The sequence below is a fragment of the Vigna umbellata genome, chromosome 1 (assembly GCF_029865625.1).
Source record: "Vigna umbellata cultivar VRB3 chromosome 1, Vumbellata_1.0, whole genome shotgun sequence".
NCBI classification, from domain to species: Eukaryota; Viridiplantae; Streptophyta; class Magnoliopsida; order Fabales; family Fabaceae; genus Vigna; species Vigna umbellata.
Genome location: NC_142165.1, coordinates 73,198,464 through 73,342,642, shown reverse-complemented (window position 1 = coordinate 73,342,642; position 144,179 = coordinate 73,198,464). Strand labels below are relative to the sequence as shown.

The 144,179-nt window shown below is 35.0% G+C and overlaps 5 protein-coding genes, 1 non-coding gene and 1 pseudogene across 6 annotated transcripts in view; 6 read left to right on the top strand and 1 right to left on the bottom strand.

The window, feature by feature from the left end:
* Positions 1-1,493, top strand: part of LOC124820903 (poor homologous synapsis 1) — a 3,168-nt gene extending 1,675 nt beyond the window's left edge. Inside the window, exons 5-8 of the mRNA XM_047292688.2 lie at positions 241-440; positions 526-572; positions 733-760; positions 1,055-1,493. Coding sequence (XP_047148644.1) covers positions 241-440; positions 526-572; positions 733-760; positions 1,055-1,113 — 334 coding nt within the window. The 3' untranslated portion in view covers positions 1,114-1,493. The remainder of the gene's footprint in view (positions 1-240; positions 441-525; positions 573-732; positions 761-1,054) is intronic.
* A 23,917-nt stretch (positions 1,494-25,410) lies between these two features.
* Positions 25,411-35,782, top strand: LOC124841901 (lysM domain receptor-like kinase 3). The gene is made up of 11 exons (XM_088104193.1): positions 25,411-25,565; positions 30,844-31,343; positions 31,450-31,653; positions 31,781-31,920; positions 32,016-32,105; positions 32,311-32,416; positions 32,590-32,741; positions 32,824-32,921; positions 33,045-33,183; positions 33,304-33,402; positions 35,618-35,782. Exons 1-11 carry the CDS (start codon positions 25,411-25,413, stop codon positions 35,780-35,782), a joined length of 1,848 nt encoding a protein of 615 aa, XP_087960319.1.
* Positions 35,783-39,925: 4,143 nt separating this feature from the next.
* On the top strand, positions 39,926-47,713 carry LOC124841896 (AP-1 complex subunit mu-2). Its single transcript, XM_047318274.2, has 11 exons — positions 39,926-40,315; positions 40,556-40,702; positions 40,798-40,860; positions 40,963-41,139; positions 41,210-41,313; positions 44,501-44,608; positions 44,742-44,838; positions 44,960-45,057; positions 45,227-45,368; positions 45,822-45,944; positions 47,177-47,713. Exons 1-11 carry the CDS (start codon positions 40,187-40,189, stop codon positions 47,273-47,275), a joined length of 1,287 nt encoding a protein of 428 aa, XP_047174230.1. The 5' UTR covers positions 39,926-40,186; the 3' UTR covers positions 47,276-47,713.
* A 1,401-nt stretch (positions 47,714-49,114) lies between these two features.
* Positions 49,115-51,898, top strand: LOC124841897 (Tetratricopeptide repeat (TPR)-like superfamily protein). The gene is made up of 2 exons (XM_047318275.2): positions 49,115-49,480; positions 50,480-51,898. Exons 1-2 carry the CDS (start codon positions 49,253-49,255, stop codon positions 51,722-51,724), a joined length of 1,473 nt encoding a protein of 490 aa, XP_047174231.1. The 5' UTR covers positions 49,115-49,252; the 3' UTR covers positions 51,725-51,898.
* Positions 51,899-56,515: 4,617 nt separating this feature from the next.
* Positions 56,516-64,518, top strand: LOC124841900 (zinc-finger homeodomain protein 2-like; annotated as a pseudogene).
* Positions 64,519-76,256: 11,738 nt separating this feature from the next.
* On the top strand, positions 76,257-76,330 carry TRNAN-GUU (transfer RNA asparagine (anticodon GUU)). The gene has a single exon. It is a non-coding gene; the product is annotated as a tRNA-Asn (tRNA).
* A 470-nt stretch (positions 76,331-76,800) lies between these two features.
* On the bottom strand, positions 76,801-80,628 carry LOC124841902 (protein neprosin-like). The gene is made up of 7 exons (XM_047318278.2): positions 80,095-80,628; positions 79,922-80,008; positions 79,624-79,842; positions 79,067-79,231; positions 78,795-78,848; positions 78,520-78,666; positions 76,801-77,384 (listed from the first exon to the last, which is right to left on the bottom strand). Exons 1-7 carry the CDS (start codon positions 80,446-80,448, stop codon positions 77,007-77,009), a joined length of 1,404 nt encoding a protein of 467 aa, XP_047174234.1. The 5' UTR covers positions 80,449-80,628; the 3' UTR covers positions 76,801-77,006.
* Positions 80,629-144,179: the final 63,551 nt, after the last annotated feature.

Here is a 144,179-nt window from a genome sequence, read left to right as displayed (position 1 = left end):
GTGAAATTAACTTGTTCATAAATTAAATTAAGCTTATGCATCAGTTAAAAATCAAATTTTGAAGAAGCCAACAGAAAATAACTTTACAAATTTCACAAGTTTTGACTTTATTGCGAAACTAATTTACTTTTTTCTTTTTATATTTTTCTCTTAGAAGTAGTTATGGAGACGTTTCTTCAAACAAACCCTGAATTATGTTGGAGATTTTGAATGAATACTGAGACTTTGTCTTATTTATAGAGGTTGTGAAGAACTGAGCTTCATGACTCCGGCTGACAATTACATTCCACAATTGCCAATATTTGTGAATAATGAGGTGGGGCAACCTTCAGGAGCCGAAGTAAAGGGAACCACACCCAGTCACAACTTTGAAGGCGTGCTCCCAGCCTTGCCACCCAGTTTTACCTCACTACTAATGGATTGCTCTCAGAACAACCTGGGTTTGTGAGCCTTTTTGTTTTGACCTAATATTTGTTTTTATTTCTATCACAACCTATTTCATTTGAATAAAACCATACGTTGCAGCTCAACCAACCGTTTCGGAGGAAATTGAGCTCAAATCCCAAATTGTGGTACATATTTTTGAATTTTGGCAAAGATATTCATTCTTTAATTAGCACAGTCACATTGTGATGCTCATTATAGTTTATGTTTTCTCCAAGATGCAAATATTTTGAGAGTGCAACTTCTCTACCACTGAAATGATGTTTTTTTTTTATCTCTTTAATGTAGAGGTATATGGAAGATTCTTCCTTCCAAGGTAGGAATCCTTTTTTCTTATTGCATATTAGTCTCTTAAGTTGGATAACCATGATGTGCTGTTTTATTTATTTTGTTCATTGTTTTCCTTTCTCCATTCCCCGGGCAGAATCCGAATGGAAAATTGTGAAAGTTTTTATTTTTGTTTGGTTTGAACATTGATCGTTTGATGCACCTCGTATCATCGGATGCTTTAGTTATGCTATTTAAGCTCAGGTATTTATTAGTACTAGAGGTGATGCACGGTCTTCCAAATTGTGTCCAAGAGATTCCTGACCCATTTTCTTGTCATTAGATATGTTGATTAAGGTGGAGAAAGTTATCAGCGAATTGGGGGGTGATATGTCCCTTTAGTTTACCAGCCCAGGGAATTGAAAATGACTAACGAGCAGCGTAGCATCTCTCCATGCTTACTGCACCTGAACCATGAAGACCTCTCCACACATTGCCCAACAAATGTACAGCGGACTTCTTTCTTTACAGTTAGGCCAAATTTTGTCTTGGTATCTTTTGTTGTTCAACAAACAGCAAGGTCAGATGAAAGGTAAGGCATGATAAATCAGTGTTTAGCTAGTGAAACCGTATCAAGTGGTTTCTGTTTAAGAAACCTTAGTTAAAATAATGATCTCAGAGTAATTGTAATCTGGTATAGTACAAATATATTAACAATATGCTTCTCTCCATTATGGCACCATATGATATTGAATCTGGCAAAATCCAGTCATTACACCCCTGTTTTGAATTATGGGCCAAATTCATTTAGAAATTCACCAGTACAAAATTTTCAAGTTATTCTCAGCTTACTGTCACTCTAACCATGTGTTTGGTTGCTCGTTCCATTGTTTAAAAGTTAAAACGTAGAACCAACCATGCACCAAGTGGTTGAGTTGAATATTTATTTCAGAACAAAAGGAAAGGGCTACCTAAACATCAGCTGCTACAGATTTTGCTAGGATTAAGAGAGTGAAGAGACAGGAAACTAATCATGTGGAAAGTCAAACACCGAGTAAACAGCTAATTTTTTTAACAGGTAACAAAAGAAGGTATTGATCATCAAGTCAGTTAGTCCACGTAGTAAAATTTAGATCCAAAAGCTCTGGTAGTGTTTGTTACTTTATCATTAGAATCAAACTGAGTTCAATAAGCAATTTTTTATTATGCGAGTTACTGAACTAAGATTTTAATTTTGATTGGAAAATAGTATAAATACTGTCTAAAGTATGTTACTTAAGTTCTTTTTCATAGAAAGGTCATGTATAGACACTTAAGCCCAATTGATAACATGAAAGAAAAAGAATCCAGATATAACAGGTGATACGAGGAAAAATATTAAGTTTTATTTAGGTGTGTGATATATACAAGAGTGTTTATTATGTATCGCCACTAACACAACAATAATAAAGTTACATGAAAAACAGAGTTTGTGAATAAATATATTATTTTAATATATATTATGTACTTGAATGGTTTTAATAATTTTCTTTATTTTCATTCTTTTCTGCTGTTCTTTTTCCCCTATTTTCTCATTTTTATTCTCCAATCCAAATAAAACCTTAAATTAGCTCTCAAATTCTTTTTCATTGTAATTTTTTAAATAAATTATTTGAAATCTCAATCACCACAATTTCAGGATAAATATATCAGCATGCTTTGGCAGAGATGCAGTCATGGAAAAAAACTGTAAATTAGAGAACGAAAGAAAACAAAGAGGCGTGAAATTTTTAGGAAATAAGAAAGCTATAGAAACGAGGTACACATCTCGATTTTCATTGCTAATTCTCATGTATAATATTTTAAAAAAAAAAATACTTAAATGACTTTAGCTCTTTCTTAAGGCGATTTGTTCAATGCAATGATATATAGCCTATTCATGGTGTGTCATTTAAAGTTTCCCAGTAATAGAACAGATTCAACGATACAAAACAAAAGATAACAGTTAATAAGTTGCAGCAATATCTTTCCGCATAGTATGCCTCTTACGTAGCATGGATTGGCTTTTTCCTTGCGTTGGTCTTTTCAGAGATGATTGTGGGAGATTTTTGGTTTGTTGGCTTTGTCTGTAACTCGGCCTTCCGCTCGTAGTCAACAGTTACTATGCCACATTATATATATATATATATATATATATATATATATATATATATATATATATATATATATATATATATATATATATATATACAGAGAGAGAGAGAGAGAGAGAGAGGAGATTCATTTTTCTCATTGTTATTATTTCTATATAAAAAATAGTAATCAAACTAAATAATAATTTTATTTTATGATTATACATTTTGTCAAATTTTGTTAACTTCCTATACTATCCAAATTTGAAAGATGAATATTATAATGCCATGAATAGTGAGTCGATAAAAACAATCAATGATAAAAAAAATATATATTTGAAGTTATTTACAACTAATTGAAATTTGTCTTTTGTAAATATGATATTCATACTATACAATAAGAGTGAGAATTTGTAACATCCATTTAAGTAGGTTAAGGATGATTTAAACGTATTCAAATAAGTTAAGGATGATGTAAACGTATTCAAATAAGTTACAATGATAAAATATCAACAATAAAACAAAATAGTATTTGAAGGTGTCCAAATACTTAAGTCGTTAAGACATTATGTCAACACTTAACTTTTGAAGTTGTTTATCGAAGATTTTGATTCCATATTTGTCCAATATGTGTATGATGAACTAAATCAACTAGACATGAATTTTTTTTTTTGTTAACTTGACTATTTTTTAATCTAAATTAACACGTGTCTATGTATAAGATTTTACAATTAAAACAAAATCAATATGTAGTAGCTTATATTAAGAATTAATTTCACAAGTGAATCAAATTCTATATTTTAACTAAAAATTCATGTATTTCTTTTCAATATTTATACTTTTGTTTATTTTAACTAAAAATTCATGTATTTCTTTTCAATAATTATACTTTTGTTTTTTTATAAAGAAAAAACGGAGGAAATGGAGATAGATTTAAGTGAATACGAAAACTGTAAATAGGAAGAACAACTAAGTTACCAAAAATAAAAGAGAAACCCGTAAAGAAAATCTATGAAAGTAGTGACATAAAGTGTTACATTCATCACTACATTTTTCATTTCTCCTAATGTAGCATTCATAGAGTTTTTGAATTGTACCCACAACTTTTCATCCTTATTTTGTATTTGAATAATCTATTTATATTTTTTTTTCTCTTTTTCTGACAGTTAAACCAAAATATAAAATAACGGAAAAATTACATAAATTTGTTAAAATTGTCCATATTTTGTCAAATGTGTCAATTTTCCCACGTTTTGAAGTAGTTATCGTAAGCAATGAACTATTTATTATCCTTTGTTTACTTGAACAACCTTTATTTTGATCCTCCTCCTCGATCTCTTATGTCTCGATACACCCCTTCTTACATCATATCATTCTCTTTAATCTCCTTACCTCGATTGATCCTCTTATCTCGATTTTCTCCTTTGATGTCTTGATTTTCGATGCCTATTAAGTAAAATGTAAATTGTGTAGCTAAAAGAATTTTATGAAAATTGACATAAGGAAATATATTAATACATAATTATTCATAATTAATAAAATTATAAATGTTTGTTAAGATAATATCATCTAGAGATACTAGATTGCCTAACAATCTAAGTTTTGAAGTTTAACAATAAGCATTAAACAAAATATCCTTTTAGAAAATGAAGTGCCTATATGACCTGAAATGTCTAAGCATTTGCTCAAATCAAATGAAAACCTAAGGCTTTATACAAGAAGATAACTAAATCGTCCAAGTGTTAATACAAAGTCTTAAAATAAGAACATATAGTAATAGTGTTTCTCTAAAGCCTATAGTATCTAACATATTGTTTACAGGAAACGTCTGATCAATAAGAAAAGTTTGGCCAAAAGTTTTAGAGATAATATGCTTAAGGGTTTCTAGTCATGAAGAGATGAAAAGAAAAATATATCATGAAGGACCATTTTTGAAATATGTGCAAAACAATAGGATATGTTCACAAGCTCTCTAATAGAAATATCTATTATTGAGAATCATAAAAACACTAAAGCTTAATGTCTTACATAAAAAAGCAGTGTAGTAAGCAAAAGTCTCATATAAAGAATATCGTCTAATGAAAAGTGTGCCAAAATATACATCTAAAACAAGTTTTCATAAAGACTGCAATGCCTCACATTGTCTACTATCAATATGCTATACATCATCTAACATTTCTTGAACGATGCATTAATTGCTAACAAGACGTGTGAAAAGATGTTTTGAACCAAGAATACAGATTAACGTCTATAAACATTCAAAACATTTAATATCATTAAATGCATGTACTATAAAGTACTATTATGCTTGTATACTTTGTCCTCGATATATGTGTAGAATAGAAATACACAAAGGATTAATCAGAACATCACACACGTTGGAAAAAGACGTTGGGTAACTCTCTTTGAGGCTTCTGCACTGACGAATCGTACATGTTTCTCTTTAATGAAAACTCTAACAAAGCACCACACCTTTGTTGAAAAGACTAAAGTTTGACCTCCCACCTAAAGTCTATCTGCTCTTGTAAAATTAACTCAGCATCCAACAATCATCTCTTAAGAGAGCCTATATAAAGAATATCAACTAAAGAGAAAAGAGCTACTGCAATTGAAAAGGATATATTGGAAAAGGGTTAAGCAAAAATATAAAAGAGGTAAAAGACAAAGGAAGAAAGGAAAAGAAGAAAGAGATAGAGAGTATGCACAAAGAAGATTATAATTCATCAATTATGCCTCATCTCAAAGCTTATATTGTTTGATACTCTTCGACCTAACAAATATGATGAACACAAGCTTAAATAAGATAAAATGTGAAGAAAAAGCTACCATCTCATCTAGTCTTCCACCATACCTTCAAGCCTATATCGCCTGATGCTTCCAAAATGAAAGGAAGAAAAAGAAGAAGAGAAAGAAGAAGAAAACGAAGAAGAGAAAGAAAAAGAGAAAAGAGAAGAAGAGAAAGAAATTCATGAGTTCATATCGCCTAATGCTTTTCAACTTAAGAGAAGAAATATTATAAGGTCATAGATTAATTTGTATGGTTGTAATCCTCTCTATGAGAGTCTATTCAATTTGGGCTTGTAAGCAAACACCAAGTGTATTTGTAACACTAAGCTAAATTTATGGACTAGACGTGTTGTCTAGGAGTGCTAAGAGTGGCAAATAATACTCAACCAGGAGTGGGTTATACTTGAAACCAAGAGTGATATAAGAATACTCAGTTTGGACAATTGTTTAGGGATAGATTCGGGAGAGGCTAAACTTGGACTAGAAGTGTTGTCTAGGGGGCCAAAAGTGGCAGATAATGCCCAAACTAGGAGTGGGTTATACTCGGAACCAGGAGTTGTGTAAGAATACTCAGTCTAGACAATGGTCTAGGGATAGATACTAGATGTAACACCCCAAAATCCAAAATTTTACACCAGTTTTTTTTTAGATTAATATCGCAGAACTAAACATCAAAAGTCTCTACGTCTTACAACATAAGGTTAAAACCTTACAAATATCAAATTCGTTATTCAAAAACATAAAATTACTTTAAAACATGATAAATCCCCCATAGTTATTTCCATAACTCTCATCGGGCTACTCCATCTCTGCCTCATCTGCAACGCCATCTACTCCCGTACAAGTACGATCATCGTAGGTGGAACCACAACCACAAAATGAAAGGGTGAGTAACTAAGAACCTAACATAGCATATAATTTCAATATTAAAATATCATAACTTAGATTATCTTAGTCACAACCTTACAATACAACACAATATTTCATTCACAACTTAGATCATCACCACCCAGACTATCAAAGTCACAACATTACAATACGTCACAGTATTAAACTCACAACTCAAATCATTTACACAAGCTTCTGTTGTTTCCTTGAATTTTGTCGTACCAAACCTGTTTCGCAAAACAGGGCGATTCGAGTCATCTTCCATCGCAACTTCAGACCTATCTCCCCGACTCCTCAAGGAATTACGAGTAAAAACTTCAGTTAGGTGCACCCACCGAGCACTATACTCACACGAGCCGAAGTCATTGGGCGAGACATCCAACCCTCTCTAGTCCCCGCGCACGAGGAAAGGGTGACACTCGAACCTTAGTCTCCGCAGAGACTCTACACACTATCGCATCGCAATACGAACACCATCGATTCGACAAAATTCTAAGGAAATGACAGAACGCTTACTCTCACAATTTTACCATTTACGTAACCCACCATTCCTTCATTTTTTATTTTTTTTTGCTTTCAAAGACCATCCCAAGCTTTTTCCTTCACGGTCTTTGGTCCTCTTCTAGCACCTTTCTTTTTCTTTGCCACTTTTACATCAATCAAGCCATGCCCATCTCCATCTTCCACTTCTATTCTTCTTCCATCATGTTCTTCTTCTACCCAAGACATCAAACTTTCATTCTTCTTCACTGTTTTTCATCAAACACATGTACCCCAACTCACCAAACATCTCTTTCACTCCTCTCATTCTCATTCTCATTCTCATAACTCATTCTTTCCTCTTCCAACAATGGAAGAGAATTCTCAATACCCTCTTACCCACACTCTTGGTTAAGGAGTGTAGATAAGTGCTCCCAATGAGTAAAATTGAATGCTGTCCACACTGACTTTTGCTTGTTATTTTACTCATAAATCTTTGTACATAACTCACGCTCTGGTATGCTCAGCTTTGACCTTTGATGATCATTTTACTCATTACTCTCTCTACCGAACTCCAATTGAGTTGATTATTGCTTTTTTGGAAACTAGACTTAAATATCCTTCTTTGGACACAAAACTTGAAATTTTTGGACTACAAGGCTAGCTGTAGTAAAATTATTAAAATTCGAAGTTTAATCACGCTCTGGTATTCTCAGCTTTGACCTTTGTTGATTGCTTTGTTCATTACTCTCTCTACCAAACTCCAATTGAGTTTATTATTACTTTTCTGGAAACTAGACTCACACATCTTTCTTTAGACACCAAACTCGTAATTTTTGGATAGTAGGGCTAGCTGCAGTAAAATTAATAAAATTGAAAATTTAATCACGCTCTCGTATGCTCAGCTTTGACCTTTGATGACCATTTTACTCATTACTCTCTCTACCGAACTCCAATTGAGTTGATTATTGCTTTGTTGGAAACTAGACTCAAATATCTTTCTTTGGACACAAAACTCGAAATTTTTGGACTACAGGGCTAGCTGCAGTAAAATTATTAAAATTTAAAATTTAATCACGCTCTGGTATACTCAGCTTTGACCTTTGATGACTATTTTGCTCATTACTCTCTCTACCGAACTCCAATTAAGTTGATTATTGCTTTGTTGGAAACTAGACTCAAATATCTTTCTATTGACACAAAACTCGAAATTTTGGGACTACAGGGCTAGTTGCAGTAAAATTAATAAAATTGAAAATTTAATCACGCTCTGGTATACTCAGCTTAATCACGCTCTAGTATAGAAACCAAAGAGGTAGAAGCCTTTTTGATCTTAGGAGGGCTTGAACTTGAGACCAAGCACACACACCCTCCCATGCACACTCACATCAACCACTAGACCAGGCTCCATCCACTGATATAATAGCGCAAACAATTATACTTAAATACTCTTTCAACTTTTTCGAAATTTACCATAAAACCAATATTAATTTAATTTTCTTCCCCTCCTTAAATATTTATCAACATTGTTTTTCATCACAATTTATTATATAATACCACAAAATAAAATACTTAAGGTAAGAAATCATTTTATTTATACGGGTCTTACACTAGAGAGGCTAAACTTGGACCAGATGTGTTGTCTAGATATGTGATGACAAATTTATGAACACCGAAAAACGGCGCCACAAACTTGATTAACAATCGGCAAGTGTGACCGAATCGTTTCAAGTAATAAACTCGGTAAGACCAAGTATCGTTCTCCCAAAGGACTCACGGCCTAGTTTAGTTATGTGATTCGTTGATTATTTAAGACTTAAGAACGAAATAAGTGGAGTTTAATATGCAAAACAGAAAATAAACATGTATGCATGAATTTGATCAATGGCTAAAACAAAATACAAACACTTCAATGGAATATATGGATGAGTATGTTGTTGGGGTTATCAATTTCATCTTATCCACTCTCATATACTTTAGGAACTCAACATTCTTTTCATCATTGTTAATGCCACTCTCTAAATTACCTTGCAAGAAGGCCTATCCCTAATTACGAGTTCATACGATTCCTAGCATTCCTAATAATTAGTTCTTTTAGTGCAGGAGCTTAACGGCAACCAATATACTATTGGGAGAAATTCCCCGGATCTAGACTTCCCCGTACGTTCCCGTATCGACAAAATCAATAATCATGCATTGAATGAGTTAAACAAAGCAAGCATTGAGCAAAGAGGAAAAACCCTAACTAATGATGAAAGAAAGCATAGGTCTTAAATATAAGATGTAAAAACAAATTCCATATATGAGAGTTTCACAAGACTACATTGATTCCCAACAACAATACAAGGTTTAGTTCACCATATTCATGGTGAAACTAGATGAATAATAATGAAAGAATGAAAGATAAAACCCTAGAAAGGTGAAGAGGTAGCCTGAGAATCCAAGATCCTCCTTCAAAGGGGTGGAAGAGAGAGTGTTTGTTTCGTTTCTGCCAAAGATACCAACCCTAGGACGTCCTAAAGCTTATATACTATTCTAAAATTACAGAAAATTTAGGCCCAAGCCCATAAGTGTGTCGCTCAGCGGTAAAGTACCGCTCAGCGGTAATTGCGTGAGTTGGTTTCTTCCCCTCAGCGGCCATTTTGCCCCTCAGCGGATCCCTCGTGAGCTTCTGAGTGCCGCTCAGCGGTAAACTGCCACTGAGCGGCAGTTGCGGCTTCTCCTTTTGCACTTTTTGATGTCTTTTCTGATTTCATCTCTCTCCTTCTTCACTTCTTTCACCAAATTCACCTTAAAACCTGCACAAAAACACTGAAATCAAGCTTAAACCTGTCCAGCTCTCTTATTTATGAAAATATGAATAAAAGCATGATTTCAAGCTAGTTTCTAAGTGTTAAAGGTTGCTTTTAGTATCAATTTCAAGCATGAAAATAACAGTTTTTCAACTGTTATCACAACCCCAAACTTAGAACTTTGCTTGTCCTCAAGCAAACAAGATGTAACTCAATCTTCTAAGTGTTAAAGGTTGCTTTTAGTATCAATTTCAAGCATGAAAATAACAGTTTTTCAACTGTTATCACAACCCCAAACTTAGAACTTTGCTTGTCCTCAAGCAAACAAGATGTAACTCAATCTTCTACCAATTCATATGATGGTTCACTTATTCAAAAATTTCTTTTCAAGATAAGCAAAGACTTCAATCAAACTTTTGACCAAGATTTCAATCAAGATGTGCACATGCTTTAGTGTTCACAAAGTCAGTTAATATCAAACAAATGCTATTTTTCATGAATGATCAATCAATTAAGCATGGATGTTCATGTGCTCATGGAATACTTCCTCACCAGGTAAAGTATTTCACTCACACACAAGTGTATAAGAGGTAATCACTCATTCACTCCACTACCACAATGTCACATGAATCAACTTTGCCTTTCATTTAACCACAATCAAAACATTTACAAGCATGCATCATCACAAGGACTTTTCAATGGCTTATAACGTGGCTGGGCTAATCAAGAAAATTGGTTTTTCTGGATCACAAAATCCTTGAGTTAAGAGAATCATAACAACACAATTATTCTTATTTTTCCCAACTTGTCTTTACATTGAGCTTTGCTTTTTCTTTTCTTTTCTTTCTCTTTTTCTTTTCTTTTCTTTCTCTTTTTCTTTTCTTTTCACATTCTTATTCTTAACTTTTAGCTCAATGCTTTTCCTTTTTCTTTTTCATGCTTTCCCAACAACCCCAAACTTGAACATTTAACAATACCCCAAAAGATTTTCTACTTAACTCAAGGTAAAGCTTTTCAACAAGGGTTTTCAATTTATGTTCAAGGCTAAGGGTTCAAAGGATAGAACACAAAGTGTTCTCTTTTAGTGGGCTAACTTCATGAATTTGGCCAATAAAAAGGGTTCCAACAAACGGCCTTGATCATATGATGCAAAACAAGCAATTGATTCAATCATAGAAAACCTGGGCAAAATCATTCATGCTTTCAAAGTAATAGCATTCAATCAATAAAAACTCTGGAGCTCAAAACCTCACAAATAGGCTCATTCACATTTGACATACACATCCGCTTAATCTCACAATCACAATCATAATATCTTGCATTTGTTCACAAAGCTTGTGAATCACCTGTATAAGCATTTAATGTGCACATTTATCTCAACATCAATCAATCAATAATCATCATCAAGCATTACTTATCACACAATCACAGTCAATAGCAAACCATCATAACAAACCAGGTTTCTAATAGAGTACATCAACCCTAGTCTAAAACAAAAATAAATACGTACAGAACACTGGGTTGCCTCCCAGTAAGCGCTTGTTTAACGTCACGAGCCTGACCCAAACTTTCAAGGATCAACCAACAGCATCATTGTGGACAATTGTTGCACCTCTCCCCCTAGATAGGGCTTGAGACGTTGACCATTCACCACCCAACTTTTCTGTGGATCATCAGCAGCTAGATTAAATATTTCAATTGCTCCATGCGGATGCACTTCTTTTATCACAAATGGTCCTGACCATTTTGACTTCAGCTTCCCAGGAAATATCTTCAATCTTGAATTGAACAATAGTACTTGTTGTCCTGGATTGAAAACTCTATTCACCAACTTCCTATCATGATAAAATTTGATCTTGTCTTTGTAAGCCTTGGATGAATCATATGCATGTAATCGCATTTCTTCAAGCTCTAAAATCTGCCTTCTGCATGTGCATTGAGTTTCTTAAGGATCAAAATTCAAGAATTTCAAAGCCCATAACGCTCTATGCTCCAATTCTACTGGCAAATGCATGCTTTCCCATAGACTAATTGAAATGGTGATAATCCCATAAACGTCTTCATTGCCGTCCTATAAGCCCAAAGAGCATCATCCAATTTGAGAGACCAATCCTTTCTTGATGAAGTCACTATTTTTTCCAGGATCCTTTTTATCTCCCTGTTAGACACCTCAGCTTGTCCATTGGTTTGTGGATGATAAGGTGCAGCTACCTTATGTTTCACTCCATAGTGTTTGAGTACTTTTTCTAGCTGATAATTGCAAAAATGAGATCCTCCATCACTAATCAACACTCTTGGAGTGCCAAAACGTGAGAATATCTGCTTCTTCAAGAATTTAATTACCGTGCTAGCATCATTTTTAGGACAAGCTAATGCTTCCACCCATTTACTCACATAATCCACTGCTACCAGAATATATTCATTGTTGAAAGATGGAGGAAAGGGTCCAACAAAGTCAATACCCCAGCAATCAAAAACCTCAACCTCTAAAATGCCTTGTAATTGCATCTCATGACGTTTAGTGATCGTCCCTGCTCTTTGACATTTATCACAATTTCTGGCATGATTATGGGCATCTCTAAATAAAGTTGGCCAATAAAATCCTGATTGAAGGACTTTTGTTGCTGTTCTTTCTCCATTAAAATGTCCTCCATAAGGTGAATCATGACAATGCCAAAGAATTCCTTCTGCTTCTTCATTTGTCACACATCTCCTCAGAAGATTATTTGCTTCAATCTTGAACAAATAAGGATCATCCCAAACAAACTGCTTGGCATCATGCAAAAATTTTTTTCTTTGTTGCCAAGTTAAGTCTTCTGGCATGACCCTTGCAGCTTTGAAATTAGCCATATCAGCAAACCAGGGCCTCTGCTGAATATACATGAGTGTTTCATCTGAAAAAGATTCCCAGATTTCGGATTCCTTGCTAGTGACCTCATTGTTAACTAATCGTGACAAATGATCAGCAATCAAGTTCTCACTTCCTTTCTTATCACGAATTTCTACATCAAATTCTTGCAACAATAGTACCCATCTAATCAGATGTGGCTTAGAATCTGGCTTTGTCAACAATATTTGATAGTTGCATGATCTGTATAGACAGTCACCTTAGATCCAATAAGATAAGGTCGAAATTTCTCTAAAGCATACACAATAGCCAGGAATTCTTTTTCTGTGGTAGCATAATTCAGTTGAGCATCATTCAGAACCTTGCTAGCATAATAAATTGGATGAAACTTTTGTTCTTTTCGCTGGCCAAGAACAACTCCTATTGCATAATCACTTGCATCACACATTAATTCAAAATTTTGATTCCAATCTGGCGCTACAATTACTGGAGCTGACACTAATTTATTCTTCAATGTGTCAAAAGCTTTCAAACAGTCTTCATTCATCACAAAAAGAGCATCCTTCATCAAAAGATTACTCAATGGTTTAGCAATTTTTGAGAAATCTTTGATGAATCTTCTATAAAACCCAGCATGACCGAGAAAACTCCTAATCCCCCTTACATTTGTTGGTGGAGGCAGTTTCTCAATGACTTCTACTTTAGCTTTATCTACCTCAATTCCTTTAGCAGAGATTTTATGCCCCAGCACAATTCCTTCAGTTACCATGAAATGACATTTCTCCCAATTAAGAACAAGATTTGTCTGAACACATCTTTTGAGAACAGTGTTCAAATTAGCCAAACATCTTTGGAAAGAATTTCCAAAAACTGAGAAATCATCCATGAACACTTCAATACATTTTTCTAAGAGATCTGCAAAAATTGCCTGCATACACCTTTGAAATGTGGCTGGAGCATTACATAATCCAAATGGCATCTTTCTATATGCAAAGATACCAAAAGGACAAGTAAAAGCCATCTTCTCTTGGTCTTTTGGATCTACCACAATTTGATTGTATCCAGAATATCCATCTAGAAAACAATAGAAAGCTTGACCTGATAATCTTTCTAACATCTGGTCCATGAAAGGAAGAGGAAAATGATCCTTTCTAGTAGCTTTATTCAGCTTCCTGTAATCAATGCACATACGCCAGCCAATAACTGTACGAGTAGGAATAAGTTCATTTTTATCATTATGAATTACTGTCATCCCACCTTTCTTTGGAACCACCTGTATTGGACTCACCCATTCACTATCAGAGATTGGATAAATGATACCAGCTTCTAGCAGTTTCAACACTTCTTTTCTAACCACTTCCTTCATAACAGGATTTAACCTTCTCTGTGGTTGAGCACTTGGTTTATAATCTTCTTCCATAAAAATCTTGTGCATGCAATAAGTTGGGCTAATACCTTTAAGATCTGATATTGACCACCCAATTGCTTCTTTGTTGGCTTTCAAAATTTCTATCAACTGCTCTTCTTCTTGTAGAGATAAAGAGTTATTGATGATGACTGGCTTTGTTCCATCTTCTTCTAGAAAAACATATTTCAGATGTGATGGCAATCTTTTTAATTCTGGCGTCTTTGCTTTGACTTCTTCTTCCTTATCAATTATTTCAAAGATTGGATCTTCCACTGGACTCTTTTTCAATGTTTCCAAGTCCATAAGACATTCATCAATTAATTTCTCTTCTTCTTCATCTAAATCTTCACAAGCATCAATGAGAGTTTTCTCTAATGGAGAAATATTTCGCACCATCCTTTCTTGCACCATACAAACTTCATCAAGTTCATCAAATTGAAAACATGCTTTGTCATCATTTGGATATGTCATGGCCTTGGATACGTCAAAAGTGACTTCTTCATCATCAACTCTCAATTTAAGCTTACCATTTTCTACATCAATTAAAACTCTAGCAGTGTTCATAAAAGGTCTCCCAAGAATAAGAGGAACATCACTATTTCCTTCCATCTCCATCACAATAAAATCCACTGGGAATACAAATTTATCAACCTTCACTAGAACATCTTCAACCACTCCATATGGATATTTAAGAGACCTGTCCGCCAGTTGAAGAGCCATTCTGGTCGGTTTGATTTCCAAACCCTGAATTGTTCTGCACATGGATAGCGGCATTAAATTAATGCTAGCTCCTAAATCAATCAATGCTCTTCCAACTTTCAAATCTCCTATGGTGCATGGAATAGTGAAGCTTTCTGGATCTTTAAGTTTAGGAGGTAGTTTCTGTATGATTGCACTACAGTTACCCTGTACATTGATAGTTTCCTTTTCAGTGTACTTGTTTTTCTTTGTAAGAAGTTCCTTCAAAAACTTTGCATATGCTGGCATCTGTTGCAATGCTTCAGAGAATGGTATAATGATTTCCAGCTTCTCAAACAACTCCATGAATCTTTCCAACTGCTTTTCTTTCTCCTTCCTTGAATAACTCTTTGGATAAGGAAGTGGCTTTTCACCCTCTTTTTCTTTTTGTCTCTCCTCTCTCTTCTCTCTCTTTTTTTTCTCTCCTCTCATCTTCTTCTTTTTTCTTTTTCTCTCTCTCAACCCTTTCTTTCCACTCACATGTTTCTTTTTCACTCTCACTCTCATTTTCTTTCTCCTCTTTTTCTTTTTTTCTCTCCTCTAACACTTTACCACTTCTGGTCACAATAGTTTTACACTCCTTTATGAGATTATCATGTTTCATCTTGTCAACTATTCGCTCAACATAGATCTCCATATTTTTAAATGCAGCATCCACATTCTGACAATAAGATGCATTCGTCTTCAAGAATCTTTGGAAAGTCTCATCAAGTTTTGTTGTCTTCTCAGATGGAGTAGATTGCATTTGCCATTTTTGCTGTTGCCCTTGAACCATTGAGACCTGTTGTATTTCTTGTGGTATTTGAGAAAGCTTCATAATTACTTCTTCCAACTATTGAGAGATAATTCTATTTTGAATAAGCAAAGCATCATTTGATTGTAACAACTCCTTCTGACTAAGATATCCTCTTTCAATATTAAGTTCGTTGTCACTAGTAGCCATATTTTCAATAATTTCTGTTGCTTCCTCTGGAGTTTTCCATTTAATGTTTCCTCCTGCTGAGGCATCAAGCATCATCTTGGTTTGTGAACCAAGACCTCCAAGGAAGGTAAGGACTACTTCCACTTCATCGAATCCATGCGTGGGTGTTTTTCGTAGCAAGCTTTTGTATCTATCCCATGCATGACCCAGTGATTCTTCCATGCCCTGCCTGAATGAAGAAATCTCTTGCTTGCCTTTGTTCACCTTTGATTGTGGGAAGTATTTATTTAGAAACTTGGTTACCACTGCTTCCCACTCTGTGAAACTTCCCTTTGGAAAAGAATTTAACCAAAGCTTAGCATTGCCTCCTAATGAGAAAGGAAACAAGCTAAGTTTGATCACTTCATCTGGCACCCCATTGATTTTCACTGTGTTGCAGATCTCATTAAATGTAGTGAGGTGCTCATATGGGCTTTCATGAGATAACCCATTGAATTGATTGCTCTTCACCAGTTGGATCAATGCTGGTTTGACCTTCATGTTAGTTGCATTGACTCTAGGTCTAGCTATACTGTTAAAGTGCTGAGGTCCAGCTGTATTGGTGTAATCAGCAAGAGTTCTTCTGATATTATTGTTCTCTATATTTTCTATGCTATGGTCAGAACCTTGTGGTGATGGTTGCAACAGAGTTTCCGGAGGAGGGAAAAGTTCTCTAGATGTTCAGATTCTTCTCCTCCGTCTACTCTCGTCTAAACCTTCAAGAAGAGGTTCTGCAGTTATCTTGCTCCTAGTTCGAATTGTCTCCTGCATACACAAGAACACAAAACCCTAGAATATTTGGTTAGCACAAAAAGATATAGGAGAAGATATAAGATTCAGAGAATAAAATAAAATAAAATAAAATAAAATAAAATAAAATAAAACAAAAACAAAAAAAATAAAAACAGAAAAATAAAAACAGAAATTCAAAATTAAAGTCAAAGATAATCAATAATCACACAAATTAACCAGTTAAACCACGAGTCCTCGGCAACGGCGCCAAAAGCTTGATGACAAATTTATGAACACCGAAAAATGGCGCCACAAACTTGTTTAACAATCGGCAAGTGTGACCGAATCGTTTCAAGTAATAAACTCGGTAAGACCAAGTATCGTTCTCCCAAAGGACTCACGACCTAGTTTAGTTATGTGATTCGTTGATTATTTAAGACTTAAGAACGAAATAAGTGGAGTTTAATATGCAAAACAGAAAATAAACATGTATGCATGAATTTGATCAATGGCTAAAACAAAATACAAACACTTCAATGGAATATATGGATGAGTATGTTGTTGGGGTTATCAATTTCATCTTATCCACTCTCATATACTTTAGGAATTCAACATTCTTTTCATCATTGTTAATGCCACTCTCTAAATTACCTTGCAAGAAGGCTTATCCCTAATTACGAGTTCATACAATTCCTAGCATTCCTAATAATTAGTTCTTTTAGTGCAGGAGCTTAACGGCAACCAATATACTATTGGGAGAAATTCCCCAGATCTAGACTTCCCCGTACGTTCCCGTATCGACAAAATCAATAATCATGCATTGAATGAGTTAAACAAAGCAAGCATTGAGCAAAGAGGAAAAACCCTAACTAATGATGAAAGAAAGCATAGGTCTTAAATATAAGATGTAAAAACAAATTCCATATATGAGAGTTTCACAAGACTACATTGATTCCCCAACAACAATACAAGGTTTAGTTCACCATATTCATGGTGAGACTAGATGAATAATAATGAAAGAATGAAAGATAAAACCCTAGAAAGGTGAAGAGGTAGCCTGAGCATCCAAGATCCTCCTTCAAAGGGGTGGAAGAGATAGTGTTTGCTTCGTTTCTGCCAAAGATACCAACCCTAGGACGTCCTAAAGCTTATATACTATTATAAAATTACAGAAAATTTAGGCCCAAGCCCATAAGTGTGCCGCTCAGCGGTAAAGTACCGCTCAGTGGTAAGTGCGTGAGTTGGTTTCTTCCCCTCAGCGGCCATTTTGCCCCTCAACGGATCCCCCGTGAGCTTCTAAGTGCCGCTCAGCGGTAAACTGCCGCTGAGCGGCAGTTGCGGCTTCTCCTTTTGCACTTTTTGATGTCTTTTCTGATTTCATCTCTCTCCTTCTTCACTTCTTTCACCAAATTCACCTTAAAACCTGCACAAAAACACTGAAATCAAGCATAAACCTGTCCAGCTCTCTTATTTCTAAAAATATGAATAAAAGCATGATTTCAAGCTAGTTTCTAAGTGTTAAAGGTTGCTTTTAGTATCAATTTCAAGCATGAAAATAACAGTTTTTCAACTGTTATCAATATGTCATGCAGATAATACTCAACTAAGAGCGGGTTATACTCGGAACCAAGAATATGTTAAACTCATGTAATCTTTGTAAGATTAATGGAACCTCTTAAGAGTTCTTAAGGAAGAACTAGATGTAACTCAACACACATACACTCACAGACACAAACACACACACACGCACACACACAAACACACACCACACACACACACAGACACACGCACCTATATGTACGTATATGCATATATGTACGTATATTCATGTATATACATATATATATGTATATATTTCTATGTATATATATATATATATATGTATATATATATCACTCAATAGAATTGCAAAATAATCTGCCAAAAATATATACATATATATACACATATATACACACACACACATATATATATATATATATATATGTATATATATGTGTGTGTGTATGTATATGTGTATGTATATATTTCTATATATACATATATCACTCAATAGAATTGCAAAATAATCTGCCAAAAACATTTAACTATATAATAACTAGTAACTCATTACACGTATTGACATGTTAGACCTAATTATCCGAATCTAAACATTAATATATGATTTTTGGTGATTTTTGAACTTGTGATGGCCTGTACTACATGTAGAACCATTGCCAAAGAGTTTCACCCTACCACAAACAAGATTAGTCCCTTTAACCGTCATAAGAATCTGGAGACTATTCTAAATGATCTGACCTCCTACCTTGAATGGGTATTAGAGTATCAAGATAAACATTCAATATTGACTTCTTACATCAATGCACACATTGTTATATTTTCATCATCATTATTCGTATGCATATTTTTCGATAAATTTATCAATTCTTCTAAGATAAACATAATAAATCAACTATCATTTTTAACATTCAATATATCATACATTGAACTTATTAGAATAGAAAATATAAGAAAATAAAGTTAGGCTCTATAATTTCATGCAACGAGAATATCTACTCGCTCAGCAAGTAGTGTCTGAAAGCTCACTCGTCCAACGACCAGGTGTCTTGCCTATTGTAGTAATCACTGGAACTCACAAACTTATATTTTTCAAAAAGCCACCCAACAAGACTTGTTTCACCCAACTACTGTTATGTGAGTGAGCTCTCTGACTTTGATTTCACCCAACTACTGTTATGTAATTGAGCTCTCTAACTTTAGTTTTGCCCAATGACCACCAAGTTAGTAGCTCTTTGACTTTCTAAAACTTAAAACACTAAAGAAAACACAAACAACGCTAAATGTTGTTTACCTAAAAAGGCAAAACCACAAGAAGTGTTAACTCTTTCTAAATGATACCATGAGCTAAACATTACTTCGTCCAACGATGAAGTTTGTACTCAATGCTTGGTATCCTTATAAGAAAAGCTTAATATTAAAATGCTACCTCAACGGTAGAAAATCAAAAAGCACTTTATTGTTCTGAGCAAGCATTAAATGACATTAAATGCTCAACGTTCAAAAACAACAAAAGTGATATCTGATGAGTGGGCTGTGCATCACAAACCCAATCAGATCAGTAGTAGGTGTTGGTAACAAGAAATACATTCACGGAATGTTCTTATGTTAGGAAATTGTGACACAAGACCTACATCTAAACAAAAACATGAAAACGATAATAAAACATCAACCAAAAAGGAGTCTTTTACAGACTAAACGATATCAGCTAAACACACAAACATAACATTAAAAGATATGAAATCCTGAACAAACGATGAAAGCTTTTTGAAAACACCAAAACAAACAGGAAATAGGATATACTTGCTATACAAACTTCTATATTATCTTGTGCAAAACAATTGTTGTAAAGCGTTCACCTACCTCATCTTATAAGCATCAAAATAAATGTTGGAAAGAAGAAGATAAAAGAAGAACTTATCAGTTTATCAAAAGTCACGTCAAATGAGAAGTCAAATATGTTTTTTATAAAAGCTCTGAAAAACATGTCTGCTTTGACAAAAGACCTCATCCTATGACAGACATCCGCATCAATAGCCGAGAAAGAACAAATCTCGTGACAAGCTTTGTCAAACGGTCATATTATCAAATCTCAAGAAAAATTTTGTCATAACGACTATATTATCAATGTATATAAATAGAAGACAAGAAGAAGAAAATGTTGATGATGAAGATAAGGTGGATATGAAAATTTATCATCAATTGAGCAAAGAAATTTCTTTGAGCTACTAAAAGTAAAATTCCTCTAATTAGGAAGACTGAAAAAGAGAAGAGTTCAAGAAAAGAAATATATCCTCAAGCTTCACCAGAATATCCATTTAGAGGAAGAAGAGAGTAGTTAAATGAAACACCTAGAAATTCTCTCGAGTCTTATTGTAATATCAACTCACCTTGTGAGGGAAGAAAAAAGAGAAAAAGAGAAAAGTGAAAAAGGAAAGTCAAGCAATACTCTTAAGTTTCATTGTATCATTTTCTTACGTTTGTAAGGTGAGAGAAAAGTTTAAAGAGAAAAACTCCTACGATTGTTTAAACTGCATTGTAATGTAATCAAATTCTCTCTGTAGGAGTAATAGTCTCAACAACTTGTAAGCAATCTTTGATTGCAATTCTAGAGAGAATCAATTGATATATGAGAAAATAGTAAGTACAGACCCTAAACCCAAAATCATAGTTCATATAAAGTGTTTTATGAGTAAACTTGATTATGTAGTGTATGACGAGTTAGTTGAGAAACAGACTCACGGTTCATTTGTTGGCCATGGTCGTGATGATATACTCGCAATAGCCATTAGAAAGCCAAAGCACCTAGGTCGCGTGTGTGGCATTTAGGTGCAATTGGTCTTCATGATTACTTTGGTCCTCCACAAAGAAGTAACGAATCCTTGAGTCAGGAGGCCTTGGGGAAGATGTAGCTCTAAATGGAGGAAAGAATCAACTAACACATGGTAGCTATGGAGCAACACTTCATGGAACAACTTCAACAAAACCAACAAAAACAAAGAGCACTTAAAGAAAACCTTTAGTCCATGTAGCAAAATATGGATACCCACTGAAGCTCTAACAGGACGTCATGTAAACACAAAAGACTCATGATCTGCTACAGATCATACTAACTACACCTGATAGTATGAGCTATTGGATGATGGAAATCCCCCGCACGTAATGGCTATAGGACGACAACTTGAAAGAGGACAAATTATTCATAGTGCTTTGCTATTACCCCACTACGCACGTGTGATGATTGATGAGGTTCAAGATTCTCATGCATGAGTGCTTGTGCCAACTTCAAAAATCCAATTTGTGGGGAAGGCCTTAGAAATTTACAATTTGGCCTAAAGCATTGATCATGCCATGCTTTGGCCCACCACAAGTACTATATTGTTATTTTTAGTATTTTTATGTAACATTTTATAAATAAATGATCCATACCTTTGTAAATATTTATTTTAGTTCTTTTGTCCTGAGAACCAGGTCATGTGTCAACCTGTTATCCATGAAGATGATGACATGATAGAAGCAAATGATGATCCTTTAGAAAGGCTAATGACGAACTTAAACAGGTTGAGTAGAGGATCAGTAGAGCTAGAGTGAGAGTTAAGAGTATTTGATATTTATTGTCACATGCCATTATATATTACTCTAAATGATGAACTAGAGGTTATTGGGGGAGACAAAATATTGAATATTACAACCATATAATTATGGAGCACGTAAGATTTTTCATTGTCTTCCATATTTAAGTCTTAGAATTAAGACTTTTTAATATATACTTAATTGTCCTGTTATAGGTACATGGACACAGTCATCGTCGACCACGGTCGGGCTTCCATGTATGGTTTTATTGAACTTCAGACCATTCAATCTTCTGGAAACACACTTGAGAACAAGCAAACTTATTTGCAAACACGAATTTCTAAGTCAAAAAGAGAGATGTACCTTGCACCATACATTGATGGATAGGTGTTATAAAATGTAATATTTTATGAAGTAATGTTTAATCGACTAACTATTTGTGATTCATGGTAGGGCCAATTGGCACCTAATGGTGTTCACACCAAGACAATGCACAGTTGTATGGTTTTGTTTCCTACACAAGAAGATGAAACTTGAGTTGAAATCCATGTTACAAATGTCAGTGTTACTTTTTTTCATATCATCTACTTAGTTATATTAACACTAACCTATGTTTCAAATGTTTCCAATTTAATTAAAGTTGTTGGTAAGCCTAAAGGATAACAAATTCAAGTATTATATCCAAAGGTTGTAACTTATTCATTTTAAAGTCATTAATTTTCGGATGTCAAATTATGACCATGATATGTGATTATTATTTTTTGTCGTGTTTAGTGTAACAAGTAGCCAAATTCATGGGCATGTGGCTATTATGTCATGTATTGAATGAAAACCATCATTCGAGACGGAATTAGAGAATATTAGATTAAGGTAATAATATATACCTTTCATATATTACAAATCACCTCAAACTTTAAACATTAATATCCATACATAATGAAGTTGTGTTATTTATCTAATGGTTCAAGAATTCATCACTTATAACGGATGACAATGGAAAAGATAAGACAGGATTGAGCAATTTATCTACTATAATGATGGAGTTAGGACCCACAATAACAATAGTATTTTGCTTGAAAATTGTCTAGGACATATTTCTTATTATGAAAGTTTTAGTTTTGTTATAATAGTTTTAGCTTTGATATCTTTCGTGTTAGTAGTTACATTTTGTGTTAATAACTTTAATTTTGATATATATTATGTGTTGGAAATTTTTTGAACTGTGCTCGAATCTTTTATGTTTTTCAGGTTTTAGTAAATTGTAAATATAAAAAAGATTAAAAAAGTAACATTTGATGTATATTAATGTATTAACAGACGTCATAGAACGACGAACTATACCACAACCAACATTAATTAACATGTGTTAGTGCACTAAGAGACGATAAATATTAATTTTTAGTTAAAAGTGACGTCAATTGAACATCAGTCTATTGTGATACCTATTGTCAAGGATGTTAGACTTCCTAATAACTGATGTGGATTAAAGAGATGAAATTAAATACTAGTGTTGTTACCGAGTTTCTACATCTTGTACTAAGTTATATAAGCATTAACTTCTTTAATTTTAATTCAATGTATACATTACGTGCATATTAATATTCAATTTATCGACATGAATTTTTAGTCATTTCCTCCACTCACTAGTATCAAATTTCAAACCACGTCAATTTAATTAGTTCAATTTAATTAGTTGTCACTTCTACATTACAAAGTTGTCATATAAAATAATTAAATAATGAAGTATAATGCTAAGCTATTAAATTATTCTAGTAAAAAGAGGAGATAAAAAATAACAAAAAAAGAGAGAGAAGAAAGACACGTAATTTAAATTTAGGGATTTACAAGTTAACTTTAATCTCATTTGAATAACATTAAGTATGTAGAAGAAAAGTTTCATATATGTATATGCAAAAAAGAAATGAAAAAGGCGTATAGATAAGTATATTTCATAAAACATAATATATCAATGGTTACAAATTCCCTTTTATATTTTTTGTATTGTTTATTGTGTTCAAAATACACTAACTTTGATATATTGAAAAAGTTTTAAGTTTTTAATATATTTTAGGTTTAATGTCTCTGTAGGTCCTTATTTTGGTATGGAATCTCATTTAAGTCCCCTTTCTTTTTGCCGTCTCAATTGGGTCTTTATTTTTGTAAAATTGAAGCAATTAAAGGCCTGTCGTCAAATTGGACAAACGGCTGTTTAATTGTGCGTTACGTGGCATGAACAGTGTTTTCACTAATCACACGTGGAATTAAAAAAGAGTTTTGTATTAAAAATTTGGATTGAATCAGATTTAGGGAAGGGTAAAGTGTGAAAACTCATTCGTTAAAGTTCTGGTTTTTATATTGTTAATTAATCTCTGGAGCATTTATCTCCCTCATCCAAGCTTTTCTGATGTTCCATCATCATGCTGTGAGTGAAAGGTGTGTTACATTGAACTTAAACAAAACTTCGTTTCTGTCCACGAATATCAAGTAATAAGTCTTATCATCTCAAGGACACTTGAAATCAAGTTATCTGATAAGAAATTTGCATGAAATCAAGTCTTACCATCTAAGTCTAAAGCCACAAATGCTGCAATGATGTGGAAGATCATCAAATAATCCACTAATTACAGATGAATGGAATTCTCGTAACACTGCTTCAGAACACCGGTACAAGAACATACAGACGATGACATGGTTGACTCATCATAAGCCACTTGGTTCAATCCCAAGTCCTGACCTTTCCTAGATGAATCAAATCCCTAATTCCCAAATGAATCAATCTGCAGAGAAAACAGATGAATCAAATCCCTAATTTCAATTTAAAAAAAACCCTAATCTGAAACTCAACCAAGAACGTGATCCGCACCACCCACGAGAACGGCCATTGAGATGTCGAAACGAACCCTCCCTCCTTGCACCACGAAGCGGACCGACCAACGTCCTCGTGCAGTCGCCGCGACCTTGCTGCTCCATCGATTTGTTATCGTCGCGCCTCCGCTGCCCCTCCACAAGGTCTCTGCCTGTGCTCGAAAACGCAGAATATTCTCTCCCCCAACGTTGAGTCTGTTTGCGTCAAAGGAGAAAGGGAAGAAGCTTCAAGCTTTTGGAGTTTTGCTTTTAACTGGAACAAAGAAGAGATGAGAAAGAGTTTTCCCTTACGCGACCTTGGGGCTGCACTTAAATTTTTTTTACATTTTCTCCACTTTGCCCTTCCCTAAATCTGATTCAATCCAAATTTTTAATACAAAACTCTTTTAATTCCACGTGTGATTAGTGAAAACATTGTCCACAGGTAACGCACAATTAAACGGCCGTTTGTCCAATTTGACGGCAGGCCTTTAATTGCTCCAATTTTACAAAAATGAGGATCCAATTGAGACGACAAAAAAAAAAGAGACTTAAATGAGATTTCGGACCAAAATAAGGACATACAGAGACATTAAACTTATATTTTAAAACATTAAATGTATCTTAAAAACAACACCAAAAAGTCATTAGGAATCTAAACATTTAAATACTAAAGGATACATTATTTAAAAATTGAATTTATCAACTTTTCATTGTTCAGCATGTGCTGCCAATTGAGTAACGATGGGAAGTTGCCTCTAGTACAAGGTGACAATCATCGATAGTTAATGTTGTGTTTGACAACTTTCTAAACCTACAAGAAAAGCGTCCCAGATTATATCAACATAGAGGCCTAAATCGTTTAGTTCTTGAAAGAATCAACAACCATGTGATGACAAGGACAAGGGATGCACCTTAAAACTGGTACGATGTTTTCCTTATTCTCTCTCCTTCACCAGGGGAGTTTCTACATCACAACTATGGCTTCTCTCACTCCTCTTCTTCCATTTCTTTTCCCTTTTCTGGCAACTTCTTTTGTCACAGTTTTTGCCTTTCAGGTCTCAATCAAACCTACAAATTTGTCTCCTTTAAGTTGCCCTGCTAAGATCCTAACATGTAATGCCTCCCTCTACCACATATCCTGTTAGGTTCTTTTAGGCAAAGAGCCGTAACAGATAATTCTCCCTTCTCACAACACTCAAACAATAACCAAGAAATTAAATGTATGAGTATTTCATTAATTCTGTAAAGTATGTCAAACAGAATGACAAGTAAGAATCCCAAGGAAGCCTCCCTTCCTCCACTGGAAAATGTCCAGTCTAATTTCCCAAGAGTAAAATATCTCATAAAAAAAACCCCTCTCCACTTATTCTACTACTATTTATACTATCTTGCCCCTCTAACAAACTTCTAACAGACTTTCCCTCTTAACTTCCTTTCCCGCCTTTATTTCTCCTAACATACACTTTTATTCCTCTATCAATACCCCCCTCCATCTCAGCAACCTTGTCCTCAAGGTTGAAATCCGGAAACTGGTGCTTGATGTACCGTTCCTCTTCCCAAGTTGCTCCTTCTACTCCACCCTCCTGCCACTGGATCAGAACTTGGGACACCTTTTCTCCTTGTTGATCTTTGTCTCGCCTCTGCAATACCTTCAAAGGTCTGTATAATGGACCTTGCACCTGTAATTCTTCCGGCAATTCTCCTTCCACCTTATTCTCCCCTACAGCTTTCTTCAATTGTGACACATGAAAGATCGGGTGTATTCTGGCTGTTTCTGGCAGCTGCAATTTAAAAGCCACTGGACCCACTTGTTTTTCAACCAAGAAAGGTCCGTAATAACGAGCAGACAGTTTGGGATGCAACTTGGTTGGCATTGACACTTGTCTATGGGGCCTTATCTTAAGGAAGACCCAATCTCCTTCTTTCACACTAGACTCCTTCCTCTTTCTATTCGCATACTGCACCATCCGTTCTTGCGCTCTAGCCAAATGATGTTGCAATTGCTTGAGAGCTTCATCTCTCGTTTGTAAGTCCTGTGCCACCGCTTCTACCACCGTTTCTCCTGGAATGAATCTGTTTAGTGTAGGTGGGGCTCTGCCATAAACCGTCTCAAAAGGAGTGCATTTTGCTGCTCCTTGATAGCTGGTATTATACCAGTATTCAGCCCATGCTAACACGGTGTTCCATGCCTTCGGTTGTTCTGAACAGAAACACCGTAAATAGGTCTCCAATATCCTATTCAATACCTCAGTTTGGCCATCCGTTTCCGGATGGTAGGCAGTACTCATTCTCAATTTGGTGCCCTGAATTCGAAACAGCTCCTTCCAAAAAATGCTAATGAAGAGAGGATCCCGGTCACTAACAATTGATACGGGTATCCCGTGCAATCGCACCACCTCTCTTACGAAAATTTCTGCAATTACCTTTGCTGTATAAGGATGCTTGATGGGGATAAAGTGCCCATATTTGCTCAACCTGTCCACCACCACCAGTATCGTGTCGAACCCCTGAGATTTTGGCAATTTAACCACAAAATCCATACTTACTTCTTCCCATATTGCCTTGGGGATTGGCAATGGTTGTAGAAGCCCCTGGGGAGATGATGCCATATATTTGTGTTGCTGACAGATCAAACAAGCAGCTACATAATCGGTCACCCTCTTCTTCATACCCCTCCAGTGAAAAGCCTGAGCGAGTCTCCTATATGTTCGATATACCCCTGAATGGCCCCCTATAGTCGAATCATGGAATTCTGCTAAAAGCTTGGGTATCCATTCAGACTTCTCTGAAAGCACGAGCCGTCCTTTAAAATGTAATCTCTCGTTCTCCATGGTGTAAGCGGGATGGGAGTCAGGATCTTGTTTTATCTCTTCCATTATTTTTTTCAGTCCTTCATCATTCTCTACTTCCTCCAAAAGCTCTTGAAAATCAGGCCAATATGGCCTGGATATACCTTGCAGCATCTTATCCCCTTCTCCCCCATCTTCACCTTTTCTAGATAATCCATCGGCCACTCTGTTTGAAGCTCCCGTTCTATAATAGATATCAAACTCATACCCCATGAGTTTTGCTAACCAGTTCTGCTGGTTTTGAGTGGTTATGCGTTGCTCCAACAAATGTTTCAGGCTTTTCTGGTCTGTAAATACACTGAAACGTCTTCCCAGTAAATACGGACGCCAGTGTTGAATGGCTAGCACCAGTGCCATCAACTCCTTCTCATACACCGACTTGCCCAATGAGCCTTCTGACAATGCCTTGCTGTAATAAGCTATGGGGTTCTTGTTTTGTGACAATACCGCTCCTATTCCTTTCCCGGAAGCATCACATTCCACTTGAAACGCCTGTGAAAAATCAGGCAGAGCTAGTACAGGAGCAGTAGTGACTGCCTTCTTCAATGCTTGCATGGCTGCCTCCCCCATTTCCGTCCACTCAAACTTCCCCTTTTTTAAGAGATCTGTGAGAGGTCTCGCGATCTTCCCATAATCTTTTACAAATCTTCTATAGTAACCGGTGAGTCCTAAGAAACCTCTCAGCTCTTTGATACATCTGGGCGCTGGCCAATCAGTCACCGCTGACACCTTCTCACCATCCATCTCAACTCCTTGCTTTGATATCAGATGACCCAAATAGCGAATCTGTCTCTTACCAAATTCGCATTTTTTCTTGTTTGCAAATAGCCTATGTTGCCGCAGCACCTCCATCACTTGTCTGAGGTGATCTTCATGAGCTTCCCACGATTTGCTGTACACAAGGATGTCGTCAAAAAAGACCAACACACTCTTCCTCAAGAAAGGTCTCAACAGTGAATTCATCATATCCTGGAAAGTGGCCGGAGCGTTTGTGAGGCCGAAGGGCATTACGAGGAATTCGTAATGTCCCACATGAGTCCGAAACGCTGTTTTTGGGACATCGTCTTCCTTCATCCGTATTTGATGGTACCCCGATTTAAGGTCCACCTTGGAAAAAAAATCTGCTCCATGAAGTTCATCTAATAATTCTTCAATCACGGGTATGGGGTATTTGTTTGGGATGGTAACTTTGTTTAAAGCTCTGTAATCAATACAGAAACGCCAGCTCCCATCTTTTTTTTTAACTAAAATAACCGGGCTAGAATATGGGCTGTTACTGGGCCTGATAATGCCCAAGCCCATCATCTCCTGTACCTGTTTTTCTATTTCAGCTTTCATCAGATGAGGGTATCTATACGGTCTTACGTTTACAGGTTCGGTGCCTTCTTTAAGGGTTATCTGGTGATCAACCCGCCTGACAGGAGGAAGTCCCTGCACTTCCTCGAACACTACCTCGAATTCCTGCAAAATTTCCTCTAAATTTTGTTTTTGCATGATGGTTAAGTCTTCTTCCCTTAGCTGTCCCTCTGCTGTTTCAGCTTTATACATACTCCATACCACCGCCACTGTCTCTATCTCAGCTTCCTTTTGCAACATTTCAGGGGTAATTAATTTTTTCATTAATGTGCTGTCCCCCCTTAACACCACCTCAGCATCTGCTGACCCATACTTCAATGTCATCTTCTTCCAATCCACCCTTATCTCTCCCAATTTTGCTAACCACGCCACTCCCAACACTACATCCACTCCACCTAAATCAAATATGTAGAAATCCTCTCGCACTTCCGCTCCCTCCAACGCCACCGACAGCCCTTTGCAACACCCTTGTGTCTCCTTTCTCTGGCCATCTCCCAAACATACCCGATAGGGTGGCGTCTCCTCTTTCTCTAACCTCAGTTCGTCGACCAAGTGAGCTGAGATAAAATTATGACTCGCCCCGCTGTCGATTAATACGATGATCCTCCGCTCTCGAACCCATCCAGCCATCTTCATGGTGTTGGATTGCGTCACCCCCCCGGCTGAATAGACCGACAGCTCCATGCAACACTGTTCTGCTTCTTCCATCGTCTCCGCATCTTCCTCGTCGTCATCGGCTCCCATAATCATCACCTTAAAACTCCTCTCTGCGCAGCGATGCCCGGGACTATACGGTCCGCCACAGTGAAAGCAACGGCCCTCCTCCCTCCTTTTGAGATATTCCGAATATGGCAGTGTTCGCACTCCGCGATTCGACCCGCCACCACCGGACGTACTTTCGACTTTCGAACCGGCGGTTCTGGTCGTTGCCTCTTTCTTCTGACCCATACCTCCATTGCTGCTTGTGCGTCCCTCCGATGGCCCCCGATAGATCTCCGTGCTAGCCACTGTTCCCCCACTGACAGCGTATTTTCCCCACGTTGGTCCTCCTTTACTCCCCGCGCCTCCTTTGATCACCCTCGATATCAGCCCCGATTGTTCTACGTCTCGTGCCCTCTCCATTGCGGTTAATAAATCGCGAGGGTCGTATGGTCGGACAAGATCCCTTAATTCCTCTTGGAGTCCCGCAAAGAAATACCCCAGCAACTGTTCCTCCGTCACGCCATCCGCTTGAGCCACCAGGATTTCGAACTCCCGAACATATTCCGCCACCGATTCTCGTTGTCTCACTGCCGCTAATTTTTCGAAGATCGTTCCCCGGTGTCTACCTCCAAATCTCCTGACCATCGCCTCCGTTAACGTCGCCCAGGTATGTTTCTTAACTTTCTTCCGCCAAAAACGAAACCAGTAGTTCGCTTCTCCCTCCATGCAAATGTACACCAGTTTCATCTTCTCCTTTTCAGTTACACTCTGTATTTCAAAAAACTTCTCTGCTCTCGCAATCCATCCCGTCGGATCGATCCCTTCGAAAGTGGGTAATTCCACTCTCTTCATCCAACTCTTCTGTACATCCGCCCTTTCTTCCTCCGATTCATCCTCCGATTCGTCCTCCTCCGTCTCTCGACTTCCATTAACCGAATGACTGCCCTCCGAACTCCTTCCCTGGTTCCTTCTTCTCTCATGTTTCCCCAATCGTCTTCCACGGTCGCGATTCCCGTCTCGAGCCCTTCCTCTCATCTCCTCTCGAATCTCTTCCAACATGGCTTCCATGGACTCGAACTTTCCTTCCCACCTTTCCTCCAGTGCATTCATCTTGTTCTCCATCGCGCAACTCCTCCGATCTGGATCCGGCAGGTCGGACCAAATCTGTTAGGTTCTTTTAGGCAAAGAGCCGTAACAGATAATTCTCCCTTCTCACAACACTCAAACAATAACCAAGAAATTAAATGTATGAGTATTTCATTAATTCTGTAAAGTATGTCAAACAGAATGACAAGTAAGAATCCCAAGGAAGCCTCCCTTCCTCCACTGGAAAATGTCCAGTCTAATTTCCCAAGAGTAAAATATCTCATAAAAAAAACCCCTCTCCACTTATTCTACTACTATTTATACTATCTTGCCCCTCTAACAAACTTCTAACAGACTTTCCCTCTTAACTTCCTTTCCCGCCTTTATTTCTCCTAACATACACTTTTATTCCTCTATCATATCCCATAATCTCACCATTCAGCAAATTGCCTCTTTTTACTCGGTTACTTCTTCCCATATCACACCTATAAAACATGGCACCAAACAAGACTACCTCATCACAGTACCTTGTTCATGCAAACATACGAGTGACCTTAGCGGATATTTCTATGACACCACCTACAAAGTAAGGCCACATGACACTTTTGTGAATATTTCAAACCTCGTTTTCAGTGGCCAAGCTTGGCCAGTTAATGGTACATTGAATCCAGATGAAAATATAGCAATACACCTTCCATGTGGGTGCTCAGAAAGTGACTCTCAAATTGTTGTCACCTATACAGTTCAGCCAGATGATACACCAACAATGATTGTTAATCTGCTAAATGCTTCACTGGCTGACATAATGAGCATGAACAAGGTTCTGGCTCCGAACTTTAAATTCATAGACGCTGGTTGGGTTCTGTTTGTTCCCAAGGGATCCAAAGGGCTATTACATAGTACTGCTGCTGTCAATGGTGAGCTCTCTGCTTCTTCCTCTGCAATATTCCACAATGCATGATTTACTAATTTACCTTTTTATATAAATTGTGTGCAAAATTTACCTGTTTACCTTGTTTGCAGAAAAGAAACTTAAGTGGACAACAACAATAATTGGTATCTTAGCGGGAGTGACATTACTTTCGGTTACTACAACCATCATTCTCATTGTCAGGGTAAATAAAGTGAATCAAATGATCAGTGAAGATTCACACCTTATCTCCAGAAGATCAATGGCCAATAGAACTATTTCCTCAAAGTATAACTTTCAAAAGGAATGTTTAGAAGGTAACTGAATTGCAGTTTTGGTAACAGATGCAACTTAGGATTCAAATATATTTTTTTTAGTCATAATCTCTGTCATCAATACACTGTAAGAGAAAGACCGTTATACTTATGCTAAATTTTGGCGCAGATGTAATTTCATTAGAATCAGAAAGACCAATAGTATACAACCTTGAGGAGATTGAAGAGGCTACGAATAACTTCGATGAAAGTCGAAGAATAGGAAGTGGTGGATACGGAAGTGTTTATTTTGGAGTATTAGGGAACAAGGTACGCAAATACCAAGTACATTCTTTAATGATCCTCAGCAATGCAAGCACATCCTTTGGTGTGTTGACTAAAAGCTATATATCATTTAACTGCAGGAAGTTGCTGTGAAGAAAATGAGGTCCAATAAATCTAAAGAGTTCTATGCAGAACTCAAGGTCTTATGTAAGATCCACCATATCAACATTGTAAGTAACAGTTCTGATGATATTTTCTTTGACCAGGTGTTGAGAGTTCTTTTGTTTGAATATAACACTGATATATGATGTATCAAAGAGCCAGAATTCGATCAATGTCCAAAGCTAAGTTTAAACATGTTGAAATGCAATAAATAAAAGTGTGTTGTTTGTTTTGAGAAAAATAAAACGGTGCTTTTGATAATGACTACTACAGGTGGAGCTGTTGGGATATGCAAACGGAGAAGATGACCTCTATTTGGTGTATGAGTACGTTCCAAATGGATCTCTCAGTGATCATCTTCATAATCCATTACTAAAAGGTACCATTTTTCCTTTCCTAGCAAAACTAAACGCAAAAACTGTTCCAGGAAAAACCACAGAAGCAGAAGAATTATAAGAGTTTGTCCTTGACAAAGCTATTGATTAGTTCAGGAAAAAATGTAAACAGTTATAAGATATATTTAGAGAAATTTGAAGCATGATACTTGAACAGGGAACCAGCCTCTTTCTTGGAGTGTTAGGGTTCAAATTGCACTGGATGCTGCAAAAGGTCTTGAATATATACATGACTATACAAAAGCACGATATGTGCACCGTGACATAAAGAGTAGCAATATTCTACTTAATGACAAGTTCAGAGCAAAGGTACTTGTCAAATTACATTTCTCCAATCAAGTCTGTGTGCTAAATTTAGTTCTCATCATTGTACTTGACATTGGATTCAAAGGTTGGAGATTTTGGACTTGCAAAGCTGGTAGACAGAACCGATGATGAAAATTTTATAGCAACCAGACTTGTAGGAACACCAGGCTACCTTCCACCAGAGTAAGGTTTTATGCATTTCAATCATCACTAGAATTTCACTCCATTATAACACAAAAGCTAGACACCTCTTTTGAGCACAATCTTTTTATTTATTCATTCTGACATTGTTTTTCACCTTCTAAGGTCTCTTAAGGAGCTTCAAGTGACCCCAAAAACCGATGTGTTTGCGTTTGGAGTGGTGCTTTCAGAGCTGTTAACAGGGAAACGAGCATTATTCCGAGAAAGCCAAGACGAGATTAAAATGAAATCACTCATTAGTGTTGTAAGTGTTGAGGAAATAATCAAAATGATTGGTCCAGTTTGAAATTCCTTGGCTGAAAGCTGAGTGAACAATCTCATTCACTGAAATTTTTTGATTGAGGTTTCTTTTCGTGACTTTCAGGTTAATAAAATATTCCAAGATGATGAACCAGAGATTGCCTTAGAAGATGCCATAGATAAGAATCTGGAAGCAAGCTATCGGATGGAAGATGTCTACAAGGTACTAAGATTCATCTATGGCCGTAAAAGTTAGAAATAATTGTTTTAAAATATTAAAAGAAGGTTTAATACATCATTTGGTCCCTACTTTTAAGGGTTTGGTTCAAAGTGATCATACCTTTTAGAAAAGTTCAGTAAGACCCCATATTTCGTTAAAAAATGTTTAATCCGGTCCTTTTCGCTCACGCCGTTAAAAACATAACGGTGCAAATGCCACCGTGACCAAACCTGAGTGAGCTGTGCAGTTTGATAAATGTGTGGCACGTTTGAAGAGGTTGCACTATGTAAATATTTCAAAAAAATTGAAATGATGTAAGTTAGGTGCAAATCCCAACAACCACCACTGTCGGACCAAGACCAGTGGGGAACTGCACCGACATATCCTGGTGGGTACTGGAGGGAATCTGGTGAGACCCGGGGGTACGGGGGAGCAACTAGCTGGGTATCCTCAACGACGATGGCAACGGGGGAGGAAGAACGCGCGGCCTCCGACGACTTGTGTGCGAAATAAGAAGCAACCCTAAACTACATTCCAAAACAACTCGAGAGAGTGCGCAAGAGAGAAACCACCACTTTTTGTCCTCCACCATGAGCGTAATGAGTAATAGAGAGAAGATTGTCAGTACCAAGGAGTTGTGCAAGGCCCTTGTTGCAATCACGGGATTTTCTAGGAACCAAGGGGCATTTAAAGAATTCACTGAAAAACCCAGGTAAGGGGAGTTAACTTTTTGATGTATTGATTGAGCATGATGTATTTCCTTTGAAACTTGTTAATCTTAAAAACAGTGTGGATAGAGAATACCCAATTGGAAGGTTGTGGGTTGCTAAGGAAAAAATGGTTTGGGATGTTATTCCCAGAATATGAATGCACTGGTTGAAGGATTAGAGTGCATGTGGTTTTGTAGTAAGGGATAAGTGCATATCGTGAATCTTTGGAGGATAGTCGTGCGTTAGCTAGGTTATTAAGAATGTAAGTAGAGCAGGAAGTGTTAACGTGTTGTATGAGTGAAATATGACAATAGAGTGCATTGGTGATGGGTTGTGCTCTCAATAGAGATACCAACATAGGTTTATGGGTATAATAAATTATTATTTTGTAATTGCATGGAATGTTTGATGGGTATTAAAGGTATGAAAGTGGTATAAATGTTGAGTAATGTATTGTCATCACATAATGGTATGAGTGCATGTTTTCTTTTTGCAAGTGAAGAGTTTCAATCCATGTGGGGGCCAAGGTAAGATGAAGAGAAATATTATATTTTCTTCCTGTATAGTGTAGACGTTGGAATCCAGAGAGTTAGAAAGGGGTTCTTGATATTGGAATTTAATGGTTTTCGTGGTACCTACCTTAGGAGGGAAATCATAATATGGTTAATACCAAGTGCATGAAATTGTTGTTGTGCATGTGCTGCTATGTCCCTTGTTGATAGGTAAAGTACGCAAATGATATTATGGGGTTGCATGGGTGGATTATAAGAATGGTGAAGGGTTACAGGCTAATTAAGGTTTTCGTTATGCAGATTTTAAATTTTGGGTCTATAAAATATGTTTAGGGAAGCTAAAGTAGTTTTCTTTAAAGATATAAAGATTGATGAGAGAGGTGTAGAGGTTATCTAATGGTCATGATTTTGTTGTTAATAAGCAAGGATTCTTTGTTTTAGTTATATTGATATCATCTTAACAGTGAAATATCTAGTTTTATGAGTTTCAAAAATTATATCATTATTGAGTTATTATTAAGTGAAATAGTATATAGGGTGATAAAGGGTGAAATCTGAAGGTAGGTGTATAAAACTAGTGCACTGTTGGGGAATGTCCAGAAGAATATTCTATCTCTAATCAATACATCATTATCTCTTTCTTCAACCATTAAAAGCCATTTACGTTTCTCTCTCTGCATTTAATTCTTCAAACAGTCATTTACGTTTCTTTCTCTGTATTTAATTCTTTCAGCCACGTATTCATCAAGCTCACTCAGGTTTGGCCACAGTGGCATTTGTACTGTTATGTTTTTAACGGCGTAAGCGAAAAGGACCAGATTGAATATTTTTTAACGAAATATGCAACTTTACTAAACTTTTTTAAAAGGTAGGATCACTTTGAACCAAACCCCTAATAGGGACCAAATATTAAACTAAAGCATATTAATTACCAAAATAAATATCTCTATTATTATAATGTATATTATTGGGTGTGATATGAATATAATGTTGCAGATGGCAGAAATAGCTGAGTGGTGCTTGCAAGAAGATCCAATAGAGAGGCCCGAAATGAGGGATATAATTGGAGCACTCTCTCAGATTGTGATATCCTCAATAGAGTGGGAAGCATCCCTATGTGGAAATAGCCAGGTCTTCAGCGGGCTGTACAGTGGAAGATGAAGATGAAGATGAAGATTAGGGTTTGCAATTATTGCTTCAACTCTAAGAGGAGAAGAGTTGAATAAAGCTTTTTCAAAAGTTCTTTCCAACAAGGTATTTAGTAGATGAGTATATGAAAGTTGTCTAATAGTTTTAGAAATAGTTCATAAATATTTTTACAAATCTTAATCAAATTGTCAATGACTTATACATATGTAATAGAAATAACCATAAACATTTTTATTTTTTATATTAGATCATCAACAGAAATAACCGTAAACATTTTTTTATTTTTTATATTAGTTTATCTCAAGTTCAGTTTCCTTTATTAATAGTGAATATTTTTACTAATAAATCAAGGGTTAAATATGTTTTTAGTCCCTAAACTATCAAGCGATTTTGGGTTTAGTCCCTCTTTCAAACTAAGGTACATTTTAGTCCTCCTTCTTAAGGAAACTTTGATTTTAGTCCTTCAAACCCAACGGCGTTAAAAAAAGGTCGAGGTGGCTAACGGTGAAATTGTACGATTTTTTTTTCTGATATTTAGTCAGTCTTTCTCAGCTTTTCTCTCTCCCTCTCCCTCGTCTCCTTCCATTGAGTCAGTCTTTTCCACTGTCACCTCTCTCTCTTCAACTTCTCTTTCTCTCTCATTCCTACTTAGGCCATTATTTATACTATCATGACAAGGATCAGGACAAAACTGCCACTGTAGTTCCAACTTAAAACCTTTTCTGCAACATAAAATGAGGAATTGGGAGATTGGGAAGTGATTGTTACCCGAGGCTAATTGGAAGTTAATGGTAATCATGAAACCCCAGTGCCATGTAAAATCATCTCTGGAAACACATGCATGGTCAACAGGAACCCAGCTGACCTAACCATACCAAAAACAGGGAATATCTATATGATCAGAGGAGAAGATCTGAAATTTGAGAAGAGTATTCCCAAAAACAGGCTTCGCTTTCCCATTCCATATGGATACAAGCAGCAGAGGAATTTGAAGGGAACTAGAATGAAAGAGCATGCAAAACATTGAAACCTTTCCTTATTCCATAATCTGGTAGTTTTTCAGAATCTCATGAGTTTCATTATAATGCTATAATATAACTTTAGGATACAGCTTGTCTTTGATACACCTTATTTTTCCTGTCTTAAATATTTCAGCTGGTGAAATCTTTACATGCAATCTGAGGATAGAAAATGAATTTCATTCTTTGCCTAGAAGCAAACTTTTGACTTGGATACTGAGATTCGCTGACTCGGGGAGAGGTTTATTGAATGCCACTCCAAAAGCCGAGTGATACATAAAACAGACACAGAAGGCCCATGGTGCATCTATTTAATGAACCTGTTGTAATTAATATTAATGTAATTCGCGAAGTGTTGAAGAAAATGGGCTTTTCCAAAACTTGACACATGAAACCAGCCACAGCTTGCAGGGTTAGAGAGGTAACAACCCATGAGAGTGAGAATTGGAATGGGTTTGGAGGAATGAGAGAGAAAGAGAAGTTGAAGAGAGAGAGGTAATAGTGGAAAAGACTAACTCAATGAAGGAGACGAGGGAGAGCGAGAGAGAAAAGCTGAGAAAGACTGACTCAATGTCAGAAAAAAAAATCGTACAATTTCACCGTTAGCCACCTCGACCTTTTTTTAACGCAGTTGGGTTTGGAGGACTAAAATCAAAGTTTCCTTAAGAAGGAGGACTAAAATGTACCTTAATTTGAAAGAGGGACTAAACCCAAAATCGCTTGATAGTTTAGGGACTAAAAACATATTTAACCCATAAATCAATTATTATAAATATTTTCTTTGTCACTTCAATATAAGAAATTGTTGAAATTTTTTATAATAAAATTATCACAAAGAAAATATAAAGCATAGATACTCTCTATTTTAGAGATTAATTTCACATAGTTGAAAGATTTACAGAAGAGGTCTATTTTTGACTCTCTTTTTTCATACAAGATAATTAATTCACCTAGAATCTCTATATATCAGTGCGTTTTTTTTGTCATGTGTACTTTGTTTACTTCACTTAGGCTCTGTTCTTTTGAGTGGATTTGAGGGGATTTGAGAGAATTTGAAAATACTTGAGTGTACTTATTTTTTGCTTAGGTTAGTCTTCTAGTGCTTGAAAAGTCTAAATTTCTTCTAAGTTTGTCTTAGTTATGTCATGTAGTCTTATATTTCCTGTTTCACATTACTAGGTTGATTAGATAAAACAAAACATGGTATTGTCAATTATAATTAAAATCATGGATTGTTTATGACAAGCTTCTTATAATCATAATATCGTGGAGTTATGTCAAAATTCATCTATTATCATGATATGTTAGAATATGGTTGTTTGGAACATTTAATACTATTCTACTTTCATCATCTCTTTATGGTATTAACTCGTTGTTTTGTGCATATATCAAAGAGAATAAAAAATTACTATAACCAAGTTCATGTTAATGTTGGAGTTATTATACTCGATTCTCCTCAACATACTCTACATGTCTAGTTTTCCTTAATTGCCACCAAACTCACCAAATTCCATTACAAACTACTTAAAAGATATTTTTTAAATACACTTATTTGAACAATAAGGTTTTATTAATTAGAATTAACCATGTTTGAACATATTAATTCGTTGAGACATTAATATGAAAAAAGAAAGATGGAGGTTTTATGAAATATTTCAAAATTTATAATACGATATTTTGGTAATACAATGCATTGAAATTGCTTCTTAATTATGTAAGTGTTTCCTAAAAAGAATTAAAATTGAAAAAAAATTAAAAAGGATGAGAGAAGCCTACGGGAAAACCTCGTATATGTATAGTAAATTGCGAAAACAAACTAGATTGTTTAGAAAAAAAAAATGTTGCATTGAAAGTGTGCAATCATTACAGGATCTCCTTAAACACCTAACACCGGTAAATTTGAATTGGTGAAGGAAGAAAATAACATAGTCTAATAATAAATGAAGGGATAAATTATTATTATCTAAATTGTAAATTAAGAAAAGAAGAAGAATTAATAATATGTTCACTGAAGATTAAATTACTTTGTAACTAAGGTTTTATATCAAGAATTTAAATGAAACAAAAAAAATTGTGCAAGATAAAATAATCCACAGATTAGTTAGTTCCATTTATTCCGATTAATCACTATAAAAATAATTTATACATATCTTCCTAAAATAATATATATATATATATATATATATATATATATATATATATATATATATATATATATATATATATATATATAACTTTATCATAGAGTGGACAATTCTGTATTGTAATACAAATTATATTTTTGAGTCTACTATAGAGTATAGACGTCCAAGATAATATAATAACTTTTAAGGGATAATTATAAATATTTTTGCACTTGATATAGTTCAACTGCAAGTTCCACCGTAACCTTCATTATTTCTACAACATTTATTCATATAAACCCACTATACACCATGTATACATAGATGCAAGTAGGTACATATTGATGTATAATTCAAAAAATTAGACAAAATGTATGGATTGAGATATTTATTCTAAAATTGTATTAAACTTTAAAAGTAATTTGAAAGAATTAAATTGTAAAATTATTTTGAATGACTTGAGCTTAACTCCATCATGAAAGTCAATTAAATTAAATTAAATTGAACTACTCTAAATTATTTGAATTATATGGATTTTTTGAATTATTACCAATAAAAGTTATAGTGGAAGCATATTTAATTACAAGCAATCCAATTTTTAAAAACTAAATATATAGAATAATTTATTGTAATTTTTTAAATAATTTATTTTTTTATGCAATTTAATTTAATATTAATTTAATGTAGTGATTTGAAATTTAAATATCGAAGATGGCAATTTGGATATGAAATAAAATTATTTTTAATTTTTTTATAAAAAATTTGATTAGACACTGGATTTGGAAAATTCATACTAAATTAGACTTCAAACTTTTTCACTTTATAAACGTTGGATTTGCTGATTTTTCTTTTCCATCTTGTTGAAGATTGATAATGCTTATAATTTTAGAAAACTTAGAATAACACAAACCAAATCTAAAACAAAATTTAATTGGAGGAAAACAAAAAACAAAATCACATATTTGATGGACTAAATTGTTATTTAATCCTACATTTATCGTATTGTTTATTGATAGAACGTCGTCGTACATACTTCGTAGTCGCTCTTGGGTTTCAACCCATCACCACCTTGAATGGAATCGGACTTGCATTGCAGCGATAGATAGAAGAAACAAAATCGAAAGCTCCATTTCCTACACGCACGCAGTGAGCGAAACCCAATGACTCTAGCCATGGTTTAGCTTCTAACATGGCTCGCTGAACCCTAGCGTTTCTCCCTCTTTGCAACGCTCGTCCGATCCCAATCCCTTCTGATTCCGATCTGATCCAATCCAATGGCAGGGGCAGTCTCTGCTCTGTTCCTTCTCGACATCAAAGGCCGCGTCCTCATTTGGCGCGACTACCGCGGCGATGTCACCGCCATCGAAGCCGAACGCTTCTTCACCAAACTCATTGAAAAAGAGGTTCATTCCTTCTTTTCACCAATCTATGATATGATTATTTATATAACTCAGCACCAAGTAGCGTCTCAATTACATTCTCTTTGTTTCAGCTCCTGTTTTGAACAATTTGTTTCTGCTGTTTCTGATGCAGTTTATAATGTTTTTTGTCGAACCTAGGCTGGATTTTATGTTAATAGGAGTGGAATTGGAATGGAAAATTATGATTGTTGTATAGTGAAGTTTGTTTTCAAATTGTTGCAGGGGGATCCGCAGTCTCACGATCCGGTTGTGTTTGATAATGGCGTGACCTACTTGTTTATACAGCATAGCAATATTTTCCTCATGACGGCTACCAGGCAAAACTGCAATGCTGCTAGCCTTCTTTTCTTCCTACATCGAACTGTTGATGTAAGTGTGTTATTTCTAATTATGGTTTTGAATTGAAGGCTTGGTTTTGTCATAGCGATAATGATTGATAGGAATGGTTCGTGTCTTTGAGGCAGGTGTTTAAGCATTATTTTGAAGAATTGGAAGAGGAATCTCTAAGGGATAACTTTGTTGTTGTGGTAAAATGCTTGTGTCCCTTTGAACACCAGTTTGTTTAAGAGCTGAATTAGTCCTTCCGGGCAAAATTATGAATTACTTGATTGTGGATATGTCCTTTGCAGTATGAATTACTTGATGAAATAATGGACTTTGGCTACCCGCAATATACTGAGGCAAAGATTCTTAGTGAGTTTATCAAGACGGATGCTTATAAAATGGAAGTTGCACAGAGACCTCCCATGGCTGTGACAAATGCTGTATCCTGGCGCAGTGAAGGAGTGACCTACAAGAAAAATGAGGTGGGCAGAGTTTATCTTGACTTGTAATTTCATGGTCGAGACTACCACCTAATATTCTTCTTTTTTTCAGGTTTTCTTGGATGTGGTGGAGAGTGTTAACATACTTGTCAATAGCAATGGGCAAATAATTAGGTCAGATGTGGTTGGGGCATTGAAGATGAGAACATATCTGAGGTTTGCTTTTTACTTTCTTTGAGAACTGGAGTTTCAAACCATTGACATGGGCCATTAGTTAATTGGGTTAACACTAAGTGCTATAGTTTTCATTTTTAAAAACTTCAGAGGACGAGGGCAGGGTTAGATCAGGAATTCCTTTAACTAGACAAAAATGGAAAAAAGAAACTCAAAAGTGCACTCTGGTTACTCTGAATATCTAAAATGTAGCTCCCTTAAAAACACATACGCATGGACCAACATGTGAGCAGGGAAAGCTATTGGCAAGGTTATCAAATTCGAGAGTTCAAGTAAACTCGTGAGAGTCGAGTAAACTCGACTCAGAAACTCGACTCCTAAACTCAACTCGTAAACTCCTAAGAGTTTACTTCATATGAAAAGAAATTATATAAATAATATCTTAATTCAAATAAGTCTACAAAATTATATAATTTTAAATAAATAAAATTTATAGTTATATTGTTCATAAAAATAAATATTGTAAAACATAAATACATGAATTATTGTCATTAATTTTGATGCATTTCATTAAATATATAACTTTCAAGCTCGCAGAATCGTTCTAAACTCGCGATTTTACACGATTCTACCGATTTCACAGTCGATTCTATCGAGTTTACACAGAAAATGAGTTTACTTCCGAGTTAACTCGGAAGCCATGTACGGGAACGGAGTTTACGAGTTAACTTGAGAGTTTGATAACCATGGCTATTGGTACGAAAAAAGATTCTGTGGTGAAGAAGTTTCCAGTAGGCAACCTCTTCTAGCAAGTTGTCATCACTGACAATCTTTCCTATGATTTTTATTGCAAACTGCTCTAGCAAGTTCTGCTGGAGATTTAACAAGCTTGTAGAGATTTTTCACTTACAATGTTTTAGGCATGCATCAACTCCTAGATACCTTTCCAGCAACTGCTGAAAAACATTCCACTTGCTATTTTTGGTATTCTTCAAGTGTCGTTGAATTTCTTCAGAGAAGTTATGCTCCAGTACCTCTATTGTTTGATCTCTTTCATAAATTCTCAGTCATGTCATTCTCCAATTGCCTCCCAGTACGTAGTTGTGTCAACTCCAGTGTGGACGTGTGTTTGGTGTATTTGATCTTATTCTTACATTTGTTATTGAATTCTCTGATTCTGTTTAGCTAATCTCAAGTACATTTTTCCATTTACACTGAAATCTGATTTGTTATCTCCTTGAAAGATATTGATGTTTTTCCAGTTTTGGGTGAATTTGGAGAAGTTTTATATTCTGTTACTTTTAACAATCTATTCATAACTGTAATCACTCAAGCGATTTTGTTGTGCTGCCTCTCCAGCAATAGTCATTTTTCCAATGTCTCCAGCACTGGATCCCATGTTAATTTATCTATTTTTAAGGTGTTTATTTGTAGCAAGCTTAAAGCTTAGTAAGCTTTTGCTTGAGGGGGATAGTCATAATATTCACATGTGATTCATGTGTCTCTCACATGCTAATTGCATTTATTGTTCATATAAATTAAAATTAGTGTCTAGGAAGTAGCAGTCTACTTATGATTAGCCTAGGAAACAGTGCTCACTTGTATATATGGATGTTTTGCATGAAGGATATACTGCTATTCACTTAAGTTATTTCCATTCTATCATCTTTTCTTTCCCTCTAAACTCTACAAGCTCTACACATTTTCTTATTCTATGCTTTAACAAGGTTCCCTTCAACAAAGTGCAATAATGAGTAGACATCCCCTGGTTCTCCCAGCTCAATTTGCATCTTTGCATGCTTCTATTTGCAAGTCCCCATGCTTCTTACAGCCTCTTCCTTGTGACCCTTTTTGTCAAATCAAAATTCTATAAACAGATACAAACTGTTCTAGTCCTGGTGATTAGGGTAGTTAGGTTTAACATCTAATTGAATTGTTAGTATTCTTTTCCTAATTACGGAAAACCACTTTTACATACTTTTTATATTATCATGCATGACAGGGTTGAGAAGCTCTCTTTCACACAAGTTTTGTGTTAAATATTTGTTCCTAGTCTCTGTTCCAAGTAGGAGTTTCTAATGCTTTACATTTTCACAACCCAGTCTCATTTAGCAAATCCAGTACATATTTTTTCTTGGTTTATGAATGTACCTCGTTTAGATGTAGCCAATTCTATGCTCAATATGTTTCAGTGAACCTCCCTAGTCTTTCCATTGGCGAATTCGTTTGAAGAAATTGGACTGGCCACATGAATATGTATGAGGGGAGCATATTTTATTGGGGCCATTGACAAGTTGAGTTAGGCATAAACCATTTAGTAAAGCAAAAATAGAGGAAATATCTGATAGAATAAGTCTATAAGCCCAGCAAAGTGGGCCCTTCACCAAGAGAGGATTCTCATTGATTGTCTCTCTTCTTAATAATTTCATCATCCATCCTTTCTCTCCCTCTATTCCTTATATAATTAACTAAACCCCAGATGTCATTTGTCGCACTCCATTGCCATTCCAATTCAGCATCTATCACTATTCTTTCTCAAACATTTCCTACGATAGAGATTCTAAAGTTTGGTCCACCCTCATTATTTGGCTCTGGTTGGTCCATTTCTTCCACTGTTCATAATCATAACAAAAAGTACAGTTTCTGCTCATATCATTATCAGTCTTGACTAACTTAAAACAAGGATTGACTCTATGCAATAGCATGCAATTCATTATATCTGAGTTACACAATCAGATTCATTGCATCCAAATACTTTTGAACATGTAGTCAGGGCATCAGTGTCCAAAACAGGTAGGATATCAATATTTTTCCCATTTTTTTGGAGTATCTGGGCTTCATAGGTGTGATGAATCTGGATGTTCTTCCTTCCTTGTATCCAACATTTCTGAAAACTGCTATAGAGTTTTGCTAAAGTCCGAGAAATGCAAATGAAAATAGTATTTTGGAGTATGTTTTCTTTTGCTGACTAGACTTTGAATTGCTTCATTCATTCAGTACTGTTAAAGAATTTTAGGAGCTGGTGCTAACTGTACATGATTAGGGATTAGTTACATTGAACATAGGTTCTACTACTTGGCTCGTTTTAGAGGCTACCTTAACAGTTGATAGATGTTTTGGATTAGAAAGACTGTACGTTCATTTGGAAGTATCTATTAGTATACTCAAATTATGTGCTTGAGTGTTCATCTAAATCATGGATATTTAATCCATGGCTTGTACAATGCAGTGGTATGCCTGAGTGTAAACTTGGGTTAAATGACAGAGTATTATTAGAGGCACAAGGTAGAACAACCAAAGGAAAAGCAATTGACTTGGAGGACATCAAATTTCATCAGTATGTATGCTTGATTCTCTTCCTAATATTCACTGATTGATAACTGAGTGCAAATTTGAATATATACTTTCTACAAGCATGTCTATGTCTATTCTTGACTAACTCTCAAATTATGTGCTGACAAATGACAAAGGTGTGTGCGCTTGGCCCGATTTGAGAATGACCGAACGATTTCCTTTATCCCTCCTGATGGATCATTTGATTTAATGACATATAGGCTCAGTACACAGGTACATTTTCTCATGATATAAAACAAAATTCTGACTTAGCAATGACATAGCAAATACATAATTACACTCATACTGGAGAAAGAAGTATTCCAAGTCTATTTTCTCTGATCTCTGTTCCCAGGTTAAGCCTTTAATCTGGGTGGAAGCACAAGTTGAAAACCATTCAAAAAGCCGGATTGAGATTATGGTAAAAGCTAGGAGTCAATTTAAGGAACGCAGGTACTGATATTTTTTTCTTTTCCTGTTCTTATCTCTTTTTAATCTGATTTTTCCTTCATGAAAAATGGAGAACTGCTTACCTTAAATTTTTGTCTTTGCGTGTTTTCTCTAGATTTATACTATTATATGTATTTACTTTTACAACTACTCAGATAATTGAATTTTTCAGTACTGCCACAAATGTTGAGGTCGAGTTGCCTGTCCCTGCTGATGCAACCAATCCAAATGTTCGGACTTCAATGGGCTCTGCGTCATATGCACCTGAAAAAGATGCATTAATCTGGAAAATAAGATCATTTCCAGGAGGCAAGGTATTAATTCACTAGGAATTTGCATTGTACCGACGAATAATGCCCATAGTCTATGATGCATGGATAAGTGTATCGAATACAACACGTATGTATAGTTTATTTTGAAAATAATAGGACAGTTTATTTTGAAAATAATAGAATATGAAACGTGATATATGTTTATTGAAAAATGTATAAAATTCTTTAAAATATAATTTCCTTTATTTAAATACAAATTAAAATCAAATGTATTAAATGTTGTCAAAGTAAAAAATTATAAATTATTGTCATCATAAAAGTGTTACTGTTTTGTAGATAAATACTTCATTGATAAGTATCAGTAAAGTATCAAATATGGATGAATGTTGGGCACGGATACATAACACAAATTGAAGTATTAGTGTATCATAGTCCATAGTTGATGCCACAATTTGATTGAGAGCTAATGGATCTAGTTCTGTTATTTGATGTCAGGAGTACATGTTAAGGGCAGAGTTTCGTCTTCCCAGTATTGTAGATGAGGAAGCAACCCCCGAGAGAAAAGCTCCCATACGCGTAAAATTTGAGATACCATATTTCACTGTGTCTGGAATTCAGGTATTGCTACGCATACAGCACTTTTCATATATTCTGAAAATTGCTATTCCTATATGCATCTCTATCATATTTAAAGATGAATATTTCCTCTATTATAATCACTGTCTCTTACAGTACTGGATACGATAATCCAACACCCTAAGATCCATAATATGGGATACTGGAACGTTGCACACTACTTATATAGGAGACAAAAAAAGCTCAAATGGAATGAAATACGATCATATTAACGGTTTAATTTATAATCAATATGTTTATATTATTACAAGTTCATCTTTTTCCTACGATAGTGAGCCTCTCTAAAAAAATTAAGAAACATTATTTTACAATCACTACTTGGTTTCTTTACAAAAGAATTCCAACAATTGAATGTTTTTTTAATACTACTAGTGGGCATGTTCGTTCATAGGGTGTTGGCTTAAGTGTTGATTGAGCTGACATTTTTATGGAACGCCTAATCAGGAGTGTCTGACATGTTAGGGAGTTAGGGTTAGGAGTGGAGTATGTTAAACACTGTATCACTTAAAACTAGATAGGTATCCATACTTCATCGTATAGCTCACACTTTCACTGCCTTTATTTGTCTGTTGGTTTCTCACTTGTCATTTTGATTATTTCTCGATGCAATAAGCAACGATTGTATTTAACTCAATGAATCTCCTGAAATACATTCGTGTTCACGGTTGAATTGATATTCCGGTCACAAAGACTGTTATAGATAGTATTAAATTGTAAAATAACTATTAATTACTAATGGGATTATGGGAAGAAAGAACTTGACATCATAAATAGATGAGATAATATTATTCACATATTTATAACTTTTCTATAATTAATAGTTTTGTCTAATATGACTAGGTAATCTGAACGAAACATCAATATTCACATGACTTTATGCGAAAATCGTTAAGTTTATCATATATTTTCTCTGGATTCAAATATAAAAAGTATGCTTAGTAAATTTAAATACAAACAAGTTTCCGCTAACTCCAATTTATTTAATGTTATTGTTTCAAAAATATTTGTTTACACAATTTTGAAAATGTACTTTTATTTTATTTTGTGAAATTTAGAATATTAAATAAACTTAACTAGCATGAATGTGAACATAGGCCATTTTCCATTTTTTTTAGTCTGGAGATACTACTGTGATGTTTAAATTCAGTAATTTAGGTTATGATTGCGTAATTAATCGAGGAGTTATTCAACCGTGTAAATGTTTTGATTTGTAGGTAAGATATTTGAAGATTATTGAGAAAAGTGGGTATCAGGCTCTTCCATGGGTGAGATACATAACAATGGCTGGAGAGTATGAACTGAGGCTCATTTGAGATTTGTATCTTTGTTTTGTATTCCCGAAATATTTGTCTCATTGAATGATCGTTGATGGAAAAGGGAATCTCAGGTGAAATTAGTTTTTGTGCCGACCGCATCAAATAAGAAGTTACTCATTGTCTTGAAAGATGCTGCCAGCTGAAAATCATTAGTTGCAAAGTGTAAGCCAGAAACTCTTATCAAGCTCCTTCGGTCAAATCTGTTTTGATAGGGAAAATGGTTGGTTCTCCCTCTTGTTTTTTAGGCCTTTTCTGTAATCACAATCTGTCCATCTTTTTCCATCTTCTCCTTGTAATTTGATCTTCTTTTTAAAGAGAATTATAGGGTTTTGTATTACCAAGTAAATTACTTCTATAGACCAATTATACACAAGGGAATAATTGTCCCTCGGCTATGTATGAACGATAAATACAAATGCATTTTTTAAATATCTATTTACAAAGTTTTACAGATTAATTATGTTGTGATTTTGTTTCTTTATCATATTAAGAATACTATTATTCGGAGAATTTGTATTATACTGGCACACATTATATATTTTTGTTTAATAAATCGATTCTCAATCCTACTTGTTTGAATTAGAAAGCGTAAAAGTTAATGAAATTGCTTATACAGCATAGATAAAATTGTATAGTTTGGACAAAATCTTATTAACTAAGTGAAAAGAAAAAGAAGTAAAACAAATTGATTTTTTCTGAAACTTAAAATTTATTTATGCACAATACCTTTTTGTATTGTTTTTTCTTATAAATGATCTTATTTTAACTTCTCCAAAAGTTGAAGTTAGTAACCTGGTTTACCAAAATAAATAACCATTCTCTATATTTGTTTTCCCGTGAGTTTTAACCTAACAATTTGTTGAAGTTGAGCCTATAAAACCTTGAAATTTGGTGCCTAAACTCACTGGTAACCATAGCTCCTACTGCATTTTTTTGGCATACTAGATATGGTCAATGCATATGTAAATAGTTGAAATATGTTAAACCTTATTTTATTATTTTATTAGAAAGATATTTGTACCAACTAAGTTTTGTTGAACTAATGAACTACTGAGTACTTGAGTATATTTATAAGAGTTTATTTTCACGGTGAATATCTTGGAAAATTATTTATTAAAAGGGATGATGTAATATATTGATAATCACTATTCTTCAAAAATCCTTCATAACTATATATGCTTTGTTTAGAGAGTGAAATTCTAACTTATTATAATATAATTTAGTTCCTATAATCTTTACACCGAAACAATATTTATAGTGGCAATGAAACAATAAAATTATTTTGAATAATTCAGCACCATATCTCGTAAAAATTGATGAATGATATTTGTAAAATAATTTATATAACAAATTCTATAATTAGAGAGAAAGAGAAGTATGAGATTAATAAATATTTTAACGAGAAAGATGAGCTCATAATATATTTTAATATACTTTTGTACGAGTAATAACAACTCTGAAAATTTATACCATCTTATACAATTTTGCTTTAACAAGTCATTTCTAACTAAGCTTGAACAGGCAATATTTTCTTAGCACGAGAGTTAACTCTTATTCTTAATGTTTTGCACAAGAACCTCTGGAAGAGTCATCGCAATGAAAATTTGGGAGTATAAGAGTATCATTGAAAGTAGGTAACTTCGTATATATAATTGCAGCTATTATTTGTTAAATTGTATTCAAAATTAAAATTATGAATAAGAAATAAGACTCAGCAATTTATATATATATATATATATAGATTAATAAATTTTAACTAATAATAAAAAGCTTTTAAGACATCTCGACCAATGTTAAAACAAAGGAGAAAAGATATATAGCCGGGAAGCCTACTCTCAACCATTTTGGGCCTCGAGAGCGAGCCCAATATTGTTTTCTTGTTGGTGCGTTGGAGCAGTTAGGGTTTTGGGTTTGGTTTCTCTGAGTGCGAACATTTCCGATCTTTGGAATCATCGAGTAACAGCAATCTGAGAAATGTCGATGATGCAACGTTACGGACGGAACAAGAGCGTGGTGAAGCGGTCAAAAAAGTACTTGGAGGAAGCACTGTACGTGAAGCTCTTCAAAGATGGCGGTTCCCAACTCAGCGTTCGTCAGAGCCTCAACAACTTCATCAAGAGCGGAAAGCGTGTTTACAAATGGGAGGTTGGCGACACTCTCAAAAAGCTTCGCGATCGGAAGCTCTATCAACCTGCTCTCAAGGTCACTCGTTCATTTTCATTTTTCGCTTTTTTAGGTTCTAAGTTTAAACTATTTCTACGTTATGTTATCGTTTAGAAACAGATCACGTCAGCGATTCTACTCATTTAACTTCTATTCTTATTAAATAATTTTTTGGTTGACTGTGATTTTAGTTACTTTATATACTGAATTCTTCGCCACCAGCTTCTTGAAGTGAAATTTATCTCTTGCTAGTCCCTCGGTTATGAAAATGTATTTAGTGTAGTATACGTCTTTCGCAAAAAAAAAAAAGTAGTATCATTTTGTTACCAAATTTATGAACATTGGTCTGCCACTTTGATTTGGGTGGCAACAAGGTTTTTGTGGCCACATTGGCTGCTGCTGTTTCTTGCAACATCAAGGATCACAATAAAAATATACAACCTTAGGAATCACATCATATTTTCTGAAATGGAAAACTAAGAATAGATTATTTTATTTGAGGGAAAGCAGACGCTGTCCTATTATGAATGGATTGAATATATTCACTCCTTGTTTTCCATAGTATGACTTCGGATCTGGTACGTAATGTAGTAGGAATTGTTTTATTCTTGTTTTTTAACTTTTAACTATTGACATTGGTGTTTGTATAAGCCTTGGATTTTGAATTAGTATTGTTTTGTTAGCTTATGGATGTGAATGCACCAAAGGGAATCATAGGGGTAGTTGTGAATTAATGATAGTATGTGCTGTCAACTTATTAACAGACTGACACAATACAGATGAACAGAAGATTGGGAGGTTTTGCATCCTATTTTAAAGAAAAGAAGAGTATAATTTTCTCAAAAGGAAGAACTTGATGTTTATCATTCTATTAGTTCTTTCAAATTTGAGTGATGAATTGTCTTGTGTGATTATGCTTTCTTTGCGCGTGCAAGTTGGGAACAAAACTATGCTAGCTCTAAATCTTGAGTTATTGTAGTTAGCAGACTATAATTTTTCATAACTTCAATTCAAGCGGAAATATACTTTTTGTTACAGCTATCGGAAACCATGGCTAAGAGGAACATGATGAAGACAGTCAGTGACCATGCTATACATCTCGACCTGCTTGCCAAGGCCCGAGGAATTATCGCTGCTGAAAATTATTTTATTAATCTCCCAGAGTCGGCTAAGAATCATCTATGTTATGGAGCCCTTCTGAACTGTTACTGCAAGGAATTGAAGACTGAAAAGGCAGAAGGTCTTATGGAAAAGATGAAGGAGCTTAGCCTTCCTTTAAGTTCCATGCCTTACAACAGTCTTATGACTCTTTATACCAAAGTAGGGAAACCAGAAAAAATTCCATCCATGATACAAGAAATGAAGGCTAGCAATATAACGCTGGATTCTTACACGTTCAATGTCTGGATGAGAGCTCTTGCTGCCGTTAATGATATTTCTGGTGTTGAAAGGGTTCATGATGAGATCAAGAGGGATGGTCGAGTCACTGGAGACTGGACAACATATAGCAACTTAGCATCTATTTTTGTTGATGCTGGCTTTTTAGATAAGGCGGAAGTGGCGCTTAAGGAGTTGGAGAAGAGAAACGCTTTCAAAGATCTTTCTGCTTACCAGTTTCTAATTACGTTGTATGGGCGAACTGGTAACTTATATGAGGTTTATCGGGTCTGGCGATCACTTAGGCTGGCATTTCCTAAAACTGCAAACATAAGCTATTTGAATATGATTCAGGTGTTGGTTAACTTGAAAGATCTCCCTGGAGCAGAAAAATGTTTCCGGGAGTGGGAATCTGGCTGTCCTAAGTATGATATTCGAGTTGCAAATGTTCTGATTGAAGCATATGCAAAATTGGATATGCTGGAGAAGGCTAAAGAGCTCAAGGAGCGCGCTCGGAGGAGGGGTGCCAAGCCTAATGCAAAATCCTGGGAAATCTTTTTGGATTACCATTTGCAGAAGGGTGACTTTAAGTTGGCAGTGGATTGTCTAGACAAAGCAATAGCAATTGGTAGAGGAAATGGTGAGAAGTGGATTCCATCGTCAAAGGTCATGGATGTCATGATGAGGCATTTTGAACAAGAAAAGGATGTTGACGGTGCAGAAGAATTTCTAGAGATTGTGAAGAAATCTGTGGATTCTCTAGGGGTGGAGGTGTTTGAATCCTTGATCAGAACTTATGTAGCTGCTGGTAGGACCAGTTCGGCCATGCAACGGAGGTTGAAGATGGAGAATGTGGAGGTGAGTGAAGACACCCAGAAATTGCTTGAGGCAATATCTGTGGAGTGACTCACGATCCTTTCATCCTTCAAGTTTTGATTGTTGTAAATTTAGATGATGTGATCATTCTACACATTTTTGCTTGGTTGATAAATTTATACATTTTGGAATGGCACGTGCTGTAGAACATTAAGGGCCTCTCTAATTTGATTATTGAAAAATAAAATACACATGTCATATTAAGTCTTGTGTGATATAGTAAACATTTATTGTGTTTGGAGTAGAATAAAAACGTAAGAAATAAAGATAGAATATTTTAAAAGTTGTGTAGATTAGATAGAAATTAAAGAGACATACAGGGAAGAGTTGAAATAGTGAAAGGAGTTCTACTATTATCTAAATTTACTCTCTTTCCCCCCTCTGTCAACTAAATCAATTGAATTAATTGTTTGGCCCCTCTTCTCTTATCTCTATCAAATAATCAATGTTATATTGAAGATTGATTAAAGCAATGCTCAAAATACTTCACCGAGTCTCAATATTTTTACAGCATTCAAACTATATAATGTTACATGATAATATTATGGATAGCCAAAATGGACTTGCGAGTGATTTTTGTAAATTAAGATTGCAATGCATTTTAAGGTAAAAGAAGGAAAAATATATTTCACTCAAACTTTAGGAGCAAACATTTCTTAGATTGGCTTTGTAGTTTCTATCATGCATATGGCCGATTAAGTATTTTGGGGTTGCTCAAGGCTAATTCCTTAATAAACTGTTCTATTAAAATTAGTATTACTTCACAAGTACATCAACACTTTCAGGAGAACCTGAGCCAAATGGACTGGGGTTTAATATTTCAAATGTAGCAATAATAGGTGGGGGTAAAATGCCAAGTTAAGTGGTTTAAAAAAATATGGTAAAATGGAGGATTGAGGATAAACTTGGGAAGAATGAAAGTTTGGAGAAGCATAAAGTGATTTATTTCCTAAAATCTTCCCCGATTCTAATAAAAAATAAGTGTGTTGGAAATAAGTGGAGACTTGTAACTTTTGATTTCACAAAATTTTGTCTGAATAAAATTTTAAATTAAAATGATGTATGTTTAATTTTTTCTTATTAAATATATTTTTTAATTCTTTAATTTTGTAGTAAATTTATTTGTTATTTTCTTCATTAAAATTGATTTTTTTAATCCAGTGATTTAAAAAAAAAAATAGTAGAATCTCGTGTTTGGTAATAAAAATTTAAAGTAAAAGTAGGTTGTATAAATAACCTAAATTGTTAACGTATTTGGGACACGAGTCCTAAAATTGGTAGACAAATATTTTTTTTTCTAAAACAGATTCCTTAGTACAAAGATCAAATTATAATTTCAAAATTAAAAACAAATTTATCTCAAATAAAAAGTAATGTTATTTCTTTTATTTGAAAATAAAGTTCGCTATAAAATTATTGTAAACTTATCAATCTAGAGAAAATCTAGAGAAAGTTTGCAATTGTAATTGACGTAATGGTGTATGGGGATGTGTTCTTTTTTATCGTAAAAAAATAATAAAATTATAATTTAAATCATTTTTACAATTTAATTATAGATAGTTTTTATTTATTTTGTAAATACTTTTTATTTATTTAATTTAAAAATATGATTAAATTTAAAATAAAAATAATGAAATACAAAAAAGTAGTTATATTTATAAAAACGATTACTTAAAAGATAAAATTAAAAAAAAGTATATATAAAAGGAAAAATAAATCGTACATTTTTAGATAATAGTATAGATTACATAAATTCACAATTATAAAAAAGTAAGAATGCAGGTAAAATTTATATTCAATAAGTTTATGGAATAACATTTTATATTTTTTTTATCAACTATAATGTTATCTGCATAGTATGATATCCGGGTCGAGCGGTTACGAGAAATAGTCGATCGGTTATGTCCTAACCTCATGTCTATGTTGGGCCAATAAGTAATTGGTTCAGCGTTTAAATTATTATTGGACTAATAGTCTAGCGGAGGATAAAATAAAGATATTTGATTAAAGATATTGATAAAGCTGTTTATGAGCAACCAATTGGATTTTAATACAAGGCCAAGACTGATAATCAGGTACGTTCTACTAACACTCGAAAATACTCCTCAGTGATAACAAAATCACTTTCTTGAGAGCTAAATCTCCATAACCTATGCCTAACTTGGGCGTCAGAACACCTTTTGCAGGTACCTCTCCCTCCGGTCCAGGCTGAAGGCAACCGAGCAATCCAAACTAAAGTACAACCGATCGACACTATTGATAATCGAGCGGTCACAAAGCAACCATGCGGTCACAAACTGAAGGGAGGCAACCAACTTCGACAATCCAGGCATCCAGAAGCAAGGAAGACACGTCAAACAAGTCAGTATCTCGGTCCCACAACACCCATACCGAAACATTTTGGCGCCCACCGTGGGGTCGAGCGGCATCCCATTAAAACTACAAGGAGCCTCGCGACCTTTCGGTCTCATCGTTGCTACTTCGGATCAACATTAGGAACTTTTAACAAAACGAAAGCTACTCCACATGGATCATCATCTCTACATGAAGTTTTATCAACAAGATAAGTATTTTTGAGATATAAATATTTCGTATGAAGATAATAAAAAATTTAAATATATAATTGATAACGGATAATAACTATTTTATATAGATATTAAAGATATTAACTAGCGTCTTTGATGTCTTATTTATTATATATGATATATAATATAATATATAACTATAAATATATTTATGTAATTATTGTATATTTTTGGTTTGATTAAAATGATCAGAGAGATTATTATATTAGAGATAACATATAATTATAAATATAGTTATCTAATTGTTGTAACCGAAATATTTTTGATGAAAATAATCAGAGAGATTATTATATTAGAGATAATTATCAATAACAATAATGTTGATGTAAAAAAAAAATCAGAAAGGTAGGCAGGTACCTTTTTGAATCAGAGGAGATTGCGGCGTCAAGGACGAAACGAGTCCCTTCCGAGTGGTCTGCCTCAAAACCAAAAGAAATTGTAGTGAAGCAAGCCATAATCACACCAACCCGAACAGTCGAGATATAAGGGAACCTAACCCCTGCAAATCATTCGACTTACCAACCAAAATTTCCATTCAATCAAAGGTATTCGGTCATTTGGCCTAACAGGTGTTCGGCCGTTCGGCGTAACAGGTGCTCGGCCATTCGGGCTCACAGCTACTCGACCATTCAGCCTTACAGGTACTCGGCCACTCGGCCTTGCAGGAACTAAGTCATTCGGCCTCGTATGTATTCAACCACTTGGCCTCAAATATTCAATCATTCGGCCTCAAAAGTAATCGGCCATTTGGCCTCGCAAGTACTCGGCCATTCGGCCTTACAAGTACTCGGCCACTCGACCTCGCAGGAACTTGGCCATTCGGCCTCGTATGTATTTAACCACTCGACCTTAGATATTCGGCAATTCGGCTTCAAAGGTATTCGGTAATTCAACCTCAAGAGTACTCGGCCATTCGGCTTCAAAGGTATTCGACCACCCGGCCTCACAGGTATTCGGTCATTCGGCCTTACAAATATTCGGCCCTTCGGCCTTACCTACTCGACCTTCCATAGCCTCAGTTTGTGCAGAAAATTACTATTGGCAGGGTATAGCCCGATCAAACCTTGATTTCTTTACTGATTGGTCAGTTTGACCGCGTATGTTCATTCCAAATGGCTTGGCTCTCGTTCAAACATCAACTAGGCACCTTTATCCTCGTTCAGTGTATCTCGAACGGTGCCAATTTATATTATCATCCATTTTGCAGGTCACAAGGCCCTAAAGTAGTTACATCTCGACCATCATACTTCCTAATATGGATTCTTCGAACGTTCAACAAAGATCGTTCGGTCTCGCCTATGTTTTTGATATTATTTATCTGGCAGACACTTCCTAATATGGGTTCTTCGAACATTCAACAAAGACCATTCGGTCTCACCTATGTTTTTGATATTATTTATCTGGGAGACACTTCCTAATATGGGTTCTTCGAACGTTCAACAAAGACCGAAAGGTCTCACCTATATTTTTGATATTATGTATCTTACAGGTCACAAGGCACTAAAGCAATTACGAACTCATCCAAAGCACATCCTAATGTGAATTTCAGTCTGGTCTCCAAACACGTTACCAAAGACCGAGCAGTCTTACTTACTAGGCCAATCGACCTTATAACATAATCTATTTTGACATTAATGCATTGATTTGTTTGACTCCTCTTCTTCTCACCATCTAAGATTCAATTTGTTATTGCTCGGCCATTCGGCCTAACAAGTGCTCGGCCATTCGGCCTCACAAGCGTTCGGTCATTCGGCCTCACGGGTATTCGGCCGTTAGGCCTTACAGATATTCGGCCCTTCGGCCTCAGCTACTCGGCCTTCCATGGCCTCAAGTATTCAAAGGCATTCGGCATCACAGGTGCTCGGCCTTTCGGCTTAATAAATATTCGGCCATTCATCCTCACACGTACTCGACCATTCGGCCTCGCAAGTATTCAGCCATACGGCCTCACTGGTACTCGGCCATTCGGCCTCATAGGTGTTCGGCCCCTTCGGCCTCAATCGCTCGACCTTCCATGGCCTCAAGTATTCAAAGACATTCGACATCACAGGTGTTCGGCCCTTTGGCCTCAACTGCTCGGCCATTCGACCTCAAGTATTCGGCCATTCGGCCTCAACTACTCGGCCATTCGGCCTCACAAGTATTCGGCCATTCGGCCTCATAGGTGTTTGGCAATTCGGCCTCACAGGTAAGTGTTCGGCCCTTCGGCCTCAACTGCTCGGCCATTCGGCCTAACATGTATTCGGCCATTCGATCTCATAGGTGCTCGGCTATTCGGCCTCACAGGTACTCGACCATTCGGCCTCAACCGCTCGGTCATTCAGCCTCAGGTGTTCGACCACTTTGGCCTCAATCGCTCGGTCATCCATGGCCTCAAGTGTTCAAGCATTCAACCGTTCGTCCTCAAAGGTATTCGCCACTCAGCCTCAACCGCTCGGTCATCCATGGCCTTAGGTGTTCAAGCATTCGGCTGTTCGGTCGTAAAGTGCAGATAATCACATCTTGCATACAAATTACAAGAGCGGACGCCATAAATTCGTTCGTGCTGAGACACTCAACCAGGGAAACGCTCTCAGACTTGGGGCATGTTCGCTCAAAAACACCCAGCGTATTGCGTATAGGGATACACTCCCTTTGGGTCATGAACACCCAAGCACATTAAATATAGGGATACACTCCCTTTGGGTCATGAACACCCAAGCGCATTAAATATAGGGATGCAATCCCTCTAAGACATGTTCGCCCAAGAACACCCAGAACATCAAACCTAGGAGACCACCCCCTAGTCTAGGCCATGTTAGCCCAAGAACACCTAGCGCACGCCAACATAAAGGCATCCCTATTCCATAATCGAGCATAGAAGACAAGCCAGTCGAGCAGTCGTTTCTTTCAAAGATAAACATCTCAAACAAAGCACAAAACATACAATCAGGCAACAACAATTTCAAAGGAATAATTACTAAGGCAGAAACAAAGACATTTCATAAATCGTAAAGGTGACAGTACAAATGTCTATGATGTTTACTATATGTTCAAAAGAGTCTACACTATTGCAGGGGTAGCATCATCTTTTGAGGAGGCCGCCAGATCTTGATTCAATGATCTGCAATAAAGAGGCCCTCACACCAAGCACTAGCCTGAAGTCCTATAGTTAACCCTTCCATAAGACCGAACGATTAACTCGGACTTGGGGGCCATTATGTATAATATGATATCCGGGCCGAGCGGTTACGAGAAATAGCCGATCAGTTACGTCCTAACCTCATGTCTATGTTGGGCCAATAAGTAATTGGGCTAGCATTTAAGTTATTATTGGGCTAATAGTCCAGCGAAGGATAAAATAAAGATATCTGATTAAAGATATTGATAAAGCTGTTTATGAGCAACCGACTGGATTTTAAGGTAAGTCTGTTTATATTTTATTAGGCTTATGATAACCTATAAATACAGGGCCAAGGTTGATAATCAGGTACGTTCTACTGACACTCGAAAATACTCCTTAATGATAACAAAATCACTTTCTTGAGAGCTAAGACTCCATAACCTACGCCTAACTTGGGTGTCGGAGCATCTTTTGCAGGTCCCACAACACCCATACCAAAACATTATCTACCAACGTTAAAATTAAGTATTTCTAACATTTTACTCTCAATATATAAAATCAAATTCATTCGACTTAATCTAACATAGTTATTGTAAGAGAATTGAAGAGAATTGAATAGCTTGAGAAATTGGGTTCACTAAAAATGAATAGTTACTTTCAAAAGGTTATACACATATTGTATAAGTAGACTATGAATTACTTTTTTTGGAATTTCATTTATACAAAATATCACTATTAAAATTTTGAGAAATACATATTATAAAATTAATTAATTCATTTGAATATAATATTGCAATACAATGAATTAGTATATATATATATATATATATATATATATATATATATATATATATATAAAAGTAGTCTTTTATTAAAATTTCCATATGAAATAAATTTCTTGAAAAATTTATCTATTTGTGCTCAAGTCCTTCTTATAAAATATAAAACGAAATGAGCATGCGTATCAAAACATACAAATGACTAAATTTTTGGTAAAAAAATAAAATTAACTGCCTTGTTGAAATTGATATTCTAAGAAAGTTTATTAATTTTTTCTACATACATTAAAGCTCACTTGAACTTTTCTTTTTTACTTTCTAATTCACAATCGTAATAGTTACATTACAATTTATGTATAAATCATATAACCCGTAACCTTTTGTAAGTTTATTCTATTAAACAACTCTTCTTATTAGTAAGTTATTTTGTAAATCTTTTGAACGGTTTTATAGAGACCTTACCATATTAATGATTTTAATTACAGAAAAATCCCAAGTTTAACTTGAGAGATTTTTTTTGTGTGTAAAAGTTCAATATTTTGAAAATTTTAATAACATATTTATATTTTAAGGATTAATTTGAATAATTTTCTAATGCAACACGAAATACGTTAACTAGCGAAGGATTATTACGACGACTTTTGGGTCGTCAGTAAAGTTGATATATCGAAGGATTTATCGACGATCATTAGAGATGGTGATTATCAAGGGCTTATGTCCGTTGGTAATGGACAACAAATTTACCGAAGATTTTTGACTGTCGGTATAGGCATACACTTAATGAAATCATAATTTGGGATTTCCCTCTTCCATTTTCCCAAATTCTCTCCTCGCGAAAGCTTCCCCCTAACTTTCACTCCCAATTTCTCTCCACTCTCCCTCGCCCTAATCTCTGTCTCCCTCTCTCGTTCACAATCTAAAACCGTCATTGCTATTGTTTCTCACTTTCTCTAGGGCCTCTTTGTTTACGAGGGTGGTTTGGCGGCGTGAGGAGGTGTTGTCGCTACGTTAGAGGGTGGTGTCGCGGCATGGGCAGAGCTTCTAGCTGGCAAGGGAGGCTAATCCAGGGTTATGTGACGAAGTGACTTTTGCTGTGTGAGAAGGGCTTCGTGAGAGAGGGTATCGGAGGTGTTAATACACCTAGGGTTGTCGAAGAAGGGGACCAAGGAAGTCAGAGTGAACAAACATATCCTATTAGATGGGAAAATTATTCTTCATTGTGTGGAACACCAGGGTAGATTGTAGTAAACATTGGTTCAGATATTGGTTCATCTAGATTTTTTTTGTTTAGTCCTACCATTGGATGAATTAATTTCGAATTTGTACTTGATTTTTCTTTTAAAATATTTGATACCAACAACCCAAAAATTTTTGCACATGAAATCATTGAGATGAATTAACCTACATTAAATATTACAATGGTATTAAAATGGACTAGAAGAATATGAAACATGATATTCAAAGTGGCCAATGGTTTTTATTGCATATTGTTCCTCTTATTTATTTTTTTACACAAGCAGAGTCAAGACATTTTATGCATAGTTGATGAAGGGGCTCATACCATATTTGTTGGTGGTGGTCAGCCAGTTTGCTAATGTTCATATTCCTATAAGAGAATGTTTGCAATGACTTCAATTTCTTCATTCTGATTGAGTTGTCTATTGTTTAAATTTTGACTTGTTATAATAAGACAACTCATTTTGTTTGTTTGGGTTGTTGATGTAGATTTGATCGTGATTGGAAAAAGATTGAAGCATTTCATGGATCAAAGTTAATTTTGCAGGTAATTTTAAATGTAAAATTTATGTAGAGGTCATTAATGGGTGTAGAAAGAGGAATACTACAACAGTTGAAAGGATAATGATGATATTGATTGGTTTGTGTATTGCAAATTTGCATGAATGTTGCGCTGGCAGTTTTACAATTTTTGATGAACTTTTCATAATTGATTGATGGTGTATATAAGTTATTATGCGGGTAAATTGTATAGTTGGATTAGTATTATTATGCTTGTGCATGACTTTATGGTATATATTGATTTCAATTATATAATTGTATATTTTTGGATCCGTTCAAGTTAGTTTTTGGTTAATAATTTGTTTTTAAAGTTAAAGATAGGAATTTAATGTGTGTAGTGGTAACCTCTTTAGATGTGCTTACTTGTAAGAACTCTCCAAACAGAAAGAACTACTTCATTATAGTTTAAATTGACTACCTAAGACCTAAAACTAGCAACTAAACTAGTAAAACAAAGGTAAAAACTAACCTAAATTCCAAAAGCAGCCCAAACTACTTGGATCAAGTAGCTTCATCGCAACTATTGGCTACTTAAAACCTAAAAGGTGTACTAAATAGGTTAAATGTTTAGTGTTAGGCCACTTCTGGTAATTGACATTGGAGTTCTCAGAGTTGTCAAACGAGCCTAAAGAGCCTCCAACTGTGTAATTGTTTTAAGCATGAGTAGATCCTAAGAGAGAGAAGAAAAGGAGAAGACAAGAGAGATAATATTGTTGGATCTTCTTCATCTTCCTTGTTTCATTCTTGTTGCCCCACTAGTATTTCCCCATCTTCTTGTTTTTCTTCTACATCATTGTCTTACAATTATGAATACAAGAAACAATTGTTCCCTCCTCTATCTTCTTCATCTAACACTAGAATAAGTCCCGCAATTGTTTTTGTGTCATTCTAGCTATTGTGTTTTTCATCTCTGGTCTCCTTCACTTGCTTTCTATATTCCTTCTAAGGCACATGTCCTCTTCGTCAATTTCGTAGTCCAATAACTATAAACCTAAAATAACAAAAAGTGAATCAATAGTAGAAATTGGATTATGTAGAGAAATGTCAAAGAACCTAAGATGTATCCTATTTAAGATTGTATAATACTATTGTAATAAGTAAAAAAGTTAGAATTAAGCCTTATATAGGATTATAGCTTGGTAGTAATAAATAACAAAAGGTTGTTAGTAAATTCTACATGAATTGTTCCATCTGCCATGCTACAATTTTAGATAAACCAAGTCATGTGACAATTGAACTTCCATTGATCTAGCTATTGCAACAGGTCAGTGTAGGTGAATCTAACTAAACTTATGGCTTTTTTGCACTCCAAACTTATCCAATTGGTTCAGTAGGTCATTCTTTGACAACTTCAATCTAACTATACAAATTGTCCAACTAAATCACCGAAACATCTTCCAGTAACTATAGAAATTAACAATATTTTAGAAAATATACAGTCCAGCTAAATCACCAAACATCTTCCAGTTGTGTGTTTTCAGTTGTATTGGTACTCTTATATGTGTGATCCTTATTTGATCCTTAGTTCAAATTAGACAATCTATCTATAACCTACAATCGAAGAGCCAAAACTTAGTAAAATGAAAAACATGCAAATCTGTAAAAATCATTCCAAAACAGAGGTTAAATCTATTTAAACAAATTTTTGAATGACTAAAGAAAACTAGAAATCAACTTAAAAATTAATATCTTCAAGAAACTAAAAATTTCAATACTCAAAACCTACCAAAGCACTCTAAAACTAGGCTAAACAAGCTAAAAGTAAGAATTAAACTAAAACAGAAAGAAACTTGTAAAGAAACTTCGTAAGAAAGTCTTAAATGACTAAAGAACTAAAGAACACTTCAAAAGTCACTAATTCTAAGAGATTCTAAAATTCACTAATGATAGCCTAAAAATACACTAAAACTAGTATAGAAATGAGGACTGAACTAAATTGATATGTGGAACTGTTAAGAGACTTTGTACACAACTTTTAAATTGTGAAAGAAAGGTAAAAAGAAGTCAAAGTACAGAAACAACAAGAAAGGAAAAATATGACTGTTAAGCACCTATAATCCCACTTAAAAACATACGCTAAGGGTAGCACTATGCTACAATGACTCAAAATTTTTATTCCTAAGCTATCTAAACAAAACACTCACCCTTTAAACAAATTCAATATGAAATTCAATAAACCAGAAAAGTAAAATGAAGTGCAGCTTTGTAAACAAGTTTAAAATGTTAAAAGAAAGTTAAGAAACAACCTAAAACCTACCTCTCTACAAAAACTCAAAAATTCACTATTGAGAACCTAAACCTATGCTAAAACTAATCTCAAATCATTGTAGCAGCTCTAAACTAACGGATGAAACTTTAATGTAATTATCTAAACATGTTTTAAATGGTATAAGACTATTGAAAACTATGGTAACTGCTGAAAAATAGGAAAGAAATCAAAATCTGCTTATGAAAATCGGAAAGATGCACTAGAAAGGTCAAAAATTGAAAATTGCACTAAAGTAACCTAAGAATGTGCAATGTTCTTATCCTGACAAGAGTAAAGTAGTTAAATGAAGTTAAGAAAGATGTCAAATTGTATCAAGTAGCTAAATATAAAAATTGAAGTACTTGAAACCTAAAAAGTGTTCTAAATAATTGACAATTTCGAAATTAACCTAAACTAACCGAACAATGTGTAATCTTCTTAGCCTAACAAGTTTAAAGTACTCTTATGAAGCTAAGAAAGATGTCAAATTGTATCAAGTAGCTAAATCTCAAAATTTGGGTACTTAAAACCTAAAAAAGTGTACTAAATAGGTGAGAAAATGGGAATTCATCTAAACTAACCTAACAATGTACAATCTTCATATCCTAACAACTTTAAAGTACTTAAATGAAGCTAAGAAACATGTCAAATAGGAAGAAGTACCTAAATCACAAAAATTGAAGTACTTAAAACCTAAAAATTGTTCTAAATAGGTGACAATTTTGAAATTGACCTAATATAACCTAAGAAAGTAAAATGTTCTTATCCTAACAAGTTTAAAGTACTCTTATGAAGCTAAGAAAGATGTCAAATTGTATCAAGTAGTTAAATCTCAAAATTCAGGTACTTAAAACCTAAAAAAGTATACTAAATAGGTGAGAAAATGGGAATTCACCAAAAGTAACCTAGCAAAGTACAATCTTCATATCCTAACAACTTTAAAGTACTTAAATGAAGCTAAGAAACATGTCAAATAGGAAGAAGTACCTAAATCTAAAAAATTGAAGTACTTAAAACCTAAAAAGTGTTCTAAATAGGTGACAATTTTGAAATTGACCTAATATAACCTAAGAAAGTAAAATGTTCTTATCCTAACAAGTTTAAAGTACTTAAATGAAGCTAAGAGAGATGTCAAATTGTATCAAGTAGCAAAATATCAAAATTTGACTACCTTAAAACTAAAAAAGTGTACTAAATAGGTGAGAAAATGGGAATTCACCTAAAGTAACCTAACAAAGTACAATCTTCATATCCTAACAACTTTAAAGTAGGTTTAATCATTCAGGAAGTCCCTTTTTTGGAGCAGAATCTCAATTTCGTCCCTTATTTTTTCGGTTTCTTAATTGGATCCAAATTTTTTGAAAATTGCAACAATTGGGTCCCAACCGTTAAATTGGGCCCAACGACGTTAGGCTATGTTTGACGTGGCACGCTAGATCCCTTTTGTAATTGACGTGGCAGGCGTTAGTAAGGAAACTTTTTTTGACATGAATAACTATATTTTTTAAATTACAAAGAAAAGGAAAGTAAAAGAACCCCTCAACCCCCCTAATTCTCTTCCACCAAACCCTCTTCAACTCCCACATCCTCACAGACCCAGAAGAGATCAAGATCCAACTCCTATTTCTCCTTCTGTCATAACCACCCCAAGAACACAACCACACTCAACACCAACTTTCACGACAACATTCAGATACCGAGAATGTCTGAAGAATCATGCTGCCACCATGGGGGGTCATGTCACAGATAGGTGTGGGGAGTTTATGCCAAATGGAGAAGAAGGCACCCCAGAATCCTTCAAGTGTTCAGCTTGTGAGTGCCACCGCAATTTCCACAGAAAAGAACCTGAAGGCGAATCATCACAACATGTTCTCAACTACCACCTCACTTACCCCAACAAAAACAACAGAAACATTGTCATTCATTCTCCGCAATCTTACCTTCAGTTACCTACACCCCACCTTCATGGGGTGGTGGCTACCCCTTCAGGTGGGCCGGTTCAGCCCGCGATGTTGGGCTTTGGGGGGATCCAGATGAGTCCTCAAGCGAAGATCTCAACATGTTTCAGACCGATGATGCAGGGTTATTGTTATTAGTGCACCACTGTCATCATCCAAGAAGAGGTTCAGGACAAAGTTCTCATAGCAACAAAGGATAAGATGATGGAGTTTGCTGAGAAAGTGGGGTGGAAGATCCAGAAACAAGATGAACAGGAACTGCATCAGTTTTGCTCTCAGGTCGGTGTAAAAAGACAGGTTTTCAAGGTTTGGATGCACAACAGCAAGCAAGCCAAGAAGAAGAAGCAAATGTAAGCCTAGATTAAATTGAATCTCAATCCCTAATTCCATAAAATTGAATCTCAATCCCAATCCCTATATTCCATAAAATTGAATCTCAATCTCAATCCCTATATTTCATTCGTACTTTCCTTTTCTTTGTATTTTAAAAAATATAATTATCCATGTCAAATATAGTTCGTCAATTACAAAAAGGGATCCAGCGTGCCACGTCAAACACAGCCTAACGCCGTTAGGCCCAATTTAACGGTTGGGACCCAATTGTTGCAATTTTCAAAAAATTTGGATCCAATTGAGAAACCGAAAAAACAAGGGACGAAATTGAGATTCTGCTCCAAAAAAAGGACTTCCTGAATGATTAAACCTTTAAAGTACTTAAATGAAGCTAAGAAACATGCCAAATAGGAAGAAGTACCTAAATCTTAAAAATTGAAGTACTTAAAACCTAAAAAGTGTTAAAATAGGTGACAATTTTGAAATTCACGTAATATAACCTAAGAAAGTAAAATGTTCTTATTCTAACAAGTTTAAAGTACTTAAATGAAGCTAAGAGAGATGTCAAATTGGATCAAGTAGCAAAATATCAAAATTTGACTACCGTAAACCTAAAAAGAGTACTAAATAGGCCAGAAAATGGGAATTCACCTAAAGTAATGTAACAATGTACAATCTTCATATCCTAACAACTTTAAGGTACTTAAATGAAACTAAGAAACATGTCAAATTGGAAGTAGTACTTAAATCTCAAAATCGAAGTACTTAAAACCTAAAAAGTGTTGTAAATAGGTGACAATTTCGAAATTGACCTAAACTAACCTAACAATGTGTAATCTTCTTAGCCTAACAAGTTTAAAGTACTTAAATGAATCTAAGAAAGATGTCAAATTATATCAAGTAGCTAAATCTCAAAATTTGGGTACTTAAAACCTAAAATAATGTACTAAATGGGTGAGAAATTGAGAATTCACCTAAAGTAACTTAAGAGCGTATTCTACACATACTAACAAGTCTAAAGTAGTGAAATGATGCTAGGAAAGTGGTCAAAAGCAAAGAATTCCCTAAACATGAAATTTGGTGGTGTGGTTGATGAACATTTTGCATAATTTGGTGGTGTGGTTGAAGCATATTTTAGGATCTTCCTTATTGGAAAGACAACTTGCTAAGACATAACCTCGATCTCATGCACATAGAAAAAAATTTCTTTGACAATGTCTTCAACACGGTTATGAATGTTATTGAGAAGACAAAAGATAATGACAAAGCAAGAAAAGATTTACCTTTGTATTGTGGGCGAAAAGACTTAGAGTTGAAGAAACAACCTAATGGCCCATTGTTCGAACCAAAAGCAAATTACACCATGTCAAAAGACGAGGCAAGAATAATTTGTGGATGGATCAAGGAGCTTAGAATGTCAGATGGATATTCTTCTAACTTGTCCAAATGTGCCAATGTTCAGAACGGTATTATTCAAGGGTTGAAGAGTCATGATTGTCATGTATTCATAGAGACTTTCATCCCTTTTTGCGTTATGTTGTTTGCCAATGCACGTGTTAAATCCATTGATTGAAATCAATAACTTCTTTAAAAATTTGTGTTGCACGACAGTAAAGGAAAATTCCCTAAGAAAGACGAAACAAAATTTCCAATTATTCTTTGCAAATTAGAAAGAATATTCCCTCCTGCATTCTTTGTTTCAATGGAGCATCTTCCAATTCATCTTGCATATGAAGCTTGGCTTGGGGGACTAGTGCAATACAGGTGGATGTATCCCTTGGAATGGTTTATGGGAGAATCCAAACGTTCAGTTAAAAATAAAGCTAGAGTAAAATGATCAATTTGTGCAGCTTACTTGCATAGAGAGACAACGTATTTTTGTTCACATTATTTCTAAAACTTCATTTTGTCCCCCACTAATGTCAGAAATGAAATGCAATGGCAAGCTGAACCATGTCAAGGTGTATTATCAGTTTTTCGACAATCAGGCCGTCATACAAGGAAAGAACTCACTTATTGGTTAACTGATGCTGAATTCAACTCTGCTCATGTCCATGTCTTAATCAAGTGCAGTGAAGTTAAGTCGTACCTTGAGTATGTCATCATCCAACTCTTACCTTTGCAATGGTTAAATTGTTATACATTAATTCATTTCATTCGTACCGGCTTATTTCTTATTGCTGAGCAAGTCGCAGAAGAAAGACTTCTGCTCGAATACATTCAATGTTTCCTCAATGATTCAGATATCAGGTCTTTTTTTTCCTATGTTTTGAGCAAGGTTAATTTGACTCTTGTTGTAAAATGTTTTTGGCATCTTTATAGGTTTTTAACTAAACATTAACTCCCACGGTTCAAGAGTTAAGAAATATCTCCAATTGACCAATGAGATGTGCGAAATAATGACACACTTACTTCACTAATGGTTACAAATTCCATACACATGAATGGTTTATAGGAGAGAAAACAACAAATTGTGATATGTACGTCAAGGGCCTTACAGAGGGTTCTTATGATGATTTCTACGACATCATTCATAAAATATATGAGCTAGATTACAACAACACTACATCTCCAAACAGAGTAGTACTTTTTTATTTTGAATGGTTTGATCCTTCTAAAGATGGTACTAGAGTGGATCCTAGGTTTCACATTGTCGAATTGCAAATGAGATTAAGATATTGACCGTTTGATCCTTTCATTCTATCAACTAATGTCAGCTATGTTTATTATCTGACATATCCACCATTTCGCAATATTGAAAAACGTGGTTAGGTTGTTGCAATACAAACCAATCCTAGAGGTCGCATTGACTCAAATGAAGTTGGAGAAGATGTCGCCTATCAACTTGACCAAATGTTACAAGTGTAGCAACCGGGATCGCGACGGGACGACGACCCGAAAAACAAACGGGTTTGAGAAATAAATTTGTGGAGTCGCCACCATAATTTATATGGAAAAACTATGGAAAACCAAAAATAAGACATGGTCCGCGGAAAGTAGATTTTTAGGTTCGGGAATCGGTTACGCGTAAGGAAGGTATTAGCACCCTATCGTGCCTGCCTAAAGGCAGTACCTTTAATTAAATGTAAAAAGGTTGATGTGGTTTTTTTTTAATGTTTAATTTTCCCTAAAAAAAAAGATAAAGAAACTATTAAGAGACAAAAAAATATTTTTTGTTTTATGAACCCGACAAGATTGACCTTGGTCCTACGTACATCCATTTAATGGACAATCAGGGATCACGTAGTTCTTTATGTAGAAAAAGGTTTGTGAGTTTGTGTAAAAAAAATATTATAGATTTATTTGGATTTTTGAAGAGTGAACCCGAAAAAAAGATTTGGTTTAACAAGATTGATATTTTTTATTTTAAAGATTTTTGTATTTTTTTTATTTTTAAGAACGGTGGGAAAGAGGAAAGAAACCGACCATAGGTCTACGCGTACTTATATTTAAAAAATCATGATTTTTAAAAGAACGTCATTTGTGTATAAAAAAAATAAAACCTTTAGAAAAAAACCTTCAAATTGCAACAAAAAGAAAAAAAAGAGGGTGTGAAGATGATGTACCTTTTCAGCTTTCAATACTCTCTAATTCTTCCTTGGTAATTTCTGTTGGCAGAGTTCCTCTAGCGTGATAAATTACTTTTCTCTATACTCTCTTATACCTTTTCTATCTCCATTATTTCGTAGTGTCTCTCTCTATCTTTTTTTTTCCCCCCTTTTTCCTTCTTCTTTTTTCTCTATGACAGAGTGCATATTTATATACACACATTGCAATATTATGGAAATCTTGCCTTAATTGTGAATTAATTGACAGTAAAACAAAACAGGGAAAGAAATTGCATGGTTGCCAGAAAACAAATTAAATAATATTCAAAACATTGATTATCATTATTGTTAGAAAATCATAATTTCCTCTTTAAAAGCAACTGATGCAACAAATTATGTTAATATACTATTTTAGTTATTGTTTATAATTATTAGCATAATATTAATTCAAATTTTTACCATATTAAACTAACATTTCAAAAATATTGTAGTAAAGTCATTATTTTATCCCTTTTTATCCATCATTAATTATTATCTTATTTTTTTTTTTTTTTTTTTAAATATTTACTTACCCGGACGAAATTGGATGTTGACAACAAGCACAATAAATTATTGAAGTTGAACGTATAACTGTATTGCACGACCTTGATGGTCATGTAGATGAATTACAAGCACCAATACAAGGACGAAAAGAAGAAGAAGAAGAAGAAGAAGAAGAAGAAGAAGAAGAAGAAGAAGAAGAAGAAGAAGAAGAAGAAGAAGAAGAAGAAGAAGAAGAAGAAGAAGAAGAAGAAGAAGAAGAAGAAGAAGAAGAAGAAGAAGAAGAAGAAGAAGAAGAAGAAGAAGAAGAAGAAGAAGAAGAAGAAGAAGAAGAAGAAGAAGAAGAAGAAGAAGAAGAAGAAGAAGAAGAAGAAGAAGAAGAAGAAGAAGAAGAAGAAGAAGAAGAAGAAGAAGAAGAAGAAGAAGAAGAAGAAGAAGAAGAAGAAGAAGAAGAAGAAGAAGAAGAAGAAGAAGAAGAAGAAGAAGAAGAAGAAGAAGAAGAAGAAGAAGAAGAAGAAGAAGAAGAAGAAGAAGAAGAAGAAGAAGAAGAAGAAGAAGAAGAAGAAGAAGAAGAAGAAGAAGAAGAAGAAGAAGAAGAAGAAGAAGAAGAAGAAGAAGAAGAAGAAGAAGAAGAAGAAGAAGAAGAAGAAGAAGAAGAAGAAGAAGAAGAAGAAGAAGAAGAAGAAGAAGAAGAAGAAGAAGAAGAGAAGAAGAAGAAGAAGAAGAAGAAGAAGAAGAAGAAGAAGAAGAAGAAGAAGAAGAAGAAGAAGAAGAAGAAGAAGAAGAAGAAGAAGAAGAAGAAGAAGAAGAAGAAGAAGAAGAAGAAGAAGAAGAAGAAGAAGAAGAAGAAGAAGAAGAAGAAGAAGAAGAAGAAGAAGAAGAAGAAGAAGAAGAAGAAGAAGAAGAAGAAGAAGAAGAAGAAGAAGAAGAAGAAGAAGAAGAAGAAGAAGAAGAAGAAGAAGAAGAAGAAGAAGAAGAAGAAGAAGAAGAAGAAGAAGAAGAAGAAGAAGAAGAAGAAGAAGAAGAAGAAGAAGAAGAAGAAGAAGAAGAAGAAGAAGAAGAAGAAGAAGAAGAAGAAGAAGAAGAAGAAGAAGAAGAAGAAGAAGAAGAAGAAGAAGAAGAAGAAGAAGAAGAAGAAGAAGAAGAAGAAGAAGAAGAAGAAGAAGAAGAAGAAGAAGAAGAAGAAGAAGAAGACGACGATGATGATAATGACGATGATTGAATCTTGGACATCTATTGTAGAAAATTTAACTAGCATTTCAAAAACATTCCAATTAAGTTATGCAAAATATCATTTTAAAAGTTGTATGCAATTATTTTACATTCCCTTTAATCTGTACTGATCCTTCCTTAGTCTTTTCTATTGTTTTACTTTATTTGTAACAATTTCAAAGTAATGACAGAAGAAGGTTCAGAACATCCTGATAAAGGAAAGGGGCTAGCAAGGTCTAAAAAAAGGCAACGGTAGGCACCACGTTATGTGCTTAGGGTGCCTGCTACTCTGCCTACCACTACTGCCCTCAATCCATCGTTTGTGGGACCATCACATGTAGCAAAACCCCCTCTTTTAGTTGTACCAGACATTCCTCCTACCCCTCTAGTACACCTCTTATTCCCCCTGCAACAGACTCTCATCCTCCTCTTACAGTAGACATTCTTCCTCCCTTGTGGTTATTACCTCCACTCCTCCCCCTGACCCTACTTCTAGACATTCTTTATCTTCTATACCAGCTTCTGAAACTGCCACAACATTTGTTGATCCAGATTCAGCAGGTGATTGTGTTGACCCGCCTCTCCATGATCGACCATGGATTGAGCCTTTTGGTCGAGGGTAACACTTTAATCCTCTTTTTAATTATTTTGATGTTTTAAGTTTGTCTTAATGCGATTGACGCATGTTATCTTTATATGTAGGTTTGTTCCATCCTGGTTGCTTCCCAGACCATCACACAATCAATTAAGCAACAATATTTGAGTCAATTGCCTACTTAGGAAGCAATACCAATAGCCGATAGAGAGCCATTCTAGCAACATTTTAAGGTGAACAACCCATTAAACTAATTGTCATTCTTATTTTAGTATGTTCATTATTCAATGTCTCTTTTTATTCTAACAGATGAAGGTGCAGTGGAAACCTGAACATGAAACTCAAATACCAAGAAATTTCCACAATAAAACATCTCATCGGTTGTCAGAGATGTTTAGGGATGCCAGCTTGGCAGGGGAGCGGCTGGGCGAGCACATTTGAAACTCTTTACTCACTCATTATAATTCAGCAGAGTTTCACAAGAAGTGTGCTACAGCCCAAAAGAACAAAGCTTCTGAAAAGGGTGACACCCTACATACCGGCGGGTCGATCATGGTTCATGAGCATGCCATTCGTATGGTAAACCTTCATTACTTTTATGTTTCTTTCATATATAACGTATGTATTTTCTCTTTCATAAATTATGTTACAGGCACAAGCTCTGGGACGGGCGATCCATGTTAATGAGGTCTTTGCACAAACTCATATTCGGAAGACTCATGTAAGCAAATAACACTACTACTAGTAATTTTTATTTATGTTACTGTATCATTCTCTAACTTTTAATGTTTAAACAGGAAGTTTTTTTTACGAGACTTTCACAGGTTAGATCCGGACATGGGTAAACTCCTATAACGGATGATGTGAGTAATGAAGAAGACAATGACATCCGTAGCACACAATGTTGGGTCAATGTCGTTGGTGGGAAGAAAAAGGAACGAGTGTACGGTGTAGGAAAACTGGCTGTAAACTACACAACAGCGAGAGGAGGTATTCTGAAGCACCAACCTTCTTCTTCAACCACCATTGTTGACGAGGCTGTCGAGCGCCTGACAAGGCTACTACAACAACGTGACCAGGAAAATCGTGATTTGAGAGACAAATACAGTTCATTGAGACATGAGTTTACAAACTTTAAGTCCCTGGTCATGAGAGCGCTGCCTGAAGCTGCACAACTTCATTCCACCGTCCCTCTGACCCAGCCACAACACTCCCCATCACCTGTCGTCCCTTAGCAGCCCACATCAGTCCAACCCACATTAGTCTAGCCCACACCAGTCCAACCATCTACAGAGCACTAAGATGATGAAGATCATTCTGATGATGACTATGTAAATTATTAGTTTTATTTTGTTATTGAACATAGTTGTTAGAACATTTGGATGTTAAAACATTTATGATTTTGCTACATTACATTTGCTCATGTCTTTCAAACATATACATTGTTGGTCTAGATGAATATATTGTTTTATGTTTTATGTTTCATGTTTCATTTACAAATACAAATCCTGAAATTTGAACAATACAAATGATCTTATATTGTTGTTTACTCCATCAATGATTGAATGATTTTGGGATGCATATTATGGAGGTTTGTTTGTGGTTTGAAAATGTTATGCAGGTCTGTATGTATTGTGATCATGTTATGCAGTTTGTGTAGTTGGATTAAAATACAAATATAACTTGATTTTGCCTGGTTCTTACCGACGAACTTACCGAGATCTTTGTCCTTCGGTAATGATATGACCGTCGGTAATTATCGAAGGACAAAGACTGTCGGTAATTATCGAAGGACAAAGACTGTTGGTAATTATCGAAGGACAAAGACCGTCGGTAATTATCGAAGGACAAAGACTGTCGGTAATTGTTATCGACAATGAATTTATCGACAGATATGTGGTCATCGCTAATATGTTGGTAATTCCATACTACCGACGAATTTTGGTTGTTTAAGATTGACTATGGTTGTCGGTAATACCCTTCTTTTTCGTAGTATGTAAGCATATCACACACTAAACTTGAATGAAAGATAATGATGCAATAGGAAAATTACAACAGTAGAAAATTTCCTATCCTAACTTGTTAAAATAGATACATTTTAAAAAATTAATTATATGAGTAACTTGTGCTTAGAAACACAACTCCATAATCAAGAAGCCACTAATGCATAATTTCAAATATTTTTAAATAGATTAAAGTTTTATTTAGAAGTCAACTATATTTTTTTTTACTGAAGTAAACACAACTTCAATAAAAAATAAAGAAAAACCATACTTTTCAAATCCAGTCTAATTAAAAAACTATTTACCTGGTTAACATTTAAAACTATTTACCTATATATTTTTGGAAATATTACTCATTTCAGTAAATTGCAAAACATAAACATTAATTGAATACAGGAGAAGCTTGTTTTTAAAAATATGACAGTATTGTTTTGAGTTATGAGGTGAAAGAAGATGATTGGTTGTTGGGGGTGATGGAAGTGATTATGCATGAAAGCACTTAAAAAGTGCTTTTCCATGGATTGGTAGGAATCATAGTTGCTCCTATAGTAACGTAAGCTTTAAGGAAAAGATAAACGTTATAATTCTTCTTATTCCAAATATCAATGCATTATGCTCTTGCTTATTATGGCTTTTCTTCCTCACAGTGGAACAATGTTAATTGTGTTCATATATATAAAGTTGCAATGAGAAGTAGAAATAAGTCAACTCCCATCTAAAAAGTACTATAAGTTTGTGAGAAAGTTTTGAAATTAACCATTTGTGGTGGTTGCTGAATAAAAACAACGCGTTTTGGTTATTGCTAGTACATATATATTAATGTATACGTGTTCTGCAACACAAATTAGTCAAAATACAATAATGGTAGATTGTGAGACACTTAAAAGGATCTACTATACGCAAACTACATACTGCACTTATAATTTTCAGAATGCGTATAGAAACTGATAGTAACATATACAATAATAGATATGGATTACACAATTTACAATAAAGGAAACATTTACATAACATCATAGTTGTTATATGTTGATGTCTTTTAGTTTAACTATTCCAACTAAGCAAGGTAAACTACAACTAGGTTGTTTTATTTGTATGATTCAAAAGAACTATACAAATCTACAAATAAAAGATAACTTAGGCAACTCAACAAGTTTCGTCTAAAACTTCAAAATCTAATTTATAGTGCAAAGTTATAGCAACTACTTTTGAACCTCTTTTTTCTATAATACTTAATGCTAGATGGTAAATAAAACAAAGTCAATGGCATAATAAATTCATTTCAAAATCTAGTGATTTAAAGGGGTAAATTATAAATCATATTTCATTGTAAACAATTTGACATAATTAAACTCATGAAACTATAGAGTGTGTTTGTTATTGCTTTAACTTCTCTTTTACCATATTCTTACCTAATGTTGAATTCAAACATTTTGAAATGTTTTTATTATATTTGTGCCTTGAATTTTGGAAATTTATATTTCTATCGGGGATTGAAACTTAATTATGATGTTTTCATATATTTTTGATGTTATTTAGTTGTGATGATCTAAATATCTTTACATGATATGACTCAAATAAACATATTTTAACATTATTTTTTTTAAATTACTTATAAAACATGCTAAGAGAATCTTTTTCTATTAGAAATTATATCTCAAAATAAATAATAAATAAATCTATTCTTGAAGGTTATTAAAGGAGTCAGGGTTTCACAATAAAAAAAATAAGAAGGATGAAATAAGAGAGTTACTCCTAAATTGAAGATTAATTTAATCAATAAAAATTGATGAAAAGAAAGAAGGATGATGAAAGCAAAGGGAAGAGGATGAGTGAAAAAAGAGCTTATGGTTTTTGTGACTTATAATAAAAAATTCATAAGTTCTATTTCATTCATTGTATTATTAATACACTTGAATCTTTTAAGATGAGAACCTATCAAAAATATCTCACACTAAAAAAAGTATGAGTAAACTCATAAAAAATTATAATACCACTTAGAACTAAAAATTTTACATGTCTTTTTTTAATATATTGTTTAACTTTTTATTTTTATCTGTATTAAGACTTTTTTATTCAGATTATCAGTCATTACAACTAACATGTTGGCATGGCAAATATGAATTTGATGTATTTATGAAAGGCTGATTTTCATTCCATTATGTGTATCAAAATTCATTGACTAGAATGAATCAATGTAAGACCTTTCTTATAATGTAATATACGTTAACTATTAAGAATATAATAAAAAACAATAAACAATATTTCTTATTCTCGTTACTAAACAGAAAAAAATTATTTTGATTTCTTAATTATACACTGATTATATGTGAAATTAAAAATCTGATAAATAAATCATGGTCAATATATCTCTTATTGTCTTTGTGTTTTTTCCTAGTTAAAGAAGGTGAAAAGTCTAAACATTAAATTATTAGTATCGGAGAGCTTTTCAATTTATTTCCATAAACTTTTTAGAATAACGTAAGAAAATTACTAACTTATATTAGTATATGAAAGATGTATCATTTTAAGGTAATTAAGTAAAACGTTGATGGTAAGAAAAATATGATAGGACTTATACTGGACATGTATAGTAGCATTTGTTTATTACAAATATTGTGTAATTTATTAAATTATATTTTATAACCTATCATGGTAATTTTGTTAGTAACATAATTGATATATTCTATAAAAGATAATGATACTTTGACAACATTTTTTTGATAATATTTTAACATTATTTTATGTATTATTTTGTGATTGATTTAAAATTAGTTAATAATAATAATAATAATAATAATAATAATAATAATAATAATAATAATAATAATAATAATAATAATAATAATAATAATAATAATAATAATAATAATAATAATTATAAACACAAACCAATGCGAATCAATCACAAAAACAAAATATAAATGATGTTAAAATATTATGAAAGTATCTAGTATAAAATCATTGAGAAAATACTGATTTATCTCACAGACCATTTGACGTGACCTGATACCGTTATTCGTATAAACTATTGGGGATAGTTTGGTACAAAAAATTGTTAGCTTTCCGTCAAACTAATACGTTTGGTTTAACTCTTAAAAACTAACATTATCAGCAAACTACACTTTTAGGAAATTATTTGAAATCATGCTTTCAACAATAGCAACTTTATCATCTAACTTTTCTAATTTTAAATGAAAAAATTATTACAAAATTATCATTTTATTTTTATAAATCATTTAATATGATAATAATTTAAAATTTTATTAAAAGTAAAATATTACTTCTTTATTTTTAGAAATTTTATGTGAATATATTTAGAAGTGTTTTTACTAGTCAGAGATTTTAGTGATTCTTAAAATTTATAAATTCTTATATTCATGATTTTCAGTTATGAAAAATATTTCTCTTGTTTAACCATTATAAGAGAAATTTATGGAAAGAAAAAAAAAATCAGCCATAAGAAATGATATTTTACAAAGGTTTATTTTAAATTATTATGATATGTTATTATAATATTCATATGTTCAAACACAAGTTATGCTTATAGAGGTGTGAAAAGAGATTGATGTATTTCATAGGTCATTTAATAGAATTATGTTTGGTCTGCCACGTATTTGAAATCAGAATTAAATTCTGTATCTGGTCCAACTTTATGTAAGATCATAGATTATTTTACCCACTTTATAACAAATAAAAATAAAATTTAAAAATACTAGAAGTAGAATATATATAATTTTTAAAATTTATGTCACAGTAAATTTTAGTTTTAGATATTAATTGTTTGATATATAAATTAATATATATATATATATATATCTCTCAAAATTTATTAGTAAATTCCAATGAAATAAATGTAAAGCTGGAATAGCTCAGTTGGTTAGAGCGTGTGGCTGTTAACCACAAGGTCGGAGGTTCAAGCCCTCCTTCTAGCGAAGTAAGGTTTAAGCTAATTTATATTTTAGCAATTTTTTCCTAAGCCTTCCAACTTTTTTTTTCTTTGGTGTTTTGGAATTGGAATCTTTCATTTCTTAGGGTTTTCTTTTCATTTTTGTGGAGAATGACCCATAGTAAATTGCTTGGTTTTAGAAAATAGGTACATTTACAACTATCATTGTATTACATTGATTTATAAATCTAAGTGTCGATCTAGCAAAAATTCAGTTTAACTCAGATACTAAATGAATTTGTTGGATTTAATTAATGTCCCAACTTATAATTTGATCTGTCCTATGAAATTTCGAAATATTTATTTTGATAAAATAAATTCTCATAAAAGTATATTATTCTTATTGATTAAAAATACAAACAATGATGTAATAATTTGAAGTTAAAAATAAAAAATAATTACACGAAGTGTATATATGCAGAAAAAAAGGAAGTTGAGAAAGAGGAACGGAAGGGATGGCAAGAAAGGCAGTATATATATGTGTATATTATTTGTCTTTGAAGATATACAAAGAGTCGTGGTGGAACTGGTGTGTTTCAATGGATAAATAAGAAAAGCTACGAGGAAAACAAAACCGAGAAATGGGAAAAAGAAAATAAAGAGAAAAGAAAGTAAAGTAAAGGGTTGATCTCTCTACCTATTGATGATTCTCTATGATTCCCTTAGGGACACTTTACATTTCTTCCAGGTCCACCATAGTAAAAATAATTCCCCCATGCTTTATTAAACCCTCCTTGTATGTGGTAGCAATTGGGGTGATCTGCTAGAACCTTTAGATTCGACAAGGGAATCAAGCTGTTGTCCCAATCCACAACTTGCATATTCCTGAAATATGAAGCTTTTCCAAAACCCTCCTCTGCAAAATGCCCACTACCCATTTGAGTGGAAGTGTGAGACCCCGATAACCCCGAATTCACTATTTCTCCACCAAAGTGAATCATGCTCGCATGATCCCTTAAATGGCTGAACAACGACGATGGCCAGTACCCAACTAGGCTCCCTCCTCCAAATTCAAGCCACCAGTTCCCATGCTTTGGATCCTGCCAAATAAACCAAACCTTCTATTTTTCAGCTGAATCTTAAAGAAGAAAACTCTATGGGAGTTACACCACATTATTCTTATGCACTCACTGCACGCGTCTCATGTTCCACACTACTAAAGTGCTGCTGCACATATTACTGTGACGGGACACTCTACACAGTTTTTTCTCCTTTTTCTCTCTGTCATTCTTTTATCTTTCGTATAAATCATTACCCTGCCAAATTTTTTAATCACCTTGTCTTTACTTAATTTACAATTCTTCAATTCATACGCCTAATAATCACAAATTCATTTTATACACATTTAATAAATTTTAATCATTTTATCACATTATGTTGTCATACTATGATGACTTCGCAATAGAATAAAGCTGTGCATGTAAAATTTAGATTCTTTTCAGATAAAATGTTTTTTTTTGTCCTTTTTATATTTTGAATTTCGGCTTTAATTTTCTTAAAAGCTTTTGCCCGTATTTTCTTTCTTTAGTTTTCCTCAAACACTGTATAAATATTTATTTTTTCTATAAAATGTTATCTAAATCACTTTTAAAATAAAAAATAACGTGTTTTAAAATTAGAGAGAGTAAGAAGTAAAAAAAAAATTAAGACAAACTAAAACTGAGTTGCGAAAATTTTAGAGGATGAAAAATATTTATTTTTTCATTTTTTATGAGATAATTCAGAGGTAATAAGAAAGTTCCGAAACTGTGGAGAGCCCCACATTGACCATCTTTTCAGTTTAGATTTTCGTTTAGTTTTTGGCACCTTTGACTACGAGAATTGCATATTTTGCTTGACTAAAAAAAAGTATTGAGGTCCGATGGTGGACGTCACCCTTCTATCATCAAAATCCAATGCTTTATTTCACAGATGGGACCCTTAAGCTGATTTTGTGTAAATTATCCATTATCTTACAACATTAACTGTAAATTAAGAAAGTGGACTCTTAAATCGTTTCATTTGTGACAAGAAAAAAGAAAACGGAACCTAACTTTCCTCCTTAACAGTAAAAAATATCTAAAGACAAAAGTAACGAAAAACAAAAACCTTAAAACATAGGCACATGTTTAGAGACATGTATCAAATTGTAGACAAATTTCCAAAGTCAATTTGGTAACGTGAACAGAAAATTACCTTCCAAATGAGTAAGCTAATATCAAATTGGCCACCTTGGTATGAAGAAGTTGGAGAGATTGCTGCTCCAATTGCAATTTTACTGTTGGTCTGAACAAAGCCTGAACAGAGTAAATTGTAACACCCAGTTGCCTGGTATGCATCGGTCTGCAAATAATGACAATTATTAATGATTTTGAATAAAACTTTTGTTACCAGGTATCTTACAATTGAAGCAAAAATAATTATACGTAGTATAGTTTTCCACCTCGTTTTCCTTGAATAAATTTACTTACCGTCCAATAAGTAAAGAATCTAGGGTACCTGTCCCCATATAGCCCCGGGCTGACCTGCATAGAAAATTACTTGAAATTAGCTTGATTGGCTAAAGTACAAAATTTAATACATGGATGAAAAGGAGATGTAGGTGGTTGAATATGCTAACTGCCTTTTGAATGCGTAACCAAATGGAATGCATTTAAGAAAAAAAATTGAAAGATAAAGAAAATAAATAGTAGAAAGTAAAGGAAGAATTAATTAAGATGAAGTAATAATGATAGCAACATGCCTGCCAACCAGCTTCAATGGTGTTTAGATCATCCCCAAATGAACCAGAAATGACCCACATTTGAGACAGGCTGAATTCAGATGGGTTTTCCACAACGGGTGCCCACACGTTTATGCTAGCCTTTGCTCCGTAGTACGTATCCCCTGTCACATACCCAATTGCATGCTGTGCAGTGTGCACCATCCACATACTTTTGTTAGACCAATTTCAACATATCATAATTAAGCTTCGCATAACAATTTAACTCCCCAGTTTCTATAATAAAAAGATAGAGATATTAAAAATACCCCCACTTCCTTTGGAGCAACAAGAGAAACAGATATTTAACTAACTGTGAAAAACATAGTAAGAGGCCTGATGGAGTACACTGCTCTGATGTGGTTTAATTTACTTTACTTTCAAAAGGGTATGATAAAGAAATGAAACATTCAACTTCCATACGCTTGCTTCTGTAGTTTATTCTTACTTCACTTTCTTTGAGAAAAAGAGAAAAGGGAAAGATAGAAAAGAATATCAGAGTTTGTGTTGCTTTCTATGATTGCTCTCAAGTAATATACCTCATGTCCATTGCCGCTGGTGTCCCTTCTGACACGGTTCAGTGTTTTTTTCATTCCAAATCTGCGAACAGAGCTAGCTCTTAAAATATCCTCTTCCCTTGTCCTTCTTATCGGAATTGTCCCTTCCGGACACCACTCACCAGACAAGCTCCACAACTGAAAGTTCTCACTCAGATCATCATCCATTTGGTTATGCCCTCTCGGTCTTTCTGGGGCATCCTACACACACAAACATGAATAAAAATTACCAATTTTTTTAGATAAACTAAAACTGTAAAACACACAAAACAATAAATACCAATGGTTTGTGTCCTTTCAGTAGGGGATGATCGAAGGCTGGTTGCTTATGAGACATAACACAGTCTATTATATCTCCATCAGGACTCTGCTCAAAATACAACACAAGCATATCAATTATATAGTCTGGAAAGAAAACAAGACAAGGTGAACAGAAGAATAATTTGCACAAACCTGAATTGTCTTAACAGGAGGTTTGTTGATTTGCTGAAGCCGAGCTCTTACGGCGTTCAACTTGCGCAACTCTTCCTTTGGCCGAAAAGTTTGATTGGCAACTGGGTGGTTACCAAATTGCGATGAATGAACAGGACAAAGGGTAGATACGACAAGGAGGAAATGTAGAAGGAGAGAAATGATTGGGGAGCGTAAACATAGGCCGAAAGCCATGTTTGGGAAACTTCCTTCCCTTGTGTGTGTTGACAAATTTGCGTGTGCTTGTCCACATTTGTGTTTTCTTGTTCCAGCAACGGAACGAGGTTGTGTGTTTCTGGGTTTTGATTTTGTCCATGGAAACACATCTACGGCCATGTCAAAATAACGTAGGACGAGGACGAGGACTCTGAGAAACTTTAGTTGCACTCTTTCACTGTTTTCGAACAACCTTATTCTCTCACTTTGTGTGTGTGGCGCTACGAACAACTAAAACTTGGACCAAACTTTAACCTCCACGATCCTCTTCTGGGTCGGCTTCTCTTCTAGTTTTGACCATGCGTGTTGGGCACCTTTCAAGTACTATCTATTTATATGGTGTGGGAAATGCTCTTTTCTTTTTCAACAATCATCCTTTTTGTTTTTTTATGTGTATAATTTTTGTTATTTTTTCAAACGTACGTATGGAAAACATAAAAATATTTAGAGTTATGAAAGTTTTATATAGTTTTATGACGTATCCATTCTTCAAAAGAAGTAACTATATAAAGATTTTCTTTTTCTTAATCAGAAAAAGTAAATGTAATTGTTTGTGTGCTTTGATTTGAGTTGACTTGCAGGTTAAGAAAATTGTTACTATATAAAATAATATTTTGGATTGCTTTGATTTTTATAAACCATGTTAACTAAACTTGACTGAATGTTGAAAAGAATAGCTATCGTTACACTTTAAACCGTTCTCACATAATGTTGAGAAGGTTTGAGTTTAAAAGTTAATAGATAGTCCCCTGGAGCGTTGTTTGAGTTTAAAAGTTTACTATAAAATTATAAAACTATAAAAAAGACAAATATTTTGATACAGATAATTTTTTTACATTAATTTGATGCTACTTTTTTTACTTTTTACTTTCTTTTTAAAAAAATAAAAAACTTCATTTTTTTATAATAATTTTATTATTATATATATCAAATGAAAGTATTATTTATTATAAAACCATCACCTTAAAAAAGTAATTGTATAATTTATTTAATTCGACTAATAGTTCTCTTAATAATAAGATTGAATCATGCTAAATTTTGAAACATGTCCAGTGAGAATTCATGGCCTATTAAGGATGGGTCGGTGGTCTAGTATGCATAAAGTCAAATCTATCTCAATGCCTGGAAAATATATTTGAAACTTTCAAAATATATATGAAAGTGATTGTGTGAGGTTCTTAATATATGTACTTTGATAAAAAAAAATTATGCAATAAAAGTCCATGTAACTTAATTAAGTTTTTATTTGTTGAAGTGTTGATGGTTTTTGTGAGTGATATAAGTGTATAAACACAAGAATCACATATTTGTAATGACTCTACATCTGTATATCCTTAAAAAAATGGTGGAATTCTGTTAACAAATTCTAAACAAGAATAAAGAAAATAAAAGAAATCGTAGAAGAAATTCATATGGATGACTGTCAACATACATGAATTTACTGTGAAGAAGAATTCGATGTAACATATTCGTTTACCTATATTCACCACTAACGTAACAAACAATTGGTTTTTGTACCACTCGTCAGAAATTCCTATGTCTCAACTCAACACTAAGGCTTGTTCACTTGAAAAAGATGCCTTGTTCACTTGAAAAAATGGTTGGAAAATATTTATGAGATGTCGATAGGTTAATCAATACTAGATCGTACAAGTATATTTGACATTACATTTAACTCGTTATTAAAGATTTTGGCAGCTGTATCGAATCACAAAAATATTCATATTATATTGAAGTTAAAGAAAATATATTTATCAATTTAAATGTGTTTTTTTAGAATTTTGATTCAATACTTGTTTTATCTATTTTTTTAAACCAAATTAACTCAGCGTGATATTTTAATTAAATTGACTACAAACAACTATTTTTCGATTTAAAGTAGATTGTGTTGATTTAAGATTTTACAATTACTGTTACTACCGAGTAGGATAAACCGATCGGGCATGCTTAGTCAATATCGAGTAGGTTGGACCGATTGTCCAAGAACGATGGAAGTGTTAATCAGACCGACCAGGCATGTAAGGGTGATGGAAGCCGATCATTCCCGGTCGGACGCCAAGGTAATACTTGCGAACTCTCTAGCCGTTCGCTGGAGACAGCTTTTGAATGTCCATGAATGCGTAATTAATGATGTAACGGTCATTGTCGAGCAGTTAAGGTGAGCATTGATCGTCATTAAGAGGTAAGTTAATGGATAATATTCTTTGAAACCATATAAATAACAATCAATTAAGAAGGTAAAGTCTGATTTTTACTAATTTTTACTAGACTTACGGAGATAAATTCTGACTTGAGCGTCGGAGTGTTCCTTGCAGGTCACCCCACTTTGGCAATGAGAGAGGAAGAGTCAGGAGGTAGGGCGGAAACGAGAAGGACCGATCGGTGAAGGAGGAGCGTTCCCGAGCGGTAGCAGCAGGAGTTTCCCTCGGTCCCTTTCAGCAGAAACATTTTAGCGCCCACCGTGGGGCCGAGGATTTTTGAAGACACCCTATTGAAGCCATAAGGATGAAGTAGGACCCGACAACGTTTATGCAAGAGATGAGAAGAAGGATGGAGGCAATGCAGGCAGAGATTGAAACCCTTAGGGGCGAGCGTGATGCGGCTAGAGGGGCGTAAGCTAACTGTCAATCTTCCGCACGCGCTGCAACACCACCTATCGTAGAAATGTCGGAAATGGAGCCGGACTCGGAAGAGGACACAGATCCTGCCGAAGGCAGTCATTACCACGGGGAGGATCAGAGCGAGGCTGGCTCGCATCGGACCGCAAACCGTCCGATCCTAGCCGGCCGAGCGAGAGCTCTACATCCGTTCACAGCGACAGTCATGGAGGAACAAACTCCGGAGAGGGCATTCCCGGTCCTGGAAAAGTATGATGGGTCAGGCGACCCAGAGGAGCATTTGAGATCTTTCGTAGACGCCATGACCATCTACTCCCCCAATGAAAATGTGTGGTGCAGAGTTTTTTCCTTATCAATAGAGGGGGAAGCGTTAGCATGGTTCCATTCACTCAGACCTCGAACCATCAGTAATTTCGCCACCTTGAGGGACATGTTCGAAAGGAAGTTCTTTGTTGGTAGAGCTCTCAATTTGACATATCTGGAGTTGACAAATATAAAGTAAGAGAAGGGAGAAAGTCTTAGAGACTTCATGGACCAGTTCAATAGGACCGCTCGACAAGTAAGGGGAGTAGGCAAGAAGTTCACCATTAGCACTCTGGCCACCGCGTTGAGGCCTTCCCCTTTCGCCGATAATTTGTTTGCGGAACCCCCATTAACCTTGGATGAGTTACAAGAAAGAGCTGCTCGGTTCATCAGAATAGAGGAGATAAGGGCGGTTCAAAGGCGACAGCGAGAGCAGAGCTCTTCAGGGTAGGAGAAGAAGGAAGGCAAAAAACCGTTCGTACCTGACGAACGGCCAAAGGGTCAGAAGTACAGAGGTGGCCCGAAAGGGGCTAGATTTGAAAAGTACACCCCATTAAATATGCCAAGGGCTAGAGTTTTGGAAGAAGCCTTGAGTGCAGATCTTATTCATTTAAGACCTTCTTGGTCATCACCCAAAGCTGACGGGACTAAACATTGTACCTATCATCTAAATATAGGACATAACACCAAAGACTGCACGATGTTGAGAGATAAAGTGGAGGAGCTGATCCGGGCTGGTCACCTAAACAAGTTTGTTAAGGAGGAACGGAGGACGAGAAGTCCACCCAGGAGGGCTAGGGTGGAACGAAGTGATAGAAGAGATGACAGACGTCCAGATCGCAGGCGGAGTAAAAGTTGCAACCATGACCGATCATTGCATGGCACGATAAATACTATCTCTGGAGGTTTTGCTGGAGGGTCATCAGCATCGGCGAGGAAGAGAAACTTGAGGGAGTTAAAAAGTGTTCATCGGGTAGATGTGAGGAAGCGTCCTATGCCGCCTATCACGTTCGCCGATGAAGATTTTCATGCTCCTGATCCTGATCAAGACGATCCGATGGTAATAACAGCTGTTATTGCTCAGTACAGCGTAGGAAAGGTGTTGGTGGATCGAGGAAGTTCTGTTAATATTCTTTACTGGAAGACATTCCAGCAGAGGGACATATCCGAGGATCTGATAGCCCCATACAACGAGCAGATAGTAGGATTTTTGGGGGAAAGGGTGGATACAAGAGGATATGTAGATCTAAGAACTTGCTTAGGAACCGAGCGGAATAAGGAGCTGAAGACTAGGTTTTTGTTGGTAGAAGCAAACACATCGTACAATGTGTTGTTGGGCCGACCGTGCTTAAATGCATTTGGGGCGATTGTTTCTACGCCCCACCTCACACTTAAGTTTTTGTTAGATGGGGGACCATTTGCACCGTTCAGTCCGATCAGAGGATTGCTAGAGAATGTTATGTGGCAAGGCTGAAGGTTCAGCCATCCTCATCTGATCCACCAAACCGGCAGAGGAGAAGACGATCAGAGGTAGCCATGGTGGATCTAGATCCAAGAACTAATACCGATGATCGGATGGAACCAATGGGAGAAACCAGGCCTTTCAGCCTTGGGCGTAAGGAGGAACAAGTTACTACCATTAGAAGTGAGTTGGAGGAGGAGCAAGCTAGGTCAATAGGTGAGGAGTTGAAGAAAAACAAGGATTTGTTTGCCTGGACTACAGCCGATATGCTAGGAATCCACCCAAAGATTATGTCGCATAAGCTGGCATTGTTTAAGGAGGCCCGACCGGTGGCTCAGAAGAAGAGAAGATTGAGGGAAGAAAAGAGACTGGCGGTGGCAGTTGAGGTAAAGAAGTTATTGGAAGCAAACTTCATCCGTGAGGTCAAGTATACAACGTGGCTGGCGAACTTTGTGATGGTGAAAAAGTCGAGCGGGCAGTGGAGAATGTGCACGGACTTCACGGACCTGAACAAAGCTTGCCCCAAGGACTCTTATCCGCTACCAAGTATCGATGCGTTAGTGGATGGGGCTTCGGGGTTCCAAGTGTTAAGTTTCTTGGATGCATATTTGGGATACAATCAAATTCCTATGTTTCCTCCGGACAGTGATAAGATGACCTTCATCACCGAGCGGTCTAACTATTGTTATGAGGTTATGTCGTTCGGTTTGAAGAATGCGGGGGCTACCTACCAACGATTGATGGATAGGGTCTTTTCCAGTCAGATAGGTAGATGCATGGAGGTCTACATGGACGACATGGTGGTAAGAAGTCGTTCGGTAGAAGATCATGTGAAGGATTTTGCGGAAGTTTTTTATTAAGTACGAAAGTATGATATGCGCCTTAATCCGGCCAAGTGCACTTTTGGGGTACCAGCGGGAAAATTTCTAGGTTTCCTGCTAACAACTAGAGGAATAGAGGCGAACCCCGACAAGTGCAGGACGATACTTGAGATGAGGAGCCCTCAGAAGTTGAAGGAGGTTCAGAGGTTGGTAGGACGACTGACTTCGCTGTCGCGCTTTATTCCAAAGCTGGCCGAGCAGATAAAGTCGATTGTGAGAATCATGAAGAAAAGTACGGGTACTGATTGGGATGACCAGTGTGAGCAAGCCTTCAACGAGGTAAAGAGCATACTAGTCAGCCCACCGGTCATGGGACGACCTGATTCAAAGCACGCATTACAGTTGTTCCTGGCAATTTCGGAGGACACGGTCAGTTCAGCCTTGGTGCAAGAGCAAACCGAGTTTAAACTTGTGTACTTCGTTAGCAAAATGTTGCAGCCCGCTGAAATAAGGTACAAGCGAGTAGAGAAGATCGCTTTGGCCCTAGTGATGGTAGCACAGCGCCTAAGGCCGTACTTTTAGAGTCACCAAGTGGTAGTAAGAACGGATCACCCGATAGCAAAAATCCTACGAAAACAAGACTTGGTCGAGAGAATAGTAGGATGGTCAGTAGAGTTATCTGAATTCGGGTTACAATTTGAGCCACGAGGGTCAGTACGAGGACAACACTTGGCCGATTTTGCGGTTGAATTACCTTGGGAAGAAGAATGCTACCGAGCATGGACCCTTTATGTGGATGGATCATCCGAGCGGTCCGGGGGAGGATCAGGAATCGTTTTAGAGGGACCGGATTACTTTGTCGTTGAGCAGGCAATTGTCTTCCGGTTCAAGATAAGCAACAACCAGGCCGAGTATGAAGCAGTGATAGCCGGGCTCGAACTGGCTAAGGACTTAGGGGCGGTTTCAGTCAAATACCGGACTGACTCCCAACTGGTAGTGGGACAGCTGAATGAGAGTTTCCAACCCAAAGATGATCAACTGCTTCGCTATTATCATAAGACAAAGGAGTTGGTGAAGCAGTTCCGGACGGTGGAGTTTAAGCATGTGCCAAGAGAGTAGAATATGAGGGCGGATGTTTTATCCAAACTCGTCAATTGCAAGGGGAAGGATCAATTATCATCGGTGATAAGGCAAGTTATGATGAGTCCTTCGGTGGAGTGCCTTTCGGTCCACGAGGTTTCCAGTAAACCTGATTGGAGGAAGGACATCAGAGAGATTATTCAAAAGTAGGAGAGCGGCTCGCATATCCGAGCGGTTGAAGCCAAGAAAGCCGCTCGGTTCTTACTGATAAGGGAGGATCTGTATAAAAGAGGGTTCTCTTTACCTTTATTAAAGTGCGTGTCCGCAGAGGAAGCCGAATACGTTATGAGGGAGCTGCATGAAGGGGCATGTGGAATGCATACTAGGCAGCGAGCGCTGCGAGCGAAGGTGATAAGAGCAGGATATTTTTGGCCGACGGTAGAAAAGGACTGCAAGATGTTTGTACAGAAATGTTTGAAGTGTCAAGAGCATGCAAGAACCTCAATCTACCACCGGTAGAGTTGCACAGTCTGACGTCTCCTTGGCCGTTCGCACAATTGATAACAGTTGAAAAACTGTTATTTTCATGCTTAAAATTGATACTAAAAGCAACCTTTATACTTAGAAACTAGCTTGAAATCATGCTTTTCTTCATATTTTCATAAATAAGAGAGCTGGACAGGTTTATGCTTGATTTCAGTGTTTTTGTGCAGGTTTTAAGGTGAATTTGGTGAAAGAAGTGAAGAAGGAGAGATATGGAATCAGAAAAGACATCAAAAAGTGCGAAAAGAGAAGCCGAAGTCACCGCTCAGCGGCAGTTTACCGCTGAGCGGCACTCAGGAGCTCACGGGAAGACCGCTGAGGGGCAAAATGGCCGCTGAGGGGAAGAAACGTGACACGCACTTACCGCTAAGCGGTATTTTACCGCTGAGCGGCACTTTAATGGGCTTGGACCTAATTTTCTGTAATTTATGAATAATATATAAGCTTTAGGGTTTCCTAGGGTTTGTATCTTTGGCTGGAACGAAGAAAAACACTCTCTCTTCCACCCCTTTGAAGGAGGATCTTGGATGCTGAGGCTTCCTCTTCACCTTTTTAGGGTTTTATCTTTCATTCTTTCATTGTTATTCATCTAGGTTCACCATGAATATGGTGAACTAAACTCTGTATGTTTGTTGGGGAATCAATGTAATCTTTTGAAGCTCTCATATATGGAATTTGTTTTTACATCTTTTATTTAAGATCTATGCTTTCTTTCATCATTAGTTAGGGTTTTTCCTCTTTGCTTAATGCTTGCATTGTTTAACTCATTCGATGCATGATTATTGGTTTTGTCGATACGGGCGCGTACGGGGAAGTCTAGATCCGGGGAATTTCTCCCAATATTATATTGGTTGTCGTTAAGCTCCTGCACTTATGAACTGATCATTAGGAATGCTAGGAATTGTATGAACTCGTGATTAGGGAGAAGCCTTCTTGAAAGGTACTTTAGAGAGTGGCATTAACAATGATGATTTGAATGTTGAATTCCTAAAATATATGAGAGTGGATAAGATGAAATTGACCCCCAACAACATATTCATACATATATTTCATTGAAAGTGTTTATCTTTTGCTTTTTGCCATTGATCAAAACTTCATGCATACATATTTAATTTTCGTCTTTTGCATATAAAATCCAAATATTTCGTCTTTAAGTCTTAGCTAATCAAGAAACCACACAACTAAACTAGGTCGTGAGTCCTTTGGGAAGAACGATACTTGGTCTTACCAAGTTTATTACTTGAACGATTCGGTCACACTTGCCGATTGAAAAACAAGTTTGTGACATCATATTTTGGTGTTCATAAATTTGTCCATCAACAATGGGGCATAGATATTGTGGGACCCTTTCCAATAGGCCGAGCTCAGAAGAAATTCTTACTAGTAGCAATTGATTATTTAACCAAGTGGGTAGAAGCAGAGCCGCTCGCAACGATCACTTCGGCGATGGTTCAAAAGTTTGTGTGGACACTCATTTGCCGATTTGGAATCCCCAAAACTATAGTTACGGACAACGGACGACAATTCGTTGATAAACGATTAGGAGATTTTTACAAAAGACTGGGAATTAAACATGTAACGAGCTCGGTCGAGCACCCACAAACGAACAGACAGGTGGAAGTGGCTGATAACAGTTGAAAAACTGTTATTTTCATGCTTAAAATTGATACTAAAAGCAACCTTTAACATTTAGAAACTAGCTTGAAATCATGTTTTTGATCATATTTTTAGAAATAAGAGAGTTGGACAGGTTTATGCTTGATTTCAGTGTTTTATGCATGTTTTAAGGTGAATTTGGTGAAAGAAGTGAAGAAGGATAGAGAGGGAATAAAAAAAGACATAAAAAATGCAAAAGGAGAAGTCGCAACTACCGCTGAGCGGCAGTTTACCGCTGAGCGGCACTCGGGAACTCACGTTGGATCCGTTGAGGGGTGAAAAGGCCGCTGAGGGGGAAGAATCAACTCACGCACTTACCGTTGAGCGGTAGTTTACCGCTGAGCGGCACTCTTTTGGGCATAGGCCCACTTTTTTGTAATTTTACAAATAGTATATAAGCTTTAGGTGTTCTTAGGGTTTGAATTTTTGGCTGAGACGAAGCAAACACTCACTTTTCCACCCCTTGAAGGAAGATCTTGGATGCTCAGGCTACCTCCTCATCTTTCTAGGGTTCTATCTTTCCTTATTTCATTATTGTTCATCTAGTTTCACCATGAATATATGGTGAACTAAACCTTGTATTGTTGTTGGGGAATCAATGTAGTCTTGTGAAACTCTCATATATGGAATTTGTGTTAACATCTTATTTTAAGATACATGCTTTCTTTCATCATTAGTTAGGGTTTTTCCTCTTTGCTCAAAGCTTGCATTGTTTAACTCATTCAATGTCATGATTATTGATTTTGTCGATATGGGAACGTACGGGGAAATCTAGATCCGGGAAATTTCTCCCAATAACATATTGGTTGCCTTTAAGCTTCTGTGCTTCAGAATTAATTATTAGGAATGCTAGGAATTGTATGAACTCGTAATTAAGGATAGACCTTCTTACAAGGTGATTTAGATAGTGACATTAACATTTGATGAAAAGAATGATGAATTCCTAAAAGTATATGAGAGTGGATAAGATGAAATTGATAACCCCAACAACATACTCATCCATCTAATTCATTAAAGTGTTTGTATTCCTCTTTTCCATTGATCAAATTCATGCATACATGTTTAATTACTGTCTTTTGCATTTAAAACCTACAATCAATTGTTCACAAGTCTCAAATAATCAACAAATCATATAGCTAACTAGGCCGTGAGTCCTTTGGGAAAACGATACTTGGTCTTACCTAGTTTTATTACTTGATACGATTCGGTCACACTAGCCGATTGTTAAACAAGTTTTTGGCGCCGTTTTTCGGTGTTCATAAATTTGTCATCAAGTTTTTGGCACCGTTGCCGGGGACTCGTGGTTTAACTAGTTCATTTGTGTGATTATTGATTATCTTTGACTTGAATTTTGAATTTTGAAATTTGAATTTCTATTTTTATTTTCTGTTTTTATTTTTTCTGTTTTTATTTTATTTTATTTTATTTTCTGTTTTTATTTTTTTCAGTTACTATTTTATTTTATTTTATTTTTCTATTATTATTTTTTTCTGTTTTCTATTTTTATTTTCTGTTTTTATTTTATCTTCTTATCTTCTTATCTCTAATCTTATATCTTCTTTTATATCTTTTTGTGCTAACCAATTTTTCTAGGGATTTGTTTTCTTGTGTATGCAGGAAGCAATCCGAACTAGGAGCAAGAAAACTGCAGAACCTCTTCTTGAAGGTTTAGACGAGAGTAGAAGGAGGAGAAGAATCCGTACATCTAGAGAACTTTTTCCTTCTCCGGAAACTCTGTTACAACCATCACCACAAGGTTCTGACCATAGCACTGAGAATATGGAGAATAATAATGCCAGAAGAACTCTTGCAGATTACACTAATATAGCTGGACCTCAACATTTCAATAGCATAGCAAGACCAAGAGTCAATGCAGCTAATATAGAGGTGAAACCAGCATTCATCCAACTGGTGAAGAGTAACCAATTTAATGGGTTGTCTCACGAAAGCCCATATGAGCACCTTACAACTTTTAATGAGATTTGCAACACAGTAAAGATAAATGGGGTGCCGGACGAAGCAATCAAACTTAGCATGTTTCCATTCTCATTAGGAGGCAACGCTAAGCTTTGGTTGAATTCTTTTCCAGAAGGAAGATTTACAGAGTGGGAAGGAGTGGTGACAAAGTTCCTAAAAAAATACTTTCCACAATCAAAGGTGAATAAAGGAAAGCAAGAAATTTCATCATTCAGGCAAGGCATGGAGGAATCACTAGGTCATGCATGGGACAGATATAAAAGCTTATTAAGAAAGACTCCCACACATGGATTTGATGAAGTGGAGGTAGTCCTGATCTTCCTTGGAGGTCTTGGTTCACAAACCAAGATGATGCTTGACGCCTCAGCAGGAGGAAATATCAAATGGAAAACTCCAGAGGAAGCTACATAAATCATTGAAAATATGGCTACAAGTGATAATGAACTAAAAAGTGAAAGAGGAGCTCCTATTCAACAAAAAGGAGTTCTACAGTTACAAACCAATGATGCCTTGCTAGCACAGAACAAGATACTAACTCAACAACTGGAGACTCTTACAAAAACGCTTGCACAACTGCCAAAAGAGTTAAAGACTGTTGCACAGGTTCAACCACAATTGTGTGAATTATGTGGGGGTGACCATATCAATGGTCAATGCGCTTTTCCAACAGATGCTTTAGAGGATGTTAACTTCATGGCCAATCAATTTTCATACCGTCAGGGAAATTTCAATCAAGGGTAGAAACCACACCCAAGCATTGGTCAAGGACAAGGGCAAGCAGGACAGACTGGGCAATTTAACAAGCAACAGCAACAACCAACCTTATGGCAACAAATTTCTATACTTAATAAAACAGAATACGCCTATGAAGGACAAGAACACGAAAATAATCGGTTAAAATAAACAAAAATCATACATAAAGTAATTAATTAACATGCATTTGTATCAAATAAAAGAACGATTACATGTGATGCTCGTCAAACTTCGTTCGAGAAAAGTTTGAGAAGAGAAGAGAAGAGGGTATCGCACTAATATAAAGTTAATGAATTTTCAATCTTCCGCTCAAATTTTTATTGAATTCACTAACCTTTTGACGTCGAATTTAAAAGTCATTCGACGTTTTATATCCTTTTACGTCGAATTACAATTCTAAACGACGTTTAATAATTGCATTTATTTACAAAAATGACACCTCGTTTTTAATGTTGGTTATTCAGTAGTTGGACGTTGAACGCATGACGTTATACGCTGTTTTTGTACTAGTGGATCATATTATACATAAATATATGTTAATGTAAATGTTGATGAAAATGCATAACTACGAGGAGAAGTAACAAAGAATACCAAAGATTTTATTGGAAGAATTTTAATAGAAGTGTTGAATAGTAATATGTTACGAAATGTAAAATGATAAACATTTGATTGATGATTATATTTTAAAAAACTTTGAGATTAATTTTGAGAAATAAAATTTTATTTTTAGTTTTATTTTTATGTGATGGTATCACTGTAAATTTTGGTTTATTTTATCTTCTTGTTAATAATATATGTAACATGCTTGAGTAGTGTTAATAATAATAATAACAGTTATAATTGTAGATGAATATATATATAAACGGGTTTTTTAAAAAGGAATTAGCATATACTTTATTAGTTATGGTAACGTAATATATGAATTCGTCACTCTGGACATTTGTTATTTTTGTATAGATGATACAAGTGATATAAAATATTAAAAACAATTTGTGCTAAGAGTCTTTATAGTAATGTTTTTTATTCAGAGTAAAATAGAGATGTCCTTGTAAATTTGATCTTGTTATGAAATAAATATTTAATGAGTTGAAGATTGAAAATTATGGTTTCTGTCTTTTATATGTATAGACTACTCTATGATTCGGTTTTGTAAGTTTTTAGACGTGAAATGAATTTGAGTCATTGTAGAAGAAAATTGTCTCTTTCAAGAATATTAGAAAACGAAATAATTTGTGCACACCTTTATTGGCGCGTAATAATGGGTTGACGTGCTTGATTTCATTTGAGAAAGGTTGAGCTCCCAAAGAAAAAGTGCTTAGACAAGCTATCATACTTAATCACGCATGGAAGTGCTTGAGCATGACATAAACATGGTGGCACCCATCAATACCTCAAAAACAATTCAAATTCCATTCTTCAAATAACATCTTATGCTATAACATTTCTCAGTCAACATTCTCCCAACGCTTACGTATTCATAATTTGCCAATAAAATTAAACAAACTACAGTTAAACTATTTTCTTTTTCTTCAAATTTACCGTCACAGTTACCTTCCCCCATACGCATCAACATGCATCACAATTAGTGCTACATTTTCTTTACATTAAATGTCAACAAGCAAATCAACATTTATTCATTTATACATAATAAAAAAAATTGTGTGTGTGAGGCCTTCAAGCAAATCAACATAGAAACAACCATTATTTGATATAGTATTTGAGATGTACTGTGATAAAGACCAAATTTTAATAAATTGTAGTTATAGTCAATTTTAATAAATAGTGACAATGACAAAAATGAGATAACAATATGGAACATGATAAAAGTGTTTCAAATTGTTAGATAAGTATAATGAGAGAAAAAGAGGAAAAATATATTGAATTGATTTGAACTTTTTGAAAGAAAATTATACTTGAATGTTCTGTCTAACTTGTATTTATACTTTATGGTATAATATTACATTTATACAAAATATTTAAAACTAATAAAGGTTGACCACTTGTTATGGTTGACTACATTGATCATAATTTACCACTATTGATCATAATTGAATTTTTTTTACAGAAATTATTTTTAAAAACCAGGTTATGTATTTTTTGTCTACTCCATTAATATTGTTGTTTAAGTGAAAAGTGAAAAACAAATGATCAAAATAATAAATCTACTGTAAAATAATAAAACATGTAAAAATGGATACGTCTGTTTTTATTACTAAACCTCTAATTTCGGTAGGTAAATGATATATATGTTTGTTTCCCCAAATCAATAAAATTGGATGGAAGGAGAGTGAAAAAAAAATATTATCCCTTAATTAAAATTGGATGGCAGAATTTTATTTTCTCATCAAACCAATTTCATTAATTCCCATAGATGCACTCTCTAAATTGTATGCTATAATTTATAATCACTATTTCAGAAATAATAAGATAAATTTTTATTTTATATAACTATTTTTAAATATATAAACTATATTGCAACAAAGGATACTTAACTTTTCTAATTATCTTGAAATACTTTTAATGGCATTTTAAATTAAAAATACTTCCCCCTTGAAAACAAACAAGTGCAATTAATAAATCTATATTTATATATGTATATGTATATATATATATATATATATATACACATGTATGTACACATAAATTTTCATTGCAATTTCCGAGTCAAAGCCGAAAGATTCGAAAGTCAAACGATCTACCTCCACATTCTTCTGCATAATTATATCCGATCCCACTTGAAAAAGAACATGTCTTTGAATTAAGGGTTAAACATAGGTTAAGAAGATGACTTTTGAGTAAGTATAAAAGATTTGAATGTAATTTTTTCTTGAATTCTTCAGTTGGGCGTTGAGATTAGACCATAATCAGCTCCTTAATTAGCATATTAACTGGAAGTGGTATAATGATTGGGATGAAATGTCAGCATTTTTCTCCACATTCTAACAAATCAAGAAGCCCAAAATAGAGGGCGACGTATCTTAAAGATTGGTCATAGATGTAACTCCAGATTCTATTCCATGTCCATCACCCCTTTCTCGCGAATTATATTCTATCCTTCCATAAAGCACCTAACTAGCAGAATATTTCTCTGTAAAAAGAGGAATATTAGTAAAGTCACCATATAAAAAAGAAGAGAATAGAATCACAGAAGGAGTGGTAGGTACTTGGGATTAAATCATCAACATAATTTAGTTACTTTACCTTCCATGAATCTCAACTGCACTTCCTACTTCAACTTTATCCACACATTTTAAATTTGAGTTTTCACTGATAATCATTACAAGTTTTACATTATTAAAGATAAATGATATTTATAGCATACGAATTAATATAAATTTTAGAAATAGACTTTAACTTAATTTCATAAAATTTGTTTGTAGAGTGAGATTTATATTTATTTATATATTATAAATTCATTTTATTTTTTTTCACACGAGACTTTTAAAATATTTCTTTTTACTTAAAATGGTATAATATTAAAATGAAAAATAAAAAGGCTTTTGAGGGTTGGGACAGAAGTATATATACATTATATGTTTCGAAGCATTGAACAGTGATGTTAAGCAATGATTTTGTCCACAGGGCCTAAGAGCCATGAGCTACTTTCTAAGTTCTAAACGGGTTTGGGAAGAGACAGCAATTAAAGATGAAAGGAAGCATCTGATGGGTCGAAAAGATTGTTGCATAAAAGATGATTTGGGAGAGTTGAATTGTAAGAAAATAATGTTGAAAGTTGTCCATTTCTTCACTTATGGTGCACTGCATGCTGGCATCATCTCTATTCTAATGCATCATCTGCATCAACCATTCACCATCATGTTGCTCCAACCAAACTATAATTTACATTTTTAAATGAGAGTGTCTGTGTTTGTGTTGTTACAGTTAAGGGGACAAACAATGATAACTAATCATGGCCATGAATATAACATAAACCTCTTTCTCTGATTTCCAACATGGATTGATAAAAGGAATTTCATTAAATAATGGTCTATTATTTTAATAACAAGACAAAAATCAAATTGAAAACATTATTTAAAAGTTTTTAATCTAATTCCACTTGAATGGGAATAATATTTTTGTTTTATGAAAATATGTAGTTTATTTTATTAATTCATATCTCTTTCTATTAAGGAGTTTGGTCGTTCTCAAGCATATCTTTCGATGATGATTTTGACAAAAAATATATATGAACTTTTAGTTCTAACTTTTAAATAAAAGGTCATTTTTTTGAATTAACCTTGGGATTACTTTGAGTATTCAAACGATTCATTTGAGGTTTGTTCACAAGTTCATGTAATGGTCGAGTATAGTATGATTAAAAGCCTCTTTCTTTTTTTCACCTCCATAACTTATTCATACACCTCCATAGGTATACAAAGATAAATAATTATCTGAAAAACAACATCCAAAATTTCAATTTCAAAATTATACAATATGGACACTTTCCTCTCCAGGGATGCTTTTGATGTTTTGCATAGTCTATAGAACTATAAGAAGAAATTATGGAGTTGAAAAAAGGAAGAACATAGTTAAAATTCGTTAACCTAATAAATTATTTACTTATGAGGATAATGTTTTACAATTCCAACCACTCCCACAAAATAAATCCAAAGGATTAGGGCCAAGTAACTTTGGCAACAACTCTAACAAGGCTATTGATTCCTTCACTTTATCATTTTTCTTCCTGCACCCCCGATCAAACGTGTGAAATATCACAACTGACTTTTTCACCTTTTTTTTTTACTTCAACCCTAATTTCTTACACAGCACCTGATTGTGCAGCTCCAATGGCATCTTGTTCCGGTGTTTTTTCTCTGCATCTCTCCACATTTTTTTGCTGCATTCCTACATTTTTTTAAATCCTAAAACTATTTCCTATATTTCATAATATGTTGAAAAAAAAATCCTGAATTTGTTAAAGCTTTTAAAACTTTTTTTAACGAATTTTAAAATTTATTGAAGTCGTTGAATTTTTTTTTTAAAGCTTCAACCAATTTTAAAATCTGTTGAAAAAAATTATTTTTAAAATATGAGAATGAAAGAAAAAAAGAGACGTAGGAAGAAACTCTTTATTCCAAACCTTTACATTTTCTACTTCGTAGAAGAGTCCAATGATAGTCCGCAAATATTATTACAGATTTAACTTTCCGGAATCATATACTATGGATCTGGAAAGAAAAATCCGAAAATCAGTTTCCACCTCTCACCCTTACTTTGCATTATATTTTGCGGAAGTTTATTTTAGATTTCGATACCTTCACCATTTCACAAACAAGGGCAGGAATGGATTTAAAAGGAGTGATGGGGTGCAGAAAGAAATTGATGGGACTGTAGGAAGCAATTGTGGAATGCAGGAAGTAAAAGTCTTTCTTGCTAACAAAAAAATCTACATAAACATATTACAAAAGATACTCGAAGTTTTCAACATCTGTGATTCCTATTGTTTTCCCTTTTTAAGCTGTAGAAAATAGAGAATAATAAATTAAAATTATAGATATTATTAAATAAATATAATATCCTAATTTTATAATACTAAACTGAAAACACCATTATATTTCATTTTAATATACTTCAGAGCCTCATTACAAAAGTCAATTCAAACATGCCTCTGATTTGGGATTGAATATAGCCTACGTAAATAATCATGCTATATTCTAACAAGCATCGCACGAATTAGAAACGCATCGTACCAGGAAGGGCATTTGATAAATTGAAAATTCTAACACAATATATATATATATATATATATATATATATATATATATATATATATATATATATATATATATATATATATAAAATTTGATTTTTAAAAAACCTTTTCACATTAACTAAATATGGAATGTAGATAATATCTATTTTTAAATTAAGTATGACAATAACATGTATATATACACATATCAATTCTGTTTTTATTTTCCTTTGTATACCCATTCACATTTTCATGTATAAATTTATTTTAAATTATTAAAATTTTCATAATTTATTAGGTAACTTATAAAATTTGATTTTTTTTAATTTTATTTTATTATAAAAACTTTTAATTCTATTTTATGTCACAAAATATTTTTTCTCTTAATTGTTGTTAGATTTGCTTAATATTTTAAAAGTTTTATTTAGATGTATTTTTTTATTATTAAAATTTTGATTGTACATTTTTATTGGTGTAGTTTGGTTTAACGTATTGCATTTGTAGAACCACACCACAAATATCAATCTCATTAAATAAAATAGTTTTTAAGTCACGATTTATATTTTATTTATTGTTTATTTGTTTCATATCACAACTTCAAGTATTCAATTGGTAAGCCTTTATAATATACATCATTTTGGCATTAAATCATTGATAATATTATATTTTTTTACTGTAATTTTTATTTTTTATAAAAAAATTATTTAATTAATATTTGAAACAATAAAAAATAAGTATGAACATATTACAAATATATACTTGTTATTTGATAGACAGGGATTAAACAAAAGTTTCATACTTATAAATGAAATTTTACTTTGAAAATAGAATAAAATACTGAAATTCATTACGCTCTACCCATTCTCATCTTTAATTCCAATAAAAACACCAAACAATAAACAAGTTAAAAAACTATTAAGTAAATATAATTGATGTAAAACTAAACTAAACTTTTAGCGCATAGATTTTCCTATACATAATCTAGAGGTAAAAAGTGCATTTATGACTTTTTCATCCAAATTAATGTGAATTTTGGGTTAGGCCTATGTTTTCAGCTGAATTCTTTGATTTATATGCTGAATGAATTTTATATTAATTTTAGCATAAGGACTAATATCCTATTCTCTTTTCACCTGGAATTTGTTCTTTTACGTAATGCTCCATTCTTAATTTTAAATTTTTGTTTAGATATCTTCAATTCTAATATGCATCTTTAGTACTTTTGTGCACAGTTGATTCATATCATTTGTAGTAAATGTAATCAGGTTCTGCCATTGTTTTCATTACCTTAGATTTTTAATTAACTCCACACATTTGATTATAAAGTTTATGCATTTAACCATTACACTTCCATTCATCATTCTAGCTTAGGTTTTATTTGCTATTAGAACATATTCTTTTCTTTTACATTTTTTGCATTATTTCTTCAATTTATATTAGAAAATTTACATGTTTATAGGACTAGTGTAATTAGTTTTAGTGCATTTTGCATTAGCATATTTCTCCTTTACATTTTAATTTCATTTTTTTATTTCTCTACTTGCATTAGTAGTTAATTAGTAAATAAATAATATAGGAATTAACTCTACACTTTAAAATTTAATTTCTCTGATTTTGCATATTGATCCATTGGTTGTCCATATACACATTAGTGGGGAACAATCTTTTTTTATTTAAAGTTTTTGAGCTATAAATTTTAGAAACAATGTAAATTATTTATTGGTTTGTTTTATTAATTTTAGAATATTGTAATTGGATTATATTTATTTGGTAAAGTTAGAACCTTGTTTTAATTTCGCACGTTCTAAATGTCAATTTTTTTAATAAATATCGTTTTCCGCATTTAAAAGGATTTTGAAACATTTTATGTGACACCCTAAATTGGGGTATTACATTTTATATATCGACTAGTGATAACAGTTGAAAAATTGTTATTTTTATGCTTAAAATTGATACCAAAAGCAACCTTTAAGACTTAGAAACTAGCTTGAACTCATATTTTTTCTTTAGTTTTGTGAATAAGAGAGTTAAAGGTGAATTTAATGGTTTTGTGCAAGATTCCCTTGATTTTGTAGGCTAATTGAATGATTTGAAAGAATAATTGAAGTACTGAATGATTGGAATGCTGAAAAGTCAACTAGAAACCAGAAAAGTCAAGTAGTCAATCAAAAAAGTCAACTAGTCAACCAAAATCCTGAAAAGTTAACCAGAATGCTGAAAAAGTGCGATCGAGTGGCGCTGAGCGGTAATTTGGCGCTGAGCGGCAGTTTTCAGGTGCCGAAATCACCGCTGAGGGGTAAAACAGCAGATGGGGGCAAAATGGATCATGCGCTAGTACCGCTAAGCGGTAAAATACCGCTGAGCGCCATTCTAAATGGGCTTGGACCGGTTTTCTGTTACTTTTATGGGCTTGGGCCTAATTTTCTGTATTTTTTAGAATAATATATAAGCTTTAGGACGTCCTAGGGTTTGTATCTTTGGCTGGAGAAGACGCAAAACACACTTGTCACCCCTTGGGGGTAGAATTGGAGATGGTGACGACTCTCCTCTTCTCTTTCTAGGGTTTTGCTATCTTTCGCTCTTTCATTGTATTTCATCCAGTTTCACCATGAATATGGTGAACTAAACTCTTCTTGTTGTTGGGGAATCAATGTAATCTTTTGAAGCTCTCATATATGGAATTTGTGTTCAAACATCTTATTTGAGATACATGCTTTCTTTCATTAATAGTTAGGGTTTTTCCTCTTTGCTCAAAGCATGCATTGTTTAACTCATTCGATGTCATGATTATTGATTTTGTCGATATGGACACATACGGGGAAATCTAGATCCGGGGAAATTCTTCCAATAACATATTGCCTAGACATAGGGATATGAGGGTTGGTTGCCTTTAAGCTTCTGTGCTTCAGAATTAATTATTAGGAATGCTAAGAATTGTATGAACTCGTAATTAAGGATAGGCTTTCTTCGCAAGGTAATTTAGAGAGTGGCATTAACATTGATGAAAAGAATGATGAATTCCTAAAATATATGAAAGTGGATAAGATGAAATTGATTACCCCAACAACAAACTCATCCATATAATTCATTAAGTGTTTGTGTTCTTCTTTCCCATTGATCATCACATGCATACATGTTTACTTTTTGTCTTTTGCATTTGAAACTTATAACAATTTGTTCACAAGTCTTAAATAATCAAGAAATCATATAACTAACTAGGTCGTGAGTCCTTTGGGAGAACGATACTTGGTCTTATCGAGTTTATTACTTGATAAGATTCGGTCACACTTGCCGAGGGTTAAACAAGTTTTTGGCGCCGTTTTTCGGTGTTCATAAATTTGTCATCAGTTAGACCTAGAAGCGGTATAGAAAGTGACACGGTGCAAAAACTATAATATTGGAGAACACTTTTTATATCGGCTAATCATTATAACCAATATAGAATGTTTAATATTAATCTCATTCTTTCTACGCTTCGCTTTCATTCCTTATGGTTCTCTTTATGCTTTCCATTTGTTATCATGCTCTCCATGAATCCATTAGATCATGGAAGTTCACTTGTGTCATGGTTGATTGGTGTCATCTTTGTCATCGTGACAGTCAGTGAAGTTGTCACTATGATAAGTCAAGTTGTGGCTCATCTTTGCCATCATTGGTTGGTCTTGCGGTGCCCATTTTCATGGTGGTCATTTTCACGGTGGTTGATAACAATTGATTTCACCATTATTTGGGATTAAATTTTGATAATAAATGAACCCTTTTTGACTTAGAAACTTGTTTGTTCTCTTATTTTTAGCTTATTTTGGTGAATAAGAGAGTTGAGGTTATACTTGAAGATTTTATCACTAAATTCCCTTGATTTTGTAGGAAACTGGGATGAATTGGAAGAGGAGTTAAATTGTCAAGAAGGTGGAACTCAGAAAGAACAAAAAGAGCACTAGAAGAGAAGGATGGAGAAGGTTGCAGGACGCTTGGGCACCCTTTTTTGGGGCCCTAGGCGCAGATTGTCTCACAATCACATTTGGAGGCCTTTCCTAGGGCACTGAGCGCCACTTCTCTCGCAAGCTCGCCTGGGTGCCCTAAGTAGGGCACTGAGCGGTGTTAATGCTGGCCCATGATCCAATTCAGCTGTATATAAGGACGTGAACGTCCTAGAGGGAGTATCTATTGACATAAGTGACACAAATTCAAACTTTTCCAACTCTCTGGAGGCAAAAGTGCATGCAGAAGCTCTCCTCTTCGGTTTTTAGGGTTTATCTTTCATTCTCATTCCATTGTGCATCTAGTTTCTCCATGACAAGGGGGAACTAAATTCAATTTTTTGATGGGGGATGATGTAACCTTGTGAACTCTCATGTATTTGAATTGGTGTTAATTAATATGTGCTTCTTTCATCAATTGTTAGGGATTTTCTCCTTTGCTCTATGCTTGTTCTGTTTTGATCATTCATGGCATGATTTTATGGTCTTCTTTGTTATTGGGAAATACCTAGAAACCACGATATGGAGAATTTCTCCCAAAAGCAATATTTCCTAGGGATGGGGATAGGAGGTTTGGTCGTCTTAAACTTCTAATCATAATGCAGAATTAATTATTAGGGATGCAAGGGATTGTGCTCTAGTAATTAAGGATAGACTTTCTTTGCCGAGGGATTGGGTTTTAAGTAATTTAGAAAGTGACGTTAACAATTGACTCAAGATTCTTATATGCATAAGAGTAAACTAGGTGAAATCTAAACCCCAACAACATACTCATCACATAATTGCAATATCATTCATTCACCTTTGTGTTTTTCTTCAATTGATCAAAAGTGCATTCATATTTAATTTATTATTTTTGCATTCAAAACCCTAGATTGTTCTTAAAAGTCTTAATTAGTTAAGTAATCACATGACGGTTTAGTGTCGTGAGTTTCTTGGGAAACGATACTTGGTCTTACCAATTATTATTATTTGATACAATTGGGTACACTTGCCGAGGTCTTAACAAGTTTTTGACACCGTTGCCAGGGACTCGTGGTTTAAACTATACTTTTGTGCGATTCTTAACCGATTAGACTTTATCTTTAATTTTATATTTTTATCTTTATTTTATTTTTTTGTTTTTAATTTTTGTTTTATCTTTAATTTTATCTTTTGTATCTGTTAGTGCTAATTGGGTGCTCTAGTGTTTTTGTTTTCTTGTGTATGCAGGGTACAGTTCGAACTAGAAGCACGAAAGTTTCTGAACCTCTTCTTGCAAGTCTGGACTATAGTAGAAGAAAAAGGAGGAACATGACGTCTACAGAACGTTTCCCTTCTCTTAAGACTCTTTTACAACCATCACCTCAAAGATCTGACCAGGAAACATAAAGGTTTAATACCTCTTTTGGTCCCTAGAAAGGGGGTCAATGTTCAATGTGGTCCCACCTATTTTTAGAAGTTCAATGTGATCCCATCTTTTGTAAAAAGTGTGCAATCAAGTCCTTTTTGGAAATGGCGTTAAGTTTTTAACGGAGCAGCTGACAGGGTAGACTGAAGTTAGCTACGTGGCTTTGTGTGGGTAATACGTGGCAGTGAGAGGGTGATACGTGGCTGTGAGAGGGTAAATTTGGTAATATTAGTGAGGTTAGGAAATCAGAAGTTAGGGTTTCAGGAGTTTTAGAGAAATTGGGAATTTGGGATACAAATGGCTTCTTCTGAAGAGTGTTCGTTGTGTTCGAGAAGTTGGGGTAAAGGATCTTCTCAACCTTGTGTAGGTGTAGGACCATTTGACCTGCACATAATCAACCTTGTTAAACAAAAATGTGTCGAGTATCAATCTGTGAAAATAATTTATGGTCTCAGTTCTTGACCTGGGGTGGGGGTGTAAGAATTTTCTCAATAATTGAATCAATGCATTTTCTTGTTATGCCAAGATTCTCGGACCACTCAGGTAACTTGTCAGTGGCCTGCAGTGCTGCAATAGAGTCCTTCCATCCTTCAAGAATGCATGAACTGAAGAAAGCCTCAAGTTTGCCTACAAAGTTTCCCTTCTCAATGGACTCATTCATTTGTAGGAGCTTAGCGGTGCAGAGTGCAGGTACAAAGTTATGAGCACTGATATTGATTGAAACTCCATAGCAGAACTTAGCACAGAGTTCAAAAGCATCTGCACCTCCGGGCATATCATGAAAAAGCCACCCTCTATTATAAGTTATACATACCATTTGGGCAAATATTCAAATGATCTTAAAGGGGTTTGTACCAAACTCTCTATTTATGTCTGCATATATTATTTTCCGAGAAAATCCTTTACCCCAACTTTTCAAACACGACGAACACCCTTCAGAAGAAACACGACGATAAATCCCAAATTACTAATTTCTCTGCAACTCAAACCCTAACTTCTGATTTACCCTCTCACAGCCACGTATCACCCTCTCACTGCCACGTATTACCCACACAAAGCCACGTAGCTAACTTCAGTCCACCCTGTCAGCTGCTCCGTTAAAAACTTAACGCCGTTTCCAAAAAGGACTTGATTGCACACTTTTTACAAAAGATGGGATCACATTGAACTTCTAAAAAAAGGTGGGACCACATTGAACATTGGCCCCCTTTCTAGGGACCAAAAGAGGTATTAAACCAAACATAAAATATGGCTGAAGAATAGAATGGTAGACGTAGCCTGGCAGATTATGCAACAGTTATTGGCCCTCATAATTTTAATAGCATTGCAAGGACGAGGGTTAATGCTGCAAATATGGAGATGAAGTCTGCTTTGATTCAATTGGTGAAGAGCAACCAATTCAATGGATTATCACATGAAAATCCATATGACCATCTAACCACATTCAATGAGATATGCAATACTGTGAAGATCAATGGTGTGCCAGATGAAGCTATTAGATTGAGCTTGTTTCCTTTCTCTTTGGGAGGAAATGCTAAGATGTGGTTGAACTCTTTTCCAGAGAATAGTTTTACTGAGTGGGAAGCCATGGTTGCAAAGTTTCTGAATAAATACTTCCCATAGTCAAAGGTGAACAAAGGGAAGCAAGAAATTTCTTCTTTCAGGCAGGGCATGGATGAAAAATTTGGTCAAGCGTGGGACCGATTTAAAGGCTTGTTGAGAAAGACGCCCACTCATGGTTTTGAGGAACCTACAATAGTCATTCTATTCCTTGAAGGTCTAAGCTCACAAACTAAATTGATGCTAGATGCCTCAACTGGAGGTAATATCAAGTGCAAGACTCTAGAGGAAGCCTATGAGTTGAATGAAAATATGGCAACAAATGACAATGAGATGCACAATGAAAGAACTCAACTACAACAAAAAGGATTTCTACAATTACAATCTCAAGATGCTCTGTTGGCACAGAATAAGATTATGACTCAAAAGCTGGAGGCTCTGATGAAGAAAATTTCTCAATTGCCAAAAGAGTTGTGGAATGTGTTTCAAGTTCAACAACAACTTGGTGAGTTGTGTGGTGGAGATCATATTAATGGCCAATGTGCTATGCCAGAAGTTACCCAAGAGGAAGTCAATTTTATGGGTCAAGGTAATCAGTTTCGTCTAGGTAATTACAATCAAGGATGAAAACCTCACCCAAGTATGGGTTAAAGACAAAATGGGCAATTCAATAGACTACAACAACAACAATGGCAACAACAACCTTCATTATATGAAAGAATTGCAAAGCTAGAAGAGATACTCCAACAATTCATGCAAGTGTCTATCTCCAATCATAAAAGCACTAAAGTTGCCATAAGGAATTTGGAGATACAGGTTGGCCAACTGGCTAAAACGTTGGAGGAGAAATCTGAAAGGCAGTTTATGCTAATACTGAAGTTAACCCTAAAGAGGAACGTAATGCTATTATAAGCATAAGTAATGAGAGGTTGGAAGAGAGAAAAATAGAGATAGAAGAAAAAGATGTGTTGAGTGAAGAAGAAGAAGAAAGTGAAGAGAGAAAAAGTGAGGTTGAGAGGAAAGAAAGGGGAGAAAGAAAAGAAGAAGAAGAGGGCGAGAGAAAAATTGAGAAAGTTCTTCCCTACCCTAAAGATTACTCTAGAAAGGAAAACGAAAGACAATTAGGGTGTTTTAAGGAGATGTTCAAGAAATTGACGATTACTATTCCATTGACTGAGGCATTACACCAAATCCCTGTGTAAGCAAAATTTTTGAAGAAGTCCCTAAAAAAGAAGAAATATTTAGATGAGGGAATGATAACGGTGTAAAATACCGTTATCTATGATGTAATTTTGATAGTAAATGCACCCTTTTATGCTTAGAAACCTGCTTGGAATCATGTTTTTATGTTTAGTTGTGTGAATAAGAGAGTTGAGGTTGAATTTGATGGTTTTATGACTAATTCAACTTGTTTTGGCTGGAAATGAGATAATATGGAAAGCAGAGACGAAGTGCCAAGGAGATGGAGCTCAGAAAGGCTTGGAAAAGAACCAAAAGGGAGGAATGCTCGAAGCTTGGGCGCCCCGTTTGGAGGCTTAAGCGTAGAAGAGTGCCGCTCACCGCCCGGGGGCCCCTTTTGGGGCGCTTGAGCGCAAGAAGCACGAAGCTTGGGCGTCCTTTCTGAGGCTTGAGCGTAGGGAACCACCGCTCACCGCCTGGGCGTCCCTTTTGGGGCGCTTGAGCACTAGAGGCACGAAGCTTGGGCATCCTTTCTGAGGCTTGAGCGTAGTGAACCACCGCTCACCGCCCAGGCGCCCTAAGTGGGGCGCTTGAGCGCTAGTGACACGAGCCTGGGCTTTGTTTTTGTTATGTCTTTGCTCTATTTAAAGGACCTAGACGTCCTATGTTTTGTATATTTGGCTGGAGGAGCATAGCAACACACTCTTTCACCCTCTGAAGGTGGATTTGGATGCGGGAGCTTCCATCTTATACTTTTAGGGTTTTTCTATCTCATTCTTCTTCATTGTTCATCTAGTTTCACCATGTCTATGGTGAACTAAACTCTATATGTTGTTGGGGGATGATGTAACCTTGTGAACTCTCATGTATTGGAATTGATTTTTAATAATATATGCTTTTTCATTAATTGTTAGAGTAATTCATCTGTGATTATTACATGCTTTGTTTAACTCATTCATAGGGTGATGTATGAATTGCATGAGTGCCGGGAGGTTCCTTACAATTCAGGTTCTTGTTGAATTACTCCCAAGAGTAATATTTCTCAAGGATGAGGGTATGAGTCTTGGTCGTCTTAAAGCTCTTGATCTTCACATTTAATTACTAGGATAGCTAGGTATTGCATGAACTAGTGATTAAGGATAGACTTATTTCGCCGAGGGATCGAGTTTAAGTGATTTAGTGAGTGACGTTAACATTAATGCACAAAGAAGAATTCTTACATACATGAGAGGCAACTTGGTGAAATCTAACCCCAACAACATACTCATCTCATATTAAACAACATTTGTTCATCACTATGCTATTCTGCTATTGATCAAACTGCATTCATATTTAATTTATGTCTTTGCATCTGAAACCAATGATCTCGTTTTCTTTAAGTCTTAATTAATCGAGTTATCATACGACTGTCTAGTGTCGATAGTCCTTTGGGATACAATACTTGGTCTTACTATTTTATATTACTTGTGTGATTCGGTACACTTTGATAGGTGTGAAAAATAGTTGTTTTTACACTTATAAATGAGCTCAATCTTGTAATTATTCATGTTGTTCCTCATTGAAAAGTTGTAATAGGTAGTAGATTGTTATGTAAAATATTGTACAAAAAAGGGTGTGTTGTTTGGACTATGTCAGCCAATTTTCGCAAAGCGAAAGCCAAAATTCGCACTGCCAGAAGAAGGAAATTCGCATAGTGCACCAGTACCTGTGTGCTGAGCGAATAAAATTAGTTAAAGTGCAACAATTAAGATAATTCGCATAGCGCACCAGTACATGTGCGCTGAGCGAATTAATGAAGTTAAGTGGCTTTAAAAGACGTGACAGAAAGACATAAACTATCTTCTGACACACGAACAAAGCGAGAAAAATAGTGGAGAACTCAAGAGACGATCAGGAGACCTTTCAAGACATCAAGACTTCACTTTCTACAAGGAATTGCTGTAAAAAGTACGTTTGAGATGTATAGGATTGGCTAAATTTTCTATTCATTGGAATTGGTTGTATGACGACACATTAATGTAAATTTCCTGTGCAATATATGTGTCTGTGTAAGTTTTCTTGACTTGCTTTTGATTATACGAAAGTATAATTCTCTTTAAAAGTTCTTTTGTACTGGGAAGTATTTTTAGAACCAGAAACGTAAGAAAAGAAACTAAAAGTAACTACGCTAGGAATAGCTTCTGGGCTTTTGGTCATTCTCAACATACGAATTTAATGCAAAATTATCTACTGAATTAATTAAGGAATTAATAATTCAATAGATAATTTTAGAACTTATTTTAAGGAATTAAACCAAGATACTCTTATACGGATGCTTGAATAGAGAATGTATATTGTCCAGGATTTTACTGTAATGTTAGTCAAAGACCAATTCCAGTGATCTTTTATCGTATTTTTCAATCTTAATTTTTTTACGTTGTTAATGTCATGCTAATTTCCAAATTGAAATCACAAAAGTTATCATCAATAATTGATCTTGATAAATAATTTTAGTTGAATAACGTGACTCAAATTCCCTTGGGAGAACGATACTCTTAACTTAATTCACTGTATTACTTGAACGATTTGGTATACTTGCCAAAACGTTATCACACTTGCCGATTCATCAATAAGTTTTTGGCGCCGTTGCCGGAGACTCACAGTTTAAACTAATCTATTTATGTGATTCTTTATTAACTTTGACTTTAATTTTAAGTTTTATTTTTATTTTTAATTTTTTTTCTTATTTTTAATTTGTGCTAACAGTGTTTTCTAGGGTTTTGTGTCTATTGCTTACAGGATGCAATTCGGACAACGTAATTTCAACCACGGGTGGAAGCCTCACTCAACTATGGGACCAAGTCAATATGGACAAGCTATCAGACAACAACAATGGCAGCAATAACCCTTTCTATCAGAAAGAATGGCTAAGATGGATGACACAATGCAATAGTTAATGTAGACGTCTGATTCTCATCATAAAAGCATTGAAGCATCATTCAAAAGGATAAAGAGGCATCCTTGTCACGTAATTTAAAAGCTAGATGTTTTTGGGGTAATATGAAAGTAAACCCTAGAGAGGAGTGCAAAGTTGTTGTTACCAGAAGTGGTAGAATTTTAGATGAGAGAAAAATAGAGAGAAAAGAAAAAGAAAGGTTGAGTGAAAAAGAAAAACATGAAGAAGAGAAAGAAAAAGAAGAGAGTGAGAGAACAAAAAAAGAAAAAGAGAGGGAAGAGAAGAAAAAAAAAGAGAGGAAGAGGATGAGAGAAAAAAAGAAAGAAGTATATGAAAAGCCCCTTCCTTACCCAAAGAATTACTATAGGAAGGAGAAAGAAACACAGTTTGAGCGTTTCATGGAGATTTTTAGGAAATTGGACATTAACATACCTTTCTCCTAAGCTTTGCAACAAATGCCTTCATATGCTAAATTTCTGAAGGAGCTCCTCACTAAGAAAAGGAAGTACATTGAAGAGGAAACCATTGAAGTTCAAGGAAGCTGCAGTGCTATCATATAAAAGCTTCTACCTCCCAAGTTGAAAGATCTAGGAAACTTCATCATTCCTTGCACTATAGGGAATGTCTCTGTTGGAAAGGCACTAATTGATTTAGGAGCCAGTATCAATCTCATGCCGCTCTCCATGTTTTAAAAAATTGAAGGTTTGGAACTCAAGCTTACTCGGATGACTCTTCAACTAGCAGATAGATCTCTGAAATATCTTTATGGGGTAGTGATAACAGTTGAAAAACTATTATTTTTATACTAGAAACTAGCTTTATAAAAAACAACCTTTATGACTAGAAACTAGCTTAGAATCATGCTTTTGCTTATGTTTTTGGAAATAAGAGAGTTGGACAGGTTTTATGCTTAATTTCCTTGTTTTTGTAGGTTTTTGAGATGAATTTGATGAAAGAAGTGAAGTGGGACAGAGATGGAATCAGAAAAGGACACAAAAAGTGCAAAAGAAGAGAAGCTGCAAGTACTGCTCAGCGCCAATTACCGCTGAGCGGCACTTTCAAGGACCCGTTGGCACCGTTGAGGGGTAAAAAATGCAGTTGAGGGGTAGAATAGAAGACACGCTATTGCCATTGAGCGGTATTTAAGGCTGAGCGCCACTTTGATGGGCTTGGGCCTACTTTTCTGTAAGTTTTAGAATAATATATAAGGTTTTAGTTAACCTAGGTTAGTCATCTTTGGCTGGGACGAAGCAGAAACACACTCTTTCACCCCTTGGAGGAGGATTTTGGATGCTACAGCTCCTTTCTCACATTTCTAGGGTTTTATCTTCCACTCTTTCATTTTATTTCATCTAGTTTCACCATGAATATGGTGAACTAAACATTTATTATTGTTGGGGAATCAATGTAATCCTTTTGAAACTCTCAAGTATGGAATTTGTTCTTCAAAATCTTCTTTAAGATACATGCTTTCTTTCATTAATTGTTAGGGTTTTTCCTCTTTTCTCAAAGCATGCATTGTTTAACTCATTCGATGTCATGATCATTGATTTTGTTGATATGAACACATATGGGGAAATCTAGATCTGGGGAATCTCTCCCAATAGTAGTATAAACCTAGACATAGGAGTATGATGGTACGTTGCCTTTAAGCTTCTGTTCACTATAATGCATGATTAATTGCTAGGGAGACAAGACATTATAAACTAGTGATTATGATTAGGCTTTCTTCCCCGAGACATCGGGTTTAAGGTAATTTAAAAAGTGGCATTAACAATTAATGAATAAAGATGAATTCCTGAATACATGACAATAGATAAGGATGAAATTGATAAATCCCAAAAACATAATCATCCATATATTTCAATTCACGTGTTTTGTGTCTTCTTACCATTGATCAATCCATGCATACATATTTACTTTTAAGTATTTGCATCTAAATCTTAATCAATATGTTTTAAAAGTCTTAACTAATCAACAAACCACACAAATGTCTAGGCCATGAGTCCTTTGGGAGAACGATACTTGGTCTTACGAGGTTTATTACTTGATACGATTTGGTTACACTTGCCGAGGTATTAACAAGTTTTTTACTCCGTTTTCGGGGATTAAAGATTTGTTCATCAAGTTTTTGGCGCCGTTGTCGGGGACTCGTGGTTGAACTATTTGATTTGTGTGATTTTTTATTAACTTTGACTTGATTTGTATATTTTTATTCTTTTATTTTTCTTTTTATTTTTGTTTTTATCTTTTTGTATTTCTAATTTTATTTGTTTTATCTTTCTATCTTCTATCTTTTTATTTAGCTTCTTTATCTTTTCTTGCTAACAATTGTTTCTAGGAACTTGTTTTCTTATGTATTGTTGTTGTTGGGGAATCAATGTAGTCTTGTGAAACTCTCATATATGGAATTTGTGTTAACATCTTATTTTAAGATACATGCTTTCTTTCATCTTTAGTTAGGGATTTTCCTCTTTGCTTAATGCTTGCTTTGTTTAACTCATTCATTGCCATGATTATTGATTTTGTCGATATGGGAACGTACGGGTAAATCTAGATCCGGGGAATTTCTCCCAATAGCATATTGGTTGCCTTTAAGCTCCTGCACTTCAGAACTAATTACTAGGAATGCTAAAAATTGTATGAACTCGTAATTAAGGATAGGCCTTCTTGCAAGGTGATTTAGAGAGTGGCATTAGCAATTGATGAAAAGAATGATGAATTCCTAAAGTATATGAGAGTGAACAAGATGAAATTGATAACCCCAACAACATACTCATCCATTTAATTCATTAAAGTGTTTGTTTTCCTCTTTTCCATTGATCAAACTCATGCATACATGTTTACTTATTGTCTTTTGCATTTGAAACCTATAATCAATTGTTCACAAGTCTTAAATAATCAACAAATCATATAACTAACTAGGCCGTGAGTCCTTTGGGAGAACGATACTTGGTCTTACCGAGTTTATTACTTGATACGATTCGGTCACACTTGCCGAGGGTTAAACAAGTTTTTGGCGCCGTTTTTCGGTGTTCATAAATTTGTCATCAAAGATCGAACTGACACTTCTCACTAGCCATTCAGTACCTAAAATTTTGTTGATAGAGTCAAGATCATACCGAATGGTGTGGCCTCTAACATAGCTTAGGTAATCTTCAACAGGATGATCACCCAACCTCCCAGCATTGGTGTAAAATTCTTTCACCACTGCTATGTTAGCTGGTGCAGGGTATGTGGATAATCTCCTCCAATTTTCGCTCATCAGTTGCTCACCAAACTGTGGAGCAAAGTTAGGAATCAGTCCAGCTTTTCTTTCCATCAGGAGCCTCCTGTCTTGGACAATCTTAAAATGCTTCTCATGCTTGCGAGAAAGGAACCTGCTAGAATGGGTGGTTCTGGTTCCTTATCCTTCCTCTTGGAAGCTGTAGTCTTAAATCTTTTGCTTGAAGATGAGGCCATCCCTACATCAAAACATAAATCACAAAACCACAAGACATGTTGTTAACCATTAATAACCCATAAACATCACCCCAAAACCATGCCAAACCACCGTTGAGGGCAAATAGAGCCCCTCAGCGCAACCTACAAGCAAACCAGCAAGCAAAAGAGCCGTAAAAGCACCTCTGCAAGAATCGCGCTCAGCGAAAATATCCGCTTAGCGGCGATTCTGCAGATTTTTCAAAACTCACTTTTTAACCCTTCATAACTCCACCCACATGCAATCTTTCTAGTTCAGACCCAAGTCAAGCATTTCAATCGGTTCAAACAACAATTAACTCATCAAATCTTGCATAAAAATCAAAATTCCTAAAGAATCATGCTTAAACTATTATGTTCAGATCAATTCATGCATTCAAGAACCCTAGAATTAAAATTGCTTGAACTTACTTGGGTGGAGATGCTAGATAAATGGAAAATGCTTTAGGAATTTGAAGAAAACAACCCCCCAATTGTAGTGCTCTCACTAAACCCCAAACTTGGATGGAACCCTAGTGAGAAAGTGAGGTTTTTGTAAAGGGGAAGAGGAAAAGTGAAGAGAACACTTAGAAAAGTGCTTGAGAGTGTGTGAGAAGAGTGAGATATGAAAATAGAACCAAAACCGAACCCTAGGGTATAAAAATACCTAAATGGGCCTAATCTCGCTAAGGGCAAATAGTCCAACCCAAGTCTACAGTTTCCTTCTTCCTAGTTTGCCCTAGGTGCCTTATACTCATGCCCCTCACTCACTCAATGCAATTAATTTCTCACTTCACTCAAACATTCAATCCCTATCATGCAACTAAAGCAGAATCAAAACAAATAATCAAAGATAAAATGAATCAACTTGGTTGCCTCCCAGGTAGCGCTTGTTTAACGTCACGAGCCTGACCCAAAATCCACTAACACCCATCAGTAGGTGTAACAAACCTGTTTAATAAACCTAGTATCATTCAGTAGATACTTAACCACCTAGCATCCATCAGTAGATACTATAACCAAAAATTTCAACATAAAAATACTTTCCAAAGTTTATAAAATTACATCACCAAAATCAACAATAAAATAAGAATTAATGTTCTGAAATCACTGGGGTGCCTCCTAGAAAGCGCTCTTTTAACGTCATTAGCTTGACCCAATAAAGTTCAGGTTCCATCTTTCATGTTGGTGTTCATCTTTTTATCATCACACCAACTCATCAGCTGATTCCGGTCCACCTCCTTGATTCTTCTTGAATATGGAGATTCAATTTCTATCAATCCATCCTCTTTATAGTCTTTCACGACCCACAACCTATTTTTGAATCTCAAATGTTTACCAAGTTTGGGTTGTGCTTGCATCAAGTCATCATGAACCGTCCTTCCTTTGCCATCTTTTTCTTCTTCCCTAACCTAAAACAAGAAACAATTTTTACATTTAAAGTCCGACTTTGCATCTTTAGGACTAGTCATGAGTACATCTTGACATGTATCTTTATGACTATCCTCTTCCTTTTTCATCTGCTGCTCTTCTTTGAAGACATCAACAACCACCCTTTCTTCGTGGTCTTGAAGCACCACTATTCCTCATCTACATCAATGATGACCTTAGCCATTTTCATAAACGGTCTTCCAAGAATAATTGGCACCCTTTCATCCTCAATTTTTATCACCACAAAGTCCACCAAGAATTGTAGTTTGCCTACACAAACCATAACATCTTCTGCTATACCATAAGGATTCATTGAAGATCCATCCGCTATTAGCAAGGTCATGTTTGTTGGCTTGATGTCAAATTCACCAATTTGCTCAAGTAAAGATAAAGGCATTAAATTGACACTTGACCCTAAATCAAGTAGGGCTTTCCTTACCTTTTTCCTCCCTATGACGCAAGGAAAGGTGAAACTTCCTGGATCTTTCACTTTTGGAGGGAATGATCTCTTCTCAGCAGCTTTGCACTCATTAATCTCCTCCTCTATATATCTTTTTCTTTTGGAGATTTGATTCATATGATTTACCTAAGCTGAAAATTGTTGTCATGCTTCATTCACAAGTATATCAATATTCATTTGATTAAAGATATATGTACAAAGCCCCTCTTGTCTCCCTTTCTCTATTCACTCATAATCTGTTGGAAAACGAAGAATATTTTCAATTTTTTTCTCTTTTCTCTCTTCTTCTCCTTTTCTCTCTACTCTCTCTTCTTTTTCTTCTCTTCTCTCTAACTCAAATTTTTCAACATTCACACTCACTAAAACTTTACACTCTTCCTTAGGGTTAACTTCAGTATTAGCCCCAAAACTCTTATCAAGCATATCTTCCCACTTCTTAGATATTTGGCCGACTTGAATCTCCAAGTTTCTAATAGATGCTTTAGTGCTCTTTTGAGTGGAAATAGTTACCTGCATAAATTGCTGAAGAGTTTCTTTCAACTTTGTATGTTTTTCATTGAGTGTAGACACTTGTTGCCATAGTGTTGGTCGTTGTTGTGACCTATTAAATTGTCCTGATTGCCCAGATTATCCAGATTGTCCTTGACCTTGACCCATGCTTGGGTGAGGTTTCCACCCTTGGCTGAAATTACCTTGGCGGTATGGAAATTGATTGGCCATGAAATTTACATCTTCTAGGGCCTCCACTGGAAAAGCACATTGACCATTGATATCGTCACCTCCACATAGTTCACACATTTGTTGTTGAACTTGTGCAACAGTCTTTAATTCCTTTGGCAATTGAGCAAGTGTCTTTGTTAGATTCTCCAACTATTGAGTTATAATCTTATTATGAGCAAGCAAGGCATCATTTGATTGCAATTGTAGAACCCCTTTCTGTTGAATAGGAGTTCCTCTTTCACTATGCAACTCATTGTCATTAGTAGCCATATTTTCTATCAGCTCAGTTGCTTCCTCTAGAGTCTTCCATTTAATATTACCTCTTGCTGAGACATCTAGCATGAACTTGGTTTGTGAACCAAGACCTCCAAGGAAAAGTAAGACTACTGCTGCTTCATCAAAGCCATGCGTGGGAGTTTTTCTCAACAAACTTTTATAACGATCCCATGCTTGACCTAATGTCTCTTCCATGCCTTGTCTGAAAGAAGATATCTCTTGCTTTCCTTTATTGACTTTAGATATTGGGAAGTATTTGTTTAAAAACTTTGCAACCACAACTTCCCACTCTATAAAGCTTTCTTCTAGAAAAGAGTTTAACCATAACTTAGCATTGCCTCCCAATGAGAAAGGAAACAAGCTAAGCTTGATTGCTTCATCCGGCACCCCATTTATCTTCACGGTGTTACAAATTTCATTAAAAGTAGTGAGATGCTCATATGGACTTTCATGTGATAGCCCATTGAATTGATTACTCTTTACCAGTTGTATCAATGGTAGTTTCACCTCCATGTTTGCAGCATTGACCCTCGGCCTTGCTATACTGTTAAAATGTTGAGGGCCAACAATAGTGGTGTAATCTGCAAGAGTTCTTCTACCATTATTTTCCTTTGCCATATTTTCAGTGCTTTGGTTAGACCTTTGTGGTGAAGGTTGTAAGACTGTTTCTGGAGGAGGGGATAGTTTTTTAGATGTACGGATTCTTCTCTTCTGTCTACTCTCGTCCAAACCTTCAAGAAGAGGTTCTGAATTTTTCTTGCTTCTAGTACAAATTGCTTCCTGCATACATAAGAAAAGATAAAGAATGGAAGAGAAGAGATAGAAACTAGATGAACAATAATGAAAGAATGGAAGAGATAGAAAAACCCTAGAAAGAGAAGAGGAGAGCCGTCACCATATCCCAATCTACCCCCAAAGGGTGAAAAGTGTATTTCTGCTTCCTCCCAGCCAAAGATACAAACCCTAGGACGTCCTAAAGTTTATATACTATTCTAAAATTATAGAAAATTAGGCCCAAGCCCAAAATAGTGCAGCTCAGCGGTAAACTACCGCTCAGCGGTAAGTGCGTGAGTTGTTTTCTTCCCCTCAGCGGCCAAATCACCCTTCAGCGGATCCGACGTGACTGTCTGAGTGCCGCTCAGCGGTAAAATGCCGCTCAGCGACAGTTGCGGCTTCTCCTTTTTTATGTCTTTTCTGATTCCATCTCTATCCTTCTTCACTTCTTTCACCAAATTCACCTTAAAACCTGCACAAAAACACTGAAATCAAGCATAAACTTGTTCAACTCTCTTATTTCTAAAAATATGACCAAAAGCATGATTTCAAGCTAGTTTCTAAGTGTTAAAGGTTGCTTTTAGTATCAATTTTAAGCATGAAAATAACAATTTTTCAACTGTTATCAATCTCTACATGGAGGAAGGAACTGATTTTGATGATGTGGAGAGTGTTTTATGTGTACCTGGAGGACACTTCCAGAGGAATAGAAATGGTGCAGTGGTGAACATTAGGAGGACTAATTTAACTCCTCTGGCAAAGTATTGGATGACATTCTCTCACGCCAACATTCAGCCGTGCTCCCATGTTTCATACATCACTATCAATAGGGCACTTCTTCTCTATTGTGTGCTCAGAAATATGAGCATTAACATTGGCCAGGTGATAGCCAATGAGATACAAGTGTGTGCCAACACTATGAACACCTTTAGGGCATCCCTCCTTAATTATGCACTTGTGTGAGATAGTTGAAGTGAACATCTCTGCTCCACCATTTGAGAGGCCAAGGAAAGCCATTGATGAGGCCTATTATAGGCAATATTGTGGAGGTGAGGAGGCAGCTCAGCTAGTTCTACCACGCCGTCCACGCAGAGGGAGAGGACCAGCACAGAGACAGGCATCTGTAGAGACTCATGAGGTAGAGCCATTCCAAATGAGGGACATGTATATGTCTCTTATAGATGCTCAAATGCAATCCATTCACAGAGGGCAGGTGGCCACTGTTGAGATGATCATTGGGATGTATGATACACCCCTAGCACACAGGTGGACTATGAATGCGTTCCATAACTTGGTGGCATGGCCAGAGGAGAATGCATAGGGCAGTAGAGCTGAAGCAGCTAAAGCTTCAACTATGGAGGAAGATGAAGATGGTGATGATGAGGACGTATTTGAGGATGCTGGAGATGATGAAGAGGAGGAAGACATAGATAACAGCACAGGCTGATGAGGAGCTGAGATAGCATTTACTAATGAATGCTATCAGCACTAGAGCATGATCTTTTCTATCCAGTGTTTTGTATTATTGAACTTACTTGATTTGCTTTTGTGTTTAGAATAGTTTGATGTACTCAATTTGAAACTTTATCTGTTATGATGGTTTACTTGTGACTTGTGTGTGATAAATAATGCTTGATGATGCTTTAATTTTGATTGATGTTAAGAATGTGCACATCATTTGGTGAGATACAGGTGGTTCACAAGCTTTGTAAACAAATGCATGATGTTGTGATTGTGATTATGATGCTAAGCAGGATGTGTATGTGGAATGTGAATGAGCTTATGTGTGATGTTTTGAGCTCCAGAGTTGTTATGATTTAATGCTATTAGTTTGAAAGCATGAATAAATTTACCTAGGTTTTCTATGATTGAATTATTTGCTTGTTTGCATCATATGATCAAGGCCATTTGTTGGTAACCCTTTTGTTAGCCAAATGCATGAAATTATTCCAACAAAAAGAGAACATTATGTGTTCTATCCTTTGAACCCGTAACCTTGAACAAGATAGAAAACACTCTTTGAAAAGCTTTACCTTGAGTTAAGTTGAAGACATTTTGTGGTATTGATAAATGTTCAAGTTTGGGGTTGCTGAGAAGTTGAGAAAAGGAAAATAAAAAGCATTGAACTAAAAGTTAAGCATGTGAAAAGCAAAAGAAAAAGGAAAAGAAAATCTCAATGCAAAAGAAAGTTGGGAGTAATTAAGAATGGTTGTGTTTAGATGATTCTCTTAACTCAAGGGTTTTGTGATCTAGAAAAACCAATTTTCTTGTTAGCCCAGCCACATTATAATCCATAGAAAAGTCCTTGTGATGATGCTTGCTTGTGAGTATTTTTTATTATGGTTAAATAAAAGGCAAAGTGAATTCATGTGACATTGTGATAGTAGAGTGGATGAGTGAATACCTCTTATACACTTTTGTGTTTGAGTGAAACACTTTATCTAGTGAGGAAAGATTCCATGAACACATAGGAACATTTATGTTTAGTTGATTGATCATTCATGAAAATAGCATTTGTTGGATATTATGTGCTTGTGTGAACACTAAAGCATGCGTGCATCTTGATTGAAGTCTTTATGAAGAGCTAATTTGAGTATTTACTTGTCTTGGAAGGAGGAATTTTGAATTTAGTGAACCATTGTATGGATTGGTAGAAGATTGAGTTACATCTTGTTTGATTGAGGACAAGTAAAGTTCTAAGTTTGGGGTTGTGATAACAGTTGAAAAAATGTTATTTTTATACTTAAAATTGATATAAAAAACAACCTTTATGACTAGAAACTAGCTTGGAATCATGCTTTTGCTTATGTTTTTGGAAATAAGAGAGTTGGACATGTTTTATGCTTAATTTCCTTGTTTTTCCAAGTTTTTGAGATGAATTTGATGAAAGAAGTGAAGTGGGACAGAGATGAAATCAGAAAAGGACACAAAAAGGGCAAAAGAAGAGAATCCGCAAGTAAAGGTGAAATTTTATCATGACAAGAAGCAGGTAAAAAAGGTCTTTAATCAAAGACAACGGGTGTTGTTGTTCAATTCACGACTAAAACTTTTCCCTGGAAAGTTGAAGTCCAAGTGGTCTGGTCCGTTTATGGTCAAGAATGTCCTTCCACATGGAGCAGTTGAGTTGACAGATCCAGCCTCTAAAGACCCACAAAGAAGTTGGATAGTCAATGGAAAACGTCTCAAGCATTATTTGGGTGGTGAGGTGGAACGCCTTTCCACAGTCATGGAGTTGGTTGATCCAAATTGAGTTTTATGGTGTCAAGCTAGTGACGTTAAAGAAGCGCTTACTGGGAGGCAACCCAGCTTTCTAAACCTTTTCTTTTGATCAAGTGTTTTGTTGATTGTACTCTGCTTGGATAAATTACACTACTTTGATTCAACTGTGCTTTGTTTTGTGATAAGTATTGCTTTGTGATATTCTAGTGTATTGATTGATGTTGAGATGATGCATGATATGCTGATATACAGGTGATGGCTCACAGTGTATGAAACAGGTGCTTGAGGTAAAATTTGATTGAGATACTAAGCAGGTTGTTTTTCTAAATTCTGGGACTTGAGAGTTTACCTGTGTGAGTTTTGGGCTTCAGAGTTTTTGTGAATAATTGCTATTACTTTGGAAGCATGAATGATTTTGCCCAAATTTTCTGTGATTGAACTACTTACTTGCAGGTTTCATATGATCAAGGTCATCTTTTGTTATCCCTTATTCTTTTAGCCTTCACATGATTGTTGTCCACTGAAAAGAAAATAATTTGTTTTAACCTTTGAACCTTAAGCCTTATGCATGTGTTGAAAACCCTTTGTGAAAATCTTTACCTTTAGTTAAGTTGAGAACATTTGTGAGGTATTGATAAAGGTTCAAGTTTGGGGTTGCTGAAAGGATTGAGAAACGAAAAGAAAAGGCATTGAGCTAAGCAGTGAACACATGAAAAGCAAAAGCAAAAGAAAAAGAAAGATGAAAAGAAAAGAAAAGAAAAGCTCAATGCAAGGGAAGGCTGGGAAAAAGAAAGAGAGTTTGTGCTTGAATGATAAAATCATAAATGTCTCTCTTAACTCAAGGATTTTGCTGACCAGAAAAACCAATTTCCTTCTTAGCCTAGACAAGTTACAAGCCATGAAAAACCCTTGTGATGAGAACTTGCTTGTGAGTATTTTGATTGTGGTTAAATGAAAGGCAAAGTTAATTTGTGTGACATTGTGATAGCAGAGTGAAAAAGACACCAACACCTCACTATACACCTCTTAGTGAGTGATACACTTTTGAGTGCTTGAGTGAAACACTTTCCTTAGTGAGGAGTGGTTCTTTGAATTTCTGATTGCATCTTTGTTTGGTTGATTGATCATTCTTAAGGATAGCATCTGTTGAAGTATATGAGCATCACATTGATTTTGACTGAATTAAGGCATCTATACATCTTGACTGACATTATGTTAAGTTGATAAAAGTGATCTCTTGTCCTAGAAGAAAAATTTTTTGAAAAATGTTGAGTCATTGTAGTGATTGTTTTTGGAAAACTGAGTTACATTATGTTTTGTTTGAGCACAAGCAAAGTTCTAAGTTTGGGGTTGTGATAACGGTTGAAAATACCGTTATCTATGATGTAATTTTAATACTAAATGCACCCTTTTCTGCTTATAACTTGCTTGGAATCATGTTTTTCTGTTAAGTTGTGTGAATAAGAGACTTGAGGTTGAATTTGATGGTTTTATGACTAAATCCCCTTGTTTTGGCAGGAAATGAGATAATATGGACAGCAAAGACAAAGTGCAAAGGAGATGGAGCTCAGAAAGGCCTGGAAAAGCACCAGAAGGGAAGAATGCTCAAAGCTTGGGCGCCCCGTTTGGAGGCTTAAGCATAGAAGAGTGTCTCTCACCGCCCGGGGGCCTCTTTTAGGGCGCTTGAGCGCCAGAAGCACGAAGCTTGGGCGTCCTTTCTGAGGCTTGAGCGCAGTTAACCACCGCTCATCGCCCGGGAGCCCTAAGTGGGGAGCTTGAGCGCTAGTGACACGGGCCTGAGCTTTGTTTCTGTTCTGTTTTTGCTCTATTTAAAGGACCCAAACGTCCTATGTTTTATATCTTTGGCTGGAGGAGCACAACAACACACTCTTTCACCCTCTAGAGGCGGATTTGGATGCGGGAGCTTCCATATTCTACTTTTAGGGTTTTTCTATCTCATTCTTCTCCATTGTTAATCTAGTTTCACCATGTCTATGGTGAACTAAACTCTATATATTGTTGGGGGATGATGTAACCTTGTGAACTCTCATGTGTATTTGATTTGATTCTTAATAATATATGCTTTTTCATTAATTGTTAGAGTAATTCATCTGTGATTATTACATTCTTTGTTTAACTCATTCATAGCGTGATGTATGAATTGCATGAGTGCCAAGAGGTTCCTTACAATTCAGGTTCTTGTTGAATTACTCCCAAGAGTAATATTTCTCAAGGATGAGGGTATGAGTCTTGCTCGTCTTAAAGCTCTTGATCTTCACATTTAATTACTAGGAATGCTAGGAATTGCATGAACTAGTGATTTAGGACATGCTTATTTCGCCGAGGGATCGGGTTTAAGTGATTTAGTGAGTGACGTTAACATTAATGCATAAAGAAGAATTCTTACATACATGAGAGGGAACTTGGTGAAATCTAACCCCAACAACATACTCATCTCATATTGAACAACATTCGTTCATCATTGTGTTATTCTGCTATTGATCAAACTGCATTCATATTTAATTTTTTGTATTTGCATCTAAAACCAATGATCTCGTTTTCTTTAAGTCTTAATTAATCGAGTTATCACACGATTGTCTAGTGCCGAGAGTCCTTTGGAACATGATACTTGGTCTTACCATTTTATATTACTTGTGCGATTCGGTACACTTGCTGATTCATCAACAGGGAACAATTGAAGTACAGGAAAATTGTAGTGTGATGTTGCAGAAGACACTTCCTCCTAAAGTCAAAGATCCAGGAAGTTTTAATATTCCTTGCATTATTGGGGATTGTGATGTAGGGAAAGCTCTAATTGATTTAGGGGCTACAATTAATTTGATGCCCTCATCTGTGCTATAGAATATTGGTGATCTTGAGGTTAAACATACTAAGATGGTATTGCAAATGGCGGATAGATCTACCAAGAATCCCTATGGTGTAGTAGGATGTTGTTGTCCAAATTGACAAACTTAAATTCCCAGTGGATTTTGTAGTGATGGAGATGGGGGAAGATCTGAAGATTCCTATCATTCTTGGAAGGTCATTCATGAAGACAACTAAGGTTGTCATCAATGTAGATGATGGTGTTTCAATGCTTAAAGACCAAGATGAAGAGGTGACTTTCAATATCTTTAATAATGAGCAGTCGATTCAAGTGAAGAAGACTAGTCCAAAAGCTATAGACGAAAATTTGTTAAAGACTAGTGTATCTAAGTAAGCTGCTGACTCAGTCAAGGGAGGTGAGAATTGTTTCTTGTCACAGGTATAGGAAGAGGAGAAAGAGATTAAAGAGAAGAAGTTCACCAAGACTTCAAGTGTGAAGATGAAGAATTCAAACCCCACAAACCAATCAAGTACAAGAACAAATTATGGATTGTGAAGGAGATTAAAGTGAATGAAGTTATTGAGATTGAAGCTCCATATTCTAGAAGAGTCAAGAAGGTGGATGATGACAAATTTCTGAACACCGAAAACAGCGCCAAAAACTTGTAACATCGGCAAGTGTGACCGAATCGTATCAAGTAATAAACTTGGTAAGACCAAGTATCGTTCTGCCAAAGGACTCACGGCCTAGTTAGTTATATGACTTCTTGATTATTTAAGACTTGTGAAAATAAACAAATTCTTAAGGTTTCAAATGCAAAAGACAAAAAGTAAACATGTATGCATGAGTTTTGATCAATGGAAAGAAGAACACAAACACTTGGAACAAATTATATGGATGAGTATGTTGTTGGGGTAATCAATTTCATCTTATCCACTCTCATATATTTAGGAATTCATCATTCTTGTCATCAATGTTAATGCCATTCTCTAATTTACCTTAAACCCGATGTCTCGGCGAAGAAAGCCTAATCATAATCACTAGTTTACAATGTCTTGTCTCCCTAGCAATTAATCATGCATTATAGTGAACCGAAGCTTAACGGCAACCAACCATCATATTCCTATGTCTAGGTTTATACTACTGTTGGGAGAGTTTCCTCGGATCTAGATTTTATCGTATGTGTCCATATAAATAAAACCAATAATCATGACATCGAATGAGTTAAACAATGCATGCTTTGAGCAAAGAAGAAAAACCCTAACTAATGATGAAAGAAAGCATGTATCATAAATATGATGTTTAAACACAAAATTCCATATATGAGAGCTTCAAAAGATTTCATTGATTCCCCAACAACAAGAAGAGTTTAGTTCACCATATTCATGGTGAAACTAGATGAAATACAATGAAAGAGTGAAAGATAGAAAAACCCAGAAAGAGAAGAGAAGAGTCGTCACCATCTCCAATTCTATCCCCAAGGGGTGAAAAGTGTGTTTTGCGTCTTCTCCAGCCAAAGATACAAACCCTAGGACGTCCTAAAGCTTATATACTATTCTAAAAAATACAAAAAATTAGGCCCAAGCCCATAAAAGTAACAGAAAATCGGTTCAAGCCCATTTAGAATGGCGCTCAGCGGTATTTTACCGCTGAGCGGTACTAGCGCATGATCCATTTTGCCCCCAGCTGCTGTTTTTCCCCTCAGCGGTGATTTCGGCACCTGAAAACTGTCGCTCAGCGCAAACTTACCGCTCAGCGCCACTCGGTCGTAACTTTTTCTGCATTCTGGTTGACTTTTCAGCATTTTGGTTGACTGGTTGACTTTTCTGGTTTCTGGTTGACTTTTCAGCATTCCAATCATTCGGTACTTCAATTCTTCTTTCAAATCATTCAATTAGCCTACAAAAACAAGGGAATCTTGCACAAAACAATTAAATTCACCTTCAACTCTCTTATTCACAAAACTAAAGCAAAAATATGAGTTCAACCTAGTTTCTAAGTCTTAAAGGTTGCTTTTGGTATCAATTTTAAGCATAAAAATAACGATTTTTCAACCGTTATCAGTGGACAGGAAGTTATTGAAGATAAGTTGGTGTGATGAAAGAAGGAGAAGCACCAACATCAAAGCTTCAAACTGAGCATTAAGGCGTCAGGCTCGTGACGTTAAACAAGTGCTTGCTGGGAGGCAACCCAATGTTTTTGAAAACTTATATTTGTTTTTTTTTTGTTTTGTGTGTTTGCTATTGTGTGATATGATTTAGTTTGCATTAGGGATGTTTTTTTTGGATGTATGGTTATGATGTGCATCAAGAGTTTAATTATTTTAAGTGTGAGATGTTAAGCTTGAGTTGGAAAGTGGAAAGTTTTGAAAGGGCAAATATTTTAAAAAAAATAAGGGTTGAAGTCGAGGGCCCCTACCTAAAGATACTTAGGGCAAGCAAGAAAAGAGGGGAGAATAAATACTGCATCGCGCTCAGCGCCAACGACGAGGGTTACACACTTTGGGCTTTTGACCCTCAACGTCATTAGGCCCAACCCATTCTTTTAACCTTAAAGGGTGTGATTTTACCCTCATTTCTCACTCCCACACTTTCCAGCCACCTAAGACCTTTGCCTAGGGTTCTCTATCACTTTCCCCTTTCATCCCATCACTAAAAATCACCATTTCCACTCTCTTTGCTTCATTCCATTCATCAAGTTTGGGGTGTGTTGTTGCTAGCACTAGTAAAAAACGGGGATTTGAAAACGCCACATACGCATCGGTTTAAGCACAACCGAAGCGTATAAAAACGCGGTGGCAGAAATGTAAATAAAGGTAACTTATATGCCTCGGTTGCCCAATACCCGATGTCTAAAGCTCGATACTAACTCGGTTCTGAGCAGAACCGAAGCATATACCTCTGCGCTAAGACCTGCCACCTACCCCTGCAATCACTGCTATCACCTGCCAAGCGTTATTAACTCGGTTCCCAAGCAAACCGAGGCCTAAAAGCTCTTCCAACTCGGTTTTCCATATACCCGAGGCATATATGGTTCTCCAGAACCTGCAACTTTTGACGTTTCGGTTTTTTAATCTACTGTTTATGCACCGGTTGTAACGAACCGAAGCCGAAACGCACTTTCGAACTCGGTTTTTGGAATAACCGAGGCATATATCTTGCCTCAGACCTGCAAACGCGTCTGCAACTCTGACGCTTCAGTACCTGCAGCTGTTGTTTATGCACCGGTTATGAGGAAACCCGAGGTGGTAAGGCCTTTATGCCTCGGTTAAGTGGGGAACCGAGGCAGTAAGGTGTTTAAATTTTTCGCGAAAACGAACCGCCTTCATCTTCTTCCCTCAGCGCGCCGTTACAGAAGCAAAACGAAGAAGTAAGGTAACCCTCTCACCCTCGCGTTTGCTCCTCCGGTCTCCTCGTTCAACGCCGTCGCCTCGTCGTCGCGTTTGCTCCTCCGGCCTCCTCCGTTCTCGGTGGCTTCTCGCGTGTGTTGTGCTTCCATTTCCGCCACGCGTCTCACTTTTTTGTGTGTGGCTTCTGCGTTTGCTTCCATCGCCGGTGCTTCCGTTCCAGTCGCGGCTTTCATTCTCGCCAACTCGCTGCCACGCTCCCAGGTAATTGATTCTAAAAGTTTCTCCATGTTCATTGTTTGTGTGCACTGATATCTATTACATAACCGGGTAGAAAAATTAATTGACGGCGACGATCATGATTAATGACCCGAACCTCTTGTGCTTGGCCCTGAAGACATGGTGTTGACTTGAGTCTCAATCAAAAAACGGGTTCTTATATTTTCGTGAGTGTTGGGTTTGTCTTTGGTGAGTGAAAGTGTAAACTGTGGTTGATCCTTGATAGGTTTATGATGATGAGTGAGGTTTTGCTATGATGGAAGGACTCTACAATTTACAAGGATTGGCATTTTGACGATCAACACTGTGAGAACTACCATAAGTGAAATAGAGAGTCTCATCATTAAATAAGAGAAATCAAATATTTTTATTGATTAAAATAAAATTGATGTTGTGTAAATCAATAATACTTTATATAATATTAAAAGATGTTAAAGAAGTTTAATGATGTATTTTTTTTATTTAAGGTGAGGAGACTTTGACAGTGTAAAATGTGAGTAGAGAATATTTCTATTTGGTTGGGAAACATAGAGGATCTTTGGTTCCAAGATTTGAGTGCAAATGTTTGAATATGTTAAGGGTGGAAAAGTGAGTAGCAGATGCAAAAGTAACGGTGGAATCAATTTGGAACCCCTAACAATCAGAAAGATTACAAGATGAAGATTTTAATTCATTGCTTGTTTTAAAGTGATCAAAACTAAAGAAAGAATAGAAAATTGCGAAAGAAAAATGAAGCCTCAGTGAATTATTACTGAAATATTTGTATATGTTATGTTAGTGTAGATTATTATTGTTATTGTAGAATGATTTATTATTGTTAAATTTGATTTAATAGGGATATATATTCTTAAAATCTCATGATATGATTGAATATTTTGTTTGTTATTGTGAATTAGCCTTAGTTTCCCGTTTAAGATTCAATACAAAAATTATTTACTATCTCCATATTTTTTTAACAAACGTACTTTTTAGATTTGAAAATAGAGGAGATGGTAATAATAATTTACAAGTATTGAATCTTGAATTGTCCGATTGGACAGTTTAAGAAGAGTAATAACTTTTTCATAGTTTATTATGACATATCAAATTTAATATACACGTCTTAAATTTCACGAAAATTTGTCGTTGTGTTTTGTATTGATCTTCGGGTGCATATTTGATTGTGATTCATAATCACTTTCATTTCGTGTAACCTGAAGACCAATGCGAAATGCTGGCAAAATTTCGTGAAAATTAAGATATGTTGTTTTAAATTGATATGTTTAATAAACTAAAAAAAGTGAATCTTCTTGAATGGGATAGGGTCACACCTTGAATACAAACACGATCAAAGTGATCATTCAAGATTATTGAAATTGCGTAAACAATTTCAGTAAACATGCGTATGGATAGAGGGTGGATTAATTTACCACGCATCAGCACTGAGTACGAGAGAGGGGTAGAAGACTTTATAGAGTTTGCGCAACGTAATGCGAGTACAAGTGGTGATGATGAAGTCAAGTTCAGATGTCCCTGTGTGAACTGTTTGAATGGGAGGAAGTTGAACGCAACTGATATTAGGGAACATCTTATCTGTGATGGTTTCATACGAAGTTATACAACATGGATATGGCACGGCGAATTAACAGACTTTCCAACTGTCTCTCCAACTGGAAATGTTTATGATTCCACAATGGATATGTAAGATGAAGCAGAAGAAGACAACTTAGAGGACATGATCCGCGATGTTGGCGCAGAAGCTTTTGCCCAAGCGCATGTGTATGAAACGATGTCCACTGATGCGGAGACTCCTTTGTATGCGGGTTCAACTAAGTTCACACGGTTGTCAGCGGTGTTAAGGCTGATGAATTTAAAGGCGAGCAATGGATGGAGTGATAAGAGTTTTACAGAATTGTTGTCGTTGTTGAATGAAATGCTGCCAGATGGAAATACGTTACCCAATCGTAATTATGATGCCAAAAAAATTCTCTGTCCGATGGGTATGGAATATAAACGGATACATGCATGTCCGAATGATTGCATATTATATAGGAATGAGAATGAAGTTTTGATAAAGTGTCCAAAATGTGGGTTATCACGATACAAGTCAAAAAACAACGGTGAAGAAGGTAGCATCACAAAAAAGAATGGTTCTGCTTTGAAAGTAGTTTGGTACCTTCCACTAGTTGCCAGACTTAAGCGTTTGTTCGCGAATCCCAAAGACGCTAAAAACCTAAGATGGCATGCAGATGAGAGAACAACTGATGGGCTGCTTCGTCATCCGGCTGATTCAAAGCAATGGAAAATTATTGATCAACAATTCCCCGAATTTGGTGAAGAATGTAGAAATCTTAGGTTTGGCTTAGCTACTGATGGAATGAATCCATTTGGTAATTTAAGTACCAATCACAGTTGTTGGCCCGTTATACTGATAATTTACAACTTATCTCCTGGATTGTGCATGAAAAGAAAGTACATGATGTTGTCAATGTTGATATCTGGTCCAAAGCAGCCTGGAAATGACATCGATGTTTATCTAAGGCCACTAGTTGAAGACTTGAAGTTGTTGTGGGTTGATGGGGTTGAAATATTTGATGCCTTTGCTTCAGAAACTTTCATGATAAAAGCCATGTTATTTTGCACCATTAATGACTTCCCAGCTTATGGTAATTTGTCGGGGTACAGTGTGAAGGGTCATAAAGCATGTCCTATATGTGAAGAAAACACTGCAGCTCAACAATTAAAACACGGAAGGAAGACAGTGTATATGCGTCATCGGCGATTTTTACAATCTAATCATCCATATCGAAGGTTAAAGAAAGCATTCAATGGAGAACAAGAGAAAGACAATGCACCCATTCCACTTACTGGACTTGAAGTTGCTGAGAAAGTTAATAAAGTACATCATATATTTGGGAAAACGTCGAAGAAGTCTTCTGTAGCGACCCCTTGGAAGAAGAAATCAATATTCTTTGATCTTCCATATTGGTCAAAGTTAGATGTTAGACATTGCATCGATGTCATGCATGTTGAGAAAAATGTTTGTGATAGCTTGATTGGTACACTACTAAACATCCAGGGAAAAACAAAAGATGGAGTGAATGCGCGTTTGGATTTGGTTGACATGAAAATCCGAGAAGAGTTGGCACCAAGAGAGATTGGTAAACGTACTTATTTGCCCCCTGCATGTTACACAATGTCCAAACAAGAGAAGATAATTTTTTGTCTTTGTTTAAAGAGTATCAAGGTACCACAAGGATACTCTTCAAATATCAAGAGCTTAGTGTCAATGCAGGACTTAAAGCTTGTTGGACTTAAGTCTCACGAATGCCACGTCTTAATGCAACAGTTGTTACCAGTGGCAATTCGTGGAATTTTGCCCAAAAAAGTTAGGCTGACCATAACTCGATTGTGCTCATTTTTCTCGTCAATTTGTAGTAAAGTCATCGATCCTACAAAGTTAGATGAACTTCAAAGCGAAATTATCATCATCTTGTGTCAACTAGAAATGTTTTTCCCTCCATCCTTTTTTGACATCATGGTGCATTTACTTGTTCATTTGGTCAGAGAAATAAAGTTGTGTGGACCAGTATACTTAAGATGGATGTACCCCATTGAGCGTTATATGAAGATTTTGAAAGGGTACGTCAAAAATCAATATCGTCCAGAAGGTTCGATGATTGAAAGATATATTGCTGAAGAAAGTATTGAGTTTTGCTCTGAGTATATGACTAAAGCAAATGCGATAGGAGTCCCTCGGACATCATGGTTGAGTAGATATTCTACAAGTAAAAGCATCCGAGGTGTGAATGTGGTGACGAAAAGTCGTGAAGAATTGATGCAAGCACATCTATACATATTAAACAACACGGATGAAGTGATCCCATTTTTGGAAGCTCACAAAGCCGTTGTAAGGGACAAGTATCCACGACAATCAGAGAAATGGCAGTTGATGGAGCATAACAGAACTTTCTTGTCCTGGTTCAAATCTGAAGTTTCGAAAGAATCACGGTCCTCTGAGACTTTGTTCTGGTTAGCAAATGGCTTGAAGTTTGATGTTGTATGTTGTACAGGATACGAAATTATAATTGGCGAAAAAAAAAAAAAAAAAAAAAAAAAAAAAAAAAAAAAAAAATAAAAAAAGACATTCTATACGAAACTTGGATGATAAAAGCACAGTACAAAATAGTGGCGTCAGTCTAGAAGCTGAGTCGCTACAGTTTTCCACATCCAAAGATCAAAATCCTATAGTTGGTTCCATGAGATACTATGGTAGAATTGAAGAGATATTTGAAGTTGATTACACTAAGTTTTCCGTTGCACTCTTCAAATGTAAGTGGGTAGACAATAAGAGTGGTGTCAAAATAGATGAATCTGGTATGACACTTGTTGATTTTCGAAAGGTTGGTTATAGAGACGAACCGTTCATCATGGCATATCAAGCAAGTCAGGTTTTTTATGTCAAAGATCCTGCATCTGACCATTGGTATGTTGCTCTCCAAGGAAAAAGGCAAATTGAAGATAAAGAAGAGAATCTAAGTAATATTCATATCGCTGACAACCATCCATTTAAAACGACAATAAATTTGGATGACGACCCTCTAATTGATGATATACAAGCAATACGAGAAGATCACAATGAGGGAATATATATATGACCAATCCATATGATTATGTATGAATTTCATGTTTGTGTAAATATTTATGGCTTTTGTTAAATAATATATGTTATAGTGTTTTATTTATATTTCATCTTATTTATTGTGACAGATATATGGCTGAGTCACCTCATTCGTCAGGCGATGAAGTCCCCACCACTTCTAGACGGACGAGAGGAGCAACGAGGTTACGACAGCTTATACTTAGAAGAAATGCAGGTGAGAGGACACCTGTCATTATTGACGTGGTCACTGGAGTTGCATCTGGCCCAAATGCAGATGTATTTAGGTCTTACCTTGGAGTATAGCACGTGATCGTATCTCTATACTTACTCCATCCTTTGACCATGTTTCTGAGGCTGATCGGAATCTCATCTGGCAAGATCTATTGGTAAGTTAAGCAATATTGCTCAAATTCTATATTCATTATTGATAAATCTGTATTGATAAGGTTATTACTTTCTTTGTTGCAGATAACATTTGATATGCCAAACGTCGAGAGCTTAAGGAATAGGTGTTTATCTGCAATTGCAGAAAGATTTCGAGGGTTTAAGACAAAATTGACGTCTAGATATATATTTGGACCAAAAAGTATGAAAATCCATGTTCCAAATATTCAGCAATTGACGAAGAACATGGCGTCAGTTTGTAGAGCTTCGTTCTTCTGAGGCGTGGCAGGTAAGTGTAGTAAAATCATTCAATTCATCCTTCATAATTATTTACCATGACAATTGTTTAATTTTGTCACAGGAAAAAAGGTCAAAAGCACAGGGAATAAGCGCTCAGAATAAAAATCCACACCTACTGTCTCGTGGTGGATATAGGAAGCTTGAAGAGAAAATAATGAAGCAGAAGTCAGATAGTAGACTTCCACTTTCTGAGGGTGATGACCCTCTTCCTCCTCCTTCACCACCATCTCGGCACGACAAGTGGAAGTTAGCCCGTATGAGACCATCGGGCTCCTACACTTCCGAGTCTGCCAGAGAAATATCTGAAAGAATTGTAAGATGTCATTTCTTATTATATTACATTAATTTTGTTATATATCTTACATAGTATTTCAAATGACTTTGAACTTTTGTTATGTGACAGGACTCCTTGGTTGAGCAGAGCTCCCAAGGTCAATTCACACAAGAAGGTCGTCAAGATATTCTTGCCACAGCTATTGGACGACCTGAGCACCCAGGACGGGTGCGTGCTGCTGGGACTGGCATAGGCATACGACAGTTTTTTGGGTCTTCCTCGCGTCCATATTCATATGAAAAGATGAAGGAGGAAATAAGAAAAGAGATGACGCAGGAGATCACAAAGAAGGTTCGAGCAGAGTTATATGATGAAGTTGCTGAAATGGTTGCGCGCCAGTTCCAGCAGCATTATGAGGATTATGGCAATCGTCCTCCACCATCTCCTGTAGCGGAACATGTTGTGCCCCCTACAGGTAAGGTTATTTATTTTTGCTTACTAATTTACTTTTTGCATAAACTAACATTTAATTTGACAGGTAGAAGCGGTAAAGGAAGTTGCTCAGCTGCCGGTGCCCCAGGGGACGACATGGATGACACTCGTCCATGTGAGTTATATATTCTCTCTGATACTGGGACCATGCTAGTGGCTCGTGGTACAGTGTATGAGACAGCCACTGTAGTGCATGGTGTACAGCTTGCAGAAGATGAGGTCAAGGTCACGGTCGATGAAGTTGTCATAGCGGATGCCGTTCTTCCTGTGCCTACAGATGAGTTCTTCACTGTGGAAGAAGCATTTAGGTCCTTTGTCGCCTGGCCTAGACATTTGGTTGGTCATGTATCTAATCCCCCGGTAAACACTCGTACTATATACTTCTCAATTTTAATATTTACTTCTAATTGACGTTATAACAACCATTTTTGCATTTAACAGCAGATAGGTCAAGAGGGAAGTCCTAGACCGAAGAAGACTCATTTATCTGAGGATGACCCTCTTGGTGCGTTAGACGAGCTTGCTAAACTCATTTCAGAGTGCCGATGAATGTACATTGGGATTCTACTACATTTGGAAGAGAAGCTCATCCCATTGTACTTGCATCAGCAAGATGTTAGGGAGCTTGCGTCGGGGAGAGATGAAATTAATATTACACTCATTCAGCTGTGGATGATGTAAGTTTATGAAAACTTTTATATATACATGTATTTTATCAACTTACTTATATCATATTATTTCTTCATTTTAGGTATCTGTTTGATGTTAGTAACAAGAAGGGGTTCAACGATGTATATGGGTTCATTGACCCTTCTATGACTCATGAGAGAAATAAATTTGATGATATCCAGACATACATCACCACCTGCTTTGGAACGGGGAAGGAGATATATTTTCTCCCTTATATACATGGGTAAGTGAAGTTTGTTAACTTCAACACATTCATTTATTAATTTTGGTATATCATTCATAAGTTATTACCAATTTCAGGTGTCATTGGCAGCTACTTGTGATCTCCATACCGGAGAACACGGCTGTTTGGTTTTGTTCATTGCATAAGTCTCCTCCCAGCCCTCTTAGACATGCAGTAGATTGGTAAGAATCTCAATGTCTGGTCCTTTTTTTTATATAAATGTATGCTAAAAGAATTTCTTTTATAGTTCCCTTGCAGCACATATGATGTTATCTGGGAGATCTACTGCTACAGCTAAAAAGCTTGCATGGGTTTCTCTTAAGGTTTGGTATTTTAGTCCATACTTTGTTACATTTGGTTCCATTCAAATGATGTTACTTAACATTTTATAATTATGATGATATATTGTAGTGCAATAGACAAATGGGGTCATATGAATGTGGTTACTACGTTATGTTTTGGATGATGACCATCATTCGTGCACATTACACCACTGGATGGGAAACGGTAATATTTAGGTTTGAATTTTATGTTCTCTATATTTGGATTTCATATACACTAATTGAAATCATTGTACTTTATGCAGAGATTTAATAGGACTGCTCAATTCCAGAGAAGTCAATCCAACTTGTGAGGAAAACACTTGCTAAGATATGTAATTCATTTATATAATAGTATGTAGTAGATATTAGGATATACTAAGTTTTAAGTTTATGTTTCTAAGTTGTTTTATGCTTTTCTACGTTACTATAAATTGAACATGTACATTGCATTGATTTATGCTTGAAACTTGATTTATGATTACATTGGATTGATTTATGCTTCTAAGAATTTGATTTATGATTCCATTCAATATATTTTATGTTTTAATATGAATTTCATTTAAAATATACGTTTCTGTAATATTCTGGACTGTTCTGGTTATAAAAAAATATGCAGGTCTGTTTCTGTGATTGGGAATGTTGCAGAAACAGACCCCACTTTAAAAAAAAACGTACTTATATGCCTCGGTTCTGGTAAAACCGAGGTCAAAGCCAACTTACTGCCTCGGTTATGGTCAAAACCGAAGCAGAATGTGTAGCGGAGGAGAAAAAAAAAACAAAAATGGTCTACTCTACTGCTCGGTTTGGCCCAAACCGAGGCAGTAAGTGAACTTTATGCCTCGGTACCACGAACCGAGGCCTAATGTGCTACGAAAAAAATAAATTAAAAAAACGTTAAACGTATATGCTTCGGTTAGAGATGAACCGAGGCAGTAGGATGTGAGTTTATGCCTCGGTTGACAACCGAGACCAAAAGTCTTTGACTTTTTACCTCGCCTGAATATGCCTCGGTTGGGAAACCGGTGCCTATAGCCAAAAATAACCGCTGTCATTTCCTCTTATTGTACTAGTGTAGTGTCCATAAAAGTCCTAAGTTTTCACAAGCTCTCTATGCATCTTTCAAGAGCTTTGATTACCATTCAAGTAAGCATCTTGCATTTTCAATTTTTACTCTTGAAAGTTTTGATTTTTGATGTTTATGCATGAGATGTTGTTGAATCTGGGTTAAAGTGTTTTGAGAGGGGATATTGTTGAAAATAAATGTTTTGGGAAGCCCTGGATTGGAGAAAAGTATCAAATGATCATGCTACACCATCATATAAAAAAAACACAATGAAAATAACATGAAATAAAACCCAACATTTATATACATGTATATAATTTTTTTTATTCTTATTTTAATAAAACAAGTGCAAATTATTTTTTTAGTGTTAGTCAGGATAAAATAAATTTTACCAATAACAATAATTCAAGAACATCTCATCTTCTTGAATAAAATTTTACTCATTTAAATCTTTAAAGTAGAACTTCAAATTACAAATTAATTTAAACTTAATGAATTTATTATTATAATCATTATTTACATTAGAAAAGTAAAAGAAATCAACCTTAAGTGTGTACTATTTTTCAAACAGCAAAATTGTATTCTGCTTTCAAGATATGCAGTAAAATCATATGTGCGGTAATTGTTAAATGAATAACTTAAAAACATATGAAATTATATATAACAGTACGTCTCAATACTTGTAGGATTTATATATACATGCATATAAGCTAAATAATATTAGTTTATATTAATACAGTAATATATATATATATATATATATATATATATATATGTATATAATGTATTTTTAGATGCTATTATTTATAATAATATATGTTTATACTTACATATTAACAGTACCACATACAGGTAAATAGAAACAAATTCATAAATATATATAAATTTAGAAATAACAATATTTAGAGATAATATATAATAATTTAGAAAGATGTACTTAGGACATCCCACACAATAACATAGAATAAGTAAAAGAAATAAGATCGGGATATACAGTAAAATAATATGAAATAAATAATTAAGAAATATCTAAAACAGTAATTCCTCTTACTTTCTCTTTCTCGTGTTTCTTACTCTCTTTTTTCTCTCTCACGTCACCTTCTCCCTCTATTCTTCTTCTTTTACCACTCCACTAGCCCTTTATATAGAGCTGTCCACGTTGAATAAGTTTTCTAATCATTTATAATGTATCCGATCTTCGAAGATTTTAACCAAAGACTTGTGCTGTAAGTTTTCTCATTCAATATTTTTTATCCTCAAACATTAACCATGTATAATATTTGTAGCTATAATTATAATACATGCTTATCTATTTGTGATTTCTAATAATAATATATATATATATATATATATATATATATATATATATATATATATATATATCATTTTAGTTATAACTAAGGTAACTATTTATTTTTCTAGTAATATATTTATGTGAAAAATGTGAAAAATGATTGAGAAGGAAAGGTATACAAAGAATAAGGTGTCAACTTATTCAATTGCTAATATGTCATTTAAGAAATATATAGCTGGACCTCTTCCCACTCAAACCAGTTTATGTATTTGTATTATATATTTGATATTATTAAAATATATTAGCTTTATTTGATGTACAATATAATATACTATTATATTTTAAAATACGTTAAAATGAATTTTCCACTTCAAATACTTTTACTTTGTATTCTGTGCTTTCAATGTCAAATTAAAATTAATACTATATGAATATTTATTAAAATAGATATTATTATTATCATCACAATGTCAAATTATTATTATCATCACAATGTGATATTATTATTATTATAAAAGAAGCCTAAAAATATTTTTACTTAATATGTTATCATAATAATAAAAAATTATTTATCTAAAAAATTTATTTCAATGAACTATCTTTAAACTAATTCTTAAAATTCTCAATGAAGGAACCCAGTATGAATAATTTATGTTCACGAACTAATCTTTATGAATTTTCGGATATAGTGACACTTTCTTTCAGCCATCATTAGTAAATTACTTTTTTCTCTTTATTTATTCATCAATTGTTTATTCTGTTAAGGGCATATCTTACTTTTACACATTTTCTTGAAAATGTAAAGATTACTTAGTAGTAAGATTGAAAATATAAAGATAACTTAATAGTAAATTAGAATGGAGGTTGTGAAAATTTAACTTCCTCATTAATAATTTGAAAATATAATTTGGTTTGATAAGTTTGAAAGAAATTATGAGGAAAAAGTTATGGATTTAATTTCCTTCACTGATAAATATTAACCAAAGGTGTAAAGAAAAAACATTGTCTTAATCTTCTCGTAACTTGTTGCCCTACTAAATTTTATAACATAGCAAAGCACTTGTATTTGATATCATTAATTAATTTCTTTATATATATATATATATGTTTTTGGTGGTACGATGAATGTTAATGGAGTGGTACTATGAACAACAGAAAGCATTTATAATGTGTCGCTTTAAAGAAGTGGGAGACAACACAATCAATTCGGGAAGGAATAAAAGCACTAGTAAAAATATCTTAATCCTAATCCTAACTGTGTTCAACTATTGACGCAAAGGACCAAAAGTTAGCTACTTTCCCAAACTTTATACAAGCTTCTAGTCCTAATGTATCTCATTTTTCTTAATTCATAACAATTTTAGTATGTTCAAATAGAAAATTATAATATTATTAGCTTAAATAAAAACAATAATATTTGTTTTTTTTTAAATTTTAAATCAATCGACAAGAAATATTTTTAATAAAATATTGACACGTTTAATATTTTGTTTTAGGATTAAATTGGTTAGTTTTGAATATGTTAATTTAATTGTGAGAGTGATTTTTATGAGACTGAGTGGAAAATGGAATATTTTAGAGATAGTGTTGAGAACATAATTGCTAAGGGGATATAAAGTTGTTAAGTTTACAAAATTTTTTGGAGAAAAATGGAAGAATTCATAGTTGAGAATAAAAACGATATCAAATATATCAAATGCAATGCGCACATATACCAATGAATGCAAATCTTAGGATGAAGTATTTCCTTGTATATCACTAATAAAAAATATTTTTAATGATTCACCATATTGGAGGAGTTGTCTGCTTTGGCTACCCTCGACCAACTACTCCAAAAACTCCCTACCTAAAAGATCCTCAAGACGTTTCATTCTCCCCGTGTGTGGGATGAGGTTTTTGGTGAGTTGGTTTCTTATTTTATGATGATTATGGTTGATTTTTTAACTTAAGCTAAAATTTTGTTTTTATTTTAGATATTATAGCTTCAAATAACTCTAGCGGCACAATCCATTTCCAACTTATTTTTTAAGAAATATAGGAAAATTGGTTTTTTCGAGTTGACATCGATGGATGTAGCGATTATCGACGTCACCACATAGATGATTGTAAAAAAATTGTCAAAAAAAGTTGTTAAAAAACATTTTATATATCGATATTTACAAGTATATCAAATTGTACCACTAATGAAATGAATAATTTCAAATATCATTTTTCACAATGACTTGTATTAAAAAAATTATGATTATTTATTAATTTAGGCAAAATAAGATTTAAATAATGAAAATAATTAATTTTTATGAAAATAGTTTTAAGATCTAAAACGCAATTATATTGATGAACGTACTTATGCGATAAATACTTCACTGGGTTAGATTTAATGCACCAAATTAACATGAAAACACAAAACAATATATCTCTAATTCATACTTTAGCATTCACACCACCATTTAACAAGTCTTAATATTTTAAAGACAAGTCTAAACTTAATAATAAAAACTCCAATGTCTTAAATCTTTTTATTATAATTTTGCCTTAAATATTACATTCAAATATTTAGAATGACTAGTTGATGAACTTTATGTCTAGATACACAATTAATTAGGAGTGTTGTTCCCTGTAAGATCCTTGAAAATATTTGTAAGTTAGATACTAGATAAAAAAAATTTAAAAAAAAAAAAAATAGTGAATAGTAAATTGTGAATAGTAAATAGTAAAAAGTGAATAGTAAAAAAAAAAAAAATTATTTTTGGAAAGGATAAGTGTTACACGTAGCTTTGAGATCAGAATTCACCAATTTGCAAATAAAAAATTATTTTTGTAATAGTAAAATGAATAAAAAATGAATAGTACAAATGAATAGTAAAAATGAATAGTACAAATGAATAGTAAATTTTTTACTATAAATAGCCAAGGGGGGAGGCTGAAAATTTACACCAAAGAACTTAGAAAAATGTTGAGAGAAGAGAGTTGGAAGAATTTCTAACTGCAAAGGGGATATTCTGGAAGTTTTCAGAGAGCGAGGAGATTAAGTCTGTAATAGAGGTAAGGGAAGCCACTCTTATACTTTGCTTTTCTCTAATCCTAAATCTTGAATATGTAGTATTTTGTTGCTGTATGGTCTTGAATTTTGAATGAGAACATTTATTTGTTTCTTTTGTATTTTTGGAAGGACGAGAAGTTGTCTAACCGGCTCTGCCAGATTCAACTTCTTGTTTCCCCAAAACTTTGGTTGTTTCTTATATCTTTATATTGTATTTTTGGAAGGACGAGAAGTTGTCTAACCGGCTCTGCAAGATTCAACTTCTTGTTTCCCCAAAGCTTTTGTTGTTTTTTTTTTATATCTTTATATGTATTTTTGGAAGGATGTGAAGTTGTCTAACCGGCTCTTCCAGATTCAACTTCTTGTTTCCCCAGAAATTTTATTGTTTTATCTATTCTTTTTATTTCATCTTTGTGGAAGGATGAGAAGTTGTCTAACCGGCTCTGCCAGATTCAACTTCTTGTTTCCCCTGAATTTTTATATTAATATTATTTTGATGGTAAGGGCAACTAATTATTTTTGTATGAATTTATAAATATACGAATGTTGAACTGGTGTTCTCTTGCGAAACTGTTTTATGACTTTATTATATTGGGTGTTATAACTGAAAGTGTTAAATTGTACATGTTCTGATGTGATGAATTTATTGAATGAGTTTGTTGGCTGAAATTGATCTTGTTAGAAGGTCTGGAGTAAGGGTTCTGTAATAGCTTATATATGAGTATTAAATAGATATACAGATACTGTTTGAGGTTGTTGTGAGAGGAAGTAAAAATATTAAATTAGGCATTTTAGATTTAGAGCATAAGACAACAAGGTAGATAAATTAAATAAATAAATTGATTAATTATGAGGGCCTCCCTTTGTTGGTAGGATAGAGGAACCTTAAAAACCTGAGTTGGCACATCCCTGATCATAGAGCAGCCCTGGTCTGGTCCAGTCAGTTGTGACTAGTCATATGTGCTGGCGTCGAAGGTGAGTTTGATGCGTTCAGACATCTGGGTCCTCTCCGGTGACCAATTGGGGTAAAGAAAAATCTCTACTAGGATGAAAATAAAATAAAACAAGTTGATTGTAGATGCATAATATTATCATGGTAAAAATTTCATATATATTTTATTTATCATTACATTGAGCCCAGACTTTATATGTAGTTCCTACGATATGTTGATATATTTTGGTTGATCCATGATCTTTTTGGTGAAAATATGTTGAGTTATACTCGTTATGGGCAAAATGAGTTTATAATATGAAGCATGATATATGGCAATATGTTTAATTTATTGATACCAAACGGGTTATTATGAATTCATGATTAAAGAATGAACATGATTGAGTTAGGTGGATAAGAGGGTATGAATTGTTGGTTTTATGAAATGTTGGAGTGGATATGAGAAATCATTACTTATGAAATGATGTTTACTACCGGAGTAGTATGTTCGAGTTATACCATGAGAGTTTGGTATGAGCAATGTAACACCTGAGGTTTATGAAAGCAGGCAGAAAGTGGTCTGACCATAAGGCTTTGACATAAACATATGATTCGTAAGTTATATAGAAGCAGGCAGAGAGGGGTCTGACCATAAGGCTTCAGAAAGTAAGACATAGTATATAAGTGAGGCTTAAGGAAGCAGGCAGAGAGCGGTCTGACCATAAGGCTTCATGAGTAAGCATGGTACACTTGTAAGATTTATGGAAATGGAAAAGATGATTTTGATAATGATGAATTAATGACATCGGAATAATGATATTTTATCAATTGCAGAAATACATGATTATAATATTTTTATTACAAGTTTAATGATTTTATGATATGGTTGGCTTACCCTTATTTGTTTGTACTATGATCATATAACTCATGTTATATGTGATTAGATAATGTTGCAGATGCGGTTGAAAAAGCTTAGAGATGAGAGAGATGCGGGGAAAAACTTTCAGGGATTTTTGTAAAAAGAATAAATTTGTATTGGGAAGATTATGTTGTGTAAAACTTATAAGTTGAAATTTCAATGGTGAAGACTATATTGTTTAAAGTTTGTAAGTTTGGTACTGTACTTTGGAGTAATTGAAATAAAGTTTGATTGTTTATATGAGATATCAAATTAATTTAGTCTCTACTATTAGTAATACCCTTTAAAATATTAGGGTGTTACATTTTGGTATCAGAGCAATGGTTTTTCGAAAATATTTTGGGACTCTGGGAGTGAAATTATTATTCTTAGTAAAATATCAATTGAGTTGATTCTTGTTTTATTGGAAACTAGACTCAAAGAGCTTCAATTTGACTACTCATACGCATATTTTGGACTTCGGGAAGGAGTCTAACTGAGCTGGGAAAACGTGACAGTTTTACTGTCCAAGGGCTAGCGTCCAACCTTAATTTTAGGTGTATTTTTACAAGTTGCAACTTTTTGGAGTGAGTAGGTTGTGTTCTGCACTGGGAGAACATTTTGAGACCCTTTGGAGACTTTCCTTCCATGTTTTAGGGCTGGAAAATGGTTTAGGATGGTCCATTGGTTGTTTATTATTGTTAAGTGCCAAGTGCATGGGTCCTTAGTTGTCTAAGGCATCTTCTTTTAATTCCAAATCAGATTTGGAGTTTTGGAGGAGAGTAGAGAGGTCCTTGGTGGGAGGTGAACGAAATCCTAAGTGTCCTAAGTGTGGAGGTGATGGACAAATTTGTAAGCACCAAAATATGATGTCACAAACTTGTTTCACAATCGGCAAGTATGACCGAATCGTTCAAGTAATAAAACTTGGTAAGACCAAGTATCGTTCTTCCCAAAGGACTCACGGCCTGGTTTAGTTATGTGATTTCTTGATTAGCTAAGACTTAAGAAAAAAATTTGAAATTTAATATGCAAGACGAAAATAAACATGTATGCATGAATTGATCAATGGCAAAGACAAAGATAAACACTTTCAATGGAAATGAATGAATATGTTGTTGGGGGTCAATTTCATCTCATCCACTCTCATATATTTTAGGAATTCCTCTCAAATCATCATTGTTAATGCCACTCTCTAATGTACCATTCTAGATGGCTTCTCCCTAATCAAATAGTTCATACAATTCCTAGCATTCCTAATGATTAGTTCATGAGTGCAGGAGCTTAAGGCAACCAATATAATGTTGTCAGTAAAATATTGGGAGAAATTCCCCGGATCTAGATTTCCCCGTACGTGTCCGTATCAACAAACCAATAATCATGCATTAGAATGAGTTAAACAATGCAAGCATTGAGCAAAGAGGAAAACCCTAACTAATGATGAAAGAAAGCATATGTCTTAATTCAAAGATGTATCAACAAATCCATATATGAGAGCTTCAAGAGATTACATTGATTCCCCAACAAACATACAAGGTTTAGTTCACCATATTCATGGTGAACCTAGATGAATAACAATGAAAGTATGAAAGAATAAACCCAATAAAGGTGAAGAGGTAGCCTGAGCATCCAAGATCCTCCTTCAAAGGGGTGAAAGAGAGAGTGTTTGCCTCGTTTCTGCCAAAGATCTAACTAAAGGACGTGCAAGCCCTTATATACTAATCTAGAGTTACAAAAGATTACAAAAGCCCAAGCCCAAAAAGTGCCGCTCAGCGCCATTTACCGCTCAGCGGTGGTTACGCGTCTTCTTTCTTCCCCTCAGCGGCCATTTGCCCCTCAGCGGTTCCAACGCCACCTCTTGAGTGCCGCTCAGCGGTAGTTTGCCGCTGAGCGGTGCCTTCGACTTCTCCTTTTTGCACTCTTTCTTGTCTTTTCTAATGTCCTCTCTCTCATTCTTCACTTCTTTCACCAAATTCACCTCAAAACCTGCACAAAAACACTCAAATCAAGCATAAACCTGTCCAGCTCTCTTATTTCTGAAAATATAAACAAAATGCATGATTTCAAGCTAGTTTCTAAGTCTAAAGGTTGCTTTTAGTATCACTTTTAAGCATGAAAATAACAGTTTTTCAACTGTTATCACAACCCCAAACTTAGAACTTTGCTTGTCCTCAAGCAAACAAAATGTAACTCCATCTCCAACCAATTCATATGATGGTTCACTCATTCAAAATCCTCTTTTCAAGATAAGTAATAACTTCACTCAAACTTATGACCAAGAGTTAATTCAAGATGTGCACATGCTTTAGTGTTCACAAAGTCATTTAAGTTCCAACAAATGCTATTTTTCATGAATGATCAATCAATTAAGCATGGATGTTCATGTGCTTATGGAATCTTTCCTCACTAGGTAAAGTGTTTCACTCAACACACAAGTGTATAAGAGGTAAAGTGTTTCACTCATTCACTCCACTATCACAATGTCACATGAATCAACTTTGCCTTTCATTTAACCACAATCAAATACATTCACAAGCATGCATCATCACAAGGACTTTTCAATGGCTTATAATGTGGCTGGGCTAACAAGAAAATTGGTTTTTCTGGATCACAAAATCCTTGAGTTAAGAGAATCATAACAACACAATCTTCTTATTCATTCCCAACTTTCTTTTGCCTTTGCTTTTGCATTTGCATTGAGCTTTGCTTCTTTTTCTTTTCTTTTCTTTGCATATTCTTACTTTTTAGCTCTTAGCTCAATGCTTTTTCCTTTTTCATGTTTCCCCAATAACCCCAAACTTGAACATTTAACAATACCACACAAGATCTTCTACTTAACTCAAGGTAAAGATTTTCAATCAAGGGTGTTCAGTGTATATTTAAGGCTAAGGGTTCAAAGGATAGAACACAACGTGTTCTCTTTTAGAAGGCTAACTTTATGAATTTGGCCAATAAAAAGGGTTTCAAAAACACGGCCTTTGATCATATGATGCAAAACAAGCAATTGATTCAATCATAGAAAACCTGGCAAAGTCATTCATGCTTTCAAAGTAATAGCATTCAACAATAACAACTCTGGAGCTCAAAACCTCACATATAAGCTCATTCACATTTGACATGCACATCCTGCTTAATTTCACAATCACAATCATGATATTATGCATTTGTTCACAAAGCTTGTGAATCACCTGTATAAGCATTTTAATGTGCACATCATCTCAACATCAATCAATCATAAGCATCATTCAGCATTACTTATCACACAATCACAGTTAATAGCAAACCATCATAAGAAACCAGGTGTTCAATAGAGTACATCAAACCCTAATCTAAAAACAAAAACAAATAAGTTCAGAAAACTTAAACCACAAAAGCATAATCATATGATAGCATTCATCAGTAAATGCTATCTCAGCTCCTCATCAGTCCGAGCTCTCTGTATCTTCCTCTTCCTCTCTTGGATCTTATAGTCTTGATTCTTTTTGCCCGATGAGGAGGCCATCCCTGCATCAAACATAATTCACAAAACCAACAGATACATTGTTAAGCATTAGTAAACCACAATGAAGAAATCATCCCCTTCAATGATGCTCTCTCCCAACCCCAAACTTAGATGGAAACTAGTGAGAAGTGAGTGAAAGGGAGATTTTCTTAAGAGGAATAGGGAAAAGATGTGGAGAACCTTGGAAAAGGTATGTGGGAGTGTGTGTGCAGAGAGCCTGAAATATAAACTTATGCGCAGCTTAGGGTTAAAAATACCCTAATGGGCTCGGGTTCCGCTAAGGGGAACTAAAGCCCATCTGCGAGTACCGCTCAGCGGTAATTGCCGCTCAGCGGCACTTTCGTGATGTGCCCTTCTCCTTCTTTTCTGACCTAAGTGCCTTCCTAACATACCCCTCATAGATTCCCTGCAATTCAATGTTAAAATGCTTATGCAAATCCTAAAAATAAACAAACAGAAAACAATCAATCACTGGGTTGCCTCCCAGGTAGCGCTTGTTTAACGTCACGAGCCTGACCCAAAATCCACCAACACCCATCAGTAGGTGTTTCAAACTTACCAGCACCCATCAGTAGGTGCAAAATCTTCTCACCAACACACCATCAGTAGGTGTTACAAACTTAGTATCCTTCAGTAGATACTTATCACCTAGCATCCTTCAGTAGATGCTAGATCCAACAAAATAATGTCCAGAATAATGTTCACAAATTATAAATTACAAATCAAATCAAAAGTTTTAAATCCACTGGGTTTGCCTCCCAGCAAGCGCTTCTTTAACGTCACTAGCTTGACCCAGTAAAGCTCAAGTTCCTTCTTCTTTTTCTTCTTCTCCTACTGAACTTCTTCAGAAATTTGATCAAACCAGGAACCTGTTGCATGTCTCAATCATAGGAACTTTAATCTCCAATTTCTTGAAGATTTCCATAAGCACTTAAATTTCTTTTCCTTCCTATGATTCTTCTTAGATATGGATGTGATTTTTCATGTGATTTCTTCTTCTTTCCTCTCATCTTCTTTTTCTTCCTTTCTCTCCCTAAATTTTCTCTTTTTCTCTT

Bases quoted from the DNA above. Each gene is read 5' to 3' on its own strand.
- LOC124841902 (XM_047318278.2), bottom strand. From the start codon at position 80,448: ATGGCCGTAGATGTGTTTCCATGGACAAAATCAAAACCCAGAAACACA. The intron at 79,843-79,921 runs GTATTTATTGTT...TTGTGTGTGTAG, and splicing joins TGAAAGGACACAAACCATTG to GATGCCCCAGAAAGACCGAG. The intron at 78,849-79,066 runs GCATGTTGCTAT...TTTTCTATGCAG, and splicing joins CCATTGAAGCTGGTTGGCAG to GTCAGCCCGGGGCTATATGG.
- LOC124841896 (XM_047318274.2), top strand. From the start codon at position 40,187: ATGGCAGGGGCAGTCTCTGCTCTGTTCCTTCTCGACATCAAAGGCCGC. The intron at 41,140-41,209 runs GTGGGCAGAGTT...TCTTTTTTTCAG, and splicing joins TGACCTACAAGAAAAATGAG to GTTTTCTTGGATGTGGTGGA. The intron at 41,314-44,500 runs GTTTGCTTTTTA...TGTACAATGCAG, and splicing joins AAGATGAGAACATATCTGAG to TGGTATGCCTGAGTGTAAAC.
- LOC124841901 (XM_088104193.1), top strand. From the start codon at position 25,411: ATGGCTTCTCTCACTCCTCTTCTTCCATTTCTTTTCCCTTTTCTGGCA. The intron at 31,921-32,015 runs GTACGCAAATAC...ATTTAACTGCAG, and splicing joins TTGGAGTATTAGGGAACAAG to GAAGTTGCTGTGAAGAAAAT. The intron at 32,922-33,044 runs GTAAGGTTTTAT...TCACCTTCTAAG, and splicing joins CCAGGCTACCTTCCACCAGA to GTCTCTTAAGGAGCTTCAAG.
- LOC124841897 (XM_047318275.2), top strand. From the start codon at position 49,253: ATGTCGATGATGCAACGTTACGGACGGAACAAGAGCGTGGTGAAGCGG. The intron at 49,481-50,479 runs GTCACTCGTTCA...TTTTTGTTACAG, and splicing joins TCTATCAACCTGCTCTCAAG to CTATCGGAAACCATGGCTAA.